Source organism: Bacillus rossius, chromosome 14 (genome assembly GCF_032445375.1).
Source record: "Bacillus rossius redtenbacheri isolate Brsri chromosome 14, Brsri_v3, whole genome shotgun sequence".
In the NCBI taxonomy this organism is placed as follows: Eukaryota; Metazoa; Arthropoda; class Insecta; order Phasmatodea; family Bacillidae; genus Bacillus; species Bacillus rossius.
In genome coordinates, this window is record NC_086341.1 from 1,031,000 (window position 1) to 1,172,904 (window position 141,905).

At 40.6% G+C, this 141,905-nt stretch overlaps 2 protein-coding genes across 2 annotated transcripts; both read left to right on the forward strand.

The window, feature by feature from the left end:
* The first annotated feature begins 16,206 nt into the window (after window positions 1-16,206).
* On the forward strand, window positions 16,207-97,269 carry LOC134538909 (T-cell leukemia homeobox protein 3). The gene is made up of 3 exons (XM_063380521.1): window positions 16,207-16,756; window positions 66,539-66,767; window positions 92,402-97,269. Exons 1-3 carry the CDS (start codon window positions 16,312-16,314, stop codon window positions 92,667-92,669), a joined length of 942 nt encoding a protein of 313 aa, XP_063236591.1. The 5' UTR covers window positions 16,207-16,311; the 3' UTR covers window positions 92,670-97,269.
* Window positions 97,270-124,839: 27,570 nt separating this feature from the next.
* LOC134538948 (protein lifeguard 4-like) lies at window positions 124,840-138,608 on the forward strand. The gene is made up of 7 exons (XM_063380565.1): window positions 124,840-125,120; window positions 127,000-127,133; window positions 130,465-130,573; window positions 131,314-131,419; window positions 132,794-132,945; window positions 136,244-136,376; window positions 138,024-138,608. Exons 2-7 carry the CDS (start codon window positions 127,019-127,021, stop codon window positions 138,141-138,143), a joined length of 735 nt encoding a protein of 244 aa, XP_063236635.1. The 5' UTR covers window positions 124,840-125,120; window positions 127,000-127,018; the 3' UTR covers window positions 138,144-138,608.
* Window positions 138,609-141,905: the final 3,297 nt, after the last annotated feature.

Below are 141,905 nucleotides of genomic sequence, written 5' to 3' on the forward strand. Positions count from 1 at the left end.
GTAAATTTGAACTTTTTCTTACAGCCAGAACATAGAAGTAGGCCTACGCAGTGAACTGCAGGTCGGATATTCGAGACATATGTTGTAATATAATAATATATTTATTTATTTCCTCTTTTTTTTTTACAATATGACTACAATTCAATAAATTAAACAGGAGAATTAAGCACTCACAACAGCAAACATGTGTGTTAGTGCATCTAGTGACTTTAACCTACGTGCAGTATTTTGAATAAAAATAACTTTTTAAAAATTGGAATAGTTGAAAAATTTATAATTAATATTACTTAGGAATACATTTGTATTTATACATTTTAAATTTAAAAAGAACAATTGATATAACTACAAGATAAGGCTGTTCCAGGATAATATCTAAGCCTATGTAAGAAAGTCAGAAAATAATATTTAAATGAAAAGAACAAGTACGTAAGTTACAACATTATGTTCTACTTTACTTAGATATTCAAGAAATCTCTGCATCAGTTACATTATTCAGCCAAATATTGATTTTTTTTTTAATTTTTCAGGAAGAATAACTAAAATTTTTGGAAGCAATAAATTAGATATTTGTAAAATTGTTTCAAGAAAAAGGAATCGGTAAATTTATGTTCTGTCTATGCCGTGTAGGATAATTATGAGCTTCATAATTTAAATGTTTTTCCCTTCGATACATACTCTTTATTGCAGCTCTAATATATAATATTTTAACGTCAAATACTCTTAAAAGTTTTAAAATGACATTAGAGAGGTACTTATGATTTTTTTCCCCGTGAAAATGACTCGTAGAATATACTTTTGAATTGTAACAAGGCCAGAATGCCACACTACAGAACAGAAGGAAAAATAGCAAAGTAAACCATTCTAATTCCTTCGACAGATCTTAGTTCAAAGAATTTATACACAATTTGTCGAATTTTGTTTTTAAGATAAGAAACACGTTGGTCCCATTTTAGATAAGAGTCGAGCACTATAGGTATACTGTATATCCTGAACTCTTTCTATGACCCTACATTTTTCGCAGTTAAAACTTAGGTATTTCACAACATACATGAAATTTAAGTTCATGTTCGATAGGCTGACCAGAAATTTTGACAGAGAAAGTAATATGTTTAGTTTTATTTATGTTTAGAGAAAGAAAACTATCGTCTAAACCATCTTTAATTTTTTAAAGTCCTTTTTTAACCGTTTCAAGTACACAAGGCCAATTTGAGAGTAAAATTTAATTGCAGTGTCATCTGCAAAAGAAACTATCTGCCCCTCTATGTAGATATTACATAAACTATATATATACTGCAAAAGAAAGTATCAGTTTTGTTGAGTTGTAAAGTAAGTTTGTCGTGTGATTTAGTGTTTTGGGGAGCTCATACTACTGCTATGATTTTGGTGATCTTTTGGGAACTCAAGAGCAATTAAACTTACCTGAATTTAACATAGTATTTTTACATCTCTACTACCGTTTTGCTTTTATTGCCCCCCTAACGATTATAAAAATTCGTTCATAAGAAAAATTTGAAACTCACAGATTTGGCTAGAAACTTGAAGGCACAAAAATTTTCAATTTCTGGCGGACGTCTAATTCTCGTGGCTGATTTCTCCTCCTCTTTTCTTACGGATATTTTCGCGTCGCTTGAATTTGTTCTCTTTTGCCACTTTTTTTTTGTTTCGCAGAGAAGAGATATTTTTTTTTGTAATGGTGTCATGTTTGTTATTTAGCCTTTGTTTTGTTTGTTTCAGTAACCACTGATCTCTCGTTCGCCGGAAGACCAATTGTGCGAGTGTCGGCCTAGGCTGGGTGGTCTGAGAGCAACTTAGACTTGCTTATCCTTACTTGGACATCTGTGCTGAAGACAAAACTTCCTTGAATCGGTTACTCAGAGCTGACTTCGAGGTACGTGCTTCTGTAAACGTCATTCCTCTCAATGGTCTGGGATGTAAGACAACCTTTGCTACGGCTAATATCCTATACTTTCCTTTATACTTCAAAAGAAATTTGCTGACCTCAGCCTGTAGCTACTGTTACCTTGGATTGTATCTGCATTCCAATCAATTTTGTTCAGTGCATTTTAATTTAATCAAAGGATGTTTGTTTGTTTAAAAAAAAGGGAGATAATGACATAAAAAACCGGAGCATGGTCGCTCAACTCATCAGAAGGGAAACTTCGCAGAGAGGCGGGAAATCGTGGGGAAAGTACATAAATATTTAAATGGCGTGAACGAGTATGCAAGCGTACAGTCAGTGTACAGGCATGCGGGTGTACAAGAACGGGTCGTTACCACAACGCCGAAATACCATAACGCCGAATGTCAAAATTGACTACAACACTGACAGCTAGAAAACTGCTGTGTACCATAACGCCGAAATAACAACTAAATGAATTTGTGTTTTTTTTTTCCCTTAAATGTACCTTAACGCCGAAATACCACAATCAAACCTAACCTTACCTAACCTAGCGTAATATAACCTAACCTAACTTAACCTGGCCTATCCTAGCCTAGCCTAGCCTAACCTAACCTAGCCTAACCTAACCTAGTCTAACCTAGCCTAGTCTAACATAACCTAGTCTAACCTAACCTAATTTTTGTGGCAGTCCTGCAATGACATTTTTCTGCGTTAGTGTATTTCGGCGTTGTGGTACACAGCAGTTTTCTAGCTGTCGGCGTTGTGGTCAATTTGGCATTTCGGCGTTGTGGTATTTCGGCGTTGTGGTACACAGCAGTTTTCTAGCTGTCGGCGTTGTGGTCAAAATTTGCATTTCGGCGTTGTGGTATTTCGGCGTTGTGGTACACAGCAGTTTTCTAGCTGTCGGCGTTGTGGTCAAAATTTGCATTTCGGCGTTGTGGTAATTCGGCGTTGTGGTACACAGCAGTTTTCTAGCTGTCGGCGTTGTGGTCAATTTGTCATATCGGCGTTGTGGTGCGTGCCCTACAAGAACGTGTGGAAGATGCCGAGTGCGGAGGTTATGCGCGTGAAGGCCTTCGAGCGCCGCTGCTGTCGTCTGAGAGCAGTGAACATGGCGACGAGACACGGCACTCCAGCGACACCAGGGCTTCAGCGCCGAGCTCAGGGTGAATAGTTCATGTTCCTGGCTCCGGGCGCGCGGCGAGCTGCGACGTCATCAGCGCTGATTAGCCGCCCCTCCGATCGTTTGTTTCGTTAATTGCATCGCGCGCGCCGTGGGAGGGGAGCGCCGCTAAGTGATGTCCTCGGCCCCTCCCTCCCACGTGTAGGGGGGGGGGGGGGAGATCCTGGAAGACAAGTAGGAGCCGGCCATTTCCCTGCCATGTCGGCTATTGCATTTCCCATCAACTTTATCAATTACTTTACTTCTAAGTTCCACGGTTTTGCGCAATATTTATAATAAATTCATTGTATACCTAATCATACTTATTATTTACAAAATGATTTTTTTCTATGAAATTTAATTTTTTTAATGAACTTAAAGTAAAATTTTTCATTTTAGTCCTAGCATGCACTGAAAGCCTGAAGTCACGAGGAATGCAGTTTTGTGTTAAACGGTCGTATGTAGATTTCGTCTTGAAACTCTTAATTTTTTTAGTAAGACACCATTTATAAATCGATAAAAATGAGGTTTTTTCCTAAACCCTGAAAAAAAAATTTATATGGTTCTGGGAAAACCTATTTTTATTGTTTTAATGAAGGCAATGAGGATAAAGTATTTGAGCCGCAGTCTACACGCGACCAGCCAACCCAAACTGCACACCACGTGGCTTCATGCTGTCAGTCCATGCTAGCACTGACATAACATTTACTTTAAGTTCATAACAAAATTAAATTAAGACTCTTTAGTAGAAAAACCTTGATGAATAAATAAGTTTGGTTGTATTAATAATTTATTTAAAATTCTGTGCAAATTAATGTACGATACCACTCTCTTAACAGGATATCACTCTCGCAAGTTTTTTCAACAGTAGTTATTAACTGCCTACCCAGTCTATTATCTATGAGCACTATCGTCGCTCAAATATTCATAATTATTTTCACTTGCGTCACATTTACATTTCGAAAATAACGTAAATAAAATATATAATGAGGACGTTCATGACCCAAAAACAAGTGAAGGCGGGCTAGAGCTATGCATTAAGAGGAATATCAATTAATTAATGCTATTGACAAGAAATGAAATAACACATCGTGCGGGACCGTGCCTTGAAACTCTTGTCATATCGACACCACTAATGTTGTACATTAAGTACAGTCACTATTTAATAAAAGTTATCATGGTCCTAAGAATAACTTTTATGCGTTGTTTTGAAACATTTGTCAAAGCCAATCCAACAGCTAAAAATATGTTTTACTGATTGTTTTATGGATGAAAAAATTATTTGATATTCTGTTTTTGTTTCCCCTGGTCCCCCCCCCCCCTCTTTTTTTTCATAGCCCATTTAAAAATTGATTAGCCTTAATTTGTGACCGATGCCAAGCATGGGAGTAATATGAAAATGACACGTGAGGCCTACATTTTTAATGTTAACATGTGGATTAAAAAAACTTTCAAATACAGGAAAGATTTGTTTCCAGTGCATTACTTTAGTAATGCAATAATGAACATATGTTTTATCCCGTGGTTAAGCGACAGCAAGAAGAGTCGCTGTTCCACTCACGTACAGGAAGTGAAGTGGTGTGGGAGTATATCTCGCACGGAAGGAACCGTGAGAGCAGCGAACAGGGAGAGAGAGAGAGAGAGAGAGAGAGAGAGAGAGAGAGAGAGAGAAGGCGCAATCAGAGCGCTGCTCGCCTCAAATTACTTAGTCGTTGAGCGTCGTGGAAGCTCATCAGGCGAACTGCTCGTCGGATCAGGGTAACGATTAGCCATTAGCGCCCGCTCGCCGCTCGAGCAGGGGGGGAGGTGGGGGGAGGCACTTGCGTCACTGCAGCCAACTTGCCGCGCGCTGTTATCCCGGCCCGGCGGCGGGATTACGGCAGGCCCGCCAACCACTCGCCGACATTGCCTCGCGACCGCGTCACGTCGCCATCTTGGATCCTCCAGCCGCAGCTGCAGCTGCAACTCGGTGTTGTGAGGACACGGAATACATCTAGTTTCACTTTCGTTTCCATATCTATATATACATAAAAATTCAAATGTTCGTTCACAATATTAAATCTCAGAAAGTACTTCACCGATTGCTTTGAAATTTTAACACAACGTTGCATTCAAATATATAGTGACATTAATTGTATATAGGTATATAGAGATATATAGATAGAGAGGTATGTAGGCCTACATATGTAGCTAGAGATTCAAAGAGATAGAGATATCGAGAGATAGAGAGACGCTTTGTAAATGTGTGCCTAGTTCAAACAACTTACAAAAATACTTGGTTGAGGCATTTCAGGGCATGCCGGGCAATAGCTAGTAGCAAGTAATGTTAAATAGACTCATCAGGCAGAAACTGCAACTGAACTCATTTCTGTCAGCGAGGTCAGCCGCACTTACCTGTCGGAGCCTGTGCATGCCTGTGTCGTAGCCAGCTTTTGATAAGTGCGATTAATACAAGTAAATAAAATAGAATTGTCTGCCTGTGATTTTTGAATTATTACTCATCAAATATTTTTCCTTTTGGAAAATAAGATCGCCAAACCAAATCTAACATTAAAAATTTGTTGTCTATCAGTCCAAAACCTCTAACGCTAAAATTTAAACAAGTTGTAGACAGAATTAATTTTATGTATCCCATATTCTAATGTGATATCCCAAACGGTTCTGAAGATCTGATGATAATTATGCACCAAAATCTAATGCTAACTGTCCACAGCTAGTCACAGCTGGTTACAAATAGAAACTAAAGCAATGACAAAGTGATTAGTTATGATTGGCAGCAATGTGTCCTCTGTACTAGCGGCAATACAGCGTGTTCCAGGTTATAAGTGCAGAGTGCTGAGGGCGCTGTAAACATGCAATTACAAAAAAATATTTTGTACTTTCCACAGTGATTTTTTTTCGTTGTCAAAATATGTTTTGGAAACTACTTAAAAAATTTGTTTTTAAAAGTAAAATAATTAAATTTTATAAGGACCAAAAACAGTAGGCTAAAATTAAAAATAATAAATTCGCTATACTAAATGCAACTAACATTCACACATTCAAAAATATTTTGAACGGTTCACAGAAGTAATGTTTTGTGTTCATAAAATAAAAAAAGATTTATTTTTAAAATGCAACGACACAAACAATATACCGCATTAAAATACTCTAAAAAATACTATAATTGTAGTAAGAAAAAATATTGTATATAAATGTAGCTTATATGTTGTTAACAATTCAAACGGGGGAAAAAATTATATACATTTTTATTCCGAAACGTTAACCGCGATGTATCACTTACCTACTTAGGAAAACATTTTATGGCATAGCCGTACTTATTTTTATACGAACAAAAGTATGCATCAGTGATGTTTCAGTAATAAAATTTACGAGGGTTCTCAAAAGTTAGCAAAATTATCCGTGAAATAAATAAAATTTTTAGTCAGTGACGTTTGTTCTTGTAAGTACACGATTGTTCCCGGGCAATTTTCACCTAGTCTACACATGAAAAAAAGAAACTATATATATATATATATATATATATATATATATCCCCAGTGCCGTAGCAGGAAGGCGGGCGAGGTAGCTTAAGGGCGACCACGGGATTATTACGCCAGCGCGAGCACACGAACCTCACCCCTATAAACCCCGAACCGGACACACGCATCACTCATAATCCCTCTCGACCGACACCGCGCACGCAAATGTAGTTTTTTTTTTTGTCGCCCGAACGGAGCGGAAACGTTAAACTCTTTTCCCTCTCTGGGAAATGAAGGTTGAAACGTGGGTGTTTGTTTTTGTGAAGGGGGTGAGAGGGGAGTTACATACACTCGGACAGGGGATGATGGTGGATCAGAGGGGTGGATTTTAAATTGCAGCTGGCACTCTGGTAAAAATAAACACCCCCGCTGGAACAGGAAGCACCCATCCCCCCTCCCCTCCCCTGGCCAATGGCGAGACTCGCCCGATGCTTTTGCGCCGAATTACCTCGGCGGGTCGCGCGAGCCGGGATTACCACGGCCCGCAGCTCGCGGCCTCTTCTATTATTGACGCGGCGGGCGGTGTCGCTACCCCTGCTACCCGCTGCTACCCTGCTACCCGCTGCTACCCTGCTACCCCCTGCTACCCTGCTACCCGCTGCTGCTTTGTCGCGAGTGCAACTGGAACACTGACGCCTCCACATTCATACATGTGCGCGAACGCAACTGTTATCGCCGCGAAAGTTAGCAGTAAAATTTGGGTTTGGATTCTTGCCCGGGCATGTATGCTTTTTTTTGGTGTCCCAGTACCTTGAATAGTGTGAACGTTTTTAGTATCCCAGTACCTTGAAAAGTGTGAACGTTTTTGGTGTCCCAGTACCTTCAATAGTGTGAACGTTTTTGGTATTCCAGTAGGCCCCCTACCTTCAATAGTGTGAACGTTTTTGGTACCCCAGTACCTTGAATAGTGTTGACTGTTCCCTGAATAGCTTACCAGTGTTAACTGCGCACATTATTAGGTACTAAGCACGATAAAACAAAATAAAGTCAAATTTGTTCATTATTCGATTATCATTTCATAGTAAAAAAATAATGCTTCAATGAAATATAAATTTAATTATGAAATTATGCGTCAATTTTCGTAAGTAATACTTAAATATTATCTTTGATTAACATAGTTCATATACCTACAAACAAATGACCAAATACAAGATTTTCTTGTAGTATTACGAACTATTTCTTGGAAACCGGTTTCCAAAGGAATCTTTTGTAAAAGTACTGAAAAACATTTTCTGTGTAGGAAAGCCAGGGGTAATGCCGATCAGCCAGTTTTTTTGGACATAACTGTATCTGGCGGTTTCTTACCAGCATTGCTATCTGCTGTATAAACCCGTAATCTAAAAATTTGGTTTGCTGAAGTGTTTGCGTCTTACGTTTCTTGCGTTATGGCGTAGTTTAATAAACCCGGTCTTAGAAAAGTCACGTGGAAATGCGTCACGCTATTCAATGACAAGCGTGATAAATATTCGGAAAATACGTTTTAAAATACATTTCTTGACGCGAATAACACACGTACTTTCCGCACCCGCCGCTAGAATTCGCTGCATGAACCGTAAACGTGGTTTGTCAATATTGCGCACAGATAGCAGCACTTGCGCTACGGACTATCGAAACATTCGCTTAGCGGATGGAAATTTTAAAGTATTAGAAACGGCGTCGATAAAAAGGGGGGGGGGGGGGGGGATGATTTGAAAAAAAAAATAATAAACCCCAGTTTTGGACTTGATTTTCGACAAGGAATTTTTTTTAAATACTGCCCATCTTGTTAAAATTCATTAAACAGTTAATATCATAAATTTCCCTTTGTCCTTGCGAATGTTGGTTCGCGCCATCCACCACGGATGACAGCAACGTGGTTGTTACACATTTCCGTTCCTTCACTTCCGTCGCTCCTGCAAATAGCCGTACACCGGGAGCTAAGATGTCACACATTTAAAAAAAATTGGTTGTCTGTAAAGTCGGTTTACGGACGATAGTTTAACGTGACAACGTCATAACAAAACATTGATGAAATGATTGCATACTTTTATGAATAAAATTGAATCATTTTTATTGAATTATCACTATTTTGTATGGATACAAAAAAGGAGTGAAATTAAATCTACAATTTAATTGATAAATTTACTTTTATTTGCACTCATTAATTCAAATATGTTTATTACTTTAACGAACAGATTATTTTAACTATAACTTTTATACATGTTTGCTATTTTACTTCTTCCAAACTGTGTTATTCTGTTAAGGATAGGACGATGATAGGAAAAGTAGGAAACGAATGGGAGTGTTTCAAGTTTAATGTGCCTCGAAAAAGTAAAATCGATGGTTGTTCCAATCGAGTGGAAGAGAGATAGATGCGGCGCAAGCGTACAATGAGCGTAACGGGACACAGCGTAACGGGACAATATGCGTTACGGAACGCTTTTTCGTGCGTGCAGCCGGCGTTCATCGATTTATTAGACGTTGTCACGTCAAAAACATTAAATTTAAGATTCTTAGTGAACATTATGCAAAACCTTTAATAATTAATTGATATATTTGCATAAGTTTGATTAAAATGGTTTTGAACACTTGTACTCAATTAATTATTTTATATCTGGTGGTTGTAGATTATCTGAGGTGTATGTCAATTAATTGGTGTTTTAATTAATATTGAATTTTTACTAGGTTGTAAAATCAAAGAATTAAGCAAACATATATGTATAACTTACATGAAATAAATATTTTTTAAACACGAATTGCATGGTCATACATATTTATTAACTACTTAAAATACTATTTTTAAATTTTCAAATTGCGATATTTAAACTTATACAACAAAAAATATTTTTATAAATTTATTAAGATTTAAAATTTTACAATTAAATTTTTTCATATATTATTAATCCCCCTTTTTTAAGTCTAAATAAGTATGTACATTGAAACTCAAGCACTGTAAAATTTTAATACTATTCCATTGGTGTTAAACTTTATGAATGTAATAACTTTTTTTCTAGCTTTTTGGTAGCGAAGCCTAACAGAATCTTTCGCGACAACAGTTCAGTTTACTTACAATAGCACATTTCGGTACTCAAAGTAAAGAAGAAACGAGATCATATTACATATTTGAAAAGAAAACAGGCTCCACAAAAAAAAAGTTTTAGGATCAGGCATAGGCCTACCTGTATTAGTTCATTTGAGAGCTAGCAAAGACTAAACTTTAATTATTAATGCCTCGCATTTTGTGAACTAAATCTGGTTAATTAACCATTTTGGTAACAAGAATGCTGAATTGAACACTGCTTGAATTTATCGGCAAACTTAGGTACTTTACAGTATTATCCGGCAAAATTGCCATTCTCCTAAACGAACCTCTTCTTCGAAAACGTTTCCAGATAGTGTTCGGTAGCGCAGGACTACATTAACAAGCCTATGGCTAGTCAGTAAATTTTTTTTTTTTTTAACAATTCTAACATACTTTAAAATTTTTAAAAATCCCTAGCAGAAATATGCGGTCGTATATAATTTTTTTGGGATTAAAAATAAATTCTGACGAATTTGATATTAAGAAAGTTGTAATTTTTTTTATTTCAACCCTTGTTCTTACGATAATAGTTCTTTCATAAAAAATTGTTTCAGTCAAAGGTTTTAGATAAAGTGTAGATGTTTTACAGTAAATGATAACGGACTTGGTAGAATATTTATTTAAAAGAGTAATGACTTTTTGTATTTCTACCCTTGTTATTTCCATTCATAAAATACATAAAATTTACTTCAGAAAAGTTTTCAACAATATTTAAAAAGTTAAACAAAAACTAACATTAATTCAATAGAGTACATGAAAGGGAAGTTTTATTTATTGTCTTATTTCCACCCCAGGTTTTTGAACCCCTGCAGCAATAGTTAGTTGCATCAAAAATTATTTCTGAGAATAGTTTTGATAATATTTATAAGGTTTAAAAACAATTTAAGCGGATTTGTTAGTGTGCCTACTAAGGGAGTTATGAATGTTTTTGTTATTCAACCCCTGTTTATTCCACTCCTTGCAGTAATGGCTAGTCAAAAACAAAATAAGCTTATTAATTCAGACGAATGCTGTAGATAATAATTTAAGGTTTTACAATAAACCAGAACGTATCTAATAGTGTACACGGTACGGAAATTCTTATTATTTTAAATTCTACCACTTAAAATATTTCTACCCCCTGCAAAAATGGCTCGTCTTATCAAAAATTATTGCATACAAAAGTTTTAGACAAAATTTATAAGATTAACAAACAATCCGTACGAATTCGAAGTTTTGCATACGAAAGGAGATATGATTTTTTTTGTCTTCTAAACCTTATTTTTTCAACCCCTTAAAGTTATGGTTGGTCGTAACAAAAATTTATTCAGACAAAATATTTTCTTATTTCTGCTACGACTTATAATACGTTCAAACGGATGTGATATTTTCCATATTATGGCAGTTACTGCGGTTATTCTTTTTTTTTTTTTTAAACAACCTTCCCCATTTCTACCCCTTTGGTCGAATATTGTCTATTAAAGAACTCGACCGAGATTTTCCACGTCTAGATATTATGTATTAGTTTGGAAGTGATTTGTGAAAAATTGCTGCAGTTGTCGTGTATAAAAGGTTTTATTTATATATAGGGTATATATATATATATATATATATAAATTCTGATTTAACGATGATTTTGGGGTCTATGGGCCATGAAACAAAAACTATATAAAAATTTTCCCTGAAGTCGCACCATGGTAACGGCTACAATAAATAGGTAGGCTAGTATTTCTTAGAATTCTACCTAATATCGTTTCCACATTCCAGCATATTTTTATTCTTGTCGTAAGGTGCTGTTTCCGCGTTATAATGATTGCGTCGTCCTGTTTTGGACTGGATAATGCGCTTCAGAATAAAGTACCTAATAAAACGTATATAAAATATGTTAAAAAAACATGTACAATATAACAACTCTTATAATTTAAATTTTCAGGTTATAAAATTTGGCACACTGTAAAGTAATTGTTTGGAAATTTACCAGCTAGTGCAAGGGCGTGTTTAGATATAATTAGGTAATGTTAAATATATTTCCACGAATCTATTTAATGTATCATAATGTAAGGTAGGCGAGAGATCAGGTTCGGAGCTGGCTGGCGGCCCTACACGGCCACGTGCGGTCGTCGAAACCTCCCTACCCCCTCCGCACCCCGTGCGTCTTCCTACCTCGGCGCTATTATCCATCGCTGAGCGGCCTTGCGAATTCCGCAGGCCGCCGCGCGGAGTGGCGATAATGGACGCCGTCCTTCTGGACTGTTCGGGCGTCGGGTCGTCCCGGGATGACGCGACTCGACACAGCTGCTCTCGTCGGCTCGAGGAGGGCGCCACAGGCTACTTGAGCAGCGACGCCGGCCTCCGCGACGAGGTTTTGGCGACAGAGTTCCGTGACGGTGAGTGCCGTGAGTGCGACGAGAGTTCAGCGGAGTGCCGTTAGTGAGTGCCGTGAGTTTCGCGACGGTTCCGAGCGGATTCCGAGCGAAGGGAAGTGCGACATCGGCGAAGAGGGTGAGAGACCCCCTCGAGAGTGGCGCGACGCGGAGTGACGGGACTGCGAGAGTGCGACTGAGTGGCGCGAGACTGTGTGTGAGGACAGGCGCGAGGTGAGGGGCGATCCACTGTCGAGCCCAGCTCCAGTGAGGAGTGCGAACTGCGGGACTTGACAGACATTATTAAGTGACTTGAGAATAAAAATTTTTAAGAAATTTTTAAGTACATTTATTTATTATTAATGTAAATATTAGTATTCAATAAAACTGTAATAAAACTTGATTGGGCTATCCCGTACGAACCCAGTTCTCCCCACATTATCAATCCTAACAAATATATTTGTTTAGGATAAAGTAAAATTCATATAATCATTGCCTTTTTTACTATCAATTTAATTTACACTGTTCCTTGGATTAAAAACATTCATTTCATAATCTTAAATATTAAAAAAAATTAAATATTAGAGACTTATTTATTTTTTAATGATAAATAAAACTTCTTCAGCGTGATATTTCTACGAATAGTCTCACCAATGTGTATAGTAAGTCTCATTTTTAATTTTATAACCTCCTGTACCACTTGGGATGTTGTTTAGATATTCGTATATCAAAATGGTTTAGCTTTTCCTGTTGTCCGAAAATTCTCGTTAAATCTGACTTAAAAAAACATTAGGTAAGAGTAAGGAAGACGTTTAAAGAGTCTTCAGTAGATTAATCTGAATAAAATACTTTCAACTCAAGCTAAGCGCCTCATTTAGAAGCTCAGGAAGACAACGCCTTTGATTTGGTTTTCTGAGATGGTGTCATCTGTCTAACTTTCAGTAGGCATTAGGCACTGAAAAATGTTATCCATACCTACTGATACAGCGTATGTAAGTGGACACGAGTTTCTATTACACACACCTCAAAAGATTTTTAAAAAAAGTGCAAAAAAAACTGCATTAAAAAATTATAATTTATTACAGAGCTGAGTGTCCAACATTCGAAACGTCTTACTAAGCCAACCACCAACTTAATTTTAATTTTCTGATAGGGCTTTAATAATTTGGTAGCAATATTAAAACTGTATTATTGCATATTTTACAGTTTTAAACTTTTTTTTCAGTATGTTGCATTTGTGCTGAAAATATGTACCTATTTAGAAGTAGAAAGTTGACAGTAGAGTTACTATTTATTACTCAGCTGAAAAAAAATTTTTTTTGCTGAAAATAGGTTTGGCTTAAAACAAAACTGATTAACAAAAGTGTTTATCATTAAAAATATTTTATGTGACGCAATTTTCTGCTAATTAGTGTTAGGATATATTTAACTATGATAAATGTCCTAAGCGATATAAAACCCGCCCCAACGCTAACAGTTTTTAATAATTTAACTACGAAGAACTTCACTGCAATAATTAATATCAGTATTGTGCTAAGTCATGTTATTTACGTATTATTATTCTGATGACAAATTTAAATAGGCGATTTTAATAAATAGGTTATTTCCTGTTGATTTTAGTTACTTAGGCCTATAGCGTCCAACGACTGTAGATAATACCAATTAGCTCTTGATAACTTTTTGTAGTATAATTAATCATGCTCAACAGATATCAGAAGCTCAATATTAAAATTTTGGAACAAAACATTAATCTTTCATTAAAGCCTTAGAATTGTTGAATAACAGTATAGTGTTAAAAATTGCGGTAGGCTATAAGTTACTTAAACTTGATAAAAAATTAAAAATAGTTTCCAAACCATTTAAGGGTTCAATGAATAAAGGCATTCAGATTGTCACTACTAATGTAAGACTATGTAGGTAGGCCTCTGAGAAAAAAATAAATATTTATTTTATCATTACTTTCCAAAGAAAAAATTTGAAAGGGATGATGAACATGTTACCTATCTCTCTCTCTCCTTTCCGACAGTGTGAGTTGTTAGCTTCGCCCTTGTGAAAATGAGAAGGCATTATAAAATTAACGAACTTCAGCCATATAGGTAACTAAGCATTCAGAACGTTTTAATTTTTGATAATTACTTCGTAAATAATACCTACATATTAGATTACAGTTAATGCGGTCTAAAATGAATAAATCATTCTGACATTCGTAAACACAAACATGTGTATTTTATTTTGCCAAAGTAACGTATTTAAAAAGTAGTCTGTATAGAGTTGAAGCAAGTATTTTGAAAACAATCAGTACTGAAAATTATACACCATGAAAATTGAAATTTGTTATCTCGAACACATATGTGTTGACACACATTCTGAACGTAATTGAAATTAATTTTAAATAACTAGAATATTTCTTTGAATTAGCAATAATAATTTCTGGAACCTCTTTTTAAACGGCTGATTTTTTCACCGGCAGTAAGTTATTGTAGCGACACAGTATTACTTACTATATGCTTACTATTAATAAAACGTATTTAGTAAGTAGCTGCAGTAATTTACCAGTAGATATGTGTGTGCCATTGCCTACAATAAATTAGTAGACGTTAAGTTTTATCATTTGCATAAGCTATTTTTCTGTGATTATAATACAATTCGGATATAGGTAGGTATATCATAGACTTGGCATTTCCCACACCATTTTGCTGGAAATTTACGCTACAAAATTTTGATAAAAATGTAAAAAAACATTTTTGCCAATAGTTTTGAACGAATACTTTTTAAAACATACACGAATTGGTGAATGACGAGCTTTCATCGCTACAGGGAAAAAAGGTGAATCAATACTGAGAAAAAGCAAAATGAAGTCCAGGAAAGTTCGTGCTGATGGCAGATGATTCATCGCTTCTGGGAAATAGGTACCACTCACCCGATGAGTCATACGTAATTTGCGTGACGGGTGGCAAATTCCATCTTTATGCGGAATAACTAAAAGGCTATGTGAATATGTAGTTCTCCAAAAAAATAGTTGGTTAATATTTAGTAAATGCATAGGCAAAGTTCTGCCATTTTCTTCTAATTTAATCAAAACGAAAGTAAAATGTCAAGTTTTTACACTACCAACCTGCCTACAGGTATAGTGAATTTATTCTTAATGAAATTTTTAATCTACCTTAAAACAAGCTTGGCTCAATATGAAACATTTTTTAAAGATAATGGATTTACATATTTCACTGTGAATTATTCACGTTGAATTATATTCCGTTTGAAGTTTACATTACCCATAAAGCACGAGAAAATGGTTGAACGAGCATGGTAGCGAACAGTTAAAGTGAGGTTTTAATACAACTTTATCAGTGATCGCATGTTTATACATACCTAATACCGCAGGAACTTATAACTTGCTGTCGATTTATTCTTTGTTTCATTTTCTGGACACATACTTTAAGCTGATCAACACTCAGTTCTTCCTAACTCAGCAAATAGTGTGATGAGGTGACTGATTCATGTATCCTCGTGAAACTGAATTCAGCAGGTAACTTAATATACAAAAAAAAATCTTATATTTAATATTGTTACAGCTCATAGTAAAATAATTTTTTTTATTCCTGTTGTCATTTTAGTGACATGAATCCCCCAACTAGTGCCGCCAGAGGGCATGGACGTGATAAAGTGCCGTCACCCTCAGGACTCAGGAGCTGACGAGGTTTAACCGCCTGTCTCGGGGAAGATGCTAGCTGCGGCGGAGAGCGCAATGGCTTCCCTCGGCAGAACACGACCAGACAAGAGCGCGGAACTCACAAGAAAGGAGCGGAAGAAGGGAAAGGGAAAGGGAGGGAGTAAAATAAAGCGCGGAAGAAACACGAGAGAGAGGCATAATTAATTCTCGCTGTAATCCGACAGGCCGTTCCTGCGATGCCTCGCAGAGAGCGAGAGAGAGAGAGAGAGAGAGGAGAGGTATACTAGAAGAGCCCGCGCTAACCTCACCCGGGGCTCCCCAAGTTAAGTGGGTTTCAATTTGTGTTTTGTTGAGGTTTGACCAATGAGGTTAACACGGGGGCGTGGCGAGGCGGGCCGGCGGCGGGCCGCGATTGGCCGGCCTCCCCCTCCGGGCGGGGAGGGGCGCGCGGAGGCCCCGCCCACGCGCGAGAGCCCGCGCGTTGGGCGCCAGTTCGCGCCCGGCCCGACTGCAGGCCAGAGTGTGGCCGCAGAGCGCGCGGGACAGTGGCGGCGAGTGTAGCGCGTGCTCGTGGGGGTCAGAGGAGCCGGACCCGACCATGAGCGCGAGGAGTCACTTGCCCGGCTGACTGGGCTGCCGGAGTGAAGCACCCGCCATGACGGACCTGGAGGACGAGGACCAGGAGATCAACGTGGACACGGACAGCCGCTGCAGCGACGACGACAGCTGCTGCCCGAGCGACGCCACGACGGGCCTGCCCGCGACCCCCTCGCCGCCGCCGACCGCCGCCCTCAACTTCAGCATCTCGCGGCTGCTGGGCAGCGACAGCAAGCCCCGCCCCCAGCAGCCGCCGCCGGAGCGGCCCCCCGCCGCCGCGCACCACGACGCCGCCGTCGCGGCCCACCTGTACTCGCTGCAGCGGCCGGGGGCGGCGCTGCTGTACGGCGCGGGCGTGATCCGCGTGCCGGCGCACCGGCCGCCGCCGCTCGGCGTCGCGCCGCCCCCCTTCCCCTGGCTGGCGGCCGTCGACCCGGCGTCCCTGCACCGCAGCGCCGCCGCCGCCGCCTTCGCCTCGCACGTGGTCAAGGAGCGGCTGACAGGTGAGCCGCCCCCGCTCTTCGACTGCTCTCAGCTCCTCTCTGAGGAGGGCCTGCCGGCACTTGCAACAGCGTGACTGTGAAGCGGGTTTCGTGTCAAAACTACGTCTCGTTGAAATCTGTCTGTATATTTTTAAGTATTCTGCTTGTTGCATGCACCTAGGCTAATATATAGGCAGTATACAACATACAAGCACCCTAGCCAGAGATGTCTTGTGTCGGTCAACCTAACCACACGTGCATCTCTCGGGCAGTCTCCGCTCTCCTCTCTTGAGTATCCTACATATTTGCGCCCCTGATTTTCATGGCATCTAGGCCTACAACCATCATTAAGGTTTTCAGAAATGGAAATTGTGTTTCTTGGAGATGGTTCTCTGTTGTGAGGTTTGAAATCAACATATAGCACATAATTATATGAATCTTAATTCGTAGGCCTAAAAGGTAAATTACGTGCTACGAGATTTGCGACAGCAGCTCTCTGTAGGTTACTTGTTTTAATTGACATGACAGTGGCAATCATCAAACCGTTGCATAATTTAGAGTTACGTCAAGTATCGGCATTATAGTTAGTTGTAGCTGTTGCCGAGACAATATTATGGAACTTATATTAAATCACACAGAAAAAAAAATCTGTAGGCCTACAATTAAACAAAACAGTTGCCAAGACTGTAATACAACAAGGAATATATTGTAACTTTGTACCATACATGGCTATGGTTATTTTTTGCATCCACAAAAACTGTTTTTCGTGATAAACTGAGTACTTATATATTACGAATATTGGCGCATACGTTTATATTTTAATTGGGGTTAAATTCAAGCATAATTTTTTAACCATTAAAATAGGCCTATAATCTAATAATGAACAGTTGGATTTTATTTTCTTTTATTGTGCGTATTAATGTGCGCAGTTAATACTGTACTATTCAGGGAACGGTTTACAGATAACTTTAGCTCGAGCAAGAATTCGAACACAGTATTACTGCGTTCAATTTTTTGTAGCCATATATGTAGTTTTCATGTAAATGAACAAATGTTTAAATATCAGTAATTTTACATGATTATTTCTGTACCGGAAGTAGCCTATAGTGTCCAAGTATTTGTAAGGTAACGAATGTGTTTACTTTACGCAAACTTGTAAAGACGTAATTTTTTTTTTTACTGCATGACCTTCTTACGTCACTATATGCACAAGATATTGACGATGCGTTTTAGTCAAGTGAATGTATGCCGAGAATACTTAGGCCCTAATTTACGCATAAGTTTAAGTGAATAAATTTTAAAAAAATAGAAATAATTATTGTTATTTGGTGTCTTTGATCTGATCGTGCAGAAAACAGGCTATTTGGTGGCAATAGCAAGAGCATTTCTTGTAAGGTTGTAAGTATAATATTTTGGTTAGGTTTCTTAATTTACATTTAGGCCTACGTATATTACATATGCTCATGTTAACGGTAGGCTGCATCGAGCTCGTTAATATTACGGTTTGCTGTTCACCAGCGAGTTCTGGTTCGTCGTGGGAACGTCTCTCGTGATGCGCGCGCAAGTCTGCACAACATAGTTCGCCGAGAAAGCCGACACGCCTTATCTGTGTAAATGAAGTGCCTTCCCCGGACAGCTGTGCTGGCGTTCCCCCTCGCGCACTCGCGTCGTTCCGCTTGCGCAAGCGCTTGCGTGCGGGGTTAAGTAGTTAAGTAGAGAGTCGTGTTCTTCCCTTCCCCCACCTCACCTCTGGCCTCCTCGCTGCCAGGGGTGCAGGATACAGGTGCTCCTCCTGGGGACCCTGCTCAGGTGCCGAACTACACAACAATGTCCCAGTTTCATTTACACTGTTTGCAACAAACTGAAGGTCAAATAACCTAGTTGTTCTTACAAATGTTACAAATGTTCAATATGCACACCTTCAGTCATACGGCACACATCCAACATTCTTCCCACACTTTGGTTAACAAGTCCGGATTAATGGAAGCAATAGCCTCTTCAATTCTGTGTCTGAACTCTGGCAAATCATTAGGCAGCGGCAGAACGTAGACACGATCTTTTATAAAGCCCCAAAGGAAAAAATCGCAATGCGTTATAGGCCTATCAGGTGAATGTGGAGACCAGCGAAAAAGAGCTCTGTCGTCTCAACCATTACGACCAATCAACAACGGTCAGAGGCTTGGACGGTCAACCACTCTCGTGCAAAGAGATTCCAATGAGGAGGGACCCCATCCTGTTGCCAAATAAAGTTTACAGGTTTAACCTCTACTAATTGGGGAAAGAGCAATTCTTTCGCACCGCAAGCGAAAGAACAACAAAGCAGTATTCGCGCATGCGCTTATCTACAACTGTTTGTGTTACTCTTTAATTGTGACTTTGAACCAACACTTTCAGTTGGTACCTACTATTAAATTTTATAACTGGGGGCCTTATTTTATTATCATTCTGTACTTCTCGCCTACATAATTTTCCTTATCACTTTTGTAATATGTCATATTACGTGGGAAAAAAATTGTCAGCATCATGAACTATGTTTGAATAACTAGACCATTTTCTTTTAAATTCTAGGAATATTTACACATAATAAAATTAGAATTTAAAAATTCATGACATCTATCATGACAGCAAACAATTTTTTGTATCTATGATTTAGAGTAGTTATAGTTTCTTCCTACAAAAATTGAGTTGCCCTATTTCGAACAGTAGCCTACTGCATCCGGAAAATAGTTTTGAAGAATTCTTGCAATAAATAAGACACCATGTAGCATGGAACATACTTAACGAAATTACTGGGAAACCCCCCCCCCTCCCCCCGGTTCCCATTTCGAAACCCTTGACCCAGCTCACGTGATTGTTGGTACGTCGCAGGGACATTAGGGACATTGGCACGTTTTACTGGTCTGCGTAAAAGATAAAACAAATCATTTGTGTAGTTATTTTCGAATGAATATAAGACGGTTTCATTGAAAATCTTTATGATCTTACAACAAATACAATTGTTACACATAATTCGCGACTAAAGATAACAGAAAAAGTATGTCTGTACAATTTTTTGATGAAAAAAGATTAATTCTTAAGCGACTATATTTCGCTGTTTTTCTCGATGATTTGTGTTGATTGTAAAAAAAGTTTTTTTAACGTAACCGTTGGTCTCTTTTCACGCTGGGAAAGAAAAATTGAAAGTGTATTCAGTGTGAAACTGCTTGCTCAAAGAGGCATGTAGATGTATGTGTCGTCATTTATTTATTTATTTTTAATCCAACTCCGAGGACCAACGACAGAATGGGGCCCGGGTGGAAGTATGCTCGTGTGAGTGATCTTTCGTCAGTGAGAAGGTTGATGAAGTTGATGAGTTGACGACGTTTTCTTGCTTGTCATCTACCTTCACTAGTTCCATGCTTAGTAGAGGTGCATAGCTTTGAAGCGCCATGCTTAGTAGAGGTCCATAGCTTTGACGTAGGCCTACATTGCATATTCCCAACGTAATATGTGGACAACCACACTATGATATACATAATTACAGGAAAAAATTAAGAAAAGAAAAGAGTTTTATTATAGAGCGTCAAATAAATTTTGGCAATAACTAAACAAAGCCTTACACTGAGATGTGACGGAGTCTAATTCGGTAAAAAATTACTTCCTTTTTTTCTGTCCAGTCGATAGTTATAGATAAATATGGTTGAAAAAATTTAATTTCTCAAACGAGGATAAAACATGGTAGTTCATGTTGCAGTGTATAAAATTTGTTGACAGTGTTCTTGTAACTGAAAATACTAATCTCTAAATATTTGACAGAATGATGATAGTAACATATTTTTGTAGTGTTGATTTTGTTTTATCAAATGGAGACTTAGAAATTGATGTAAATTATGGCAACAAAATTTATATATAATATATGTTTATCTTTTATAATGTGGTTATAGCTTAAAAATATGATTTTTGGGTGTCCAAAGTTTGACACTTTTTTTTTTTTTTGCAAGTAGAAGACAAGTGTTTCTATGTTTCTCGATATTGCTTGCGCGCGCACAACTTGTCCTTCGCGCTTGGGCTGCCTATTGTTTGATTTTTTCCTCGTTAAATACGTACACTCTAACTGTACAAATAAATATTTCTAACGAAAACTTTTTTCAAAGATGGTTTTGATAACTTCTAGCCATTTCTACAGCATTTCTTCTAATACGACGGTTAGAATGTTATTATGTATATTTCAACATTTATGTAGCTTATTAATCATGTTTCTAAAGTTTAAACTACAAAGGTGTTATTGTATCTGTACTTTAATAATATTTTTTCCCCCCGTTTTCTTGTAATTTTAAAGAAATAAGTGAAGAAAAATACTTCAGTGTAATATTAATATTTCAGCTCTCACCGAAACATTTATTTTCATAGGCATTGTTGTCATATAAAAGTGCTAAGCTGCAATTAATTTTTGTAAAAGTATCCTGTTCTAAAACCGGTTTCGTGCAGGTACTTTGTAATATTACGCCATTTTTTAAACTGTTACATCTTTAATGTCAGCGCATTGTGTGTAGGCTTTGTTCAAGTAACAAAATAATTAGTATCATTGATTCATATTGTTCAATTGTTTGAAAAACTTTAAGTACGCCAACATTTTAGAAAACTAATTTATTCATAGCCAAGTGACCTAAATAAATTCTTAAAATAAAACATCTTGCATCTGTTCCAAGCGTGTAATTTAGAAATTTTTAGAATTTATAACAATTAATTTTTTTATTAACATTCTTAATGTATAATCTTAGAAAAATAGGGTTACATAATAAAATTCACTTTTTTTAAAGAGGAAAAAAATTTCTTAAGAAGATTTTGACTACCTAGTAGCACAACGGTTTGCAATAGAAACAAATATTTCTTATAAATTTATAGTAAATTAAGTAGGCCACAGTGTGTATTTATTTATTTATATTAGGCTTCAAACCTTAGATGCCTCCTGGGAAACCAGGGAAAAAAATTGTTTTGTCACATTTTCGAAGATTTTGTTCACATTAGGCTCTAATTTACATATTTTTGTGGCCTCTTTAACGAAGAACATTCAACAATTCTTACTGTCAAATTAAAACTGAACTGATTGTTGACATTATCTCCGGAACAAACTGTACGAGCATATTTTAGGATTTTAAGTAATCCAAGTACATAAATTTTTACTTTATTTAATGTTTTGAGAACTTTGTCAGGATGGGCACAGGCAAACACAGGCAAAAAGAAAAACAAGTCTGATCCATTAATATTGCTTACATATTTATTCTAAAATCTTTTACTATGTTCAAAGAGCTATTTCAGCAAAATATAAATACCTATAGGCCTACTTGAAAATCTTTGCTTACTGAATGAAACAAAAATATTTTATTGATTCAATTACAAATACTATGATTTTCTTACTTTAAATAGAGACAAAATTTATCGCAAGGTTTTCGTAACCATTTGCATGATATGTTTGCCCAAAAACTTGAGACTGTGGCCAGATGTTTTGAAATTATTTCCCAGCATCTTTTGACACCACAATTTCTGTTCTTTTAAATAATAAAATAAAAAAGTTAATAAATATACTGTTCATACTAGCAATGACGTATGTCCGAAAAAATATTTGAATAATAAATAGTGTGATTCTCATTATATTTCAACGAAAACGTTATAGGATATATATAAAATTTTTATCATAAACTTTTGGTTGATCCTGATAATTAAAAGTAGCGCATTGGTTTCTGGTAAAAGTTAAAAGTTTTTAAAATATATATTTTTTTTCAATGGGGCACTCTTTCAGGGCTTTTTGTTTCAGAATAGTTTCTATCGTTTTTACTTGATTTACAGAGCATTATGAAGAACAAAATTTAGCTGACCCATTACATTTTTCCAAACAAAAATAAATAAATTTGGTGATAATATTTTATATATGTGCTGCATAGATGTATTAAAAATATATATTATAAAACTCATATTTAAAAGTAAATAGTAGGCCACAAAAGCCTACACTGATATTCAATCTAAAAAATACACAGCTAAGTTTTAACCACACATCGAGTGGTAATTTATATAACTAAAATTCTAAATGACATCGTTTTTAAGTTATAAATATAATTTGCTAGTGTTTAACCTGTTTTGTTGATAGTGGAGATGGCGACATTATTTTGTAGTGCACAAAAACCTTTTCTTAGTGAATGGAAACAGCGTGTTTTCTTTCTTCAATAATAGCAAACAGTTTACGGCTTTTTGTTTTAAATAATAGCCCTGTCATGTCACAATTATTGATAAGGTTAATTTTGACATACACATATGCATAGACCACAAATGGTATTTCATGGGTGAAATAATCCACATGTAGGCATAACCTGTCTCTTTACGCGAGTGTGGGTTTAGGGACCTTAACTGGCTATCACAAGCCAGCACTTCGACATATTTTATTTTGAGAGATCCCCAACCAATTATTGTAAACTATATGGAATTATATCAACTATAGCCTATAACTTTTTGTATTTTTGTGTAAAAATCATTACTTTTGTATTTTTCAGCAGTAAAAATTTGAGTTCAGTTTTTCTAGCTTTTAAAATTGAAATGATAATAAATTGAATGATTGTTGCTTTTATGATACATAATTAAAATTTTTCAAAAATATGTTGCATTCTCTCCTTTTCTGGAACAAGGATGAAGCGACACATATTGTGACAGTCGATGTCTGATGTCTGTGCTAACATTTAAATATGATATATAACCCCGGTTATTCTGGCCACCTGCCTCGCTATGCCAGTGTACCAGACACTGTAACAAACACTTTACCAGATACGACTTGAGGTGGCGGTTTATTTCATGTAAAACCACTTGGTACAATACACGTTTTTGTAATTTTACAAAGCCTTTCATGTATACTAGTGGCTGACAATTTTCTTAGTAAATCAACTAATATAAAAGTGTAAATTTTACAACACATTCCTGTGTAATGTACAAATAGGCATACTCGCGTCTTCAACGACCTCCAGAATAGATGCCACTGTCCTGGTATAGGTATCTACTTGAGCAAATGTCGCCGGTTCTTTGTCTGCTGGAATCCTGTGATTAGATACTTCTTCGGACGAGGCAGTCTTATTGTTCCCGACTCCTCCAGGTGAGCTGTGAGCTAACAGGAAATCATCTCAAAAATATACAAAAGTGTTTTTTATTAATTTGATCTTATTATTTAAAAAAATCCACTAAATTTTACGATCTCTATATGTAGCCTAAATCTAATGGTTTATCTGAAGAAACAAGTATTATAGTCTTAAAAATAAAATAAAAAGAGTTAAAGCATACATTTTGCAAGTCCTTCAGAAATTTGCTGGAAAAAACAAAACAAAAGTTTTCACTTGTAAAAGTAAAATAAAATACCTTGAAAACTAGGTTTAAAAAAAAGCGAGCTAGTCGTTCAGTATTCACAAAAGATGTGTAACATCTAACGTCGGTAACAAGTAAAGTCTTCGATTTGCAGGCTGAAATGTTAAACTGTGTAAGAAACAGCTCCGATAAAAAAAAACGAAAAAAAAACTTGACAAAAAAACTAAATCCCAGCTTTAGACCTGATTTTCAAGCACAGAATTTCTTTAAAATACTGCCTAATCGTTGAAATTCACTGAAAAGTTAAGGCTCTAAATTCTCCCTTTGGCTTTGTGAACTTTGGTTTGCCGCCATTTGGCAGCACCGAGGTTACACATTTCCGTTCCATGCAACTTCCGTTCCATTCACGAAATTACTCCCGCCAAATGCCGTATACTGAGAGCTGAGATGTTACACATCGAGAAACCCTTGTAGAACGAATAAATATTTTGTACAGTGCAGTGCATTGCACTGACTTCTCGGGAACAAGCCCAGACCAATCACAGGTTCCTCGGACTCTGGGAACAACTCCCCCCCCCCCCCCCCCCCGGGCCCATAATTCCCACCCAACTGTAGGTCCTATTCTCGATATTTGTGGACCACGTTTGCGAAGATACGCGTCCGGTAAATGTGTTTTGGGTTTCTCTCATATCCTCAGTTCATATGCAAGAACAGTCGCTTCCCGCATAAGGGCTCAGACCCTACTCGAGGATGCGTTTAGCTTTGTCGTTATCTCCCTCAGACACTTTATTAATACCACAAATAAATATTATTTAATGGCACTTTAAACTTTTAACTTATAGAGTCCTAACTAAATGAGTATTAAGTTTGTAAGGGTACAGAGTATTATCAGGTGTCAAAGTTGTTTATTTTGATTTCTTTGAATCTAGTTGCCATGGTTACTGTAAGTTAGTGAATAGTTTTTGTTTACTTGGCGGCAACAAAAGAAGAGATTTTTGGCTGTGACCGAAGTTGGTTTTGGTTAGTGCGTGAGTCTAGTAATCTCGGCGGAATGTTATTACAGTTGAAACAATATGAAGTATATCTTTATTATTGAGTTGTATATATCAAGGATACATACACCTGAGTTACATATGTTTACGATTTATTCAGCATAAAAAGGTACGCCATTTTAGGCTTTAATAATTGTAATCCAAGTGACGCCATCACTGTATAATATATTAACGGTGTAATATCGAGTTGTAATCTGGACATTTTGACTCATTTAAGTGCAATAACTAAAGTAACATTAATTGCAATGGCACTAGTGATTTTATTCCACGGAATAATCGACAATGTTCAGCACACTGCACACTCAGGTCTAGTGGTCTTGAGTGTAGTATCTCATTAGTATATTGACTATAGCAACATTAAAATTTAACCCTGAGATTATTATTATAAATTTTACAAAATTTTGGTACATGTGCACACCGATTAACGGCCACGCTAATTCAGGTATCATATCCCGATTTTTATTAAGGAAGTTGGAGTATTTTCATATTATTTTATTAATTTTATTACATGCTTATAGATTTTTCACGTTGTTTGGATTACATTCAAATAAAATGAGTTCTAACTTCTTACTGATTATTGCATGTTTTACCAACTTGCCTCATTAGTTGTGTATATATTTATGTTACCCTTTCACTAGTTACTCTGTTGTTATACATGGTTGTAGAGTAGTGCAGCCTGGGTATGTTGTCTCCCTATAGAAGTGTGTTAAAGCTATCACTTACCCTGCAAATCGTAATTTTCAGAGTAAGCTTACAGAGTGATAGAACGATAATTTATTACAAGCATATTTGAACGAAAATATATCTGCAAAATATATTGTAAATAATCTTTCGTACAGGTAGGTATCTATATACGAGTTATTGCATCTTACAAACACTAAATTTCGTATTAAGGCATAGCTTGACGAGTGCGACTAAAGCACTTGCAGAAACATCCTTGAAAATTCATAGCGCAGTTAACAATAGCATATTTTGAAAATAAACTTTACTCGTCCGTCAACAGCCATTTCTTATCGTCGAAGTAAAACGTTGGCCTGCCGTCAGTGGCTTAACTGAGTTTGTGCACTATCGCTAAACCACTGGGTCGTTTCGAGGCGTGCGGCCACATTGTGGTGAAGGGATTGTAAAAAACCGAAATATTTTAATGTGGGCAAAAAGAATCAAACACATCAGGGGAACAAATTATAAAAAAAAATTGTGAGAGTGAATTTTTAAGATGCGCGCGCACCATGCTACGAAATTGTTACAGGATGGAATAAAGGCACATATAAATAAAAAAGCTACATAAAAATAAAAATTATATATGTGCTTTTAAATCCCTACTTTAGTGATTTATATTGAATACTGGACTATATAAATAAAAAAAAATATTTTATTGTGAGTATTAGTGATATAAATTGTGTTTATAAAATTTTTTCAAGTATATTTTAAACTGTAGCTATTGATATAAGTGAGGTGATGTTCCCGTATGTATAATTTATTTTCATTATGAATAATTACTTTATTTTTCACAAATAATTAAAATGAATAAATTAGATAGAATATTTATGATATTTATTTTATTTATTAATTAAAAATGAATCAGATTATTTTACTAAATTAATTAATTTATACGGGTGTTTATATTAATATTGAATTCTGAGTATCTATTTTTTTTTTTTTAAATTTGATTGAATTCATACTCTATTGCCCGTATTTATAATATCACTCCATTTCTTTTATTATTTTATTTTTATTATTTGCATGTAAAATTAAAGTTAGTTTTTTTTTATTACAGCAAGTAAGTATAACTTCTAACGCTCCCATTTTTCTCATTGTTTCACAAGAGCAGAGAACTGTATGTGAACAAACTTGCGACGCCATCTTCGCTATTCGTGGTGAGGACGTGGTCGTACACTGAGTGTAGCGCAAGGAGGGGTCTCTCGACGCAGTCCACATGTAGCCTGCTTCGGATGGCACAGGCCTGTCAGAGCCATGGCTCTCGAGAAAGCATAGCAAGATTAGTAGAAGAGAAAAAAATCTGTTAAATTAAGTCTCGTGAACTAAATATAAACTATATAAATATAACTATATAACTAAATGACTATATACAGTATATAACTATAAAAATTAAAATTTACAAAAATTGAACAAAAAATGTAACAACTCAATTGGGCGGCTTGGGGTTGGCTAGAAGCAGAACGTAAATCACTTTGATAAACCTATATTTACCTCAACTGTGCACGGATAAAACGAGAGACTCGCCACAGCGGCAATGCAAACGCTTGGTTGGCAGGAATGGCCAAATTTCACAGACGAAAACGAAATAACTAGCACTGCAAAACAAAGAAAGCACGGTGCAGTATATTTTCAGGAAGTTAAAATATATATTATTCAAATCATTACTTTGAACATGTCATTAACTATTTAAATCAATCCTCCCCATCAATGAAAGAATCATTTAAATAAGTTAAAAATTATTTACACCGTCACACAAATAAATGTCATTTGAAGCTTCGCAATTTATTTAAAATGAATTTTCTAAAATATATTTCCTGTACCTAAAGGTTTTTTTTTACATACTCCATTGCAGATTAACACCGCATGTCATAGAGAAACCTCAAGAACCTGCAAAAAAAAAAATGAATGCTCAAGCACACAGAAAATAAGACAAAATCGGCCAATATCAAAAGCTAATGCACAGATGGTTCAGAGAATTTCATGGCAGGAAACAGAAATTGGCTGATTTTGGCTTGTTTCCTGTGTTTTAGTGTATTGAAATAGTCCTTTCTTGAGGTTTCTCTACGACATACAGTATAAACCAACGATGCCGTACGTCCTTCAATCTTCCTCATTGGAAGAATCATTCAAAGGACGTGTGTTAGTGTAGTTAACCTAGGTCTTTTATCGTTCAATGATTTTAAACTTATAGCCATCGCCATTTTCCTGTAAGAGCTGCAACAAAAACAGTCTATAATCACCAATCAGTAACTTAGAACGCTCACATTATTTTTTTAAATTTTTATTAACATTGAAGGATCGAGTTCCAGTCTACTGAACGAGCAGAATTGCTACGCAATGATTCCAAAAACGCCAACATAGAAATTTTTTACTTGTATGAAGTCCCATTACAAATAACTCTGCATGTTTAAAAAATAAACAAGAGATTCTCAGTTTTTCGCCACAAAATCACGACGTAATTTGTGAAAATTAAAATTTTTATTACATCCCTTTTAAGAGGAAAAAAAATACCCTTTCTCACACTGGCAGGTAACCGAATAGAGTAACGTTCCGTTTTAATCTTTTGGTAGTGAACATAAAAATAAAATGTGCTTCCCGCGAACTGTAAGTTCACGATTACTATTTTTTTAATGAGTTAATGAAATAAATTACTACACACACATCGTGCCTTTCGTAATTATCACAATGATTAATTGAAACCCTTGGCGATGTATATACATATAGTTTTACGTGTCTTATATTTCACATGACTGCCTTGTTTTATAAATAACCACAGAAAAATTGAATAAATTGGTTTTACAAAAATACATTAAATCAAAAAATAATAATAATAAGACAAGATTTAAAAAGACGTTGATTGAGAGAATAGTTCACATTTAATTAACTAAACTAAAAAAGAATTATATTTAATAATAAAAAATATCGCTTTTACAGTGTAGGCACACCTTTGATTGTCTCATTTCTTATTAAAAAAAAAAAAACAGAAAAAATTTATAAAAATTAAAAAAAAACAAATAAGCACAAAAACGATGGCTTATCCAAACACTTTATTGCAATGTATTGCAGCAGACATCGCCGCTGCAACCACATGTCAACAGCGCCACTCAGAGTGAGTGCGGTCACCTCAAATGAAAAGCAGCCTGCAGCACGGCTGAGTGAAGTAAGTGCCCGAGCGACTAAAGCGTGTCAAGAACAGGCTGCGGTGTCAAGTAATCACGCGAATGGAAAGTAGTTTAACCTTCACTTCTAAACTCAATGACACTTGCACCTGTAGCAATTATTCGCTGTTATTCACAATGTAGCTACACAAGGTTAATTGCAACCCGTAATGAGAAAACAACGTTGGCAATAATTTATCTAATTTAAGTTTGAAAAGTATTAACAGATCTAAAATATCTTACAGATAATCATTCAAATATTATCTAACCCGTAATTTACAGCTATGGATATTATCGTAATACAAATCGAGAAATAAATATTCTAATAACAAATAATTAAGTTGAACTCCGTACGTTTCGTAAGTTATTTTAGCAGAGTAGGAGCATTATTTTTGTTTCGAGACAAGCTTTCTGTTAAAACACTGTAGCATCGCCGTGTTTCGTGACTGTCCAAGTTTGTTTCAGGTAAATGTCTCCTGTTGCCACACCAATGACAGAAATTTTGTGCGGAATTAAATGAGTCCCTGCCAAATAAGGAAATGGCTTCGCTTTGCAGACGGCCGGCAATTCCAAGGAAGAAACCGCTGGCGTTGACATATCTTATAGCTAGAGACCTGAAATATTCGCGGATTCATTTCATGATAGTCTAGAATCCAAAAACGTTTGCATTTTTACTGCATCAGTGATTGGGCCACAGTTTATCTGAATGACACTCGGCAAATGAAAAACCTTTAACAAAATAAGTATCGAATCACGAGCATCCCAGATAACAGCTGTCACGAGTCAGTAGCCAATGAGCAAATGTAATGCAAATGTAATTTAGAGGATCATGGAGTATATCCTACAGGTCATTGAAATCGCGAATTTTTCCAGTCTCTCTTATAAAAAATCTAGTGAGAGTTTTTCCAACTCAATTTTCTCAATCAAAATTATTTCATTTGTTCGTTAGTAGAGTTTCATCTTTTATGCAGTGATAATTTGAACTGCATACTATATTTAAAACATCAGTGTATTGTCTCCGATGCTTGATGATATCGTCCACAGTTCTTCGCGCCCCACAAGGCTGTTAGCCAATGGGAGTCACCGGTACTTGAGCTCCCACGTGGTCCGTGGTCGCTACTTTCAGGCAACAGAAGTCACTTCTCGCACAGCGCACGCACATGACCTTGGAGGCTAGCCTGCTACTTGAATATCCGCCGTCATTGGAGTGTCTCTGTTCACCAGGGCAACGCGACATTTTTACATTCGTTTTTGGTTGGATAATTGTTGTTTTCTATGAAGTTAAAAGTTAAAGTACTGTTTGAGATACACTCAAAAAATTCAGTAGTGAAATTATTTATTGGAATTCGGTTACAACTGCTTTGTTTGAATTTTGTTAATTTCACATGCCGTTTCAGGAACATAATTCCCCTTAGGCCTATTTATGAGTGTTTTTCACATATTTTCAGTCCATTTATCTACCCTGAGGTCATGTTGATATCTTTCATTTTCTTATCATTAGATTATAATTTAAGGCCTATTTCTGAAATTCTAACACGATATTTACTAAGTGTAATTTAATGGGCGTAAAAGAGTCGCACAAGTAATGATAATTACGAAAACGTACACGACTTTTTACACCCATAATGGCCATAATAAAACAGTGAATATCTGCTGAAAACATTTGTGTCGGAACAAAAAATGGAAGGGAGGTAGGTACCGGTCATTATGTGATCTCATAAACAGCCCTTAAATAATAGTAATGATAATAATATGGTAAAACATATCAACATGGCGGGTGATACCGTGCCTTGAACGCGTACACCAACTGAAGTTCACCGATACTTCACCAACATCTAGAGGACGGAAAATGTCGCTATTTCAGTGATCTACAGGATTATCGCCTTCGTGATCCTTTATGCACTCGATAAAATCACACCTGCTCATTGGCTACTGACTCGTGACACCTGTTCACTGGGATGCTCGTGATTTCGATACTTCTTTTGGTGATGGTTTTTCATTGGCCCAGAGTCCTCTAGGTAAACTGTGGGCCAATCACTGAAGTAGCAAAAAGGCAAATATTTTTGGATTCTAGCCTGCCGTAAAATGAACCCGCGAAATGTTCAGGTCTCTAGCTGTATATATAATATTGTTGAGACACAAGTGCCAAGTGTAGACCAAGAGATCGCGGCTAGGCTGTGGCCGCCACAGCAGCGCTCCTAGCGGCGAGGGCAGCAGGAGTATACTGGCACAGCGAGACGAACACGTGGCTGACGCTCCGAGCAGCGGTTGGCTGTTCGAGTCGCCACGGCCTACTCTCCGGAGGGTGGGGAGGATTCGAAAAGCGTCCGTCAGTTCCCCGGACTGGTTCAAACCGACCGACACAACGGCAATTAAACGTAGAAATGTTAATTTTTTTTTAAGCATCGAAATGTCCGGTCGTAAATCTCCCGGAGAACATAATTCTCCAATCCGCATAACACGCCGATGGACATACGTGATTGGGGCGATGTTTACAAACGAGTGAGAATGCCCCGGAGGCGGGGCGGGAGTGGAATTTTTTATTTTTTAATCGGTACAAGAAAAGACTCTCAGGTGTTAATGGCCGGCTGCGAGCGGCATTCCTGGACGGATACATCTCTCCGTGGAGTCCGGTGGCGCTGTCCGTGCGCTGTCCGTGCGCTGTCCGTGCGCTGTCCGTGCGCTGTCCGTGAGCCGAGCTGTCCACGCAGTCGTGCACTTGCACACGTCACTTATCCTGCGGTCCGCTGGAGCAGTTCACGTGTGGCCTCTATGAATACAGGTTGAGTCTGAATTCGAGCGACAGGTTTATCAACACAAAATAAGTTGGAAACATCTAAACGACTTATGGTTTAAAGTGCTTCCCGAGGCTGATATACATAGAGACTGGAAAAATTCGCGGGTTCAATGACCTCTATAATGAACTTTATAGTTCTACATACACTCTGTCAAATGTCACCCTCTCATTGGCTGCTGTCTTGTGAAGGTGTCCCAATGTAGCGGCCTGTGGTTCCATACAGCTTCGGTTGAGTGTTTCTCACTGGTCCAGAGACATCCAGGTGAGTTGTGAGCCAATAGCAGAGGCAGCACCGAGGTACAACTATATGAATTTTAGGCTGTCGTGAAATTAATCCGCGAATTTTTCCGGTCTCTAGATATACATCTTTGAAGTTGGGGTTGAACAATATTTTTATTGTACATAATAGAAGCAACCAGACTCTTAATAATGATTATATGATTAATTAAACAAATTTCTGCAATCACCACTAAACATATCTCTGTCGTAAAATTATTTTGTGGCAGTGACAAAATTCGTTGTGGCTGTAGAAAGTAGAACATAATCCAGACTCCCAGTGTTCCATCTTAAATACATTGCGTTTTATTTACAATACAAAAAGAATGTTGTTAAGCCTCGACTTCAAAGACGTGTGACGTGTACATATAAGTACTAGACTTGGCAAGCACTTAAGACCACAAGTTATATAAATGTTTTAAATTAATTTTGTCGTCTTGAACGTGTAGTCGGAGTTTGACGGTAGAATTTAAACTTATTCTTTAAGTATTAGCCAGCTAGACAGGTTGTAAACATCCAATTTTTCAATAAATAAATACAATCCCAGAAAAAAAATAAGCTGATAATAGTAAATTCTACACTTAATTACAAACATATAAATTTTTAGAAAGAGGTATAGGCCTACTTAAAAAAAATTTCCCTTTGTTTCGTAAGTTAAGATCGGCATATGTGCATGCATTTGTTCAAACTTTGTTATAAGCCTGTTAAAAAAAAATATTTATTCATTACAAATGTTAATCGAGAAAAATTATAAAGTGAAAATTATTTTACGAGTGTTTTAATTATAAAGTGTTCAATAAAATATAACCTACGGTGACGTTTCTTTGTCTGGAAGTGCGCGAGAATAATTAAGCAGACTCGTCGCTCCTCGCAACCCGCACTCTTCACTTGCAGTTTGGACAGCCCTCGTGCTGTAGCTTCCGGGGACAAGTACGGGTTGTATAATGTATAAATACAACCTTCAGAAGAATTCAGACATCGGCTAAATGTTTTCCCTGAAATAATTACAGATGTTAATGTATCATTTGCTGGACTCCGTTACTCCTTGTCCATTTCACAGCAATTATTTTCCCATTGGCTCTGGTAGTATAAGAAGCATGTTCCTCACCCAAGCCAGCCAATCAGGTGAAACGTGCTGCAATCCAGAGGTTTTTCTTCAAATACTTGCACAATGCAAAGGAATATTTCTTCCAAATACAGCCTAAGACTAAGTCAGAAGTTACCGTGGATGTCTCTCTATCTTGGTGCCAAAAACCAACTCACACAGGGATAATATTTCGTACGCCATTGGGTAGAAAACTCAAGGAATGCTAAATTTAGGACGGGTCTCCAACCAGCTGCTCTGGACGCCAGCAACTTAGACACGATTGTGAGCAAATAGACAATTAATAAAATTATGGTTATAATGAATGTAATGTAAACCAAGTAATTTTTCACCCAATGTAGGCTATGTAGCAGTAATGATTCCACATAAAGGTTATTTATAATTATCCCTAAAAGGGTTTGTGTTTATACAACTTCTGTTTCAGTAAAAATTCTAACAAATGTGTAAACGAATAATTGCCACGATTTGACAAATTTTCCACAGCTGTTGGTGTGAATTTCTACTCCGTGATATGTAAATTTATAGATGCATACATGAATAAATTCACCACTGATTCTAATTGATTTTTAAACAATATTTCGTTAATTTACAAGAAACTGTGCATCTGTTGAAATTATATTCCTTCCAAAAAAAAGTACGTTTAACGTATGCAGTCTAAGTATGTTTATTATTTACGATGTGAAGTTTAAAACACTTCTTAAATTTTATCTTCATTTATTGACTAAACCAACACTTCTATTAGATGAACTGGCAAAGTATCGAACACAATATTTTAGTTGTCAATCCAACGACTTGATCTTTCGACAGATGACAATTTTTAACCAACAATAGTGAACTACACAAGCACATACCGATGTGTTGAACTATAGTCTAGATAAAGAGAAAACACATGTAAATTTGTTGAGATCATTAATATGCGCAGGCCTATGATTTTTGCAGATACTTGGTCATTACAGTGACGTGTATTGCGTATTTTTACAATTATACGCGCGATAAAAAAAAATAGAGAGCATTGCTAAAAATGGAACATAAACTAATTTAATTGGCTAATGTTTATGCATTTTCTCTTATATATCCAAATGTAATATTCAATACGTTATTCATCGAAATTTTAGCATTACATTCGCGTAGGTTATACTTTTACATAGACATATATCTAATATATAACTATAAACATTGTAAATGCAATTTAACGATAGTTTTATAGTGCGATTATTGTTCACTGCATTCGGGGCCAGCATTGATTTACAATTAGCCAACACAACGGTAAAATTCTGTTGCCGTTATCAGTTTCATGTCCCTACTAATCGACCATTTAGAGAAAATAATAAAATGACGACACACAACAAGTTTTCTCGTTCACATGTCTGCAACTACAAATAGCTCTCAGCGGCAGGTATAAGTGATCGAATGTCATAAAACATAAAACAATTCCACAGAGATCTTCAGAATTTTTGCTTCCAAAAAATGTAGTTTATTCTTCCTGAAAAATTAAAAAAAAAATTTCTTCAAATTAAAAAATATGCCAATCGTTGGCTGAATAATTTAACTGATGAAGAGATTTCTGTAGTATTTAAGTGATGTTTTATACCTATATATGCCGTAGAAATTTATGTAGGCTACTTCAATTTATCCTATAAATACCTATTCATGTTTGTATTTTCACATAGAGATTTTATTTCTATATTTAAATTAATTGTTCTTTTTAACGTTAAACTTTATAAAAATTGTGTAAGATTTTAAAGTTATTTTTATTTATTTGATTGGCGAATGTTACAATTTTTAAAACGTTTCCATTAGTCAGACCATCGCACGAAGATTAAAGTGACCAGATGCAGTCACACACAAGCTTGCATTTGAGAGTGATAAATTTTCCTGTTTAATTACGTGTAAAAAAAGAGGAAATAAACCTTATCATCATCATCATCATCATCACCTCGCGCCAGCCACGCGCGGACACGCAGGCCGTATTACCCACGCCTCCGCTCGGTGGGCTGGTTGCCATGGCGACCGGCGCGCTAAAGGCTTACCTATATTTAAGGTGACACGACGATCGTTAAGAGACCTCCTTCGTGTCCTGAAGGAAGGTTCGCTCTGGACACACAACTCCTAGCGCGACGGACAGAGACAAAGTAGGTCTCTTGCGCGTGAAGATTTCTCCCCTCATTATCAGTGACTAGAAAAATTCGCGATTTCGATTACCTGTAGGATAGACTCCATGATCCTCTATGCACGCGGGGAAATTACATTTGCTCATTGGCTACTGACTCGTGTCGCCTGTTAACTGGGGACGTTAATCATTCGATACTTCTTTTGTTGAAAGTTTTTCATTGGCCAAGTATCATTCAGATAATCTGTGGCCCAATCACTGATGCAGTAAAAAGGCAAACGTTTTTGGATTCTAGACTATCACGAAATGAATCCGCGAATTTTTCCGGTCTCTACTTATTATCAGTGACTAGAAAAATTCGCGGTTTCAATGACCTCCGTGATAGACTACACACAGTTCTCTGTATATCTGGCAAATAACGCCAGTTCATTGGCTGCTGACTTGTGAGTCTTTTCAACTCGTTTGCATGCGATTCGATACTTATTTGGTCGAGGGTTCCTCATTCGCCCAGAGTCGTCCAGATGAACAGTGAGCCATCAGCAAAGCAGCTCAAAGAAATATGTATTTGAATTTTAGCAACGACGTTATATGAACGTGTGAATTTACCGGAATCTTTCTTGATTTGTTTGTGAGAATTTGTTCGCGCGTTAGAGAGGCAACTGTTTGCTCCATGCAGAGACATGTAACATTGGCGCGATTGGGTCCTTGTGTTCGACATAAGCTGGTTCAGGCTTGTTCTCTGTGGGTGAATGTTTACATTTTATTTCTTATTTTTAGAGACCAGATAAATTCGCGGGTTCAATGACCTTCAGGATAGACTCCAATATCCTCTAGACACTCGGGCAAATGCCAACTGTTTATTGGCTGCTGACCTGTGAGTCGTCTCGACTGGGTGGTCTGTGATTCGACACTTCTATGAGTGAGGGTCTCTAATTGGCCCTCAGTCCTCCAGATTAACAGTAAACCAATTGCAGAAGCAGCACTAAGGTATAATTATTTTAATTTTAGCAAAACACGAAATGAACCCGCGAATTTTTCATGTCTCTACTTATCTTGCGTTCTTGACCCGTGGTTTGCGACCAGCCGAGGAACCGCCGTGTCGCCCAGGGACGGCCACGCTCTGCCACGCTCTGCCACGCTCCCCCACGCTCCCCCACGCTCTCGTCTCGCAGCGACACGCTCAGCCCCGTCCCGCGACTCGCTATCATTTCAACGGAATTTTTTAATTTGATAAAGGCTGGGGCGTGACCACCTTCGGGAGCAGGCCCAGGTATATCTCTCTGTCCTTCCACACCGCTCGTGCTTGCAGTCATCTCCAGACAGTCAGCTGTATTCGCCAGTGGCGTAGCCAGGATTGGTGTATGGGGGGGGGGGTGGTTAAGAAACATGGGTGGGTCCCCCCGTATTAAAGCGGGTGGACCTGGGGTCCCCCCCCCCGGGAAAATTTGAATTTTAAGGTGTAAAATAGTGCTATTTTAGCAGTTTTCGGTACTTCAATTGAAATATTGTAATGGAAATTTGTTTTATTAATTTTTAATATGAAATTTGTTTGAGTGATGAATAAGAAATTTAATTAAAGATTTGGTGCTAAGGGGGGAGGGGCGTTTGAACTCCTAACCCCCCCCCCCTGGCTACGCCCCTGGTCTTCGCGCAGCCGGGTGGTGGCAGGAGGGGGTAGAGACCACTGGACCAATCTCTGCCTCGCCTCTCGACTGACCCACGCACGACACGCTCAAAACAACACGGCCTTCGTAAAGTACACAAGCGCAGCCTTTGGAATCCTTAAACGATTAAATAGGGGCACGAAGTTTTCTCGAAAAAAAGGCCATGTGTGTTTAAAACACTACAGCATCGTCTGTGTATCGTGATTGGTTTGGTATATGACTACTGTCTGCAAGACCAATCACACCAGTTTTGTGCGGTCCCGAAACTGTGTCATTTACAAAGAAGAAACTGCTACCGCGTGAATAGCTAAAAAAATATTGTTGTACTTTTACAAGGAATATTCTTGGGAACTCGGTTGCCAGCTACATCACTTGTAAAACTGAAAGGCAGAGCTTTGTAAAATTGCAAACGGTACAAAACTCTGCCTTGCAATTTCCTAATGATATCGTTGGCAACTGTGTTTTCAAGGTTTTTCCTTGTAAAAGTAGGTACAAAAATTTATTTACAGTGTAATTCTCAGAATTATTTTCGCGGAAAATAGCTTCATCTACGGAATTGTGTTTCCGGAGGCACCAGCTAGCCAGCTAACCCTGAGTCTCTGCGGGAGGGACCAGCTAGCCCTGAGTCTCTAGAAGGGACTACCTAGCCCTGAGTCGTCTCTAGGAGGGACTACCTAGCCCTGAGCCTCAGGGAAGGACTAGCCCTGAGACTGTGAGGCACCAGCTAGCCCTGAGTCTCTGGGAGGGACCAGCTAGCCCTGAGTCTCTAGAAGGGACTACCTAGCCCTGAGTCTCTAGGAGGGACTACCTAGCCCTGAGCCTCAGGGAAGGACTAGCCATGAGACTGTGAGGTACCAGCTAGCCCTGAGTCTCTGCGGGAGGGACCAGCTAGCCAGCTAACCCTGAGTCTCTGAGAGGGACTAACCCTGAGTCTCTGGGAGGGACAAGCTAGTCCTGAGTCTCTGGAAGGGACCAGCTAACCCTGAGTCTCTGAGAGGGACTAACCCCGGGTCTCTGGGAGGGACTAACCCCGGGTCTCTGGGAGGGACCAGCTAGCCCTGAGCCTCAGGGAAGGACTAGCCCTGAGACTGTGAGGCACCAGCTAGCCCTGAGTCTCTGGAAGGGACTAACCCCGGGTCTCTGGGAGAGACTAACCCCGGGTCTCTGGGAGGGACTAACCCTGAGCCTCTGGGAGGGACCAGCTAGTCCTGGGCCTGTGGGAGGTGACAACGGAGACAGGCCCCAGAGGCTCCAGCAGACAAATATTTGCGGGCGGGAAGAAGCGGCGGTCCGCGGGTTTATGGCTGCGGTAATGGGATGGCGCCGGATAGTTCCTCGCTCGCCGCTCGCTTAATTACCGCTTCGTGGAGTGGCCACGCTGCAAAGGGGCCGCCGACAAAAAAAAAACTAAAACGAAATCATGTGTCTCACGCAAGTTGGCAGCACTGGCCTTGCTTCTCAAGCCACACGCATGCCACCAGGGACTGGTGATTGGTAGAGACCTGAACATTTCGCGATTCATTTCACGACAGTCTGGAACACAAATACTTTTGCCTTTTTGCTGCTTCAGTAATTGGGCGACAGTTTATCTGATGTACTCTCGGCCAATGAAAAACCATCAACAAAAGAAGTACCGAATCACGAGCATCCCAGCTAGCAGGTTTCACGAGTCAGTAGCCAATGAGTAGAGACCTGCAAAATTCGCGGTTTCGATGGCCTTCAGGATAGACTGCACATACCCCTGTACACTCGGTCAAATAACGCAAGTTCATTGGCTGTCGACTTGTAAGTCGTCTCAATTGGTTTGTCTGTGATTCGATCCTTCTTTGGTTGAGGGTTTATAACTGGTTGAGATTCGTCCAGATGAACAGTAAGCCAATAGCAAAATTATCTAAGAGGTATATGTGTTTGAATTCTAGCCTATTACCGAATGAATCCGCGAATTTTGCACGTCTGTACCAATGAGCAAATGTAATTTTCCCGAGTGCATAGAGGATCATGGAGCCTATCCTACAGGTCCTTGATATCGCGAATTTTTCCTGTCTCTTAAGTATAGCGTATAGGTATAACCGTATAGGTTAACAACTTCATTTACATGTTTAGTAACGTAGCCACACTCTTCCAACAGTGTAACTGTTGCTGTGACGTCCGCTGAGGTCGGTCATACCCAGAGCGTAGCGCGGCTGCCGTGGCTAATTGGCTAATTAATTGGTTCACGCTCTCAAGCTCCCGGGGCGATGTATCCCGACCACTCAACATAAACAAAACCAACAGAGTCCTTGCTCGTAACTCTGAATAGTTAATTTAATTTACACGCTGGTTTTACAACTCGTCACCCTGCGGGCCAATCAGCATGCGGGAGCCGAGTCGTGGGACCTGTTTAACAAAGTAGGCTTGTCCTTATGTCTGGCGCATTAACACGTGCAGTGACACCGTGATGGATATTTTATCGAGAATTTATGATAATATTCTAACAGGATTTATAATAAAAAATAAAGCACCAAAAATTATGTTTGGTGAAATATTTTACTATATTTTTTTAATTTTCTAATCAAGACGTGTTGAAAATATTTTGACGAATATTTTCTTTTAAATTTTACTTTAAGTCCTCATCAACGATTGGTTTTCAGTAAATTAGCCATTATTGACGAAAGTCATTTCAATGACAAATTGTAGCTTGAACTCTGGCAACTAGTAGTACACAGCTACCAACTTATTGCAGATATAACTATATAGGTTTTGAGTAATCCAACAAGTGCGTACTATTGCCAGTTTATTTTTATTTGTTCAGGTTATAGGCTACATTGGTTAATGAATTTGATTTTATGCTGAGAGACCGTTCGGGTACCAGATTACAAAAGCTACGCCAAAATTATTCTGTAAGTTAATTCAAACTTTTTACACACTAATATTAACTGTTTTTTTATATTTGTGTATAAATAAGTAGTATTTTACTATGTCATAAAAATACGAGCCAAGGAAATAATTAAAAAAAATTGATAAAACTTGTGCGTTTAAAAGCTTTGTATGATCATTACCGCGAATGTATTAGGCCTATAGGTACACTGAGGAAGAGATATCGATAACGAAACACAGATATCTCAAAATTATTATAAATATTTAAAGGCGTAGATAGTAAATTATTAAATATTGAGCCATATTATCTAAATATTAGAATTAAGATTGAAAATAACATAAGTGTTAGATACATTAATAGTACATAGACTACATAAGAATTAGACATCGATGGGTACATGTATATACTAAATTTAATAAAAAAGCACAATTCACTTTGTATCAAGTATGTAAGTAAAACACACGTTACTCACACACAGTCCTTGAACTCTGGGGTGGTGCTCCGAACTGACTAAAGCCTAATGCAAAAATTAAGTAAAAACTTTTTCATACGAAGAAACGTTTTTTTTTCGTGATATCATTTACCAAAGAATTTTCTTATTGGACTGCTTTCCTATGAGTAGAGAGTTGTTTCATTTAAACCTAATGTGATTTAATAAGGATTAGTGAAATTAACTACAATATTTTAAGAATATGTCTCTTCTCTTTAAGCGTAGAAATTAGATTTGAAAATAATTACTATGTGAATTCAAACATTTTAACACAGAATTAGTAGCACCGAGAATCCTGAAATTAAGGGACAAGCGTTTAATACTTTTAGGAGAAAAAAAATCTTTGCATGACTTAAATGTCCAGTTGCGCCTTTGTGACTCTCGAACGGGGTTTCGCAGATCGTAGTTAAAAAATGATCTTAGGTTTATCCGACCGAACCTTGCGCCATAAGAACCCGGGGTTCGTTGACCAGTTCGCGTGAAGTCCATTCGACTGTGCGAAGCGGCAGTTAGGCTGATTTCTATTGACTGGAATAATATAACGTCATTTTTCCTGTTTTGGGCTGGTAGTTGAAATTTTTTAACTTGGTTGCATGTCTCAAGACACAAGTAAACAGGTTACCTGACAACGCGAATAAATGGACAGCGGAGGTTTTAATTTCTCTGATAGAGTGAAGTATCTGCTTGTAGATTTAGTGGAAGAAAATCCGTTCCGAAGGGTTTGTTAAATGCTCTTCAATCAGGTGCAAAACCTCAATTAAGGTTCTTTTGATAGAGGTTAAACTTTAAAACAAAATTCTCGCCGTCTAGTTCCGGAAATAGTTCACTTCTCGTGGTCTCGGCATATCAACCAACATATTTGTTTTATTGTCTACAGGTTCCGAGTCTTTGTCGGAAAATCCATGGTGACATTCGTCCAAGTAAAAAAAAAAAAAAAAAAAAGAATCTGTGAGATCCACAATTTACATACAACTTTTACATTCTCAATATAACCTAACAATCGATTCGCAAAACTTTTACCACATTAACATACATATGTAAAAAAATCACTTTTCTCAACATAACCTAACAATCCATTTCAGAAACTTTCATCTTATTAACACTTGTATAAAATTACTATCACCAAAAAAACGCATCCCTAGAGACCTGGAAAATTCACGAATTAATTTCGCGACAGGCTAGAATCCAAATAAGTTAACCTTTTTGCTGCTTCAGTGCTTGGGCCACAGTTTATCTGGAGGACTCTGGGCCAGTTAACAGGTGTCACTAGTCAGTAGCTAATGAGAAGGTGTAATTTGCCCAGTTCACAGAGGGTATTGAAGTCTATCCTGTAGGTCATTTAAATCGCTAATTTTTTTTCCGGTCTCCACGTATCCCAAATGCTACAGCCGAGACTGAGATGATTGTAACTGCTGGAACAGCAGGCGCGCTGGTAACTGCCGGAACAGGGGGAGTGTTGTTGCCGTGCAACACCGGAGCAGGCGACTAACGACGGTGCAGTTACGACCCACTTCGCCGTCACCCCCTCCCCCCACCACCACCCTGCAGCTAATTACACGCCAACCTTCAGCGTTTTCTCCGTCAAAAAAAAAAATTTTAAATAGTAAGATTTCGTTTGTTTCTTCACGTTTAACCATGGGCTTTCTCGAGAGAAAAAAAAAGGTATTATTCCGCCTCGCTGCAGTTAACGTAATTTAATTATCGCTCACACGCTTACGAGGCCTTAAGTACTTCCAAACGGTGAAAGGGAAAACGAGAAGTTTTCCCTCGCTAGAGAGAACACAGAAACAATTGTTCTGTACTTTTACAAAAATATTCCTTTCGAAACCAGTTGCCAAATAAGTAGGGCCATGTAGTTTTCGTGAAAAGATTTATAGACCAGCTTTGTGTTAAAACACTGTAGCATCGTCTGTTTTCCGTGATTGGTTGTGTTTCTTTCCGTTGCATGTTTACTGTCAGTCCACAAATCACAGTCGTTCATTGCGGAAGCCAACTCGTCCTGAATGGCCCGGCTAACAGGGCGATGGCTTCTCTCGCAGACGGCAGCCAATCGCAAGGAAACAATCGCTAACGCCGACATAACTTTTTGCAGTCTAACGAGCGATCAGATATATTCGCGAAAAACACCTACCCCTACAAATATGTAGCTTGTAATACTAACGAGAAATATATTGTAACTTTGTACAACACATGGCTATGGTTATTTTTGCATACATGAAACCCACGAAATATCACAGTTAAGATACAAGAAATATTCGCGTATTCATTTCTCGATCAACTAAATTTGATATATAAACATATATATTTAAAATGTGTTTTTTCTAGTAGCTTAGAGACCTGCAAAATTCGCGGATTCATTCGGTGATAGGCTAGAATTCAAACACATATATCTCTTAGATAATTTTGGTATTGGCTTACTGTTCATCTGGACTAATCTCAACCAGTTATAAACCCTCAACCAAAGAAGGATCGAATCACAGACAAACCAACTGAGATGACTTACAAGTCGGCAGCCAATGAACTTGCGTTATTTGCCCGAGTGTACAGGGGTATGTGCAGTCTATCCTGAAGGCCATCGAAACCGCGAATTTTGCAGGTCTCTACTTATTGTTCATCTGGAAGATTCTGGGCCAACGAGAAACCCTCATCCAAGAATTATCTAATCACAGGCAAATCAGCTGATATGACTCACAAGTCAGCAGCCAATGAACTGGCTTCATCTACCGGAATAAACAGAGAACTGAGTTGTCTCTCGCGAAAGTAATTGAAACTGCGAATTTTTCCAGTCTCTAATTATAGTCAATGTTTAGAAAACCCAGAAATTTCTCAGATTCGTCTGGCCCCAGAGTAGAATTCAAAGTCATTGGTGTGCTCAACACATGTTTGCCTTATCATTGGTTGATTTCTTAGCGAGAACATTTTCACTCATGTTAATTGGCATTATCTTTATTCGCTCACTTCTCTCCTAGCTGGGCATCGTTGGCTTGCGGTTGTAGAGGGGCGTGTCCTAATAGCTGCGGTACAATCATGAACACGGTGCGAGAGTGTGAAGGTTTATATTTAGAGACCGGAAAAATTCGCGATTTCGATGACCTGTAGGATAGACTCCATGATCCTCTACGCACTCGGGAAAATTACATCTGCTCATTGGCTACTGACTCGTGTCGCCTGTTAACTGGGACGCTAGTGATTCGATACTTCTTTTGTTGAAGGTTTTCCATTGGCCGAGTGTCATTCAGATGAACTGCGGTCCAATCACTGATGCGGTAAAAAGGCAAACTTTTTTTTTTTGGATTCTAGACTATCGCGAAATGAATCCGCGAATATTTCCGGTCTTTATTTGTATTGTATGTTGCGACTAGATGAGTGGGTGGAATTGCCGTATCTCCGTGCGTGTTGGAGAGACACGGGGGTTGGGGCAGCTGAGGGCGCAGGGAAGGGAAGGACGCCAGGTAGGACTGCACCCGCCCGTGGTCGCCTCGTCGCGTGAGGTTGAAGGATACCCCCACCGGGGACGAATCCTCAACACGCACCTGCAGGATTCCCGTCAGTCCGGCTTGGGACCAACACCAGGGGCATGCATATTTCGCGGAAAGATTCCGAGACTTAGCTGAAAGTTAAAACACTATAGCATCGTCTGTGTCTCGTGATTGGGCGAGTTTATTTCAGGTCAATATCGAATATAACAACACCAATCGCATCAGTGAGTCAGCGCGGAAGCAAACACGTCCTGAGTGGCTCAGGTCAAAAAAGGCAACGACTTCCCTAGAAGACGTCCGCCAACGCTGGTGTGAGTATAACGTGTTGCAGTCTAATGGGCGTTCAGATTTATTCCCGAAAAATGTCTGCCCCTAATAAAGACCTGAATAATTAGCGGGTTCATTTCGCGATAGGTTTCAGCAATTGGGGAAGGACTGTGGGCCAATGGAAACCCTTAAACAGAAGTGTCGCCCCTCTGTCCGCTCGAAGCGACACCGACTGTGAATCACCGCCACTAGCGGCGCTGATAAGAGGTTTGCGCGCGACCACGAGGTGATAACAGCGCCAAGTGATGGCGCCTGTCTGCGTGCCGGGGACACTGGCAGTAGCAGCAGCTCGAGTCCACCACGTCTGACATTGTCGGCGTGGCAGATCGTTGCTGGCAGTGCTGGCAGTGAGTGCTCGTGTACTTTACTTTACAAGAGACTGCGAAGTGTGAAGACGCGTCTCTTCAGAACATTTTATGTAATATTATAATTAGAGACCGGAAAAATTCGCGGGTTCAATGACCTCAAGGCTAGACTCCACGATCCTGTGCACACTCGGGCAAACGTCGCCTGTTCATTGGCTGCTGACTTGTGAGGCGTCTCAATTGGGAGACTCGTGATTTGATACCTACTGCTTTGACTGAGGGTCTATAATTGGCCCTCAGTCCCCCAGGTTAACAGCGAACCAATGACAGAAGTTGCATAAAAATACAATTATTTGCATTCTAGCATATCGCGAAATGAATCCGCGAATTTTTCCGGTCTCTAATTGTAATACATGTACCTTTAATCTGTTTTCGCTGTTGACTCTGGACGACTCTAGGCTAATAAATGAGAAACCCTCAACCACAGAAGTATCGAATGACAGGCAAACCAGTTGAGAAGACCCACAAGTCAGCAGCCAATGAGCAGTGCTTGTAGCTTGTATTGCGAGGCCCTGCACAAGCGAGTGTGAGCAGGACTGTGCAGTCTAGCCTGGCGGCTGTTGTCGGGTTGTCGGCCCGAGCGCAAGAGGGCGCCCGCAGTTCGCGCGCCACGTGTCTGACAGCTAATAGCCGCGCGACGTGTCTGACAGCTAATAGCCGCGCGACGTGTCTGACAGCTAATAGCCGCGCGACGTGTCTGACAGCTAATAGCCGCGCGACGTGTCTGACAGCTAATAGCCGCGCGACGTGTCTGACAGCTAATAGCCGCGCGACGTGTCTGACAGCTAATAGCCGCGCGACGTGTCTGACAGCTAATAGCCGCGCGACGTGTCTGACAGCTAATAGCCGCGCGACGTGTCTGACAGCTAATAGCCGCGCGACGTGTCTGACAGCTAATAGCCGCGCGACGTGTCTGACAGCTAATAGCCGCGCGACGTGTCTGACAGCTAATAGCCGCGCCACGTGTCTGACAGCTAATAGCCGCGCGACGTGTCTGACAGCTAATAGCCGCGCGACGTGTCTGACAGCTAATAGCCGCGCGACGTGTCTGACAGCTAATAGCCGCGCGACGTGTCTGACAGCTAATAGCCGCGCGACGTGTCTGACAGCTAATAGCCGCGCGACGTGTCTGACAGCTAATAGCCGCGCGACGTGTCTGACAGCTAATAGCCGCGCGACGTGTCGCGACAGCTAATAGCCGCGCGACGTGTCTGACAGCTAATAGCCGCGCGACGTGTCTGACAGCTAATAGCCGCGCGACGTGTCTGACAGCTAATAGCCGCGCGACGTGTCTGACAGCTAATAGCCGCGCCACGTGTCTGACAGCTAATAGCCGCGCGACGTGTCTGACAGCTAATAGCCGCGCGACGTGTCTGACAGCTAATAGCCGCGCGACGTGTCTGACAGCTAATAGCCGCGCGACGTGTCTGACAGCTAATAGCCGCGCGACGTGTCGCGACAGCTAATAGCCGCGCGACAAGCGACGCCTTATCGGCTTCCGGTAGCTGGTAGCGAGCAGCCCCCCCCCCCCCTCTCCTTATCACCGTCACCGCGACACCTGGGACCCGCCGTGTTGTCGCTACACTGCTACACTGTACGGACTCTTCAGCGAAGAATTAACCTCAAATAAACGAAGGGTTCTTCGTAATTTCTAATAACTGGATCTTCGTGGAAACTACGCCCTATTTTTAGAGACCTGGAAAATTCGCGGATTCAATGACCTCTAGGATAGCCTCCATTATCCTCTGCATTTCTCAAGCAAACACGCGTGTTCAATGGGTGCTAACTTGTGAGGCGTCTCCACTGGGTAGCTTGTGATTCGATGATTCTTTGGTCGATTGTCTCTAACTGGCCCACAGAGATCCAGTTAAACTGCGAACCAATAGCAGAACCAGCAGAACTGTACACATGTTTGAATTTCAGCCTATCACGGAATGAATCCGCGAATTTTTCCGGTCTCTACCTATTTTTATTTGCGAGTCGAACGTTTCGTTCTAAACAAAGATAAACTACCACGTGGACAAAATAGGAGTGTTTTTAACAAGTTTTTTTTTTTTAATATTCATTTGGATTCATGTTTTAAGTAAGTGATCTCAGTGTCTGTAACTTTACGAAGATATCTGTAAATTTTCGAAGGTCCCTGGGTAATTTGTAACCAGTATTCTTCGTGAATTGAAGGTAAGACCGGTGCATTCAGACATGTATACATGTTTGCTGCCTCTGCTATTGTCTCACAGTCTCACAGTCCACCCGGCGACTTTGGAACAGTGAGAAACCCTCACCCAAGAAGTATACATTCACAAGCCCTCATTTCATTACAGTTCAAACAATGTAATGCAATTTTTACCATATAATCACTTTACAGCAAAATTATATGCACAGGATATTTATAAATTTTAAACAATGGTTTCTAAAACAAAATATAATTAAAAAATTGCACACGTCGCTACACCAAGATTTCTAGGCCGCAGATCCAAACAGTGTTACTTAAATTGCGAGCCGTTTATTAAAAAAAAATGGAACGGTTTCACAGCAGGCGTAGTGGCCTGTGACAGAACAACGGACGGAAACAGTCCCAGCCTCGAATAAGAAGTTGAAACAAACATCAAGCTCGAAGCCTCAGGACATTGGACGCAATGTACCGTGACATACGCTGTGCTGGTATTCGCTGACTTTTCATCGTTCTCACGACAGAAACGAATAGAAAACTTCTCGGTCGAATAATGATTTTTTTTTAACTCGCAAATGCGGCTACATTATTTCCGCCAGTTCTGAGATATTCGCCATCATCAAAACGGTACTTCTAATTTTTTTACAGTCAGACAATGGAAGAACCACGAGTAATTTTTTTTTTTTTTTTTTTTTAGCTTTCCAGTTAGAAAACGGCATAACTTTAACAAATGCTGCACTCTTTAACAGTTAGCGTTAAAACACGACTTTGGACTAGATTTTAGATAGTTGTGTTGACTTGAATCACTGTTATTTGTTTCCCGATGGCTATATTTCTGCGAAGCTATTCTAGTTACTGATGCGTAGGGACTAGAAAAGTTCGCGGTTTCAATGACCTACAGGACAGACTACACAGTTTTCTGTAGCCAGCAAATAACGCCAGTTCATTGGCTACTGACGTGTTAGTCGTTTCAACTGGTTTGCCTGTCATTCGATATTTTTTCGATTGAGGGCTTATCATTGCCCCAGAATCGTCAAGATGTCAGAGAGCCAATAGCAAAAGCAGCTAAAATATATATGCATTTGTATTTTAGCATATCGACTAATAAATCCGCAAATTTTTCCGGTCTGTGAATTTGAAAAAAATATTTGGTCACCAATTTACCTTGTCTTAGAATGCTGCAGGAACCGATAATAATTAGCAAAACATGTATTTTTAGGTAGTATTTTTCCAACAGACATGTGATTGTAGTTGTTTAATTTATTATTTGAAAAATTAGGTTTTTATTTCAAGTTAGTTATTATGATTCTATTTTGTAGCTCTACGCTTGCGTTAAATTAATTTTATTTGATAATTGAGCATCATATTTAATTTTTGAAGCTTTATATTTTAATATTTTTCTTAGTAACCAATGGAAAGTCCCAATGGCAAGTGAGATAAATTAATATTTTTTTGGTTTTTCATATTAAGGACTAAAAACTACTTATAGAAGACATAAGTGTTATTTTGTATATGATATGAGAAGTCTTATTTAATTGTTATTTCAGGTTTAGGTGTCATAAAATGTTATAGAAATTTGAAGTTTAGTTTGAAATAACCTTTCTGATTGGCTGACAATATTATCTGTTAGTAACATATAACCATCATCGGCTGTGAGGAACGACTAGTCGGTTCTAAATCATAGACAGAGTCGGACATGTGTAATATCGTCGTATATCCTAATACAACATCCATATAACACGTTAAATAGTGATATTGGTTTCATTGAGGTTGATATATGAAGATATCAGTAAAACTATATCAATATTAATTAAAATTGTAATTTAGAAGAGTTCAGTGAAAATATAAACATATAAATTTAAAAAAAAGATTATTATATGATCGTTCAGCGTAACTAGTCAACATTTTAAAAATAATATTATATTCATCGAAGAGCTCAAGTTAGTTTTACGAATTCCGCCCAGACTATTTAAATTTTACTGGTATAACAATATTATAGTGTTTGTAGATAAAATTGTACTACTGCGGAAAACAGTCTGATCTTCAAATATCGCTTCTACTAGAAATTGGTTTATAGTTTTTCAGAATGTGACAAATTGCCCATAATACATAATGACTAAACGTCTCCGAAATTTGCGTTTCTATTTGAATATAAGCTAGAATAAAATTATTCTCTCATATTTTAAAATAAATTTATTTTTTGGTAATGGGTAGAGTCGTGGAAATTTCGCACATCCATTTGGTATCATGCTAATATTCACAGTCCTATGTATACGGTACCCTCATCTGCTTCCGTATTGGCTGATTTCTTATGTAGAACATCCCCTTCTTCTGAATAGGTCGATGTGATTTGGTCTCTCTACTGCCCAGAGTCGTAGAAGGGGTGTCCAAGTAATTGTAATCCAACCATCAAAGTAATGAGGTATAGATGTTTGCAATCCATCTGGTTACCTAAAGACTCCGCGAAATTTCCGTGTCTCTAAATATGAGTAGCTGGGCATGCCCTGAAGTGTAAGAAATCTAAAAACAAAACCAATAAATCCCTAAAATTCAGATATGTGAAATCCGTAGCGAGACAGTTTCTGGAAAGAGCTAATGAAAACAATCTATGGCTAGGGGCAGGCATTTTTCGCGAATAAATCTGAACGCCTATAAGACTGCAACGAGTTATACTCACACCAGCGGTTTCTTCCTTGTGATTGGCGGAACTCTGCGAGAGAAGTAGTTGCCTATTTGACCTGAGCCACTCAGGACGTGTTTGACTCGCTGTGATTGGTGTTGTAACAATCGATATTGACCTGAAAGAAACTCACCCAATCACGAGACACAGACAATGCTACAGTGTTTTAACTTCCAGCTAGTCTCGGAATCTTTCCGCGAAACAAGCACGCCCACATCTGTGGCGCTTGTTTATGCATAATTAGAGACCCGTGAATTTCGCGGATTCATTTCGTGTTATGCTAAAATTCAAATAATTATACCTTAGTGCTGCTTCTGTCATTGGTTCTCTGTTAATCTGGAGGACTGAGGGCCAATTAGAGACCCTCACTCATAGAAGGGTCGAATCACAGGCCACCCAGTCGAGACGTCTCACAAGTCAGCAGCCAATGAACAGTTGGCATTTGCCCGAGTGTGTAGATTATATTAGAGTCTATCCTGGAGGTCATTGAATCCGCGAAATTCACGGGTCTCTATGCATAATGTTTTAGATTCTAGCCTGGTACCACATAATAGGTGTCTGGAAATGATGTTTTTTTTTAAATGTATAATGTGAAGCATTCCAGCCGGTCTCAAGATTAAATACGCGTATTTTACATATAAATATTCATAATTACTAAAGATAAGATTGTGTGGTTTTATTTTTAGGATTGTTTTTTTTTAAAAAGGAGATTTCGGTGCTAATGTAACATTTTAAAATTCTTTTTATTCCTAAATATTGCACATTATTAAACAAATGGGACAAATAATTGGGCTATTATAAATTGCACTTTCATAATATAATATTTTTAATAAGTAAGCTTAATAAATCTAAACAATAAAAAAATAGAAAATATTTGTGTGTATAAAAATGTACTAATGGCGTAGTGTAAAAATGTGTAACTATTAACAGTTGCAAGATAAAATAAAATTCTAATCAATTTACAAACTTTCGGCAAATTAAATTACGTGAAATGAATTTATTACATTAATAGATTAGGTTTTTTTGATTCCAGTTAAATTTCGATTAAAAATGCTGATTAATTTTAGGTATGATTTTAGTGGCCTTTTGGTGCTAAATGGAGTATTAAATTGCATTTCGGTGTTTTATGATGTTTGCCACTCTTGTCGGTGTTCACCACATGATCTTGTCCTTAATAATTGAACATTGTTACACGAATGCTCCGCTCTCGGCGGAGATAAAAACGTGACTGAAGCGACTGCGAGAGCGGGAGACAGGCTCGCAGTGAGATGCTGTGTGTTCTCGGCTCGAGAACTGTTTAGCGGGGCTTGCATAATTCACAGCAGCCCGCGCGTCAACCAGGGGGGGGGGGGTAGGGGGAACCTCGCGACGCCAATTCGCGATGCGAATTAATTGCCAAATTGACCTCTCCCCCCCCCCCTAACCCTCCCCTCTCCACCCCGCTCACCCCAAACTCTGTTTCGAACACAGCGCCACGGTGTCTCTCTTCCCTTTTCGGCCCAGCGTTCATCGCCCCCTCTCCCAGCTCCCGTGTCCGCCCGTGTGGACACTGTCCAGTCGGGGAGGATTGGTCCAGTGGCGGAGTGGAGAGCCAGGATTTACCCCCACCACCCACCCCCCTCGAGTTGTTAATCTCGTCGGGAATCAATGTCGCCTCGCTGTTCGGAGCTGCACCGCCCCGCGACTAATTCCGGACTCGTTTACCGCGGGCACAGCCCCCTCCCGCCGGCTCGGAGGGCAACAACAGCCCCGGCGCGCCTCCCCCCACTCCCCCCCACACATGCACACACCAACCTCTACCCCGAAATGACCCCAGAAATAATGCCGCGCGCCGCTGAATGATTCACGCGATATACACCCCCTTGGAGCGGACACGGGAACACAGCGGACACCCAGACAGAAAGTATTTATATTTTTCGCTCGCACGGCGCAGGTTTCACGCGATCTGTTTCACGCGCGGAATAAATTTTTATTTCGGTAGCAACGCGAGCGCGCGTGGCAATAGCTCGCCGAGTGAGACGTTAGAGCAGCATGCGCACACGAGCTGCGCGGTGGCGTGTCTCATTGCGCACGCGATGTCTGAAACGTGTTTCGAGGACGAGAAGCCGGCAACGAGAGTATTCAACGCCAAACAATGAAAAGACGAAACGTAGCGAGAAATACTGATTCTTATTATGATGCACTGAGGCCTCACTATCTGTCGGCCAATTTGGATTACCTACACAGCTGCGTAGCCACGAGACATGATCCACAAGCAACTCCATGCTGGCAATCCCCGTGCATCCATCCAGAAGCTTGTCAGGATCTCCTGCAGCCACGAGCAGCGGCTCTGGATCTAACTGGACCAGGCGACAAGGCAGTCAGTCTTAACAACCTGGCAACCTTCAAGCTCATAGAGAACACTCATCAGCACGATCACTCCACGACTAGGGAGGATGTTATTATTGCTACGCTCCTATCATATCGGCAGCAGACGACTCTTAACCTTTAATTACATTTCAGCAGGCGTGTATGCCAATCTCGAGTTAAATACAAATAAGTTTTTTTTGTTTATATTTTAACTTCGTAGGCCTATATTTAGTTTACATTCAAGTTTGTTTTATATCAAATATTATTTTGCTATGCTTTATTATTTGATTTTTTAGTGTGCAATGTTAATCTATAGTAATGTAAATGTTTAATGTGGTTAAGTGCAAGAAAAGGCGTAGCGCCACCAATAAAGAAACTGCTAATGCCCTCGCCTACCCGGGCACACGCGGTGCGCAGAGCTCCAGGAGAAACAGCGCGACTGGAAAACTTCTCGAGGCATCCGAGTGGGGCCTGCTTACGAAAAACATCCGAGAATACGCTAAAGGTGGATGAGCAGTTATATTTCCGTATTTTGTTTTTAAACTGAACATGGCTAAAAATTATTTTTTCAGAATTAATTTTTAGGCATGAAACGCCCAGGAAAGATTCTTGTAAGCACTCAAGGGACTTGCAGTATTTCTTTGTCCCCATTTCCCCGCCATTGTTGTGTTATGGTTACAACTCAGAATGCACGACGAGAAGACTGCTCGCCAGTCCACAGTCTTGTGCTCAGAGGCGATACCGCGCTAGAGGCACCAGCAAGCGTCGCACTTACACCGCATCACTAACACATAGGCAGGCTTTCACGATGCGCGCGCACCATGCAACGAAACTTTTTTTTTCACGTGATGAAAAAAAAAAGGCTAGTTACAAATAAAAATAATATACGAGCTTTTTAAACCTTATACGTTTATGAGTGATATTTAATACTGGCCCATATAATTAGAAAACATTTCTTTATTGTGAATATTGGTGATATAAATTGCGGTTATAAAATATTTTCAAGGGTATTTATGTAAGTGAGGTTATGTTCTTGTATTTATAACGATGTCAAGTTGCTTGTAAGCTTCCATTGTCGCTGGCAGCGAGTGTCTGTGGAAGGTTTAGTAGTCTCCTGGCCGTTTTCATGTGTATGTTTGTGAGGTTATGTTCCCGTATGTATATATTATTTCGTTATTAATTATTACATTAATATTTAATAAATTATTATTAATAAATTGGATTAAACATTCATCATATTAATTGATTTTGATTATTAATTCATTTTACTAAATTAAATAATTAGTTTTATATGAGGTTCTATATTAATATTTAGAGACCGGAAAATTCGCGACTTCAGTGACCTATAGGATAGACTCCATGATCCTCTATGCACTCGGGCAAATTGCACCTGCTCATTGGCTACTGACTCGTGACACCTGTTAACTGGGATGCTCGTGGTTCGATACTTCTTTTGTTAAAGGTTTTTCGTCGGCCGAGTGTCATTTAGATAAACTGTGACCTAATCACTGATGCGGTAAAAAGGCAAAAGTTTTTAGCCTATATTCTAGACTATCACGAAACGAATCCCCGAATTTTTCCGATCTTCATTAATATTGAAAACTTAGTTTTATTTTTCCCGTATTTATAATATCATTCCAGTCCATTTATTATTTTATTTCTATTAATTATTATTTTCGTGAAAAATTAAGGTTACTTTTATATTACGCCAAGTAGGCTACGTGTAACTTCTAACGCGCGTACATAAGTACACGCAACCATAGGCCTATAGCTTGTGTCACGCAAACCTATCTCACATTCCATTGTTCTCAAGAGAAGTAACAATGAAGATCACAGGCTTTTGCGGCCATTTTCTGAAGTGGCTTGGCTTCTGAATTGTCCAACTCTACCCTGATGATGGCAACTGCAATGTCGACCGAAACGTTGGTGATATATTCGCCTTGAACGCGTCTACAACCCAGAAGCCAATCTACTTCAGTGGAAACAATGGTCCAAGTATACTTCTCCCATTGCGGTTTTGTCGACGGTAGGTACTTGTAAACAACTTCTTGTGTTTAAACTGTTCATAAACAATCATTTCGTTTTGCTTTACAAATTATTTTGAAAATGATTAGTCTACGTCTGGTACTATTTTCAAAACTGTTAAATTTCAGTCACGTTGCATGGAACAGACTTTATGGCGTGATAAATGGAATTAAAAAAAAAAAAGTAGTTAAGGTGCTTATTCAAGACACGAAGAAGGAAAAATAACGAACTTGTTAGACTCAGAACAAGATAAAGTACGTAAAATAAGCCTAACGCATTTAAGTCCGGACAGCTGCAAGACATTCGCTTCGGTGTGCGCCAGTAATTTCCAAATCCGTGACCAGGACCGGCGCAGCACGACACATAACAGCTCATATAATATGTTTCACGATTATTGAAACTAGATGAAAATTGATTTTTGTAACAGTTTGGAGTGTTTATATTAATATAAGTAATTATTTTGAGTCCACGGTGACCTGTTTATGATTTGTAATAAGTAAAAAAGTAAAAAAAAAACACAAACCTGCTTACATTTGATTGTTGACAAAATCTTAGGCTTACGTGATGTATTTTGAGACAAGGAAAATTTTTTTTGGGGTGTCCGGCCCGGAAGGAGGGGGGGGGGGGGGCATTAAGGTTTTTCGCCTAGGGCGCCAATTTACCTTGCACCGGCCCTGTCCCGTGACTGTACATCTGCCGCTGCATCTGAAGCTATGGCGGGCGTGGAGGCAGCAGTTTCCGGAGACGACCATGTCTCTTGCCTCGCTGTGGCCTGGCAGAGGAGATGCCAGTTCCCTGGCAAGTATTCCTCGATACTGCTTTCACGGCGATGATCGTTTATATTCCGAGCAGCGGATAACCCAGGCCGTGTTCGACTGGCGAGCAGGAGTAGCTCAGTGTAGGGCTGGTTCCAGCTCGTGCCCGCAACGAACACAACAAGTTCCGTGGAACGACTTCGAGTTGTTCCCAGTCTCGTATGCGAAATAATAGTTTCCATGGCTTAAAATCATAACATCAAACCAAATTTTAAATCATATGCCAAATATTGCAGGCGCGAAAAGAAATATTCAGTATTTTTTTTTTCCAAAAGCGTATTGCATGCATGAAAAAATAGTCATAGCCGTGTATTGTATAAATTTACAATATTTTTTCTTATAGTAGACTACCTATTACACACTATTTCTTGGTAATTGGTTTCCAAAGGAATATTTCGCAGAAAAAAAAGTGTAGCATTTCAGTGAGACGTAACGATTAAAAACATTATTTTATTTATCTCAGAAGATCCTACCACTTCGTGCTCAACAGATAATGCATTATTACATTATTACAAATTAAAAGGTGTCAATAAAGAATTTTTTTTTTCAAAACAAGAGAACACCTGGTCCCATTAGTTTTATAATGTTTAGAAATTCATGAAGTTGTGCAAATTTTAAATGTTATAATGTAGGCCCACTTATTTAAATAACAATATAGTTATGTATTAATGTATAATGTAAACTTATATCTAAATTATTTATATTAGTTTTTTTAAGATCGTCTGAAGTGCGTTTAATGTTTTCAGCTGCGTTATGTTTATGTTAAACGTACATAATTAGGTACTAATTATAAGTCCCCAATATCATAGATTTAAAAAAATATTTTGTCACAAATTGCATAACGACAACGAATTTAGTTTTATTCCCTTCAATTACATATTAACTATTATTATATTTCGTTTTATTATGCTCATTAATGTGCGTAGTTAATACTGGAAAGCCATTTGGGGAACGGCTTTACAAATAACTTTAACTAATGTAGGTACTGCGACAACGCAAAATATGAATGCTTGGGCAAGAATCCGAACTAATAATTACTGTGAACATTTTTTTGTACTGACACAGTTTCTTTCATGTTAATGTACAAATGTACAACAAGTATATGTAGTTTAGCATGGTTGTTTTCAGTTCCATTTACAACAAAAAAATTACAGTGTATGAGTAAAATTTAGTAAGATATATAAGTTTTATGTGTACGTGTAGGCTACATTCAATTGGTTGTTGGTGGGCGCCATGACATACGCCGGATATCCCCCCCCCCGGAACCTGGATCCAGCGGCGCGGATATTTGAAGCGAATAATTTGGGGGATGAAAATTTTCATTATCCCGCATTATCCGCCACATTTTTCGCCCTCGTGCCGCTCGGCTTCTGACGTAATAGCCGTAGGCCACTTCCCTCTCTCTCTCTCTCTCTCTCTCTCTCTCTCTCTCTCTCTCTCTTCCGTCCTGATAAAAGCAGGAATGCCCCCGCCTTACGAAAACCAATCTTGTAAATTAAAACAACCCCCCTCCCTTACCTTGACTTTCCGTCGCTCCTGAAGCCTGCTTCAGCAACTCCTACCACCCCCTCCCCCCTCCCCGCGGCACTATGTCCTGAAGCCGCCGGCAAGAAACTTCTGAGCGCCTCTGCTTCAGGCGACCCCACCTCCCCCCTCGCCTCCGTGTCCTGGCGAGGGTTCGTTTTGCATATTACTTTGCCGCAGGAGCATCCTCGTTTAAGATATTGACTGAAGATGCGATATCTTACGACGCGCACTTTATCAGGAGATATCCGAGCGATCAGGCGCTATGGCCGGCGTATATTTTACACTCGCGCGCGGAACTCGGGTCGACTCCAAGTAACTTCCGAGCAGCCGCAAGGGAGGGGAGGGGGTTAGTAGAGGAGGGAAGTGGGTAAAGAGAGAAGTTGGGGAGGGGGGGAAATCATTCTGAATTTACTGCCGGAATATAAATATATTTTTTTATTTTGCACTTAAGGGTGTATCGAAGCGGTCCAGAAAAAAGCACCCCTTACGCTAATACGTTGAGATAATGTGTTTGAGGTTGCACACACACACTCAATTTGGGAAAAGTGATGAATGCTTCGGATAATCATCTTGCCCTTGTAGGAGCAAAACATAATTTAATCAGGGGAATCGCGGTTATTTTTAAATAATTGTTATCGTTTTTCAACCACTCTATGCAATGAATCTCACCATCAAAAAAACGCGATTTCGATGACCTGTAGGATAGACTCCATGATCCTCTATGCACGCGGGAAAATGACATCTGCTCATTGGCTACTGACTCGTGTCGCCTGTTAACTGGGACGTTAATCATTCGATACTTCTTTTGTTGAAAGTTTTTCATTGGCCGAGTGTCATTTAGAAAAAATGTGGCCCAATCACTGATGCAGTAAAAAGGCAGACGTTTTTGATTCTAGACTATCACGAAATTAAACCGCGAATTTTTCAGGTCTCTGCGTGAAGCAGCAAAAAAGATAAAGGTGTTTGTATTCTAGCCTGTCGCTGAATGACTCGGCGAGTGTTTCAGGTCTCAGTGTAACGGGACTCATGCCGGAGCGGGAACTAATAAGCCCGGCCGGCGCCGAGTGGCCTGCCCCCAGAGGCTTATACAGGGTGTGCGGAGCAGGGGAGGCAGGCTGCGCGCGCATCTGCATTATTGCTCATGAATAGTTGACGAGGGAGGGGCGGGCCCGGCCACCGCGCCGCCAATAAAACGACGTCTTTGTCTCGCGGCTATTACCCGGCGGCCGCAGAGCAGGCGCGCCTACAGAGGAGGAACACCAGCGTCCTGACCGGTCATATCTTAGAACTCGCGAAAACAATCCACATGACTTAGAACTCCCATAAGTAGGGGCATGCATATTTCGCGAAAAGATTCCGAGACCAGCTGAAAGCCAAAACACTGTAACATCGTCTGTGTTTCGTGATTGGGTGAGTTTCTTTCAGATGTGTGACGATCGTCAAAACACCAATCACAGTAATTCATTGCGGAAGCAAACGCGTCCTGAGTGGCTCAGCCAAACAAGGCAACTACTTCTCTCGCAGACGGCCGCCAATCAAAAGGAAGAAACCACCGGTGCGCGTATACATTGTTGCAGGCGTTCCGCTTTATTCGCGAAAAATGCCTGCCCCTAGCCATAAGTTATAAACAATCGTACTTAGAAACACGTTACACAGCGCCGAAAAACATTAATTTATAGAACCTTCACAAATTATAACAGAAATAACATAGGAATACTGGTTAGCTATGTAGTAATCATTAAATCTTTGCAATTTTTTTTTTCAAAATTACATAAATGTTTTGTTGAAGCCACTAGTATTTTCAACACACAACTACATTAAATGTCAAACAAATTCAAATTGGTGTCACTTTCTCACAACTTACGAACAAATTACTAACAAAACTAACACTTACAATGAGACAAATACCTTAATTTTGCCGAAGTAAATGAAAACATAGAAACGGGGCTAAACGTACATTAATCACATTAAACATGTCTTCATATACCATTAATAATTATTTCTTAACCTAATCTATAAAATTTCTAAAACATTAAGTGTAAATAAACGAGAAGATATGTTACTATCGTAGATTTTATTTCACATTTGTCAGACGTTTACCGAGATACAAAGTTTTTCTCCAACTGGAAAACTAAATTTTGTGTCACGTCAAATAGCAAAATAAAAGGGAAAAAAATACTTAAAACTAGGTATGAATTAAAATTGCGTAGTAGCTTATCCTGTAAACAAAGCCATACTGCAATTCACTAAATAAACAAAGATATGAAGATACAAGAAGCAGTTTGTGTCATATTCAAAGCACAAAGTGTAACATACCGCAGTTGTGGCATTCATAAATAAAATCGATGGCCTCTGTAGTAGAAAAAATATTGTGTTTGAGATCCATCAAAATTCTTTATTATTGGAACCTTTTTCATGTGTTAAAGATACTTGATCTTTTGCGTGACTTCTTCAGAAATGGCGTCGATAAACTTGCAGGAACATCTTTGTTTCGTGGAAAAATTTGTATTTTCTATAACATGGTGAGAAAATTCGTTAAAAACTTTTAAAAACAGCTGAAATTCGTCGTTTTTAGCATACTTCACGCTTCATCATATTTTTGGTTTCCGAAATATTGAAATTATACATCTATATTCTTTTCATAAACTAATTTTTCCAGATCTGTACCTAATATGTATTGTAATTTTATTTCCTTATTACATATATATATTAAAAGTACAATATTTTGAGGAACGTTGCGAGAACAAGTGCAAACATAAACAACCCTAGTAAACTTAGAGTTGCCATTGTTAAAATTTAGAATTTATTACTTTAAATCCCATTTTTTTCTTGAAATGGTTTTCCTCAAATCTAGAATATTTTGAATACTAGAGACTAGAGATTCGGTTTAATCCGATTATTCGAGGATTCAACCGGCCCAGCCCTATCAGGGTCACATAGATTTCGTCAAAGAAACACTTGAACCATATTAACATACAATCAACCAATTTGATTTGTGATTTATTTAGTACAACAAAATATATTCACTAAATTCCAAAACTCTTTCTTATTTAATGACTTAGTGAATGAATAAACATATCAAAACTTATTTAAGAACAGTGTCGGGTTCTCAAACACAGCGATATTTCATGATGAAACAATACTGTAATGTGATGGTTTGAATTCAACACACTATAGTATTGCTTTGCATGATTAGTTTCTATTATCTGTAGAGACCCGTGAATTTCGCGGATTCATTTCGTGTTATGCTAAAGTTCAAATAATTATACCTTAGTGCTGCTTCTGCAATTGGTTTACTGTTAATATGGAGGACTCACTCATAGAAGTGTCGAATCACAGACCACCCAGTCGAGACGACTCACAAGTCAACAGCCAATGAACAGTTGGCATTTGCCCGAGTGTGTAGAAGATATTGGAGTCTATCCTGGAGGTAATTGAATCCGCGAAATTTACGGGTCTCTAATTTATCTGTTTCCTGTGAGAGGCACTTTCTCGTACTCGACTGAACAATGAGAGTTAGGTTACTACTGTTCCACTGAACGGTCATGTTTCGCCATAAGTAGAGACCGGAAAAATTCGTGGGTTCAATGACCTTCAGGATAGACTCCAATATACTCTAGACACTCGGGCAAATGCCAACTGTTCATTGGCTGCTGACCTGTGAGTCGTCTCGACTGGGTGGCCTGTGATTCGACACTTCTACGAGTGAGGGTCTCTAATTGGCCCTCAGTCCTCCAGATTAACAGTAAACCAATTGCAGAAGCAGCACTAAGGTATAATTATTAATTTGAATTTTAGCAAAACACGAAATGAACCCGCGAATCTTTCAGGTCTCTAGCAACGCCGCCTCACGCGATCAGGCGAGGACAAGCGGCAATCCAATCCTCGGCCAGCGCAGGCTGACCCTGGTTTCAGCGGCGAGCTGTAGCCAGTGTTGCCAGCTCTAGCGCCCTTCTGCCCGGGTAATTGCGTTCGCCATTACGCCGCCCATCCTTTTCAATTACTCCTCCCCCCTCTCTCCGAGTCATTATCGCCTTCTTTATGCTCCCCTTCCTTCTTCTTCCGCTGGTCTTCTTGTCTTGTTCGCGCCTCTCGGTTCGAGGCCGACTCCGATATTGTATTGTATTGTATTGTATTGTATTGTATTGTTCCTTATATCACAGTAAAAACTATAAATATGAAAATAAAAAGTAAAAACAAAAAATTATTTTAAAGGAAATTTTTAGAGCCAAGATTCCATAGTTTTACATTTTCCCAAAGTTTTGTTGTTATTGCTTTTATCTTTTAAAGCATCGTGCATAAATCCACAAATATACTTTAATATCAAAACCAAGAAAGGGTGTTACTGGAAATATTAAATCCACATAAGATTTTAAGCAGTGGATATATATTTATACACATATATTTGAATTATCGTATGGTTTAAGTATATTTTTGGCGTTAAATTATTTTCAAATTTAAATTATACTTTTTATCCCTATCTTATTATTTCAGTAATATGTCGGTATACGTGTCACAGAAGTTCGTTGCTGAAGTAAACGCGTCCTGAATGATCCGGCCTAATAAGGCAATGGTTTCTTTCGCAAACGACAGCCATTCACAAGGAAGAAACCACTGGTGGGGGACAAGCGTTGGAATTAATTTTTTTATATATCGTGGATTAATACCTACCCCTAGTTTCCGGAGTAGGACTCTATTGTTATTCATTGGCTTGGTTACGGCTGAACCGTCCGTATTTTAGTATAAGGTTTTTTTTCCCCGCCTGTCACAGAGACGCCAATGGGAGGACTGAGATTCGGTCGCCTGTCAGTATTGACGAGGGAATCGCCCGGCCGAGGCTGTCAGCCGAGCTTTATTAACTGCATGACGTCCCACCCTCCCCCCTTCACACCTTTCCACACTCGCCAACAAGTAGAGACCGGAAAAATTCGCGATTTCAATGACCTATAGGATAGACTCCATGATCCTCTATGCACGCGAGAAAATTACACCTGCTCATTGGCTACTGACTCGTGTCACCTGTTAACTGGGATGCTCGTGGTTCGATACTTCTTTTGTTGAAAGTTTTTCATTGGCCGAGTGTCATTCAGATAAACTGTGGCCCAATCACTGATGCAGTAAAAAGGCAAACATTTTTGGATTCTAGACTATCACGAAATGAATCCGCGAATTTTTCCGGTCTCTACCCATGACTTTACCAAGATCCCTGGAAAATGTTTTAACTTTGCACTGGATCATTGTGACTGGTATTGTAACAATCGACGTGTACACGAAAGAAACTCGTCCAATCACGAAACACAGACGATGCTATAGTGTTTTAACTGTCAGCGAGTCTCGAAATCTTTTTCACTAAATTTGCATCGACCTAGTGATTATTAGAAGGGCCATGTATTTTTCGCAAAAATATTTAGATTCCACCTGTGTTTTAAAACACTGACTTGATGTAAGTTTTTGGACGTACGCCATTGCTAAGAACTTTTTCTCTTGAAGAAAAACTAATAAATAATATAAATAAATAAAAATACCCAAAAAATACAAAAAAAAAACACACAAAATTAAGCAAACTATTGCTGTTGTCAAGAAGGATATGAACACCACAAAATATTCCGAAACAGGAATATGGTCAACAAACAAAGAAAAATGTACTAAGAGAACTAAAAAAAAAGAAAAAAAAACCTACAAATGATGACAACACAAAAATATTGAACCCAAAATAATTCAGCACAACAGTTGAAACGAGACAAAAACACGACAAAACGAAAAGACAAACAAATACAATAGTTTTACCAAAACAGAAACAAGCGACGTTTCGGGAACTGCTATCTGCTCCCGTCCTCAGGCAGAGACGCACATGGTACGGAAACACAGGTGCGACGCCAAACACTTAAACACTTAAAACACTTAAACAAACACTTAAAACACTGTAGCATCGTCTGTGTTTTCGTGGTTGGGTAATTTTATTTCAGTTGCATGTCTACCACCTTCGGCAGACCAATCAGGGCCATCCAGTCCAGAACTGGCCCGGCCGAACAGGGCAATGGCCTCTCTCACAGACGGCCGCCAATCACAAGGAAACAATCACTAGCCCGGGCAGTCTAATCTAATTATTAGAGACGTGGAAAAACATTCGCGGTTTCGTTTCGCGATAGGCTAAAATACAAACGCGTGGAACTTATTGATAGAGACCGGAAAAATTCGCGGATTCATTTCACGATAGGCTAGAATCCAAAAACGTTTCCCTTTTTACTGCATCAGTGATTGGGCCACAGTTTATCTGAATGACACTCGGCCAATGGAAAAACCTTTAACAAAAGAAGTATCGAATCACTAGCGTCACAGTTAACAGGTTACACGAGTCAGTAGCCAATGAGCAGATATTATTTTCTCACGTGCATAGAGGATCATGGAGTCTATCCTACAGGTCATTGAACCCGAGAAGTTTTCCAGTCCCTACTTATTGGACCGCAGTTTGCCTGGAGGACTCTTGTAGAGGCGACTATGCTGTAAAACACGGGCGACCCGGGGGCGGGGTCAGTCCCGGCCGGACCCCGACTGCCAGTCGCTCTGACCCGGGCGCTGGTAATTAGCTACACGACTTTGCTTCCAGCGGAGACGACGGAGCGCGTCCTTCTCATCGCGTATTCCGCGCCTCGCCTTCAGCCTCATATTTCAGCAATGAAATTCAAAAGCGAATTGAAAGCGGAAAGGTAGGCGAGGGAACCGCTGGAGCGAATTAGCCCACGGCCGGCTTCAAGGCAGTATGGTTAATAATTGAACAGGCAATTTAGACTTCTCCCTTTTAAAAGAATTAAACTGCTCGGATTGATGCGATTATCCGCGCTCCGGCAAGAGAAAAGTCTGGGGGGAAAAAAAAGAAGGGTTGTTCGAATACGCCTCGCCTTTTAAGCGTCACGTAGAATAGATACACACACACACACACACCTAGAATTATTTTTAAAACTCAGGATTGCGAAGTGAACGAAGCCTGCTCATCGAATTAGCCAACACGCGGCAGTTCGAGGCGCCGTTGTTTGATTTTTCCAACCTTCCCTTTCCCCTCCCCACATGAAAAAAATCCATCAGCCCGTATTTCCCAAGCAACCTTCTCCAGATGGATCATTGGAAGCAGAGTCTCCCGTATTTCATCGGTCGGAAGATTTGTACCAGTTAGAGACCTGAAAAATTCGTGGGTTCATTTCGTGTTATGCTAAAATTCAAATAAGTATACCTTAGTGCTGCTTCTGTCATTGGTTCACTGTTAATCTGGAGGACTGAGGGCCATTTAGAGACCCTCTTTCATAGAAGTGTCGAATCACAGACCACCCAGTCGAGACGACTCACAAGTCAACAGGAAATGAATAGGTGGCATTTTCCTGAGTGTGTAGAGGATTTTGGAGTCTATCCTGGAGGTCATTGAACCCGCGAATTTTTCCTGTCTCTAGTGCCAGGGGTATGTATTTAAAAAAAAAGGTTTTAGAGACTTGTTGAGAGTTGAAACACTGTATTATCGTCTCTGTTTCATGACTGGTTGAGTTCCTTCCACGCACATGTTGGTGCACGAATCGCAGCCATTCATTGCGCAAGCAAACGCGTCTTGAATGGCCCGGACAAACAAAACAATGGCTACTCTTGCAGACGGCCTTCAATTACCAGAGAAAAAATGGTGTTCGTATACCTCATTACTAGGGCCATGCATATTTCGCGAAAAGATTCCGAGATTTGTTATAAGTTAAAATAATGTAGCATCGTCTCTGTTTCGTAATTGGGTGAATTTCTTCCAGGCGCATGACGATTGTTGTAACACCAATCAAGGCGAGTCAGTGCGGAAGCAAACACGTCCTGAGTGGCTCGGTCAAACAAGGCAACGACTTCCCTCGCAGACCACCGCCAATCACAAGGAAGAAACAGATGGTGTGAGTGTACCTTGTTGCAGTCTAATAGGCGTTCAGATTTATTCGCGAAAAATGCCGGCCCCTACTCATTACAGTCTAGTGAACGTTCAGATTCTCTTCGCGAAAAAACACATTTACATCTAAACAAAATATGTCTTTAAACGAGATGTGATCAAACTATATGGTGAATTATTTCATTACGAACAAAGTAATAGATTTGACTCCACGACTGGAAGCCTCCAGCTGTTCCGTCGAGGCCCTCTGAGTGTCGGGAATGGCGTCAAAACGTTTTCCCTTTAGCAACATCCACTTTTCTGATCTGTGTTCCGCAAAAAAAGACTTAATGCTAATGCGTTGTTTGAAATCCACTACTAGAGGTACGGAAATTTCGTGCACTGTGCTCATGATTGGACCGCAGTTATTTGGACACGCCCCTCTTCGACCGCGAGCCAACGATGCCCAGCTAGGAGAGAAGTGAGCGAATCAGGTAGTGACAATTAACAAGGATAAAAAATGTTCTCGCCAAGAAATCAACCAATGGGAAAGCACACATGGGTTGAGCACACCTCTGACTTTGAATTCTATTCCCAAGGCCAGACGAATCCTTGATATTTCCGAGCCTCTATCCATGATAGTGCCACGGTAAACACGACCTCACCCTCCCGGCTCTGGAAGTCGATGGCCGAGTCACAACTTGTTCACACTTGGCACCGGCTATCTAAATGGATCAGACTATCAGGCCTTATTACTTCGAACAGAAGTACCTGGCCTCAGCTGTTGCTGCTGTGAAAATTCCTCGACCGTAATTTTTTTTTGATCGCACCTCGTATCCATGGTCATTTAGATGGTTTGCAAGTTACACGTGTGGTGCGTGGCACGAGTGCGACGGGTCTGGTGTGAGCGGGCTGTGAACACGCCAGGCCGCCATTTGCATGCGGCGGGGAGTTGCTGGTTGCTTGGCAACCACGCCACCCCCCGCCCCCTCCACCCGGAGGTATGTCGGCAACTCGTCCCCTCTCAACCACGCGCGGCCTGGATCACGTGCGCTTTTTTCCCTGACAGTGTCTTTTTAAAATAGGCTATAACACTGTTCTTGTTTTTTTTTTTTAAATATTATTTATATAGATATTGCAGTATGTCCATAAAATAATGTCCCAATTATAAATTCTAACAGTATCAACAGAAGCGTAGTAGAGTGTCGGTTCAAGATCACAATTATTATTAGAGAGTAACTCAAGCAGTTGTAGATAAGCGCATGCGCGAATACTGCTTTGTTGTTTTCTCGCTCGCAGCGCCACCTACGCAAAATGATTACTCCTGAGTGTTATTAGCAAAGGGTAGGGCCAGGCATTTTTCGCGAAAAGATCTGAACACTTGTTAGACTGCAACAAGGTATACCCGCACCTGTGGTTTCTTCCTTGTGATTGGCGGCCGTCTGCGAGAGACTTGTTTCACCGAGCCAATCAGGACGCGTTTACTTCCACACTGAATCACTGTGATTGGTGTCGTTACACTCAATATGTACCTGGGAGAAACTCACCCAATCATGAAACACAGACGATGCTACAGTGTTTTAGCTTTCATCTAGTCTCAAAATATTTTCGCGAAATCTGCATTCTCTAGTAAAGGGTGAACCTGCAAACTTTATTTGGCAACAGGATGCAGCCCCTCGAAGGCCCTGACAACTGGATTGGTCGTAATGGTCGAGACGACAGAGCTCTTTTTCTCTTACCTCCACGTTCACCTGACATAACGCATTGCGATTTTTTTTCTTTTGGGTCTTTACAAAATATTGTGTCTACGTTCTGCCAATACCTAATTATTTGCCAGAGTTGAGACACAGAATTGAAGAGGCTATTGCTTCCATTACTTCGAATTGTTAACCATAATGAAAGGAAAAATTTGACTCTAGGTTGGATGTGTGCCGTATAATTGAAGGTGCACATATTGAACATTTGTAAAAAAAAACTAAGTTAGGTTACCTTCAATTTCATGTATGATTTGATGTAAATAGTCTAAACTAAACTGTTATTATATACAATTGATTAGTTTTACATCCTTTTATGTACACTCTGTACATTATAGTCGACAAATATGACATTAAACAGTATAATAATCCTTATCATAAAAAAAAGTGTAATTTCAAGTTCATAATGAAATCAGCTAATTTACCAGCAATTAATTCCCAGTTAGCAGAATAATAATTTACTGACATCTCGTTGATTAAACTCACAGCTTCAATTTTAGAGTGTGTTGCGAAATGGAGCCGCGAATGATACAGGTTTCCATCGATACCTGAGTAAGGCATGTTCAATGAAAAATAAATAAATAGATCTGTATCTTTAGACCACAGTACGTTATGCTGCACCAGCGGCTTCTTCCTTGTGACTGGCGGCCGTCGGAAAGAGAAGCCATTGCCTTATTGGCGGGTTGTTCAGGACTGTGTGCCGATATTAGGCAGATACCCGGCCACTGACTACACACAGACGATGTTGCAGTGTCTGAACCCAGGCGGCAGGGGTTGACGCTGGTGGTTGACGCAGGGGTTGACGCTGGTGGTTGATGCTGGTGGTTGATGCTGGTGGTTGACGCAGGAGTTGACGCTGGTGGTGGTTGTGGTTGCAGCGACGTTCCCCATCACGCGGCGGATCGGCCACCCCTACCAGAACCGCACGCCGCCCAAGCGCAAGAAGCCGAGGACGTCCTTCACGCGGCTGCAGATCGCGGAGCTGGAGAAGCGCTTCCACAAGCAGAAGTACCTGGCGTCGGCGGAGCGCGCGTCGCTCGCCAAGACGCTCAAGATGACCGACGCGCAGGTCAAGACCTGGTTCCAGAACCGCCGCACCAAGTGGAGGTGAGTCGCCGGGAGTTGCCCTGTAGCACTAGCCTTATAGTCCTGTAGTCCTGCAGCCCTGTATCCACGTGGAACTGTAGCTTTGTGTCTCTGTAGCACTGTAGCCCTGCATCCATGTTTAACTGTATCCCTGTAGCACTGTATCCACGTGGAACTGTAGCTTTGTGTCTCTGTAGCACTGTAGCCCTGTATCCATGTAGCACTGTATCCCTGTAGCACTGTATCCACGTAGCACTGTAGCTTAGTGTCTCTGTAGCACTGTAGTCCACTAGTCCTGAAGCCAATATACCTGTAGCACTGTAGCCTTGAAGTCATGTAGACCTGTAGCACTGTTGCCTTGCAGCCATGTAGACCCGTATTCCTGTAGCCTTGTAGTCCTGTAGTCCTGTATCCCTGTATCCATGTAGCCTTGTAGCCATGTAGACCCGTAGTCCTGTAGCCTTGTAGTTTTGAAGTCATGTAGACCTGTAGCACTGTAGCCTTGTAGCCATGTAGACCCGTAGTCCTGTAGCCTTGTAGTTTTGAAGTCATGTAGACCTGTAGTCCTGTAGCCAATATACCTGTAGCACTGCAGCCTTGTAGCCATGTAGCTCAGTATTCTGGTAGCCTTGTAGTTTTGAATTCATGTAGACCGGTAGTCCTGTAGCCCACTAATTCTGTAGCCAGTATACCTGTAGCAACGAATTGGACAAAAGAATGTATACTTCACACACAGTTAGGCAGGATGAATGTTTCCTGGCTTCTGTGGCTCTGTCCACGGTGTTCTGAAGAGCATGAAGGGTTTCTGAAACTGAGACTTCGATGAACAGTGAAAGAATATTATCATTGTCAACGGATTTCTTCGAAATGGGCTTAGCTTTTGATGTCTCCATGCATTTGAGTAAGTAGATGTTACGTTGTTTGGCAAACTATTTAGGTCCAAATATAAATTTAAAAAATAAATGAAAACCAACCAAGAATCACTTGAAATTTTTCAGACATGCATTTCTTCGCAACTTCATGACGAGTAAACGTATTCACCTGAAGACCGCGGCGCCACAAGCGCAGTTGCGACCGGGCGAGACTCGAGGAAAGTTGAAGCCCGCGGGGAGACAGCAATGAAGTGGTCCTATTTCCTCCGCGGCCGGCTGGAATGCAGGCCAGAAACAAACAGGAAACTTTTAATTACCCGCGCGCCGCGATAGCCGGTAATGGGAAACCCGTGTCTGTCCTGAGAGCCGAGTCGCCGACAGCGGCGATACCGTGTCACGGTCGCCGGGCGCAATCGTCTGCCTGCCCGCCGTGGTGACGTCACGGCCTCGCGTCGCCCGTCTACAGCCCGGCGCTCCTTAGCTGGTGCGTGACGTCACTGCTCTGCTCCCTGGTCGCCCTTCTATAGGCCGGCGGTCCTTAGCTGGTTCGTGACGTCACTGCTCTGCTCCCTGGTCACCCGTCTATAGCCCGGCGCTCCTTAGCTGGTGCGTGACGTCACTGCTCTGCTCCCTGGTCGCCCGTCTATAGCCCGGCGCTCCTTAGCTGGTGCGTGACGTCACTGCTCTGCTCCCTGGTCGCCCGTCTATAGCCCGGTGCTCCTTAGCTGGTGCGTGACGTCACTGCTCTGCTCCCTGGTCGCCCTTCTATAGGCCGGCGGTCCTTAGCTGGTGCGTGACGTCACTGCTCTGCTCCCTGGTCGCCCGACTATAGCCCGGCGCTCCTTAGCTGGTGCGTGACGTACCTGCTCTGCTCCCTGGTCGTCCGTCTATAGCCCGGCGCTCCTTAGCTGGTGCGTGACGTCACTGCTCTGCTCCCTGGTCGCCCGTCTATAGCCCGGCGCTCCTTAGCTGGTGCGTGACGTCACTGCTCTGCTCCCTGGTCGCCCGTCTATAGCCCGGCGCTCCTTAGCTGGTGCGTGACGTACCTGCTCTGCTCCCTGGTCGTCCGTCTATAGCCCGGTGCTCCTTAGCTGGTGCGTGACGTCACTGCTCTGCTCCCTGGTCGCCCGTCTACAGCCCGGGATCCTTAGCTGGTGCGTGACGTCACTGCTATGCTCCCTGGTCGCCCGTCTATAGTCCGGTGGTCCTTAGCTGGTGCGTGACGTCACTGCTCTGATCCCTGGTCGCCCGTCTATAGCCCGGTGGTCCTTAGCTGGTGTGTGACGTCACTGCTCTGCTCTCTGGTCGCCCGTCTACAGCCCGGGATCCTTAGCTGGTGCGTGACGTCACTGCTCTGATCCCTGGTCGCCCGTCTATAGCCCGGCGGTCCTTAGCTGGTTTGAGAAGTCGCTGCTATGCGACAACGCTCTATGCTCGCCTGTGACGTCATCAGTTTCGTTCATGCCGCTCACATATGGCTATAACGTCCACATAACAAGGAACTTCCTTGCATTCAAATAATTTCGTCCATCGCGTGGTTCTCCTCTTTAGATACACGACGTAAACACTATTTTCAAAACCATTTGAGACAGTGATGGCCAACCTCACTTTTTCTGGGGGCCAAGTATCATTTTTTAAACTACAAGCATTAATATTGCATACCATAGAATTATTTTTATATCTTGCATCTCCTGTACTACGACTAGTAAGTTTCTACGAGAAAATACTTACATTATTCTAGCGGCAATAAATGCTCTATTTACCTAAACATAATGGGTATATTAAAAGAACTATTTCTGACTTTAGTAACTTTTTATTTATTGCTTATTTTCATCGAATGTTAATGACTTGATTTAAAAGTTATTGTAAATAAAATATATTATGTTGATTTTAAATGTGTTATGATTTTTTTTTTTTTAGGTTTTGAAATGTGTATTAAAAAGAAATTATTTTGTGTTTCGTTTCCATAAACTTTCCTGAAAATATCACCAATTGCTTGCTTAGTTTCTTTCAATTAGGTATATATAGTTAACACGCTTACAGTTAAACATTTATTTATCCTCCAATGGATACTACACGTGCAGGTTTAAATATAATACAACGTGGGGTTGTATAAACTATCAAATATCGAAGATTATTTTTTTTTTCAAGAATATCGCTTACAATGAAAACTCGATAAAATCGCGTGATGTTTGGTCTGCCGTTCTAGCGAAGTTAAGATGGGGCGCACTATAGGTAGCAGACTCGATAGGTGGCATTCATCTCTGGCTGCTAAAGAGCGCCACGACTAATGTACACTCGCCTTAAAGGTTTTTAAAGAGCTGATAAGAGGAGAAACTCTCCGAAGAGCTCTTAAAACAAACGACGTTGTAACACTGCTTGAGAGAAGGCCATTACATTTAATCAGTGGCTTGAAGAATGCGCATAGTGTGTATGTAAACTTACAACGTTTTTAAAGATGCTTTTAGTAACGCAATTAGGCTGTACATTTTCTCTGCGGTTCCTCTCGAGTGGCAACTGCGTGAATAGAGTTGAAACTTACAACATTGGCATGTGGTCAAACACAATTGTAAAATGCATGTGTAAAATGGTATGAAAAATACACACATTGCAAATATTTAATAGACACAGCACATTGAATTACGCATGCGGGAATCCAGTGGTTTTAGATAGCTGTATTCCTTTTAAATCGCTGAAAGTAAAATCTCGTTTCTTTTGCTAGAGTTAGTAAAGCAAAACATCGGCTCAGTAACGTGAGAAGCTGATTGTATCAATGCGAATAAAGTACGACATTTTCTTTTATTGCGGGTTGCCATTTATATGAAGCTGTCACACTAATTAAACCGTATCAAAACTTTTTGCAATAATTTTTTTGCATCACCTACGCCAATAAAAAAGTTTTTCACCACCTAGTTATCTTGCAGGCATGATAGGTATGTAAGAGTTCCAGTCTTCTGATTGGTTTTGGCTGGGTTATACAGTGATGTGTTTGTTTTGGTGTCTTAAAGAGTGGACTGTCATACACTATTAGCAGTAAACTGTTGGTCACTTGCGGGCGTGTATATACTGTTGGAGGTTTGTAGCTAATAATTATTTTTGAAACATTCTTGAACTGTTAATGAAATAAGGTGAGTGTGGTGCATAGAATATATTGTAGACTAAACAGTTTTCCAGGATAATTGTGCTTTATTGTTTCTGCGATTTTATCATACAATCTTGACAAATTTTAAATGGATAGAAGACTTTTTTTTTGTCGCTCCGCATTCATATATCATAATAATTATTGACAATAGCCAATGGAAAATTTTGGTGTAGGAAAATTGATAGCAAGAACATAGAATTTCATACGAAGGATTCTATATATTTAGCAAGACTTTATGCTAGAGCCTTGCCTCTAGTTGATTTCAGTGTCTATATCTTCTATATGGGTTGGATACTTGTATGATAATACATTGTGTTTTCTAAGAGGGCCGACAACTTAATAACCATTTTTTGCACAGAAATTCCTTGAAATTGGAATGTTTATTATTTTATTGACTCATATCATTTGTGCCTATATGTAATGCAAAATTCCCTTCTTTTGAAGCTTCTTGTTTCATTTACCTGCTTTGCAGTATCGTTCATAATAATTCACGAAAGCTACAAGAAGTTGAACACCGCGGGATAATTCTATAAATTAACTATTATGTAATATTCCAGGATAGCATTCAACGTAGGCCTCGTATTTTATGCTCTCCCTTAACAATTTTTCCATGTGTGTATGAACAACGAACTTATTTCAAATGACACAATATAAGTTAAGTTGACTTAATTAACTAGTTGTGGAAACACGGAATTGATTTTTAGTGAGTGATAATGGCATAATTAAGACAATTAAACCTATCTATGCCTGAATTAAAAGAGCAAAACCCACAAAAAAGCTTGTAGCTAGAGCCAGGATAATTTCAGGGATACATTTCACTACCCACACTTCACACAACTTGGTTATGCAATACATGAGCAAGCCTTTTGTAGAGTTTTCATTGGTCGATTACAAAGTCACAAGATTGGCGGGTTATACGTGTCTGGATATCCACTTCTCCTTTTTGTCACTGGCTAAGTGTGCGTCAAGAGCGGTGCAGTCCAAATCATCAGATGTATACATACTTGAAGTCTACTTTGCTACCCAATGAATCCACGAAATGATCATTGGTAGAGTCCCGGAAATTTCGCGGATTCCTCTGGCCTCAGGATAGAATTCAAATTCATAGGTGTGCTCGACCCATGTTTACTTTCCCATTTGTTGATTTCTTAACGAGAACATTTTTATCCTTGTTATTTGGCACTACCTGATTCGCTTACTTCTCTCCTAGCTGGGCATCATTGGCTCACGTTCGTAGAGGGGCGTGTCCAGATAACTGCGGTCCAATCATGAACACAGTGCGACAGTGTGGAGGTTTGCATTCTAGCTTGCGACTAAATGAATGCGCGAAAATTCCGTGGCTCTAATCATTGGTTCTATCTGGTGGCATACAACGATGTACAGGATGAGTCTGAATTCGACCGGCAAAACTCAGATGCAAGTACATTCCGACCAAATAAGCTGAAAACATCTTCACGTCTTATCGTCTAAAGTAATTCCCAACGCTTGTAACTACCTACATGTCTTTGAATTCGGGTCTAAACAACAATTTATTGTAAATAATACATAAATTATTTAAGATGTAATACTGGGCGTCTTGATTATGTATTTATTGAATGAAGTTCTATAACCACCGCTAATTTTGTGGCTGTAGCAAAAATATTGCATTGAAATGATTGGTAGTAGTAACAAGTCAAAAAAAAACATTTGGAAAATAAAGGTGTTACTTCCAATGATTTTAATTCAATAATTTTTTTACAGCTACAAAATACGCGGTAGTTGTAGAAGTACATTAAATTAAACGTAACTCAGACGCGCTGTGTACCATATTTAATACTTTATCTATTATTTGCAGTAAAAATTGCCGCCAAACAAAACGAAGACATGGTAATACAATGATTCAAAGGCTGGAGTCAAGAGGGAGTCAAACAGCTCGTGTCGCTGCAGCGAACCGCTTTGACTACTCGTAAATCATCGCCTGTAAGAGTGGTAGGGGCGGTGTTAAACTGGTTTGAGCTTAAAAAACGAGTTCTTATCTGGTACAGAGTATTGCCACAGTGAGCAGTGAAATGTAGGAGGCAATCTGGAATAACGAGTACATATGATGTGTTATTGCTTTTAAAGAGTAGGTTAAACGTTTGGTCCTGTACTTTCCACGAATATGTAGAGAAGACCCTCTAAGATAGGCCCAAAGTGTCAGCTCCAAACCTCATGGATACCCACTCGATAAAAAACCTGAAAAATTCGTGGGTTCATTTCGTGTTTTGCTAAAATTCAAATAATTATATCTTAGTGCTGCTTCTGCAATTGGTTTACTGTTAATCTGGAGGACTGAGGGCCAATTAGAGACCCTCACTGATAGAAGTGTCGAATCACAGACCACCCAGTCGAGACGTCTCACAAGTCAGCAGCCAATGAACAGTTGGCATTTGCCCAAGTGTCTAGAGGATATTGGAGTCTATCCTGAAGGTCATTGAACCCGCGAATTTTTCCGGTCTCTACCAATCACTGAAGCATCAAAATAAACAAGGGCAAACGTTTTTTTATTATTATTCTAGCCTGTCGCGAAATGACGTGAGTTCGAAATGATTTTAGAACGAGCCCTCCTCCGCTCGAGACAGGCTGGAGGAGGGCTGCGGCTGTTAGCCTAACTGGTTGTGAAGACGCCACAGAGAGTGGAGGGGAAAACCAAGGGAACATGTGTTGCGGCGCTACGCGGGCGAGGGCTCTCACAACACATCGCATTAGGAGAATGGTCGCCAGGGAGCCGGGGATAGACAATTCAGTTAAGTAAGTGGCTGAGCGCAGCCAGAAGCGGCTCTGAGGGCAGAGCACCCCCCCCCCCCCTCTCCCCCTGCACCCTTCTCGCCGACTCCTCTTATCCCTCCTCGCGGTCTGGGGCCCGCCGCATCTGACTCATGCCGCGACCTCGAACGAGGGCTTTTCGGGAAGCGAGCTCCGTTTGGTCACTTCGAGAAAATAAGATGAACTCTTGAGAAAATTGTTTTTATTGGCAGTTTAAATGTACTACACGTCTACTTCGCATTTTCACGTAATCGCCTTTCAGTTCTGCTGCACCAGTTTCTTCAACCCCTCTGCATGGCAGTTCGCCGCCTGAGAATGGAACTGATGTCTTGGCCACAGGCTTCATGGACTTGGAATATGCAATGCGTGTGGCGTAAGTACTTATATGCTTGGGTAGCTTTGACCTTTACCTTGAAATTTAACCTTTAACTTGACCTTTAACCTTGACCATCAAAATTATCCAAAAAATTACTCAAAATTTGTCCAAAATTCGCCAACAACTGCTAAAATTTTCAGTTTTTTTAATATTCCGACTAAAAATTTCAAAATATTTGAAAAAAAATAATGCATATTTCAAGGGAAAAAATTCCCGTTTTGAGGGAAAACTTCCCGTTTCAGTCTACCAAAATTCCAGTGGCTTAAAAAGTCGGCAAAGCGGCTTAAAGTCCGCATCTACAAGCCGCTCATAAGCCGCCGAGGTCATTACCTTAACAATTTGGATGTCACGGCAGCCATCTTAAATTATGACGTAACCGTTGCAATTATCGTTTAAGCCATCTCCGTGCTCGAGTTAAAAAATCATTGCTACAGTTTTTTTTATTTGGGGACGAAAAGGGCGTCATTTTGGTTTATTTCATGAAACGTGGGTCAACAATAATTACAGCAAAACTTACCGAATTACGATTTTCAACTGGTTTAGTTTCCATCCGGCAAAATTTTATGCAGAGGAGTTAAAGAAACTGGTGCAACGTTGCGAAAAGTGCTTGGAACTGAGTGGGGATTAAGTGAAAATGTTAAGTGTCTGTAGCCTAAAGTAAAACTGTCAATACGGAACTTTTTTTTCTCGGGTTCGTCTTTTTTAATGCTCAAACGCAGCTTGCTTTACGAACAGCCTTCGTACTTGAACAAGTAAGCGCATTTACATCCTTCTGTTCGGATGAAAACATTATGAGAGTGATTTAAAATTACCTGGAACATGACATTTCGCGGATTTATTAAGTCACAAGGTAGAATGCAAACCTTCATACTCTCGCTGTGTTCATGATTGGATCGCAGTTATTGGACACGCCCCTCTGCGACCGGGAGCCATCAAGCCCAGCACGTAGGTATAATTTATTTTTATTTTTCGTTGCATTGTAAAATTTTGTTGCATGCTGCGCGCAGACGGCCGCCAATCACAAGGAAGAAACAACTGGCGTGAGCATACATACCTTATTGCAGTCTAATAAACTTCAGTATTTTTTTTCCGCGAAAAATGCCTGCCTCTATGAATCAACGATATATGTGTGTATGTATGCATGTGTGTATGTGTACATAGGACTATATATTTTTTTGTGTCTGAGCGAATTCGGCTACAAAATAGGTTGGAAACGGCTTATGGCCTGAAGTGCTTCCATAAGCTGGTATACCTATTTTAAGACGGAACTGAACAATATATTTACTAGAATTAAAAATAAATAAAGTTTTTAAGATAGAACACTTGAGCTTCTGTAAAAATTTTAACTGAACGAAGTTATGCGACCACCGAGAATTTGGTCGCTGTAGCATTATTATATCATTGAGAATAGTAAAATATGTGTCAAATAAAGGTATTATACTTAGGGACTGGAAAATGTTGTGCTTTCATTGACTTTAGGATATACTCCACAGTAATGTTTGTAAGCTGTGAAATGCCACAATTTCAATGTCTATTGCCTTATTCGATACGTCTCCACGGGATGCTCTGTGATTCGGAACTTCCCTGGTCGAAGGTTTCTCATTGGCAGAGAGTCCCCCCCCCCCCCCCCCACACACACACATCAACGGCGAGCCAATAGCAGAAGTAGAAGTACGGTATAAGTATTTCAATTTGAGCATATCGCAAAATTATCCGCGAATTTTTCCTTGCTCTCTAATTATACTGAATTATTTCAATAAAATAATTTTGAGACACCAAAAAAAATCGCGATGGTTGTAGTTTATTCATTTAACTAAACATAATTCCGAATTGCAGTGCCCCATCTTAAATACTTTCTCTATTATTAACAATAACAATGTTGTTCAGCCCCAACTTCAAAGACGAATACCAGCCCTAGGATGCAAATTAGATCATAACTTGTAAAATGTTTTCAATCATAGATATCTTTACTTGAGGACGTTTGACGGTCGAATTCAGACTCACCCTGAATTGTTCTAGTTAGAGACAGGAAAAATTCGCGATTTCGATGAAATGTAGGATAGACTCCATGATCCTCTATGCACGCGGAAAAACTACATCTGCTCATTGGCTACTGACTCGTGACACCTGTTAACTGGGACGTTAATCATTCGATACTCTTTTGTTGAAGGTTTTCCACTGGCCGAGTGTCATTTAGAAAAACTGTGTCCCAATCACTGATGCAGTAAAAAAGCAAACGTTTTTGATTCTAGACTATCACGAAATAAATCCGCGTATTTTTCAGGTCTCTAGTTATCATTTCTCGTGTAGGTAGTTGTAGGACTTTAGAATCTAGCCTGGCAGTCAAATATACCACAAAATGGTATAGGTAGAGACCGGAAAAATTCGCGATTACAATGACCTGTAGGATATACTCCATGATCCACTATGCACGCGGGAAAATTACGTCTGCTCATTGGCTACTGACTCGTGTCACCTATTAATTGTGACGCTAGTGATTCGATACTTCTTTTGTTGAAAGTTTTTCATTGGCCGAATGTCATTCAGATAAACTGTGGCCCAATCACTGATGCGGTTAAAAGGCAAACGTATTTTGATTCTAGCATATCGCGAAATGAATCCGCGAATTTTTCCGGTCTCTATGTATAGGGTCTGTAGACACAGTTCCAGCTCCAACCACAGTTCAGACAGTATTAAGGCCGTTAATCCAAGACGTCCGCTTAAGGTAGCGAATAACAACTGCCTTGTTGGGACAAGCCATAACCTGACTCGCGGACCGTATTCCAGGACGTGTCCGAACTGAATCCCAGTATAAACGGCGCCCTGCGCGAGGCTAGAAACTGTTTCCAATGCATCTTAGCGGACTTTGCGCAACCTTCGATGCAATTGTTACGGCAAAAATCCTAGAGTAGCAGCACCACTGCACAAAAATGGAACCGCCTTTCTAATTTTCTCAAGTACCTTTTTTTAAAAAAAAAAATTGCGATTCTTTCTATTGCTATGACCATTAAAGTGTACACGATATATTCCAGGATAGTTTCGCTATCATATAGTTTCATTTGGCATACCATCACGCTTGGTACGTCCCCATATGATCACGGAAGTGACTATATACGAGTTAATGGCGCCAGACGCGGGTCCGACATCTGCACGAAATCAACAAAAAATTAAGCTCTGCGCATGCGCGTTATTTGCGCAACAGAACTGCAACGGATTGGCTTGAAATAAGGGACTGGCCGTGTCCTACCGTGCAAAAGGAATATGGTTATGGCTAGAGACCGGAAAAATTCGCTATTTCGATGACCTGTAGCATAGACTCCATGATTATTTTCTATGCACGCGGGAAAATTACATTTGCTCATTGGCTACTGACTCGTGTCGCTTTTTTAACTGGGACGTTAGTGATTCGATGCTTCTTTTGTTGAAAGTTTTTCATTGGCCGAGTGCCATTTAGATAAACTGTGGCCCAATCACTGATGCAGTAAAAAGACAAACGTTTTTGATTCTAGACTATCACGAAATGAATCTGCGAATTTTTCAGGTCTCTAGTTATGGTACAGGTATAGCATATTCAACACCTAAACCCTTATTTTTGTGTTTTGGAATATCGACCTAAGTTGTTAGGTCGCTTAGTGCGTTTCGTGCGCGGAATGAACCCGCAGCGAAATGTAAAAGCGCTATCTTGGAAGCCGCTACAAGTCGTGTGCTATCGCACGGCTCATTTTACAGCTCGGGGCAACGAAGCGAACACTCTAGCAGCGCGCAGATAAGCCCTAAGTGCAGGCTCCCCGCGGCTCGCGTCGCCTGCCGGAAATTAAAAGAACCAGGAAAGCGTGGGTTGGAATGAAGGCAACGTCTTCACGCAGCTGAACATGGCGTGTCTTTGAAGAGGTTGTTACATGATGGAGTCAGCAAATTACAGATAAATCAATTCCATGACATTTTAGGGCCGTTCAACGCAGAAAAGTTTACATGATTTGTGTGGGCACACTGCAACTATTCATACTGAATGTACGAACATAAATTATGCACAAAAAAAAGAATGTAACTTATCAAACAGCTGCTAAAAAATAAATCCTATTGACTTACAGCACTGACAATATTTATTTCCATGAGAATCCCTTCCCTTTCGATACTTTTAGGTGACTTCGTATCTCGTGACGTGTGGGAATTCACCCAGTGTAATCACCATAAATATTTAAATGCAAACTAGTTCTCTTCGCAGCCTAAGCCAACCAAATAAACGGAAGAGGGAGGGAGGAGAAAAGTTACGAATATAATCGTAAAATAAAAGCCAACAGCTAAAAAGCAGGCATAAAAACATTTCATAAATATAATTTACCTGTGCCACTAGTAGATCTAAAAATATAAAAGCTAAAAGAACCTGTAGGATATAGCCATAGATCCTAGTCAAACAAAATTTAATCAGAATAAAATTTGGTGCAAATAAAAAAAGTACAATATTACCCATAAATCAGTTATAATGCTACTATAATTTAACAAGGTACGCTTGAACCACATGTTTCTGGCCTGTGATTGGCGGACGCCTGCAAGAGAAGCCATTGCCCTATTTGGCCGGGCCATTCAGGACGCTGTTTGCTTCCGCACTGGAGGGCTACGATTGGTGTGCTGACAGTTAGACATGCACCTGAGAGAAATTCGACCAATCGCGAAACACAGACGATGTTACAGAGCATTAATACACAGATGATCTGGAAACTTTATAAGGGGGAAATGCCCAAATGAGAAAAACTGTGCAAATCAGTACAGCGTAAGGCTGAGAATGAATAACACTCAATAAATAGACTAGTAAAATGATGTAGCTTCTGTTAAAACTGATAGTGATGTGTAGTATCTACACTAGTTCAGCTGCCCGTCCTCCTTGATTAAGAACTTTCCTTGTCGATGCTAGAGGTACCGCTAGGCGAATCTCAGCAGTGTTTAGTAATGGTGTTGTTTTGTTTTTTTCATACGTGTTCGGGAACACTCGGTGCTGGTCAGAGACTTCGACCATGGCTGGCCAATCCCCTCCTAGCACATGATGCATGCGACCCTCTCCCTGCATGGCTAATCCCAGCATGACTATGCGTATAGGTAGATACCTGAAAAAATCGCGGGTTCATTTCGTGTTAAGCTAAAGTTCAAATAATTATAACTTAGTGCTGCTTCTGTCATTGGTTCACTGTTAATCTGGAGGACTGAGGGCCAATTAGAGACCCTCACTCATAGAAGTGTCGAATCACAGGCCACCCAGTCGAGACGACTCACAAGTCAGCAGCCAATGAACTGTTGGCATTTGCCCGAGTGTGTAGAGGATATTGGAGTCTATCCTGGAGGTCATTGAACCCGCGAATTTTTCCGGTCTCTACGTATAGGCTTCGGCCTGAGACGCACCTAGGTCTCTTCCTAACCCGGACCCCTCCAAAATAAACTTAGTTTTAGTTAGGTTAGGGAAAAAAGCGGCTTCGAGTTTGCCAGGAGAGGTTTCCGGGAAAACCCGAGTCTGCCCGAGTCTGCCCGAGGTCAGGTCGACCACAGCGCCGCTCGCCAGAAGGGCTGCAGGACAGATTGCCTGCTCTCAGCGGGGTTGGGGCGGGGGAGGGGAAAGCAAAGTTGGGCCGACGACGCCGCATCAATCAGCGCCGCGACGCCTCTGGTCGACGCCTGCCTCGCCCCATGCCACCAGCCAGGGGTGGGAGGAGGGAGGGGCACACCGCTCCGAACCCAGCTCGCGGCTATTACGGTAATTGAGACGAGCTGAACTCTTCGGCTCCCGACAGAGCTCCGGGTGTGACGAGCACAGGCTGTCCATTAAATAATGTCCCGGTTTCAATGGTTTACTATAACTAGAGACCGGAAAAATTCGCGATTTCGATGACCTGTAGGATGGACTCCATGATCCACTATGCACGCGGGAAAATTACATCTGCTCATTGGCTACTGACTCGTGTCGCCTGTTAACTGGGACGTTAATCATTCGAAACTATTTTTGTTGAAAGTTTTTCAATGGCCGAGTGTCATTTAGAAAAACTGTGGCCCAATCACTGATTTGCAGTAAAAAGGCAAACGTTTTTGATTCTAGACTATCACGAAATGAATCCGCGAATTTTTCAGGTCTATACAAAACATACATTGAATTAAAGGTAAACCAATCTATTTTTTTTTTCATTCTTCCAACGTCCGAAGTAATGGAAGCAAAATTTTCTTCAATCCTGTGTCTCGACTCTGGCAAATCATTAGGTAGCGGCGCGGAACGTAGACACTATCTTTTATAAAGCCACAAAGGAAAATTAAAAAGATCGCAATGCGTTATGTCAGTTGAACGGAGAGGAGGCCAACGAAAAAAAAAAAAAAAAAAGAGATTTGTCGTGTCGACCGTTAGGTACTACTAATCCGACGGTAAGGGACTTTCGACGTTCAACCACTCTCGTAAAAACAGATTCCAGTGGGGAGGGCCGAAATTATACAGATTCACCTTCAGCAAATTACAGGACACAAAATGCTTTATGCTCATTTCACGTAGGTGGCGCTGCAAGCGGGAAAGCGACAAAGCAGTATGTAGGCTACTAGCGCATGCGCTTATAATTAAAACTGTTCGAGTTTCTCTTTGATTGTGACCTTGAACCAAAACTCTACAACGCTCACAGTTGATACTATTGAAATGTACAACTGGTGCATTCTCTCACGGACATACTGTGCTTTGAGCGGCAGGACGGGACCAGAACGAGGGGGAAGGGGGCCTCGGGCCAGTACCAACTGTCCATTGGCTGGACCCTGGTGAGTAGTCTCGGTCGAGTTGCCCGCCCAGCGCAGATAAGCCCCAGATCAACCCCCGCCTAAACAAACAAACAAACAAAAATGGTTGCGTGTGCTTATGTACGCGTGTTAGAAGATACACTTACTTGGCATGATAAAAAAAAAAAAAACTAACTTTCCTTTTGTATGAAAAAAATTAATAAAAATAAAATAATGAAAGGAATAGAGTGAGTGATATTTTAAATACTGTTAGTATCATGTAAATCCAATCAAATTAAAAAAAAATTAAGAAAATACTCAGTAGTCAATATTTACAAGCCGTATCTAAATAAACTATTTAATTTAATAAAATAATAGAGATAAATTTTATTAATAATGAAAAACAATTAATATGCAGAATATTTATACCAATTTATTATTTTTTATGATTTAATTATTAATAATTTATAATTCGTAATACAAATAAAATTATACATACAGGAACATAAACTCACTTATATTAATGCACTTTAAAAATGCTTCTAAACAACTTATATCACTAATATTCACAATAAATAAATGTTTTTAGTTATATGGACCAGTATTCAATATCAATCACTATGTTTATGATTTAAAAGCACATATACCTATAGTTTGTTATAGCCTTTTGAATTCCTGTCAATTTTCGTAGCATGCTGCGCACGCATTGTAAAATTTCACTCTCATATTTTTTTTCTTAACGTGCTTAAAGAAGTAAAACTTGAAAACAATCTAACATTTATTTTTAAACTCCCAAATTCTCAATTAAAAATCTAAATTAAATTCACTAAACCTTCAACCGTAGGCTTGAGCCACGGTTCAGACATCAAAAATTAATTCAGCCTATGCTGCAAACCACGCCATTATCCTTTATAGCAAAAAGATCCAATCTGACCAGCTCTAATACTTAAACCCTAAAGGTTCCACCACCGGGTTCTCTCGGTTACATTCCATAGTCCGGCACCCGGTCCTCTGGTCCGCTATAGCTATGGCGATAGTCCGGGGGCAGCTACATTAAGCAGATATTTTGAGCGGATTAATGTTCCCGTGATTAATTATTTAATCCTCCACGTTCCTAAACTGAGAGGCATCAGCAGGATGGTGGTGATAGTGGTGGGCAGAAGAACTATCTTAACCAACATATCGATGCTAAATCGTCTCTATGAATCTACGAGTATTTTTCAAATTACTTGTTTGAGTGACTACGAGACAAGTGTGATTTATTTTCATTAGTGGGCATCCATTTAGTAACCACAATCACGAAACACAGACAATGAATTATACAGTGATTTAACACACAGCTAGTTTGTAAATCGTTTCATGAAACATACACTCTCCTAACAATCATCGTAAATGTTTTCAACTTACTTTTTTATGATAAACCTGCAGCCAAAGTTTCTTACTCGAATACAAAATCGACCATGGATTTTTACAAATATTTTCTTTTGATGTAACCTACACTTACCACCATATGTTTCCCTCCAGACAGGGGCGTAGGGAAGGGGGGGGGGATCATAGGGATCCTTCCCCCCCCCCCCCCCCCGAAATGTGTGGAAGGTTTTTTTTTTTTTACCTGAGTTGAGTTTGTGTAATTTGTGTTATTTTAATATTCAAAATCAATAATGTTTACAGCAGAACAATATTCAATGTTATATTATGAAAACTGCTAAAATAGCACCATTTTGCACGTAAAAATCCAAATTTTTCGGGGGGAGGACCCCCGGACCCCTCACTTCGTAAAAGGGGGTGGGTGAATAGCCAAATGTTTTATCCCCCCCCCCCAAAAAAAAAATAAAATCCTGGCTACGCAACTGCCTCCAGATAACGGGAGTCTGACAGACGAGCTAGGAGTCGTGTGGCAGTTGAATATGTAGGTACACACAATAACTGTCCTGGCCTTGTGACGTTATCAATAGGGCCATTCATTACTAGCTGTCTGTTAAAACACTTCATCACCGACTGTGTTTCGCGATTGGCTGGGTTTCTTCCTGGTACGTGTCTGCTGTCGGCACATTCAACAGCAGTGACCTATGTGCGGCAGCAAACACGTCCTGAATGGCTCGGCAAAATTGAGGCAATGTCTTCTCTTGCAGACGGCTGCCGATTACAAAGAAGATTCCATTGATGTGTGAATGGCTTAATGCTATAGGTAGGGGCAGGAAATTTTCGCGAAAAAATCTGAACGCCTACTGGACTGCAACAAGGTATACCCACACCAACGGTTTTTTTCCTTGTGATTGGCGGCCGTCTGCGAGAGAAGTCGTTGCCTTGTTTGCACGAGCCACTAAGGACGAGTTTACTTCCACACTGAATTAGTGTGATTGGTTGTTGTAACAATCGACATGCACCTCAAAGTAACTCACCCAATCACGAAACACAAACGATGCTACAGTGTTTTAACTTCCAGCTGCTCACGGGATCTTTACGCGAAATTTTCGTGGCCCTAGCTATAGGTAGAGGCCTGAAAAATTCGCGGGTTCATTTCGTGTTTTGCTAAAATTCAAATAATTATACCTTAGTGCTGCTTCTGCAATTGGTTTACTGTTAATCTGGAGGACTGAGGGCCAATTAGAGACCCTCACTCATAGAAGTGTCGAATCACAGACCACCCAGTCGAGACGTCTCACAAGTCAGCAGCTAATGAACAGTTGGCATTTGCCCGAGTGTCTAGAGGATATTGGAGTCTATCCTGAAGGTAATTGAACCCGCGAATTTTTCCGGTCTCTAGCTATAGGCACGGAAAGTTCGTGGATTCACTTGGTAGCAAGCTAGAATGCAAACCTTCATGCACTTGCACTGTGCTCATGATTGGACCGCAGTTATTGGACACGCTCCTCTATGACCGAGAGCCAGCGATGCCCAGCTAGGAGAGATATGTTGCTGATTAATGAGTAGAGACCTGCAAAATTCGCGGATTCATTCGGTTATAGGCTAAAATTCAAACACATATACCTCTTATATAAATTTTCTATTGGCTTACTGTTCACCTGGACGAATCTCAACCAATTATAAACCCTCAACCAAAGAAGGATCGAATCACAGACAAACCAGCTGCGACGACTTACAAGTCGGCAGCCAATGAACTTGCGTTATTTTCCCGAGTGTACAGGGGTATGTGCAGTGTAGCTATACTGAAGGCCATCGAAACCGCGAATTTTTCAGGTTTCTATTAATGATCACAAATTGTATCTTTCTTAGAAACCAACCAGTGTAAAAGCAAACATTGGCAGATAAAACACGAGGCTTTTCATTTTAGCCTGACGCCAAACGAATTTGCGAAATTTCCGGTTGTCTACTTATTGCGTTACCGTTCATATTTTTCACGGAAAATACATGGTGTTAGTTATCAAATTGGTAGAGACCGGAAAAATTCGTGGTTTAATGACCTGTAGGATAGACTACATGATCCTCTATGCATGCGGGAAAATTACATCTGCTCATTGGCTACTGACTCGTGTCGCCTGTTACCTGGGACGTTAATCATTCGATACTTCTTTTGTTGAAAGTTTTTCATTGGCCTAGTGCCATTTAGAAAAACTGTGGCCCAATCACTGATGCAGTAAAAAGGCAAACGTTTTTGGAATTCTAGACTATCACGAAATGAATCGCGAATTTTTCCGGGCGCTAATTATTTGGTGCTCACGTAACAGCAAGAAACCTTTTACATGCAATCAGTGGCGGATTTAGAGAGGGGGGGCACGGGGAAAAGCTCGCAATGAGCTCACAATGAGGCGATAGTCCGCAGTCGCACCGCCATCTGTGGCACAGCGTAGCGCCACGGCATCTACCTGCAGAGCGAGAACACACGCTCTCTGCCAGGCCATCGACACAGCACTGCGCCTCTGCCCGCGTTCCTCTTCTGTGCGACACCTGTACACTCGGCGCGTTGGTGCTTATCAACCCCGCGCGTTAAACTAAACTAAAATAAAAATAACTGTTGCTAGTAGGGGAAGAGAGCGTGTTCGGGTACAAAGAGGGGGATGTAGGAGGAGGGGTTGTCAGGGCTGTCCAGCGCCGGGGACCTGCGTGGCAGTTTAAAAGCGGCGGGCTTGCATTATTCAGTGTAGGGTGCGTCCCCCCCTCCCCTCCCCATTGCATTATACAGCGGTGCGACATGGTTCCGCTGTTTGAGAGGCTGAATATTTCACGTCGGCCGGAGAGTGGGGCCGGCTTGTAGCGACAAGGACCTCCCCCCCTCCCCGCCCTGCTCCGGCGGGCCGACAAGGCGCCGCGCCTCCCTGGAGGCCGCCAGGAGCGCTGGCATCGCCCCGGGGTCCCCGGCTCGATCCCCGCTCAGGCCCGTCCGCCCCGGCCAATCAGCGTCCAGGAACAGGCAATCTGTAGGGACCGGAAATATTCGCGGATTCATTTCGTGATAGTCTAGAATCCAAAAAAAAAAAAGTTTGCCTTTTTACCGTATCAGTGATTTGGGCCACAGTTCATCTGAATGACACCCGGCCAATGAAAAACCTTTAACAAGAGAAGTATCGAATCACTAGCGTCCCAGTTAACAGGCGACACTGGTCAGTATCAAATGAGCAGATGTAATTTTCCCGCGTGCATAGAGGATCATGGAGTGTATCCTACAGGTCATCGAAATCGCGAATTTTTCCGGTCTCTAGCAATCTGAGTCTATCCTGGAGCGGAATGAATCCGAGAAATAACCGTGGCTCTAGCTCTAGAGTGTCTCACCCTTCGTCTGCAGTACAGAGTTATAGGCCTACTACTCGGCTTGTTAACACTAGAAATCTTGCTTTAAATCATAGGCGTTATTTTACCTATGTCACACCTGTGACAGGTAAAAAAAAATATATATAATAGAGACAGGTAAAAATAATATATAAATTAATGTTTGAGTGTTCGTCTTCTTTTTGTGAAGATAAAGATATGGATAGTAAGATGCAGGCATTGAGAGATAGAGAAAGATAGAGAGGTTTATAGAGAGATGGAGATATCCAGATGTATAAAAAGATATAGAGAGATCGAGGGAGATGTAGAGAGATATAGATAGGGAGATACATTGATATATGATAGAAACATAGATACATAGAGATATATAGAGAGATAGAGTGATATGGAGAGATGTGAATAGAGATGTATAGATTTATATAGAGGGATGGAGATATACGTAGAGAAATATAGTGAGATTTATAGAAGGGCATATATAGAGAGATAGAGAGGGATAGAGAGAGAAATAGATGCTTCTTATATGTGTACATACTTCAAACAAATTACAAAAAAAAATTGAAAGAGGCATAGCCACGCATGGTGGGCATTAGCTATTTACTACTAAAAATATGTTCTTTGAATGATTCCTGCATTTGGGAAGATTATCTTAAGACAATTTTTATGGAGACATCTCGTTGTTAGTTTATAGTGGGTTCATATGTCCGTCGTTTTGTTGTCCAAGATTGTTTTTTGTCTGTATTTATTGTTCTTGTTGAAACTGTCTCGTCGTTTTCAACCCACTGTGTTCGTTTGTGCTATAATTTATTTGTTAATTTTGATTTGTTAACTGGGATTCCGGTGATTTGATACTTCTTTGAGAGTCCTTCAGACAACCTGTGGCTCAAGGACTGAAGCAGCAAATATGCAAACGTATTTGGATTCTAGCCTGTCGCGGAATGAATCCACGAGTTTTTCAGGTTCTCTATGTATAGATAAAAACCACAAAAATTCTTAAATTCACTTCGCGATGGGCTTAAATAAATTTAAAAAAAACTTAGATGCCTTTCAGTTGCTCTTGCCGTTGGCTCGCAGTTTATCTGGAGGACTCTGGTGCAACGATAAACCCTCAAGCACACTGGAGCATGGAATCACAGGCTAGCCAGGCGAGACGTCTCACAGGTAAACACGTGTCAGCGGAGTAGAGCCTGTGGTAGAGACCCGGTCTGGCCTCGGTGCAGCATTCAAAGTCGCAGGTGTGCTTTCCCATTTGCTGATTTATTAACGAGAACATTTTTGACGTGATAACGTCTTATAAATCAATGAACGCCGGATGCACGCACGAGCCTGAGCCGAGCGTGCAAGAACCGGCCAACCACCGTGCGAGAAAATCTTCTATATCATCAAACAGGTTAAGGCGGGCTTTTTAACTTATTGTTCGTTATTATATTTAAACATATTATTTAAATTAAATTTGCAAAAACTGGAAATAATATTTGAAAATTAAAAAGTATGCAATTTTTTATCTGTGTCTTCTTATACGATATCACGTAAATTTATCGTCCGTAAACCGACGTTACAGACAACCCCTTATCCTTGTTTTATTGCCACTACCTGTTTCGCTTGCTTGTCTCTTAGCTGGGCATCGTAGAGGGGCGTGTCCTAATGAATGCGGTCCAATCACGAGCACAGTACCTACTACAGTGTGAAGGTGCGACTGGCCGAATGCGCCTCCAGCCTGCGGTGCCTGCCGTCGTGTTGTCGTCACACCACCTGGGGGAGGGGGGGGGGAGGCCCAGAGGCCAACTTGCCGTCGCGCGCCGCAGGACTCGCTCAATAATTCACCGAGGCTCTTAAGGCCGCAGTGTCTGCTTCACTCAAACTACGCGGCGCAGCATTTTAATTCCCGCCTCAGACGGCCTCCCCCCCGCCTCCCCCCTCACCCGCCACCGACGACCGAGGCGCCACACCGCAGCCTCACTCCGCGCCCGAATATACATTTTCATCGCGGCGTGAATAATTTAGCGCCGCCAGCCGAGAAGTGGAGGAGAAAAAGAGGTGCTCCGTGGTAGGTCGGGGGGGGGGGGGGCTCACCTGCAAAAACCCGTCGGCCCGTTAACTTATTCATCGCCTCTGGGGGTGAGAGGGGTGGGGGGGTACGCGGTTGCTCTTCGCTATCAATGTCGAAGATTGAGAGAAGTCGCGGAGGGAGAAAGTGCCCCATTCTATTCCTCCACCCTCACCACTCTCTATCTCGCGCCTATTTTTTTTTTTTTTTAGCTGTTGGCGACCCTTCGTCCTAGCTTTGCAAGGACTCGTTTCTGGCGCGCCCCATTCGACCGGCGGCCCGGCGCGTCTGTTCCCGCTCAGCCACCCGCGAGTTCGTGATCCTTCAGACTTGTAGCTTAGTGTTTGAAGGATCAATGACAATGAACATGAATAGAAGCATGCATATTTCGCGAAAAGATTCCGAGAGTAACTAAAGTTAAAACACTGTAACATAGCCTGTGTTTCGTGATTGGTAGAGGCAGGAAAAATTCGCGGATTCATTTCACGACAGCCTAAAATTCATATAGTTGTACCTCAGTGCTGCCTCTGCTATTGGCTCACAACTCACCTGGATGTCTCTGGGCCAGTGAGAAACACTCAACCGAAGCTTTATCTAATCACAGGCCGCTACATTGAGACACCTTCACAATACAGCAGCCAATGAGAGGGTGACATTTGACCGAGTGTATGTAGAACTATAAAGTTCATCCTAGAGGTCATTGAACCCGCGAATTTTACCAGTCCCTATACTTATTGGACCGCAAGTGTTTGAAGGATTAGTGACAATGAACATGTATGGGTAGAGACCTGAAAAATTCGCGGGTTCATTTCGTGTTTTGCTAAAATTCAAATAATTATACCTTATTGCTGCTTCTGCAATTGGTTTACTGTTAATCTGGAGGACTGAGGGCCACTTAGAGACCCTCACTCATAGAAGTGTCGAATCACAGACCACCCAGTCGAGACGACTTACAAGCCAGCAGCCAATGAACAGTTGGCATTTGCCCGAGTGTCTAGAGGATATTCGAGTATGTCCTGAAGGTCATTGAACCCGCGAATTTTTCCTGTCTCTATGTATAGGGGCATGCATATTTTGCGAAAAGATTCCGAGAGTAACTAAAGTTAAAACACTGTAACATCACCTGTGTTTCGTGATTGGGTGTCGATTGTTACAACACCAATCACGATGAGTCAGTGCGGAAGCAGGCGACCTGAAAGGCTCGGTCCAATTAGGCAATGACTTCTCTCACAGACGGCCGCCAATCACAAGGAAGGAACCGCTGACGCGGGTATACCTTATTGCAGTCTAGTGAGCGCTCACAGTTCTTCCTCGCGAAAAAGAAGAAAAAAATCCTTTCCTACTAATATCTGTAGAAATGCCTGTATTCCGTAAAACCGTGTCGTGTTACGCTGTCACTCGGAATACTGCAGGATTCCCTTTCTGACCTGGAGGATCAGAGGAACTGCGTTTTCATTGGCCCGATATAGTGCGGGGAGCCTCCCTCACTGGTCGTAGCTAAGATGGACTCCGCAGTCTTGTGGATACTCGAGCAAACACCTCCTGCTCATTGGCTGCTGACTTGTGAGGCGACTCGACTGGGTTGCATGTGAACCGGTACATCTTTGTCTGAGGATCTGTTACTGGCCCAGAGTGTCTCCAGATAAACCGTGAGTAGAAGCAGCCATTTTCCGTGAAGAAATCTTAACGCCTATTAGACTGCAACAAGGTATATACCCGCACCAGCCGTTCCTTCCTTGTGATTGGCGGCCGTCTGCGAGAGAAGTCGTTGCCTTGTTTGACCGAGCCACTCAGGACACGTTTGCTTCCGCATAGAATAACTGTGATTGATGTTGTAACAATCGACATGCACCTGAAAGAAACTCATCCATTCAGAGACGATGCTGTATTGTTTTAACTTTCAGCTAATAGTCTCGGAATCTTTACGCGAAATATGCATGGCCCTAACTGTGAGTCAATAGTAGAAGGAGAGCAAATGTATAAGCATTTGAATTTTTAGCTTGTCGCGTAAAGGATCCGCGAATGTTTCCAGCCCCTGGTCATAGCCAATAATAAAAGAGGTTGTCCAGTGTAGTAACATAGTGCTTGGGAGTCCGACTAGCAGGTGGATTCCCCCGTGGAGTACACGTGTTACTGAACATGGCCAGTGGTCACCTACCGTCGATCGCTGAGCCGTGTCGCTGAGTAGCTCCGACCTCCCAGACCTCCCTGACTGTGGGCTTGTGATGGAAACTGACGAGTTCAAGGAACGTGCATTGCTTCCACCCGGACTCTGAAAACAATTGTTTGAAAAGCGAAGGCACCACTCACCCTTTGCATGAATGAAAATTAAAGATATCCTGGGTTCTTGAAATGCTTAGTTTGTAAAGTGACCTAAAATAACCTAACCTAAACTAACCACTGTCAGAAAAATCCTGAAGGGCTGCCCATCCAAGGGGCAACAATTCAGACAACCTTTCAAAAACACCACTGTCAGAAAAATCCTGATGGGCTGCCCATCCAAGGGGCAACAATTCAGACAACCTTTCAAAAACACTACTGTCAGAAAAATCATGATGGGCTGCCGTTCCAAGGGGCAACAATTCAGACAAGCTTTCAAAAACACTACTGTTAGAAAAATCCTGATGGGCTGCCCATCCAAGGGGCAAGTTTTCATGATTATTTAAACTCTTAAAGGAGCGTGTTTTCAGAAATTGGATGGGCTGCCCTTCCAGTCTCTGTACAAATAAACCACTGTCAGAAAAATCCTGAAGGGCTGCCCTTCCAATGGGCAACAATTCAGTCGCCCCTGTTAAAGGGCTCAGTAACATACAAGTGAGAGTAATTAAAATGTATATACTATTGTTTTATAAAGTCCATGAGGTCATAATATTTGCCCAATTCAGACGTTTTTGTTTTTGACATTTTAATTGTGAACAGAAAAAAAGAGCTATAAATATCAAATATATTGTTCATAAAATCTAAATTTAGGCTACATGAACATAAACCGAACATTTTTGGCGCTTCACTTTTTACGGTTGACTATTGGAATACATTTTTTCGTTGCAATTATCTGTTGCACCACATGTCAAAACATACTTAGTTTTGTTCCCCTACACGCGTGTGGGAGTGAACTGCTAGCCCGAGGAGTTCCCGCGCTTTCTCCCGCACCAGAGCAGCGGGAAGGGGGAGGGGGTCTCGGCAGCGCCTGGGAGCCTAGGCTTGCCTGCAAGACGGGCGCGGACGCGGGAGTTGTTGTTATTTACCGCCCAATTAGCGCGCCGCATCAGAGATAGCTGAGGAACAGCAGAACACTTGGCTCTCTGCGGGAGTGACGAGCCACCCCCCTCCTGCCGTGCAGACTGCTTTATTACTCCGCGAAATATGAACACTTCCCCCCCCCCCTCTCCCGGGCTATTAAACCTCCATCTGTTAGCGGTAACAGCGAGGCTTGTCAGAGCTAATACTCAATTTAATTAATTACCGCAGCACAATTTCCCGCGCGCGAAGGGGAGAGGCGCGAGGAAGAAGAACAGCAGACCAGAAGAAGAAGAGGGCGGGGGGGAGGGGGGGAGGCGGCGCGGTATTGGCGCGAGGCAACCAATATGGCCGCCGTGGCTGTTAATAATTGACTGTCGCCGGCGATTAGCATGCGGGGGCTCGACCAATGGCGGGGCGGGAGGGAAGCGAGGATCAGAAGGGGGGGGGGGACGGCTGCAACCCGGGAGTTTAATTAGCGTTTTAATTAATTATGGAAGCTCCGAAGTTGGCGAGAGAGAGAGAGAGAGAGGGCGGGAGTGTTGCGTAGTTCGCGACGCCAGTCACTCGCAAGGGTTCGCAGGCAATTTACACTCGCTCCGTTAAAAATAAAAAAAAAAATAAAAATAAAAAATACACTCTCTCCATGCACGGCAAGAACAATGAGGCTTGTTTTAGAATGTTCCCAACGAGGTGAGAACTACCTTCCGCAACCAGTAACGACAGCGTGGGCTACTTTTGGAGCCGTCATCATTAAACATGACGCGATTACAGACCGGAATATTTTATGGAACCAATTTACAAAGAAACTTGCTTCAAACTATACTTCTTGCTTGAAATATGTTTGCAATTCAATAAAATATTATTGGTACGGACTGGAAAAATTCGCGGTTTCATCGACCTACAGGATAGACTCCACAATCCTCTACACTCTCGGGAAATGCCACCTGCTCATTGGCTACTGACTCGTGAGACCTGAAAACTGGGAGGCTCGTGGTTCGATATTCTTTTGACTAGAGGTTTCTGGTTTGGCTCAAACTCCTTCAGTAAAACTGTGAGCCAATCACAGAAGCAATATGATGGTACGTGTTATTGGTAGAGACCTGCAAAATTCGCGGATTCATTGACCTCTAGGATAGACTCCACAGTCCTTTAAATACTCGCGGAAATGACACCTGTTCATTGGCTACTGACGCGTGAGACGTCTCAACTAGGCTGTCCGTAATTCGGCACTTTCTTGGTTTAGTGTTTCCCATTGGCTCACAGTTCCCCGGATAAAATGTGGGCCAATCGCAGAAGCGGTACGAAGGTATAGTTGTTTTGATGCTAGCATATCGCGAAATGAATCCGCGAATTTTGCATGTCTCTAGTTATTGGGTTATACCTTGAGACCGGAAAAATTCGCGGATTCATTTCGCGATAGGCTAGAATCCAAAAAGGTTTGCCTTTATACTGCATCAGCATCAGTTATTGGGCCACAGTTTATCTGAATGGTACTCGACCAATGAAAAACCTTTAACAAAAGATATATCGATTCACTGGCGTCCCAGTTAACAGGTGTCACGAGTCAGTAGCCAACGGGCAGATGTAGTTTTCCCGCGTGCATAGAGGATCCTGGAGTCTGTCCTACAGGTCATCGAAATCGAGAATTTTTCCGGTCTCTAGTTGTACCATATCCTTGAGCGTGTGGTCGCGTGGAGACAGCAGGTGAGCGAGGGTTTGCTCCGGGTGTTCCAGGCGCCAGACGGCCGAGGAGCGGGAGGCGGAGCGACAGGCAGCCAACCGCCTGATGATGTCGCTGCAGGCGGAGGCGCTCAGCAAGGGCATGTTCCCGGCGGAGCGCGGCGGCGGCGAGCCGCCCCACGGGCCGGGGGCGGCGCTGCACCTGCCCCCCGCCGCCGCCGGCACCTCGCTCAGCGCGCTGCAGAACCTGCAACCGTGGGCGGGCCCGCCACCGCCCGACCACTACGGCCTCAACCCGCCGCTCGCGTCGCCCATCTGCTGAGCCGCTCCGCATCTAGGGCCCCGCTCCGCATCTAGGGCCCCGCTCCGCATCTAGGGCCCCGCGTCTTATCTAGGGTCGCGTTCGCGTTACCCATCTGCAAATCGCTGTGCCCGCTCCACATCTAGGGCCCCGTTCCGCATCTAGAGCCCCACTCACGTCGCCCATCTGCTGAGCCGCCCCGCCCCGCATCTAGGGCCCCGCTCCGCATCTAGGGCCCCGCTCCGCATCTAGGGCCCCGCTCCGCATCTAGGGCCCCGCTCGCGTCACCCATCTGCGAGTCGCTGTGCCCGCTCTACATCTAGGGCCCCGCTCCGCTCCGCATCTAGGGCCTCGCTCAACATCTCATGGCCCCACTTACGTCACCCATCTTCAAGTCGCTGTGCCCGCTCCGCATCTAGGGCCCCGTTCCGCATCTAGAGCCCCACTCACGTCACCCATCTGCTGAGCCTCTGAGCCTCTCCCCGCTCCGAATCTTTGGCCCCACTCACGCCGCGGTGTGCTCGTCCACCACGCTGCCATCTCTGTCTCTCTTTGATCCTCTTGGTCCTCTAAGCGAGTGTTGGGTTGGTTAACTATGGTTTCAGATGGTCATTTATCGCGAAACTGTTATGCGCCACGCAGGTCACTTATTGTCATGGTTGGAATTTTGTTTTGTAAGGCGTAAGGCGTAGTTATTTCAGGAACCACAGACGCTTTTTTATTGCAGCACGTGTCTCCTGATTGGCTGAGTTAAGTGCGTGGAGCGAGCCTCGTTCAACTATCAGAGCCAATAAGAAGAGATCCGGAAATTTCGCGGAGTCATTTTGGTTTCAGGTCTAAATTCACAGTACTGCTACTGCTAGCTGGTTGTTGATTGGCAAATAGTCGTGGAGGGGAGTGTCTAGAGAATTGTGAACCAAACATCCAAGATATCCAAAGGCATAAATGTTTGCAGTCAATTTTGTGACCAATCGAATTCGCGAGATTTCCGTATCTCTGCCGGTGAGGAAATAAATGCTACGAAAATAGACGAAAGTGTGTTGAAGACTATCAAGCAGTCAAAATTTCTCGTGATAAATTACCGTCTGTAACCGTGTCAAAAGTGAAGTGGAAGCGTCCAGATGTTTGCAAGGCAGCCTGGCTGTGAGATGACATGGTCTAGTGCCCGCGGTCAGAGACAGCGCTCTGCTGGACGCGCGGAGAGTCATTGCACTTCCCTCTCGCAGCCGAGGAGGAGAGAGCGAGTGACATGGCGGGGAAGATCGTCCCTGACCCCATCCCCCCCCCTCCCCCCGCCATCCTGTATCTTAGGCTTCCGCGGCCAGAGTCTGCCTTCTGCCTTCTGTCTTCTGGCTCCTGGCTTCTGGATCAAGCCCACGACCGTAAGAACGAGTATGTGCGCACTTAAAGGTGGGTTTACAATTGAAAAATAAAACATAATAATTATAAAATTAACCTGTCCGCCCTTGAACGCACGGTTAAGTAAAAAGCAAGGATTCCCAGTTTTCGTAGGCATTGTCTGCAATTTTTTTAATGAATTATGGTTAATAATCGTTTCTGATTAATAATTTTTTAATGTAATATTTTTATTAATGGTGACATTTGTTGTTTAGGAGCCTACTTAAAACACTAAAAATATAGCAACGATTGAACCTAAAAATTCAGCACGTACTAAAATATAATTCATACAGAAAGCAGAATCACCTATTATTAATTTTAATATACAAATACTAATACATTTAATGCTAGTAATCATCAATTTCGAGCCCATTCAGGCATAAAACGGCTTTACAATAAAAATATGTATATACATGAATTATGGATACGTTTATTATAGACAATAAAAACTAACCACAAACATATCATAATAATTAATTCTCAAAATCACAAAACAAAAATAAAATTTTCATCAATGTTTTATAATATTTGGTTAATTCTCTTCCTAATTATTATAACGTTTCTTGATATGCTGCTAATAATTCCTTAATTCCAATTACTTTAGTTAAATCATAACCTGCTTTTTCCCAAGGGAACATTATTTCGCATCAACAACACAACCTATTGTACTCTAATTGGGCACACCCCATGATTTCAAACTTTCCGTGCATGCCACGACTGGCATAACAATTTTCCTTTAAGATCCTTAAAACCATTAACAATGGCCTTGTTTAGTAGAAAAGCCTTATTCAGACTCAAACTCCAGTACTGGAGTAGAAAACATCCTTAGTCAAAATGTCAGTCGCTGCCGCGAACGTCGTCACTTTGACGTCACAGATGGGCGAACGTCATTGGTAGAGACCTGCAAAATTCGCGGATTCATTCGGTTAGAGGCTAAAATTCAAACACATATACCTCTTATATAATTTTTCTATTGGCTTACTGTTCACCTGGACGAATCTCAACCAATTATAAACCCTCAACCAAAGAAGGATCGAATCACAGACAAACCAGCTGCGACGACTCACAAGTCGGCAGCCAATGAACTTGCGTTATTTTCCCGAGTGTACAGGGGTATGTGCAGTGTATACTGAAGGCCATCGAAACCGCGAATTTTGCAGGTCTCTAGTCATTGGGTAGGAAATTGTTTTGCTCGCCTTGCGCTACTGTGAGTCCACAATCAAAGAAACTTTTTTCGTATACTATTCATTTCGCCGACATCAGATGTCATAGGCTCGAGTAAGTTGACGCCCGGCTACAGTTGCAATGTCCCGAATTGTGTCTGACTGGTCCACGTTGCACTCTAACGCCACACGTGGTGTGGGCTATGGTCCTAATATACTGGCTATTCCCGGTCTGTGGCCTTTGGTAGCGTAACATTTGCTGTTTCCTGTTCCCGTTTCAAGAAGGTAAGCAGAAAATAACGGAGGGTGTTGTAGGAGACCAGGAAGACCGAGACAAAATTACGATTAGTGCTATCCGTTTGAAACCGGCGCTTTTGAAAAGCTGAACACGCGAATTTAATTATTTTACCAGTGTGCTTGGATCTCATTTATTAACATTATCACAGATTAACTGAATATATAAAATTTAGCTGCGTAACAATTTGCAAAGCCTGAAAACAATTTTTAAAAAAATCGAAAAAACACTTATTTTGACGCTATATTTTTCCACCCTCTGGTGACTACTTTAGAAATCAGTAGTTTCGGGCATCGGACATCGCAATGGTAGACAGGACAGATGTCCGTGCTACACTAGGATAGGGACACGGACCGCCCACAGGTTCGGACGGACACGGACAGGGCTTCACTCACGCAGCGAACACGTACCGTAGTTACCTTGCCTTGTGTAGCAGTAACAACAAGGCCGTGCGCGCAAGACTTGACCGCCATGTTCTCCAGCCTGCTGATTCACAACAGTGCGCAGCACGGTCGTGCGCGTAGAAGGGAAACGAATATATTACATTTCTGTTACGGACGCACGGCGCAACAGCCAATGAGAGTAGAGTAGCAAGCCATCTTGACGGGACTAGAGAATTGTTCATATTTATCAATCATATTTATAGACCTGAACAAATTTGCGGATTCATTTCTTGATAGTCTAGAATAAAAAACGTTTGCCTTTTTACGGCATCAGTGATTGGGCCACAGTTTATCTGAATGACACTCGGCCAATGAAAAACTTTCAAAAAAAGAAGTATCGAATGATTAACGTCCCAGTTAACAGGCGACACGAGTCAGTAGCCAATGAGCAGAAGTAATTTTCCCGTGTGCATAGAGGATCATGGATTCTATCCTACAGGTCATCGAAATCGCGAATTTTTTCCGGTCTCTAATCATATTGTGGCAAAAATTTTTCGAGATATTACAATGCTGAGGTGTGAACCCTGCTTTAAAATATAATTAATGCTACTACTTAAGTCACTAGCAAAAACTGTAAATAAAAAAAACATGTTCATGGTTGGAATGGTTAACTAAAAATTTTATATAATTCTTGTTTATTTATATGAGCTCAGAAATTGCTGGTCAGATGTTACGCAATAGTTGTTTGGTAGTTAATATACGATTTTTGATTGGCTGAGTTAACAGCCATATTTCAGTTGTGAACCCACCTCTCACAGGTCATGCGAATGGCCCGCCGTGCGCTCGCTCGTGAACCTAGCCTTAGCGGTGTTCCAGTGAAAGTGACGTCATCCTTCTTGGAGGAAGATCTTGCCCGACGTAGTCTGTCTCTGTCGCTCTTGTGCTGGTGCGGGTGTCTTAACCTCTGTCCCTCTTCCACACGATGAAAAAAAAATGAACTGCAAAAAAGTCTTCGTACGTGACATTCGAAGGCGATGCAGAGTACCTAGGTATTGTCTAGTTGCTAGACGTAGACGAACTGAATGTGTCTGACTGTACGTGAACATTTTATGCGAAGGAAAAAAACTATGTAAATAAGAGATTGATGAGTATTTTGTTCGCTTTACGTTTGATGTTTGACAACGACATGCACGAAGTTGTTAATTATTTAGTTGTTTATATGTTGCAATTTTTATTTTTTATTTTGTCGAGCGGTCTGCTGTGTCAGATGTTACCTCACCACAAATATTTGTTAGACAAATGTATGTACTTACTTTAGAGGAAAAAAAAACGATGTATTTCTGTGAATAAGACTACGAATAAATTAAGCCATTTTATTACGTTTATTTTATATTTGATTTTATGCATTACAAAGTGACAGGATTTAAATGTGATCTCAGAAAATTTAAAGTGTAGTGATTTTACTTGTCTTGCTATCACCAGTTGAAAGTTCAAAATTAAACTGTAGTGTTATTTCAATGTTGAATTAGATATATAATTTGTGAGTAAATAAATAAATTAGTAATTAAAAACTTATCTATGTTTGGCCAGAAAACTCATTGTGAAAATAATTACAAAGAATTTATTTATGAAAGTTTGTCAATTATGGCGAACAACCAACTTGTTTTTTGTGTAAACTGAAAATCAAAATAACGTACGTTGCTTACAGGACACCAAAGATTGAATTCGCTACATATATTTGAGATCATTAATGCAGAGTGTCCATAAAATAATGCCCCAGTTATACATTTTTATAGTATCAACTGTAAAAGTTTTGTTTCAAGGTCACAATTAAATAGTAACTCAAACAGTTTCAAACAAGCGCATTCGCAGCGCCACCTACGCAAGTTGGCGAATAGAAGCGGGTGAACCTGTAATCTTTATTTGGCCACAGGATGGAGCCCCTCCCTATTGGAGTCTCTTTGTACGAGAGTGGTTGAACGTCGAAGTCCCTGACCGTTTGATTGGTTCTAATGGTCGAGACGACAGAGCTCTTTTCCACTGACCTCCATGTTCACCTGATATAAAGCCATGCTATTTTTTTCTTTGGGGCTTTATAAAAAATCGTGAATCCGTTCCACCGCTACATAATGATTTGCCAGAGTTGAGACACAGAATTGAAGAGGCCATTTTTTCCATTACTGCGGACATGTTAACCAAAGTGTGGGAAGAACTGGACTTAGGTTGGATGTGTATAATTGAAGGTGCGCATATTAAACAATTGCAAAAAAAAAGTTAACCTTAAAATTGATGTGTGATTTGTTGTAAATAGTCTAAATTAAACTGTTATAATATACTATTGAAGCTGGGACATTCCCTTATGGACAACTGTATATCTGAGAACATGCTTTTATTCTACTATATGTATCTTATTTACCTTCAAATGAATGTTTACGCACCTAAGGGATTTAGATTAGCTAGTTATACACTTTACACAGTTAAGTAGTGCGGCAGTGTCTTTAAGTTCCGGAACTGCTTTCAGCTCTTCGATAAGACTGCACTACTATTCAGAGAATTTGTTCCTTTCAGACGATATAACTGGAGGTAAACGCGCCCTCAAGAAATAAATGGTATGTGTAGGGACACCTGTATTTCGCGAATACATTTCGTGTCAAGGTATTTCACAATATACTGTAGCTTTTCTCCTGTGGTTATTGGCTGAGGTCGGTGAGAGGTGTCGTCCCGCTCTTGACGGGGCCAATGAGAATGTGGTCACCGTACTGCTGCACCCTCACAATTTGGCAATTTGCCATGACTCTTAGAAAAAGCTACAGTGTTTTGTGAAATACCTTGACATGAAATGAAATCGCGAAATACAGGAGTCTCAGGTATGTGTAGTTACTAGAGACCGGAAGAATTCGCGGGTTCAATGACCTTCAGGATAAACTCCAATATCCTCTAGACACTCGCGCAAATGCCAACTGTTCATTGGCTGATGACTTGTGAGACGTCTCGACTGGGTGGTCTGTGATTCGACACTTCTATGAGTGAGGGTCTCTAATTGGCCCTCAGTCCTCCCGATTAACAGTAAACCAATTGCAGAAGCAGCACTAAGGTATAATTATTTGAATTTTAGCAAAACACGAAATGAACCCGCGAATTTTTCAGGTCTCTAATAGTTACAAATGTGTCAATTAAACACAGTCTCCATCTCAATGCTCAACACTGGGACAAACACTGCACTCAATAAAATACAAGATGACACAGAAAAAAGGGACCTTCTGGCAAACAAATAAAAATAGAATACATGTTGTGCAACAACACACAATTTAATGACAGTAATTGAACCACTACAACTTGCCTTTTAAGGAGCAACAATCTAGGCTATCAATTACGACGATGAATATTACGTCCTGCATATGGCGTCCTTGTCTACGTATACATTCTTCTATCTGTTGATCGATGTTCCCCGTTGATGATCGCTGCAACATCTCAGCTGGGATCCCACGAATTCCGTCTTCATTTCTTTGTTTCAATGCATCCAGTGGCCTTGGTCAAGTGGTGTGGACCGACTCTTGAGACAGCCCCAAGAGAGAAAAAAATCACAAACTGATAAATCAAATTGATAATTTGGGTTGTTGTACCTTAAAAGACGAATTTAGTGGTTCAATTACTGTCAATAAATTTTTTTGTTGTTGCGTGTATTATTTTTTTATTTGTTTGCCAAAAGTTCCGTTTTTTTCTGTTTTCCTTGGGAACTCATTTGCCAACGATATCATTTGTACAACTACAAGGCAGAGCTTTGTACAAACTTACAAATGATACTCTTGTAATTTGTTGTTATCCTGGGGGTTTTCGGAGGCCTTCTTGGATTTAGGTCTTCTGCTATCGGCCGCCATTATGTTGTAGATGTATTTAATATACATGTTTTAAAAAAAAATTCATAAAAATCATTAGCGCAGTGGATGGTTTCGAACCAAGGAGAGCTGTTTCACATGCACTCTAAAAAAATTTGTTCTTTTACAAGGTTATTCCTGGTTCACCCTGTTGCAAGGCAGGGCTTTGTATTGTTTGCAGTTCTACAAAGCTCTGTCTTGTTGTTCTGCAAGTGATATCGTTGGCCACTGGGTTTCAAAGGATTTTCCTTGTATAAAGTACAAACCTTTTTTTACAGTGTAATGAGGTTGAATATCACAGACATTAGCCACTTGGCTAAACGACCAGTTAAGAAGTAAAGATAACAATAATATCATAAAACCCTCAGAAGGGTGTCTCTGTGGTTGTTCGTACCGCTGACATCCATATCTCCGATGAAGATGAAACTCCTTCCATCAAAGTATAAACTTGTAATGCTGATTCACTCAAACCAAAAATTCCACTCTCGTATATGCAGCATTAAGAGTTGGCCTTCACTTTGCCAACGCGCCAGGTGAACTGAGAACCCACAGTCTAGTAGGTACCAGCTCAAACACTCCCAGTGACTAGAATAATATGTGAGTCAAAACTAGGACCACTTTCATTAATTTCTATTTAATTATTATACTATTATAGATTATTTTGTACGAATTTTTGCAGAATATTTACACATCATATTCGAACGTTGCTCCAACTATAGCTCCAAAATGGCCTTAAATAGTTAGCATTTTTGTAAGAATTGAGATAAATGAGAAAATCGTAGTCTAAATTCGACCGTAACTGGCCAATCCCCAAAAGAAGCACTCGATGCATTTCTAATTCCCAGCACCAGACGTGTAGGCTTCCACCTGAGATGCGCTGAGTCACTGCCTAACTTGGATCCTTATAACCAGTACACCTTATTTTTAGATGGGATAGGAAAAATTAAACCCAAACAATGCTTGAGTAAGCTGCTTGAGACACTACTCATATTCGTTCTTCTTTCTTTCACCTTTAATCTGTGAATTTATTCCGGTCTCTATCAATGGTTGGACCAACTATTATCTTGCGGATTCATTGGGTGGCAAAGTAGACCTGAAGCACACATACATCTGCTTCACCTCGGACCACAGAGTTCTTGACAAGCCCTTGACGACCTCAGCCAGTTGCAAACAAATATAGAAGTGGTTATCCAATGACATTGAACCCGATGAAAGGATGGAACCTTGCTATCAACCAATTGGACCGTAGTTATTCAGACACGCCCCTCTGCGACCGCAAGCTAACGACTCCCAGCTAGGAGAGAAGCAAGCTAATCGGGTAGCGTCTATTAAAAAGAACAAATAAGTTCTCGCAAATAAATGCATTAATGGAAAAGCAAACTTTGGTAGAGAAAATGTAGGGCTTTGAAATTTAGCCTGACGCCAAACGAACCCGTGAAATTTCTCTATACGTAGAGACCTGAAAAATTCGTGCATTCATTTTGTGATAGGTTAGAATCCAAATGATTTAGCTTTTTTGCTGTTTCAGTTAATTGAGCCGCAGTTTATCTGAAAGAGTATCGAAACACGAGAATCCCAGTTAACAGGTGTCACGAGTCAGTAGCCAATGAGCAGATGTAATTTACCCCAGAGCTGTGAGAATCATGGAATCTATCCTATAGGTAGAGACCGGAAAAATTCGCGATTTCAATGACCTGTAGGATATGCTCCATGATCCTCTACTCACGCGGGGAAATTACATCTGCTCATTGGCTACTGACTCGTGACACCTGTTAACTGGGACGTTAATGATTCGATACTTCTTTTGTTGAAGGTTTTTCCATTGGCCGAGTGTCATTCAGATAAACTGTGGCCCAATCACTGATGCGGTAAAATTGCAAACGTTTTTGGATTCTAGACTATCGCGAAATGAATCCACGAATTTGTCCGGTCTCTACCTATAGGTAATTGAAATCGCTAATTTTTTCCGGTCCACATCTCTATAGGTGTAAAAGCAAGTTGAGTCGGGTCTGGAGTGAAATGAACCCGCGAAATACGCTCTGGTCTACGAGCCTGCCCGAGTTGAGACCACGTAGCGGCGCCGAACCAGAGTTGGCAGACCTGACCCACATTAAACCCGCGGAGTTGTAAAAACAGAACAAAAAAGGGGGGAGAGCGTCTAATTTGGCCGGTCGCCGGCGGTCTAGAGCTCGTTCTGCGCGGGAGACTTTAATGAACCGCTCTGTCGTAAGAGAGTAACCCCGCCGGCAGAACAATAGGCCCGTGTGTTTTTCTTTTGTTTCTCCTGAAGGCGGGCGGCGGTCTGTCGGAAGGCAGCCGTGTCGCTACCGGGTTAACCTATTAGCGGCCGGCCTTCAGTGGCCGGGCTAATTGCCTGCTGATGGGATACAGAGGCCCATGCGGCTGCGACGCGCTCAGTGAAACTGCACTCAGGCCCTGCATGCAACAGCTGCTATTGCAAAAAAAAAAATACATTACTACAAGGAAATAATTACTTCTTCTTGAGCTGCATCGGCAAAAAACTGAAAGTTTTTTAAAGTTTCCTTTTTTTAAAGGCCCTGCTTGGTTCATTCCTCCTCCTCCCCCCGCCCCCTTTTTTCCTTATAGTTTCATCGTTTACGACTTAAAAAAAAAAGTTTGTGCGCTGAAAATCCTTCGTGTACTGCAGGCCTGTGAATTATAAATAAATATACAAAGGCCGCATGAATATGGGCATTTATTTTTCACGAAAAAAAATTTCTGAACGTCCATTAGAATGCAAAGAGGTACGGCGGCCGTCTGCAAAATAAGCCATTGTCTTGTTTGGCTGGGCCATACAAAACGTAAACATTTTACAATTTTTACAAGGAAAATACTTGGAAACTCAGTTGCCGACGATATCACTTGTTAAACTGCAAGGCAGAGCTTTGCAAATTTGCAAATGGTACGAAGCTCCGCCTTTGCAATTTTGCAACTGCTCAGGATATCCTAGTGGGGTCTGTTTGCGAAGAGCATTTAAGCATTCACTGAGGGCCGATAAGTAGAGACCTGCAAAATTCGTGGGTTCATTTCGTGTTTTGCTAAAATTCAAATTAATAATTATACCTTAGTGCTGCTTCTGCGATTGGTTTACTGTTAATCTGGAGGACTGAGGGCCAATTAGAGACCCTCACTCATAGAAGTGTCGAATCACAGACCACCCAGTCGAGACGACTCACAGGTCAGCAGCCAATAAACAGTTGGCATTTGCCCGAGTGTCTAGAGGATATTGGAGTCTATCCTGAAGGTCATTGAACCCGCTAATTTTTCCGGTCTCTACCGATAAGTGGTTTTGTTTCCGTATTAAGATTGTAAACTAAGACCCAGAGGCGACACTGCAGGGTTCTCGAGGCAGGTCCGGCCGAGGTCTCGGCTGACAGGGAACCGACTGTACCCGGCTACCGCTCAGCCGCGCAGGCGAGGTTATGTGTTTTCGAGGAAGGAGGGAAGGACGACAATAAAGGGCGGTCAGACCCAGGGAGAGGGAGGGGGTTAGGGTTTCCACTCGGCCGCAGCTTTTACGACTGATAATGACGCGATAGGCGTCGAACCCCAGCCCGGGAGAGCTCGCGGGGTCGGGAGTTGTTTGTTTACTCCGGCGGCCCTATCCGGGCGAGGGAGGACCCGGGAGAAAAATTGTTATTATTATCCCCCCTCACACACACCGCCCCGCCACCCAGCCGGCCTATTTAGTCCTGGTGTCCGCCACCAGAGGCGCCAGTTCCGAGCCTCTCGCCTCGCACGGCACCGAACACAACTTGCGAAATATGTTTTTTTTTCTAGTTTGTAAAAAATTATAATGGTTGAACATTTAAAAATAAACAGGGCTGAGCGCGGGGCATGGACCTAGGAGTCCACCCGGTCTCGCACTTGTGGGGGCCCATGCTACAACCTTTCCCGTCATGCCTAAATCCTGCAATGTATGTTTAAATGTATAATATTGTAAATAGAGGGCGGTGGCCAGCAGATGCTTCCTGTTCGAGTCCCGGCGACGCTACCGTGGTCTAGGTACATCTAGCTCGGACGTCGCGGACGAGTCGTCGCCTTGACAACAAGGTCGTGGCTACTAAGAGTATTATGTCTTACAGTGACTGGTGCTGTTATATTACTCGCGTGTCGAGTGCAATTAAATACACCATTCGTACGTTTCGTACGTCACTATTAGGGATTGGAAAACGACTAGAGACCGGAAAAATTCGCGGATTCATTTCGCGATATGCTAGAATGCAAATAATTGTATTTTTATGCAACTTCTGCCATTGGTTCGCTGTTAACCTGGAGGACTGTGGGCCAATTATAGACCCTCAGTCAAAGCAGTATCGAATCACGAGTCTCCCAATTGAGACGGCTCACAAGTCAGCAGCCAATGAACAGGTGACGTAGGCCCGAGTGTGCACGGGATCGTGGAGTCTAGCCTGGAGGTCATTGAACCCGCGAATTTTTCCAGTCCCTAAAAATGACCTCTATGATAGATAGACTCCACGATCCTGAATGTACTCGGGAAAATTACAACCTGCTGGCTCGTGAGATACTTCGATAACTTCTTTTGTTTGAGGGTTATTCATAAATTTTCTCAGAGTCCTTCAGGTAGAACTGTGGTCCAATCACTGGAGCATCAGCAAGCTAAACGCATTTGAATTCTAGACTATCGCGAAATGAAACCGCGAATATATTTTTTTTCCGGACTCTTTAAGCTTTATGCATTTGAACGACCTTCGTATTTTGCATCGCGAGGAGTTTGATATACGCACCAATAGCCAGGGGGCCGTGTGTTGTTAGCGAGATAATCTATCCGCTCACTAGACCGCTAGCGATTGTTCCCTTGTGATTGGCGGCCGTCTTCTGCAAGAGAAGTGTTTGCCAAAAATAACTTGTGGTTGGTGTGATGACAGAAACCTTGCAACTGAAAGAAACTCAGACACAGTCGACGCTATTAATGGATGTCACTTCAGGGTCCCGCCTATCCGGAAGTGCAAATCTTCAGAAAAAATCATGCAATTGGGAAATTGCTTAGGATACCCGAGAAAGGAATACAGGAATACACTGAGGGCGTACAAGTTGTTATGTTTCAGTTTTTCGTTTTAGAACTATAATTTTAGAAGAGTGAAACATTTTCAGAAGGCATGAAACTTCCGGTACAGATACTTGAAAACACTATAGGATCTCTTCTCCACCATGTCATAAAATGGTTACCATTAAGAGCAGAGAATACTGCGCGCCGGTTTCACAGCCGTGCGCTTAGAGGCGATACCGCGCTGGAGGCACTAGCGAGCGTCGCCCTTGTCATCACAGATACCAGAACCGGAAAGCATTTGAAAGAGGGATTTCGAATGTTATCATTAGAGACCTGAAAAATTCGTGGATTCATTTCGTGATAGGCTATAATCCAATACGTTTGCCTTTTTACTTCATCAGTGATTGGGCCACAGTTTATCTGAAGAACTCTGGACCAATGAAAAACCTTTAACAAAAGAAGTATCTAATCACGAGCATCTCAGATAACAGCTGTCACGAGTTAGTAGCCAATGAGTAAATGTAATTTTCCCGCATGCACAGAGGATCATGGAGTAAGTACCTATATCATACAGGTCATTGATATCGCGAATTTTTCCGGTCTCTAGTTATCATTAGGGGCATGCATATTTCGCGAAAAGATTCCGAGACTAGCTGAAAGTCAAAACACTGTAGCATCGTCTGTGTCTCGTGATTGGGGGAGTTTGTTTTCAGGTCAGTATCGATTGTTTCAACACCAATCACAGTGAGTCATTGCGGAAGCAAACACGTCCTGAGTGGCTCAGGTTAAACAAGGCAACGACTTCCCTCGCAGACGTCCGCCAATCACAAGGAAGAAACCGCTGGTGTGAATATAACTTGTTGCAGTCTAATAGGCGTTCAGATTTATTCGCGAAAAATGCATGCCCCTAGTTATCATGAGTTTATATTTGCGGCGGCTGGTCTGCGAGGAGTTGCAGTGAAGGCGTGACAGATATCGACTGGAGCGACAGCTCTGGTGCCTCTGGAGTCTGTTGAACGTCGTCGTCAGGCGGCGCGCCGACCAATCCAATTGCCTGCTCCCCGCTGTTCAATCACGTGACAGGCTAACTCGATTGCCGGGTTCCCCCCTCCCCTCCTACCCCGAGGGGCCGGTAAGTGCATTAGCGGCGCCGTGTGACGTCACGGCAGCGTGGGACCGTCCGGGGTATTCATTACCTGAGCAGTCGACTTGGAGGCCGAGTTGCTACTGTCTGACCTCTCAGAAGGACGGGGCACATGTAGATGGTAATGCGCGCGCAACTCGCCTTGTCATTTGCAAACAGGGTGTGTGGAGACCGGAAACATTTCGCGGATTCGTTTTGCGTTCGGCTAATAATCAAATACACATTACTTTAATTTTTTTCTTTTGTACTACTCTGGGTCAATGAGAAGCCCTCAGTCAAAGAAGCATCAAATGACAGGCAAACCAGTTGAGACGAACCACAACTGGCGTTATTTGCCCGAGAATACTCAGAACTGTGTAGTCCATCCTGAAGGTCGTCGTAAAGGCAAATTTTTTCCGCTCCCTAGGAAGAAGAATTTTTCTCTTTGGATTTGAACCCATAAAACCTAACTACTAAACTCATGACATCCTAGAGCAGTCACTTTCGGAGTATAATCCTGTAGTATTTATGTTATATGTGCCAACATACAGACTCGGCAAAACAGCCAAGTCAACCAGAAGAAAGGAAGGCTCTGATTGGCTCACAGCAGCAGCCAATCAGGAAACACCTTCCCCTCAGGCTAGACGAAACGTTGGTGAATTATTTGCCAAGGACACGGCTACAACCCAGAAGCCAAGCTACTTCGGTATTTTTTGTTAAATTAATGAGAATTTGAAGGATTAAAAAAAAGTGGTGAATCCCGGTTATATTAGTGCTGGTGATTTCTTTTTGATTGTATGTTGCCCCCGGGTAAGGGAAACAAAGGAGTTAGTAAGAGAGACACAAGAATAATGTTTTCTGAGAGTAGCAAGTTTTATTAACATGAAGAAATAATACAACATAACAATAAACATGTTAATACGTTACACTCAGCTCGTCCTCTAATATGATTATAGGTACTTTCTTGGACTTGTCCCGTTGAATATGCATTCTGGCTGTTAACATAAAACTAAGACATATAGGTCAACAATTAGTATTACTAGAGACCAGAAAAATTCGTGGATTCATTTCGCGATATGCTAGAATCCTAAAACGTTTGCCTTTTTACCACATCAGTGATTGGGCCACAGTTCATCAGAATGGTACTCGGCCAATGAAAATCCTTTAACAAAAGAAGTATCGAATCACTAGCGTCCCAGTTAATAGATGTCACGAGTCAGTAGCCAATGAGGAGATGTAATTTTCCCGCGTGCATAGAGGATCATGGAGTCTGTCCTACAGGTCATCGAAATCGCGAATTTTTCCGGTCTCTAGTTATAAATTTAAAAAAAAAACAGGCTAAGCATTACGGAATGACTAATTAAAGCAAATACAATATTTTACCTTTTATTGTTCCGTTAATCGATCTACCGATGTTCTCGACGCTCATCAGAAGGCGATCCCGCTCGTTGTCAATAATTTTTTTTGAGCGAGCCTTATCATATAGTATTATGCTATTAGGACTAGAGAGGAAGTATCAGGATTAGTGAATTATTGTCAGCCTAATACTGCTACAAGTAAGTGTCGAGTCAACCTGGTGCTTAAAGTTCGTCGATGTTTTTGTTAATTAATCCTTAGAAATGTTTATATTAAAATGTGAACAACATTCTCTTAATGTTACATAATAAATAAGGGTTCTAATGTTAATGACAAACATATTTCGCTACAAGATCGTCTGTGATAAAAGAGCCGACAGTGATCAAGGAAAAAAACCTACCTGTGGATACATTTCAGAAATTTGTTGTTTTTATATATGTTTTTGTTAATTACATGCTTGACCTCGGAAGCGGCAGCCATCGAGGTTACGCACTTGTGTCCGGGGCTGACACCTCAGACCGGCTGAAGGCTGGACGTGAGCCCTTGTAGCGCGGAGGCCGGTTCCTCCTCCGACCGCAAGGAGCGCTGTGGGCGGCAGAGGGCCTCAAAGGACCCGCTGGTTGTCTCCGTGTCATCGGCGCCGGCCTCGGTCCCCGCCCTGGCCGCACCGCTGTAGCAGCAGGTCGTGTTGGTTCGCAACAACCAATGAGAGTAGAGTATGAAGCCATTTCGGCGGGACCAGAGAACTGTTCATGTTTATCAATCACATTGGTGCAAGACATCGTCGAGATATTACAATGCTGAGAGACCGGAAAAATTCGCGGATTCATTTCGTGATAGTCTAGAATCCAAAAACGTTTGCCTTTTTACTGCATCAGTGATTGGGCCACAGTTTATCTGAAGTACTCTGGACCAATGAAAAACCTTTAACAAGAGAAGTATCGAATCACGAGCATCCCAGATAACAGCTGTCACGAGTCTCTAACCAATGAGCAGATGTAATTTTCCCGCGTGCATAGAGGATCATGGAGTATATCATACAGGTCATTGATATCGCGAATTTTCCGGTCTCTAGCTATTACTTATAACAATAAGTATAGGCAAGTGGATTGTAGCCTGCAGTGACGTAATCGCGACTTTATGTGTAGCTGTGTGTCCGTGGGCATGATTAATTAACGTTACTCCTTTAATAAAATTGTGTCTCTCACGTGCGCTCATCACCATCTTTTTATTAGTCATAAGAACACGAGCTGACTGCCAGCCTGGAGGAAGCCAGGTACCAACACAGACGCGCACAAACACCAGTAGCTCTGACCAACTCTTCTTCCTGGACCTGTCTGCTCGAGGCTTGCAATAATTCAACCCCGCACGAATGAGCCCATGCAGGTGTTACCTGGGCCCAACGTTACTAGTCCTAGTCTAGAGTGAATACAGTCGTGTTAGGCATGGCATCAACGTGGCTGGCCAATCACCGAACAAAGCACATGCTGCACGCAGCAGCTGAAACCCTGCACGACCAGGCGTCAAGGCTTCGGCCTGGGACGCACCTAGAGTCTTCCCTCCCAAACAAATACACTTGTTCTAGTCAGGTTAGGTAGAAAGAATACAATAAGTGGTGCCGCCGAGTGCCCTAGTGGTGGGAGGAGGGTGAGGGGTGTGTCACGCCATGCAGCGTGGTAGAGCCAGAGCTGGCGCCGACCTGGTGCGTGACTGCTGCGGGTGTCTGCGGTCTGCAGGGACATCCTGCCCGCCTCGCCGACAACCCCTCCCCCCCTCTGCCGCTCTCTGGACACTCCGCAGCCTACACCACAACGTGTTGTTCGCATGCTGGTTGGTTCCTTCAAGCAACACTCATCTGATTAGCACCAAACGTTCATTTGATCGTACCAAGTGTACGACCACAAATGAACAAACCACATATGTTAGCAAAACCAAATTATTTGGTTGGTTGAACTCTTTTTACACGTGGGATTAACTGACACAAGACATCCCTGTATTCTGTGCTTTTATGTTGTATACTGCCTATATTTTGGACTACATGCATGTAATAAGCAGAAAACTTTAAAATCTATAGAAACTTTTTCCGTAAAACATGGTTTCGACATCAAAAACCGTTTCATAGACACGCTTTTGCCAGTGCAGGCAGCCCCCCCCCCCCCCTCCGGGAAACACGCCCATGCTCTATGACTAGAGACCTGCAAAATTCGCGGATTCATTCGGTGATAAGCTAGAATTCAAACACATATACCTCTTAGATAATTTTGTCATTGGCTTACTGTTCATCTGGGATCGAATCACATACAAACCAGCTGAGACGACTTACAAGTTTGCAGCCGATGAACTTGCGCTATTTGCCCGAGTGTACAGGGGTATGTGCAGTCTATCCTGAAGGCCATCGAAACCGCGAATTTTGCAGGTCTCTATCTATGACAAATAGTGTAACCAGCAATGGCATATGTAAAAAATAAAAAAATAAAACATTTAAAATAAATCTTCACCATTTCAAGAATCATTAAAAAAAACGCAAGGAGAACTTGTCTCTTTCTGATGCACTCGGAAAACATTTTTCTGTTCTTTTACAAAAGATTCCCTTGGAAAACTGTCACCAAAAAATAGTTTGTAATACTACAAGAAAGATATTGTAATTTTTGGAAACAATAATGAATATTTCTAGACGTGCTTTATGAGGATTGGCACATAATTTAAAAAAAAAAAACTTATGTTTTATATAGGTAAGCATAAATTTTTGAAACCATGGAAAAAATAATCGAATGTTCAATAATTTTACTTTATTTTGTTTTATTGCGCTTATTAATGCGCGAAGTTAATACTGGAAAGCTATTCAAGGAACGGTTCACAAATAATTTTAACTATTGAAGGTACTGGGTCAACACACAGCATAAATGCCCGGGTAAGAATCTGAACCCGATATTACAGCAAACATTTTTTGTAGGAATACTTATACAAATATCCAATTATGTGTATTTTTACATGACAATTTATGTTCAATTTACAAAAAGAAATTGCGTACGTGTACTTATATAAACGCATTAGAAGTTATACTTACTTGGCGTAATAAAAATCTAACATTATTTGTATACAAATAATTAATAGATATAAAATAATAATAGGACTGGAGTTATATCATAAATACGGGTGGTAAAGTATAAATTCAATCAAATTAAAAACAATTTAAATAAATACTCAATATTTAATAATAATATGAACATGTATATAATATAAACTTTTTAATTTTGTAAAATAATCGTGGTAGATTTTAACTTATAATTGAAAACCAATAAATATGCTGAATGTTATTCTAATACATAAATTTTAATTATTTATTATATAATAATGTAAAAATTTATACTTATACATACGGGAACAAAATCTCACTTAAAATAAATACACTTGAAGAGGTTTATAAACACAATTTATAGCACTAATATTCACAATATATATATATATATATATATATTTTTTTTTTTTAATTATATGGACCAATATTGAATATCAATCACTAAAGTAGGTATATAATTTTTATTTGCATGTAGCTTTTTTTCCTCATCCTGCGAAAATTTCGTTACATGTTGCGCGCGCACCGTGAAATTTCACTATCACCATTTTTTTCTACAGCGCGCCTGAATGAGTGTAGTTTTTGTAATTTTTTTTTAGTTATTAATGTAAAATTCTGCACAGGATATCCAGAAACAAATAAAGGTCACATTTACCCCAATGTACCTTGAAACAGCAAATAAAGAAAGAATGCACGCACCAGCAACGTAGTGCTTCAACAAGCGTAATGCATAGGGGCATGCATATTTCGCGAAAAAGAATTCCGAGACTAGCTGAAAGTTAAAACACTGTAGCATCGTATGTGTCTCGTGAATGTGTGAGTTTCTTTCAGGTCAATATCGATTGTTACAACACCAATCACAGCAAGACAGTGCGGAAGCAAACACGTCCTGAGTGGCTCAGGTCGAAAAAAGGCAACGACTTCCCTCGCAGACGTCCGCCAATCACAAGGAAGAAACCGCTGGTGTGAGTATAACTTGTTGCAGTCTAATGGGCGTTCAGATTTATTCGCGAAAAATGCCTGCCCCTTAGTAATGCATAGAGACCTGAAAAATTCACGGATTCATTTCGTGATAGTCTAGAATCAAAAACGTTTGCCTTTTTACCGCATCAGTGAATGGGCCACAGTTTTTCTAAATGACACTCGGCCAATGAAAAAACTTTCAACAAAAGAAGTATCGAATTATTAACGTCCCAGTTAACAGGCGACACGAGTCAGTAGCCGATGACTGATGCAGCAATGGAAAAGTATAAAACAAATCCAGATGGATAACCGAAGCCGCACACACAATCACGAGGGAGACAAGAGAGAGAGGGGGGGAGGAGCTGCCCCAGAGACGCGATGTGATCTCGCAGGGGACAGTCGCGGCTGTCACCGGAGAAGCGTGGAACCCGCGGGCGAGATCGCCCGACAACCAGGGGAGGGTCGAGGGGGGTTGAAATGGGGCTAACTGCCGGGCGGTCTCCAGGGGCCGTGCTCTGGCCGGGACAATGGCGCGCCCCCCCCCCCCCCCAGGCCCCCGCGCGCGAGGTGCGTGACCCTCGCAGTTTGATTGAGAAATAATGAACTAATGCCTCCTCGCGCGCGGGATACACTGCGCGCTAATAACAAGGGTACAGTCCGCGCCGACACACAAGAGGTACCCGCCCCGCCGCCCCGGAGTGTACGAGGGAGGGAGGGGCAGTTAAGGGCATGACGTAGAGACTGGAAAAATTCGCGGGTTCAATGACCTCTAGGATAGACTTCACGATCCTCTATGAACTAGAACAAATTGCACCTGCTCATTGGATAACGACTCGGTAACACGTGTTACCTGGGATGCTTGTGATTTGATACTTCTTTTGTTGAAGGTTTTTCACCGGCTTAGAGTCCTTCAGGTAAACGGTGGTCCAATCACTGACTCATAATGAAGGTGAACGAGTTTGGAGTCCAGCCTACCGCGAAATGAATCCGCGAATTTTTCCGGTCTCTACGCATGAGGTGCAACTGTGTGTTTGCCGAACAACAAAGGTCCATAATGTTCGCAGGCTTCCCACGGCCATTGTCTGAAGTAGCTTGGCTTCTGGGTTGTAGCCGCGTCCTCGGCGAATAATTCACCGACGTTTCGGTCGACATTGCAGTCGCCATCGTCAGGGAGCAGTTACCTACTGAAGGGTTCATTTCGCGATAGGCTATAGATCCAAACACGTTTGCCTTTTTGCCGCTTCGGTGATCGGGCCACAGTTTGTCTGAAGGACTCTGGGCCAGTGACAAACCTTCAAAAGAACAACTAGGTCTATCGAATCTCGAACATCACGAGTCAGTAAGCCAATGAGCAGATGTAATTTTCCCGAATGCATAGATGATCATGGAGTCTAGCCTATAGGTAGATAGATACCAGAAAAATTCGCGTATTCATTTCGCGATAGGCTGATATTCAAACAGTTATATCTCAATGCTGAGTGTACTATTGGCTCACAAGACATCTGGGAGGACTCTGAGCCAATGAGAAACACTCGACCAAAGCAGTATCGAACCACATGCTTACTGCGTTGGGACGTTTCACAAGGCAGCAGCCAATGAGTAGGTGAAATCGGTCCAAGTGTATACTTATAACTGGAGTCTACCCTATAGGTAATTTAAATCTATAATTTTTCTGGTCTCTAATCACAGCTCACATTCTAGAGGATATGGGTAAGGACAGAATAATTTTACAAAATAAATTATCCTTAGGATGAACTCCACAGTCCTATGGATGCTCGAGGAAATATATTTTCATTGGTTGATGACTTGTGAGGCGTTACAACTGCGTAGCCTGTGATTCGATACTCCTTTGGCTGAGGATCTCTCATTGGCTCAGAGTCTTCCACAGTAGAAGGAGCGCAAATGTATAAGTACTTGAATTTTATCCTGTGGCAAAAATAATCCGCGAATTCTCCCGGTCTCTGACGATGGGTGCCAAAGAAATCGTGTGCTTTTATCAAGTAGCTGTTCATGCACTTATATAATTGTTTTAAGTTGTTATGTCATAATTTATGTCGCATATCTACGCACGGAAATTCGTTCATTACTAAAGACCGGAAGAATTCGTAGATTCATTTCGCGACGAGCTAACGTTGAAACTCTTGTTCTGTTGTGCTGGTATCACGAGGGGCCAGCAACCAACCAACAGCGAGTGCGAAGATCAGTCTCTGGAAGTGCACAGCGGCGAGCGCCTGAAGCAGACTCGAGCAGGTACAGGCTTGTGGGTCACTGGGACCAGGAATTACCTCAGTCTTCAGTTATTACCAGTCACGAAAGAACCCCGCAAGTGAATATCCTTTTTTAATGGACTGTATCCTTGCAGGAAGATTTTACACATATTTCGTCCAGTTGTTTTACACGAATATTAAGATGTGGCCATTTCGGAAATAGTCGATGTATTTCACTTTCATTGTTAGCGTATTGGTTTGTCGGTGCAAGGAAAGATACAATTTTTTTTTGTCATAGTTGGTAGTAGGTTTTTTTTCTTTCTTTTTTAAGGGATTAGGGGAAGGATAAAACTGCTGAAAATGTTTCCATGTCGGCAGCTACGTGCAGAAAGAAGGGCCGCAGAAAAAAAATGTTTTTGTATCACATAGTATAAGCACGGAGGGAAATGTTTTCGCAATGGGTAGTATAAGCGCCGGTACCGCGACTGTACGTGTAATGAGATGAGTGCGTCCCTCTTGAAATATCGTCCGAGCATGTGTTATTCATTATCCGAGGGGGAGGATTTATGGCCCATTGGCCCCGGCAGTGTGGGTGGATGGGGGGGTGGGGAAGTTGGTATTCGCGACAATGGCCGAAGGGGGCGGAAAGTTAGCGGAAAAAGAGGGGGGGGGGGGGGTGAGTTTGCCAAGGGAGTTGTCAAATTCAATTACCGTGCAATGGCCTTATAAGCGAATCACAAACGCATTTATTATGGAGGCCTGGTTGTCTGTGGCGCGCCTGGCGGCGGGGGTGAGCATCACTTGATGGAGTGAGCCCTTCGAGACCATTGTAGTGGATTGGGGCGGCTGCCCGGGAGAGGGGGGGGGGGTGTACCAGGCCCGCCAAGTGGCACTATTAATCTCTCCCCAGGAGCGCTTGGGACTGCCTTCGTATTCAGCCGACACCCAGGCTTGATGACTTGTTCGTGTGCTGGATGAAAACTATTATCAGCAGCCCCGCGGGTTCATTTGCCGACGGACTAAAACTCAAATGCGCATACCTTTGTCTTTGGCTCACAGTTCGTCTAGAGTTCTCTATGCCGGAGAAAATATCTCAACAAAAAAAAATTACCAAACACATCCAACCCAGTCAGCAGCCAATTAACAGCAACATTTGCGTTGAGTGAGCAAAGGAGGAATCCACACGTAACCAGGGCCTGGATGACCTCCAGGATAGACTCCACAGTCATGTACGTACTCGAGTAAAACTCATCTGTTCATTGACCACCACTTGTACGACGTCTCAACTCGCTATGCCTGTTATTCCTGCTGCCCCAAAGTCCTCCAGAGAATCTACGAGACATTAGCAGTAAACGGCACAAAAGTAACTTATATATCTATTTAAATTTTAGCCTACCGCGAAATAAATCCACGAATTTTTCCAGCCCCTACACATAACTTAAAAATGTAACAACGCAGAAATACCTACACTTGGAATCATCACAACTGAGAAACACAGGAATAAAAACTTTCAGAACTTGTAACCTGCAACTTAGAAAATTTCAGTACTAATTATTAGAAAGATTATAGTAATTAAAATATTTTTTGTGGATATTGAATTCACGAATATTATTTTGCATCAACACCGCGTTCATAAGAATATATTTTTCTCTGTCTATGATGGATATTTTAAATAAATAATTGTATTAATAAAGACTTTAAGATTCGTAACTAATAATGCTGTCGTTACCACAAATGCAACATCATCCTGTGGTTCTCCAGAGAGCCTTTGGAATACAGCGTAGCAGAGGCTGTTTTCAAACAGGCAGGGATGTTTAATTCCAGTGCGTTACGGCAAGGGGAAAGACTGTTTTCCACCCTAATTGCTTTACCGTTCCAGGTCAACATTGTTCAATATTGTTTTACTATTAACTTTTCTTTTTTTCCTAAATTCGGGTACATTTGCGAACCCGAGCATATATTTTCGGGTACTTGGTACAAACAATAATTTGTACATACCTACCAGAAAAATTCAGTGACCTAAAGGATAGACTCGGGGCAAATTACATCTGCTCATTTGGCTACTGACTCGTGACACATGTAAACTGGGATGCTCGTGATTCGGTACTTCTTTTGTTGGTTTTTCATTGGTCCAGAGTACTTCAGATAAACTGTGGACCAATCACTGAAGCACCAAAAAAAAAAAAAATTGGTTGTCTGTTAAGTCGGTTTACGGACGATAGTTTAACGTGACAACGTCATAACAAAACATTGATGAAATGATTGCATACTTTTATGAATAAAATTGAATCATTTTTATTGAATTATCACTATTTTGTATGGATACAAAGAAGGAGTGAAATGAAATATACAATTTAATTGATAAATTTACTTTTATTTGCACTCATTAATTCAAATATGTTTATTACTTTAACGAAGAGATTTATTTTAACTATAACTTTTATACATGTTTGCTATTTAACTTCATCCAATCTGTGTTATTCTGTTAAGGATAGGACGATGCTAGGAAAAGTAGGAAACGAATGGGAGTGTTTCAAGTTTAATGTGCCTCGAAAAAAGTCAAATCGATGGTTGTTCCAATCGAGTGGGAGAGAGATAGATGCGGCGCAAGCGTACAATGAGCGTAACGGGACAACGTGTGTAACGGGACAACGAGCGTAACGGGACACTTTTTCGTGCGTGCAGCCGGCGTTCATCGATATATTAGACGTTGTCACGTCAAAAAAAGACAGACGTATATTGTGATGGTAGCCAGGGGTGTAGCCAGGGTGGGAGGGGTTTTAGGGGTTCAACCCCCCCTCCCCTTAGCTACAAATCTTTAATTAATTTCTTATTCATCACTCAAACAAATTTCATATTAAAATTAATAAATTTTTTTAACAATTACAATATTTAAATTTAACTACCGAAAACTGCTAAAATAGCACTATTTTACACCTTAAAAACCAATTTTTTCCCGGGGGAGGACCCCCGGACCCCCCGCTTTAATACGGGGGGGGGGAGGGGGCGGCATGCTTCTTAACAACCCTCCATACACAAATCCTGGCCACGCCACTGATGGTAGCCTACCACGGAATGCGCGAGGTGTTCGGTATAGTTCCGGGTGTTAGGCGCGGCAGGAACTGGTCGGGGTTCCAGCGAGCCGTTGCCATGGCGACAGCTGATGAGGGATGGAGCGGAGGATACCTCCTCCCCTGCCACCTCGGGTGTTGACGAGGCCCGTGATGAAGTGGCCGCGGGATGGCAGTCGACAGCCGCTTAGACGGCGGTGAGACCGGCCCCTCGCCTGGACCAGGGAGTCTGCAGGCGTCCAGGCGTCCGGGGGTCCGGTGTGCGCGCAGACTCGCTTCCTCGGGCTGCAGGCGAGTGCGTGTACACATAGTCACCAAGTCCGCGAGAACAGCCCAGTTATTTCACACAGTTTTAATTGCAGCCAATATTTACACCGCCAATTAGATCACCACACTTACTGTACAGAGACCGGAAACATTCGCGATTTCAATGACCTGTAGGACAGACTCCATGATCCTCTACGCACGCGGGAAAATAACTTTTGCTCGTTGGCTACTGAATCGCGACACATGTTTAACTGGGACGCTCGTGATTCGATACTTCTTTCGTCGGAAGTTTTTCCATTGGCCGAGCGTCATTCAGATAAACTGTGTGGCCCAATCACCGATACGGTAAAAAAAAAAGGCAAACGTATTTCGATTCTAGCCTATCGCGAAATGTATCCGCGAATTTATTCAGGTCTCTATTAGTGTATGTTCACAAGTCACTGTCCAAGTATCTGTCCAGTCCACAGTTCGCACTCCTCGCTGGAGCCAGGCACCTGTCCACACAGTCTCGCGCCACTCGGTCGTGTACACGCACGGTTCGCTTGTCGGACTCGCGCTTCACTCCGCCCGCCTGTTGGAAACCTCGCGGAGGTCGGCTTCGTCGCTTTTATACCCGCCGTCGGCCGTCTTTCTGGAACCGACTGGAGTTTTTTTTTTTTAACGGACCGACCCGACGCTCGAAGCATCCAGAATAGCGGTGCTTATCCGCGCCACTCCGCGCGGCGGCCTCTGCAAGCCCGGCGGGATTCCCAGGTCACTCAGGGACAGGTGACAGCGAGGAGGGGGGCGTGGCCAGGCCGGTCTAACCCCCAATGGTATACCCGTGCCCCCTGACTGAGGGTTCTTGCGCATGCAAAATTCATGACCGTGAGACGGGGTGTATGAATGCAAACGTCAAAAACTATGTTCAATGGAAAACTTTCTGTATAACAAGTATAGCAGTTGTACGCTGGCAACATAGGTAACCCCGCTTGCGACTGACATGATTAGGCAACATAACCTCGATGTTCTTATTTTTTTGTTTCATCGCAGCGTAGATAAGTACATGATTCAATTTTTAAAACTTTATTTCACAACTGTGGAGGAAGAATCATTGACGAATTCGTGTGTTTGCATGAGTAACGTGAGTCGTGACTAAAAAAAAAGCCCCGGGGAAAGAAGTTGGCGTGCTAGTGTTTTACAATGCAAGTTGCGGGTTCCGGCGACGCCCGCGACTGACTCGTGACGTGGCGACGGCCGGCGGAGGGCGTCGCGACGCCCAACTGCCGCGCGTCACGCCAGGGGCGCCACCATCGCGCCGGCCTGCGGGAGCGGATATCCCGCCACTCAGTATGCATGGGCGCGGACTCGCTCTCCGTGGAAATATGCTTCGTGACTGCTCGTATTTCGAAACACCGCTCTCTTTCCCCCAACCACCCCTTGTAATTGGAGGTCGAGAAAATGGTTCTCGTCGTACACGTGTACACGCGAAACACCGACGGACACGATACAGATATTTGCATTTATTAATATTACGTATTCATTTTTGCAGCCGGATTCCACCGGCCAAGGAAAAAGAGTTTTTTTTCTCCATAATTACCACAAAATAAAAGCTGTAGACCTTTAGATACTTGTAAGAATCTATGTTAGTAACAATGTAAATGTATGTGTAGATATATAGGGAAATAGATCGAGATATAAATAGAAACATAGATAGGTACACATAGAGATAAGAGTGATATAGAGAGATATGGATATAGATATATAGAGATGAGAGATTTCATGTATAGAGAGAAATGTAGTGAGATTCATAGAAGGACATGTATAGAGAGATAGAGAAATAAAAAGAGATGCTTTGTATTTGTACCAACTTCAAACAAATTACAAAAAAATGGTGTGCTTTCTCTTTTCTTTCTTTTCCATTTAATCAGACTTAGCCACAGCAACAAGTGGCCAGTATAGCTAGTATGGAATATAAATATCATTTTTATTTCTTAAATAATTAAATTATTTTGATAAAAAAAATCGCATGGTTATTATATTTTTGATAATTTCTATATAGGCCTCTATTTTATTATCTTAGTTACTTTGAGTTTTTTTATTTCATCTAAAATATTAATGAAAGTAGTTATAACAATCAATGTTTCACAGTTTTTTCTTTTAATTGCATTTTATTTATTTGCTTAGACCTCTCTGTGCTGTGCGCGGACTCAGAACAAGGCCTTACGTAAGTGAAGCTGGTCTTATAGACATACTTTTGACCTCTGCGTTCAAGACCATCATTGGCTGACGATAGGCCAATCGAACTGTCTGAACGAGCGGATGAAAACAACGCAACGAGTGTTTGTTTGCAAATGGCAGGTACTCAGAAATTTTAGTCCCAGAGATCCGGAAATGTCGCGAATCCGTGTGGCATAAGGCCAAAAATTCAAAGCCTTTTGTTTGCTCTACCATGTTTTACTTTTCAAACGGCTGATTTATTTGTGAGAACCTTTTTGTTCTCGTTATTTGGCACTGCCTGATTGGCTCGCTTCTCTCCTGGCTGAATGTCGTTGGCTCACGGTGTAGAGGGGAGTGTCCAAATAACTGCGGTCCAATCACGAGCACAGTAGCTGGTTGCGAACAAACGAACCTCAAATTAGTTTGTATTTTGGTGCAGTAACTTGCATGTTTAAATGCACTACTAGCCGATACCTACATGTCCAACACTCACTGCGTTAAGAATCTGACTTGCAAAGTGCTCAGGGTTTTTATAGAATCAACAATGAGTAGAGACCGGAAATATTCCCGTTTTCAGTCCAGGGGCGTAACTGCACAAGTTTCCACCCGGGGCAAGAACTCATCTGAGCACCCCAACCAAACCAAAACTTTTCCCGACAACACCTAATACCGCCATCACATTTAACTCCACTATTTAAACATTACTGATACAATTTAGATAGTAAATAAATATATTTATTTGCAGTCATTTAATTTTTAACACGCTGCAAGTTGAATAGAACACGAAAAAATAACTTATTTTTTAATATTTGACGTTTTGCGTGTACTTATGTATCTTTCAATACAAATAATTCATAATTCAGTTCATATGCCCTCCAATATATATTTTTTTATTTTGTGTGTTCAAGTGAATATCTATAGTGAATGTTACTCTGGCCACGTCTGCCCAGGGCGCCGCCATGACACCAGCTACTAGCGCTCCTGTCGGCAGACGAGCAACTCTGTCGATCCCCGCTCAGGCCGCGCCGCTATCCCGTTAGCGCGGCGCAGATGAAAACGAACAATTGAATATCTAGTTGCGAGCCGTGATTAAAAACAAACACCATTAACGCTTTGCCGGACTGGTAATTACAACTCCCCGGCCTTGTTCTCTCTCTCTCTTTTTTTTATGCAGCTGGTGATAGAATAAACCCTCTTTGAAATCAGCAAGAGGGTCGTAAAATTGGATCGGTTCGTAATTCAATGACGTTACAGTAAAACGGGAGTTACAAAAGTTGTTATTAAATAAATTAAGATTTTTTTAAAATATAAATGTACCTCCAAACATTAAAACTAACGGGGAGGGACTTAATGCGTGTTCAAAATTTTTTAATGAAAACTACTTGCCCCTACCTGTTGGAAAATCGATCGAACACACATGCTGCTTCGCTATCAGCCAACCTGAGCGATGCACACACATTGCACCACTTCGTCACTGGTTGAATTTCCGTTTGGCCCGACTTACCTAAGTTCACAATCGAATTACAGCTCACAGGTGCTGAAGGAATATTGTAATTAAGGCACTGGTCGCATGGGGTCAATGGCAAAAAAAAAAATTGGAAATGTGTGCAGACGATATTGAAGTCTGTCACGTGTTCTGATTATTTCACTGCATATAGAACTCCCCAATCCCTTTTTCCTTGTCACTACCGTGGATCAAAATGCTCACGCAAGATTCGCATTACTAACTGGAAACGATCTAGAATATGAACCATTTCATGTTTGAATGACCCTGATAGAAAACAAAATGTTGGAGTAGCCCATGAACTAAATGCATCGACGTATAATTATATACAGGCAATCCTGGTACACTAAAGACTAAGCGAACTTTGCATGCCTCTGTCACTAAATCTTCACTCAACAGGGACAGTGTGATATCACAGAACAATAGTGCTTAATCAACTACAGACTAAATTAAGCGTTTATTATAGTCGAACCATCCTCCGGGCTGTTCAAAATGTATGTAGTTATGAAACTCGAAGTATGCCAAATAGTATTTTGGGTCCAAAATAAATAACCGCATCGGTAAGGTCTTTTAGCATGAAATATTTATTTGGAAACGCACCTGACCTGTCAGAAATGTTCTATAATAGAATTAACATAAACCTGTTAATTTCATACAAATTAATTCAATTTAATACAAATTAATTCAGTAAGTGATGCTGTCTAAACGAAACAGTGATTACCCTCCAGAATTTGCTCTCATAAAAATCTTAATTTGTCTCTTAAGGTTAGTTATCTGCCACCTGCAAAAAATATTAGCGCGTAATTTTGTAAAACTACACAGGTGCGCAATTGGTTTTAAATACTGGAGTTTTTGCTGCGGGCGGTCACACTAAACTGGCCCTAATGTGTTCTGTAGAACGAACGAGTGTTACGTCCTCATTATCCACGAACAATTACCGGAGTTTTAAAAAAAAATAGTTAACTGGGAAATTAGAATGTAATTTGATTCCACCCAATGACTCACTTGTGTTTCGGGATAAAAAGTGTTAGGAATAAAAATTCTGTTCCCGTTTACATTCGCAATGCAGTTACCTTATCACCGGGAAATTAAAAACTCATTATTATATTAGCGTCTATAATTTTTTTCGTGTCGTGAAAAAACTTAAATTTTAAATTGAACTTGTCGCTCATATATGTCTCTGAAATTAGTTAAATTATGGAATGAATTGCATGCGAGCGGTGACATTAATTTTGTTGCTTTATTTTATCACACGAAAAAATTTACTGTTATCAAAAAGTTTTAAATTAGCTGCCACAGATGATAAGTGACATAAAAAGAAAATTATCGTAATAAGCTTGACATTTTTGCGAAGGTTTTCAAACTCACATTTGTGTACCACTGCACTGCTGAAAAATTTATTTGAAACATAATTGCTTTTAAGTAAAAAAAAAAACTAATTTTTAGACTTTTAAAACTTATGTTATCACATCTCTTAAACCACGCGTACATAAACCAGCGCAAACTCGCCAGCATTATTTCCTCCACGCTTGCTTGCTTAAGCTGGAGTCACGTGTCACGACAAACCGCCGTACAGCTCCAGCACGACAGATTAGCGCAGGGTCACAATTCCACAATTCCGACGATTTCTGTTTTGGCTGTCGGCAGGTAATTCCAAGCCAAATACTTCCATAAAATACACTAGAGAATGCACTTAAAGCAGCATAGAAGAGAAAACGTATCTCAGCCACTGCTTTCTCTTTTCTTCTTCTTTTTTTTTTTTTTGCTAATTTCTGCAGTCCTTAAAACATATCATTAATTATAAGTTCTTCGCTGAACTCGTACATTCTTAAATTAAATCTTCGCCAATCTACAATAACAACATTGACCATAAACACGACGATATCCTGTTTATATAAACATATTAAGGCAAGCTTCAAATATTAAGAGTACCCACATGTAAAATGCAATTTAATTTTTCAGCATAACGATTTACCAAGTAGGTAAATATTTTTTGAATTTTAGTTCTGTAAGAATTCTGTTTCCGTTTTCGTTGTGCTTTCTGTTGGGCGGCACGACACGACGAAATTAGAAATTGTTCCTTGCAGGCCGTTGGGGCGCGTATTTTGTCGGAGTGACGTCACGGAGACCTTTTATTTCATTGGCTACTGAGCGTGTCGGGCCTGTCTAGAAAGGATAATGTTTTTTTTTTTTTTAATCTGTAATTGAGGAATCTAATGACAAGACAGACGTGGTTTCTAACAACTGCTTGTAACGTTAGTAATCACTGCCGAATATACGGTTACATGTATCGCCTCTTAGTTACCGCGGTCAATGGCGGCCCCAGGAACACTTCACGGGAGGGGCTGTCGTAGTGGCTGTTCCCCAGAACCTGCCGCACTATTACAAGCTCTCTGGTTGAACCTGCACCGAGCGAAGGGGTAGTCTCCAGTAGCGAGACAACCACCCTCTTCTGTTTCTCTGGTTCCTGGAATCACTCCAGGCAAGTCCTGCTATAATTCCTTATCAGTGGCCAAGGTAAATACTTCATCAATTTATCTTATTTGTATTGGGCCTTACTATGCACATCGATCGGTAGTAATCTTGTTGTCGACAGAGTAGAAAGATTTGGTATGTCTGGGAGCAGGGGCAGGGAGCTCGCGATTCAGGGATTCGTGGCGGCCATCTTTGATCAAATAATTTGTGGCCGCCATCTCGGAACTAAGCACCCAACTTCAGAATATTGCTCTTTTCGTTACATCAGCATTACCATCGTGCGCCCCACTCCTGAACGTTGCACTTACCGTTATTATGGCATCGTCATATTGTTTTTGTCTTCTGGAAACAAATTTTCCATTCGTGGGTTCACATATTTAGGTGACGCGGTCGGCCACGCAGATTACCCTGGGGGCCTGAAGCAGAAAATTTCAGAAACTTGCGTTATTGTAGTGATGATGCCAGTGAACAACGATTAATTGGCCCCGCGGGGTGGTACGCGCCTGTTTTTCTTGAATGGTGGTGATGAACTGGCCGAGACTGTGGTTTCAGCGCATTTTCCCCAGCACGGTTCCCTCGAAAACGTGCCGTGTGCAAAAAGAATACTCAAGCCCTGATTTCAGCCTGGTTGTACTAGTTCAGGCAATAATTATTAATTAAACCAAAATTAATAGAATGCAAATATTGTCTACTTTTAATTGTAATAGCATTAATGCGAAGTAAAATAACAGCATGAAGACAAAAACACTGGTCGATTGCTGCTCGGGCGACAATTGGCATGCTGGCGGTGGCTGACGTTCGTTACATTGCACTCGCTTGTCCTTCACTGTGATAGGGCGCGATCGGGTTGCACACCCAAGTATACTCACTCTGGTGACACGACGAATTGCTATAGCGATCTATGTGTATTGGTGGAGCACTGACGTTCGGCGTCAAATAAAAAAATAATGAAATTTAGATGTCACCCAAATGTTTCCTAAAGTCATGAGTTAATTTTATGAGAATAATCGTGACTTTATTAATTCATCTTTGTTTAATTTTCTACAGTAATTGCGTGAATATAAGAGACTCCTATTATTCACAAGGATGAGAGGCACGAACAGTTCCGAAGTTCTCCAAATAGTTTACCAATGGCGCGTGAAAACAATGCAATATTGCAAGGATTTATTTATTTTATGGTCATAGAGTAGAACGCTAACCTAACTTAACAATATTTTATTTTAGTGACAAAAATGTAGAGGTGTAAAAGTAACGAAAAAAAGTGTACCCGTATGTATTCGTTACTATAACAATTAGTACTCGTTACTTTCGTATCGTTACTCGTTACTTCTGATACCGCATAACATGCTATGTTATGTAACAGCAACGAATCGAGTCGTATTTCGTACGCGTACGGTATGACGTCGCGTAAATAATAATAAATCGAATATAAACAATTTAAAATATTTGATGATTAACAGATTTTGTTAACCAAAAAACAATTAAATCTCATTAGAGCGGCTTTATTATAATATATCTTTTAAGATAAGAACATGAAACGTGAAAATACGCGATAATAAAAAACAAAAACATACATATTTATAATTTGTAAAAAATACTTTTTACGTTTTTTATTTTCCAATCTAAAACTTTGTCTAAACACACAATACCTTTAATAAACAGTAAAAAACTTGGACGACGAATTTCCAAATTATACTTTTATTAATAATAAACAAACATCGTTCTTTGTAACGAATAAGCGCGCGCATGCGTTACTAGATGTCGCACCCGTTACTCAGTAACGAATACATACGGTTTGCAACAGTTTTACAAAAATGTAACATATTATTACCTATCATCACGGGGAAATATAAAGTAATGTTATTTATTACACTTTACACTGAACTTTAACTATCTTTTTACTTCGGTAAATTTCGAAATGGTTCGGGTTGTGACTTTAAATTTTGTGAACTGAAGGCTATCCCTATATGTAGTACTGAACGCACACAAATATAAATAAAAACATCAGACGTCATACATTCTACTTTTCCTTCTGGTGATTTGTATTCTGCGAAGTGTGAATTTAATTTCTTTATCTAATAAAAGGTTGGTAATAAATGTAAATTAGATATCATAACGTTTCAGTGTTCTACTGTAAGTATAGCTGTACTTTCATTTTTAAAAAATTTTATTAACAAGAATTATTCAGAGAATGTATAATTTTATAATGGTACAAAAAAATCGTGTTTGTGTCATATATTAGCGTTTCAATTTATTGTGATCAATATAAGTAACTGCATATGGGTACATAGTTTAATACAAACTCAACCTTTTCTACCATCTTTTGAGGCCAGACTTGAGAAGATGTACTGCACTTTGCAATTTGCTTAAGTTACAAAATTTGATCTGTTTAGAGTTACTGGCTACTTTATGTTTTAAAGAGGAAAAAAAAAAGAGTGTTTTTTGTTGCTTGAATGAAAGTGTGATCTTCAGTAGCGACTAAAGTCGAAGAAACTCATTGGTTAGTAGGTGTACAAAAAAATGGATAACATTTTACAGTACTTAAAATTGCTGTAGTGGTAGCCCGGGATACAATAAAAGGTTATTCTGAAGAAGAACCCATTCATAAAAAATAAAAAAAAAATTGAAAATGCTTTCATTACCCAACATGTTTTTAGTCATTTAAAGAGTATATTCTCCAAGAGGGTGTTGTGATACTTAAAATAGTTTACTATCTTACTGAGTGTTTGTAAACATTTTAAACATGTTAAAATTTAAGAACAGGATTGGTTCGCTTTATTAAAAAACTATAAAATAGTAAGTACTTATGGTTGGTTAGGTTAAGATAGCTAAATTTAATTTGGTAATTCTTAGCCAACTGCTTAAATAATTGTAAAGTATTTTAATTGCAGCTAACCTAACCTGTCAGCCACACTAGTTGAAGTATTTTAAGATAAATTTTTCGAGTAGTGGCTTTTCAATTAAAAAACAAAAATAAAATTCAGAAAATGCTGTTTTGTAGTTTTCTAACACTATCGACATTCCTATATCTAACCCTAGGTAATTGTTCCTTATTACTTATCCAGTTTATATCAAAGTTTTGTAATTATAATTGTCCAAATCCTATTTATTTATGTTATAATACAGCTTTGCATCACAAACACATTCAGCTATTTACTGTAAAATACAAATGGATAATTTACTCAGAACAATTAGTCCTGGGGACAATGTTCCTTATCACATATCCAGTTTAAGTAAGGCAAATTCCAGTTAATCTGGACTTTCAGTAATCCAGACACAAGGTCCGGTACTATCTAGCCTGAATTAGAGGTATTCTGCTTTTGTTAATATCTGTAGAGAAATTCTGAGACAAAACATAGAATCAAAGAGTGCTATAGTGGTAAGTATTTGCAAACGACAGGAAAACGAAATGGTCAGCATGGCGTCTGCGACAGAGCCAAAGGGCTTGGCCACACTGGATGCGGTGAGACGCAACACCGCACCTGGCGACAAACATTAGTGCGGCCGTCTCTCACTTTCTCAGGAGACTGTCTTGTCGCTCGTCCATCAGACACGGTCTCAATGGAATGCAGTTTATGCGGAGAAAGTTAAAGTGTTAAATTGGTCGAAACAAGAATGATAAGGAAAGAGAGTAAACAAAATACTACCCACTTTTTTCGCTCCTTTAAAACATGAATTTCGATAAATGGATTTAATTCGAAACACAACTCTACATGCATGATTGTTCTTTAGGTTATATAACCTTTAATTTCAATAGATCAGTAAGTATTAATTCTTTTAAAAATCAATCTTTCCGCTTTGACACCCTCTGTTGGATTTCGCAAAACGGCAGCATTAACGTTTGAAACTCTGTTAGTACGAACGCCCGGCAGGTGTCTCGCAGGACACTGCGGCCGGGGTGTCGCGAGCAGGCCCCTGGTCTCCCCGCGGAGTGTCTGATGCTCGGTTCTGCCCGCGGTCGCAGGAGCGAGCGGTCTGCAGACATGGCCAGCGTCCCACTGATGACGCCCGACGCGGAGCTGGGTGGCAAGCCGGGCATCCTGGACGACTTCGCGTACCGCAACAACGTGCACCAGGCCAGCCTGCACGTGCGCATGGGTGAGTGCCAGCGCTGCCAACCTCGAGGCATGAGCTCTACGGAGGTCGTGCTCCTTCAGGTGCGTTGTGGAAAAAGTTAAGAGTGAATTTTCACGTGTGCGCGCGCATCGTTCAACAAAAGTTTCGCAGGATGAAAACAAAATTTTTTTACATACAAATTAATATTATACATGTGCTTTTAAATCATATGCACTTCAGTGACTGATATTGAATTATGGTCCGCATAATTAAAAAAACATTTATTTATTGTGAATATTAGTGATGGAATTTGTGTTTATGAAATTTTTCAAGTGTATTTACATACGTCAGATTGTGTTTCCATATTAATAATTTATTTTCATTATAAATTATTACATTACTTTTTAATAAGTAAATAAAATTATAAGTGAGAATAAACATTCAGCATATTTATTGATTTGCATTATTAATTAAAAATTTTCTGGATTATATTACTAAAAAAAATTATACTCATATCTATATTAATATTGGATTCTATGTATTTATTTAATTTTTTTTAATTTGATTGAGTTTGTACTTCACCAACTCTATTTATTTTTATCAGGGCCGCCGAGAGGGGGGGGGGGGGGGGCAAAAGGGGCAAATGCCCAGGGGCCCGGTAGCCTTAGGGGCCCGGGCGCCCGGCTGGGAAGTGGAAAATAAATGTTTGGAAAAACATTTTCAACCTGCTATTAAAACATCTTGTACTATATATATATATATATATATATATATATATATATATATATATATATATATATATATATATATATATATATATATATATATATATATATATATAAAAAATTGTTTTGTGTGTTCCTTAAACTACAGTCGATAACCAATAACCTAACCGAGCAGTAGGTACTTGTAACATTCAGTTCACACCAAAACATACTTGCGTAGTAGCAGAAATGGGAACGTTACAGGGACGTCGGAACAGGGGGGGGGGGGGGGGGCAGCAGGGGCGAGTCGCCCTCGTGCTGTTATGCATGAGGGGGGGGGGGGGGGCGACAGTAGCATTTCTCCCCCTCCTTTTCCCAGAATAAATGTTTGGTCCTAGTAGTATTTTTCTCAACCAGTAGTTACAAACGTTGCATTGGTGATCACATTGATTAGAAAATCAAATTTATGATTGTCAGTATACTGTAAAATGATTGCAAATTCCTAGATGGTATTATATTTAAATTGTACTACATCTACTGTCAGAGTAGTATTTAATACATACTACGTCATCAAATTCTTGGAATGGTATATTTAATATTTTGGTTCGGAAACTCATTAAATAGCATAATTTTGCATCTAAAATTCCAAAATTTTTCCGAGGAGGGCCCCCGGACCACCCGCTCTATGACTGAGGTAAGTGTGATACATCTCTTCGCCCCCCCCCCCCCCCAACTAATGAAAACGTTCCGATGTCCCTGGAACGTTATAAATAATTAATATGTATTACAAATGTTTCAATGTAATGAACGTGGTTCAGTGTGTTTGATGTTTTCGAAGTAATAAAATTTATTATTACTTTACATTATTTTAATAATATTTACATTCTGAATAAATTATTATACTTATGTATTTTAAACACTCATTAAATAATGCAATTTCTGATTACCATTTTGAATTTTTTTGTTTTTTTAGCAATATATACATCAAAATTAATTATTATTTGTATTTTGATGGGATTAACAATAATGTAAAAGGTCACTGAGATAATACATGCTAATGCTCTTTTTTTTTGCGTAACTAGGAAATCATTATGTATGTTCAAATGAAGGAATACATTTTACGATACCATATATATTTATGGTATAGGCCTACGTAGAAGTGGTATGCAAAAAAAAAAAAAGGAAGGGGGCCTACTACCCCAGCTGCCCAGGGGCCCATAAATTCTCTCAGCGGCCCTGATTTTTATAATGTTGTTTCTATTATATGAATGCAAAATAAAATTTATTTTCATTATGCCAAGTAAGTATAACTTCTAATGCATGTTCATGATTACACACACCCATATATATATATTTTTTTTTTCATTTATTTATTTAAATATTTATTCCATTGAGCCTTACATTATGGTGGGTGCATTAAGGCTGTTGAACATGTAATTTGCACTTGAATAATTGTAATACATACATTTTACTTATCTAAAAGCACACTAACATCAAAGTGAGACATTGATACATGTACAAATTTATAACAGATTTCTGTATTCTAAAGTTAATTTTTTTTAAAATTCTGTACGAACTAAAAATTCTGAAACTTGTTATCGCTTGAAGGCATGTACATGTTATTCTTTTGAAAATTTATATTTCAGTTTATCAATAACCCAACTGGCAGGCAGGCAGAACCCACCCCAATAAATCTCCATGCGAGCGGTTCGGTTGGTGTCAGACCACAGAACGTTCTGATTCACAGATTATTAGTTTATTTTTTATTTTTACCTTACTTAATTAGTCTCAGAAATACAATTTTTTTTTAAATAAATTAAAACTACCCCCTTTTCACCCCCATTAAAATACAAATTTTAATAAACGCATCAAGAGTTCTGTCCGCCCTAAGCTAATATATGAGGACGCGCCCCCGCCAGGTGTGAGTATTACGATCGGCCTAAAAAGTAGTACATATATTAGTTTAGACTTTGTTTACTAGTGTGAAAATTTTATCATGGTTCATACTACCTATAAAAGTTAAAATCATCTTTTTCAGTTCGCAGCGCATTTAGTTTTAGTGTGTTGTCTCGGTCTGGTTGAAATATGTAGGGTAGATGCAGTGATGCTAGATTAATAGTGCATGCGAAGACCTAAATTTCAGCGCAACCCCCCCCCCCCCCCCCCCTTCTCTCGATCCTCGCGTCATAGGCTGCAGCCTAATTAACCTAAGGGTTAATCAGGCCCTGCGCATAAAAATAAGCAATACGCAACTCTAGAAGCAAGTGCTTCTAGTTGTAATGTAATTGTAAGCAGGGGCTCAACAACTAAATTTCCAAAGGGGGGTAAAATATACCTTTTTATACAGAATCATCGATCCCCCCCCCCCCCCCCCCCCCCCCTATTGAAGTGGGGAGGTCCGGGGGGTCCTCCCCCGGGAAAATTTGTATTTCAAGATGGAAAATAGTGCTATTTAAGCAGTTTTATTATCTAAAAATTGATTACACAACACTTTCTTTGCCCCCGTTCGCCCCCACTTCAATGGTTTCAGAAGGGGGGGGGGGGGGCAAAATACCCTAGCCCCCCCCCCCCTTTCCTTGTTGTCGCGCCCCTGATTGTAAGTGTTGGTTGTAGTGGCACGCCCCGTGCCGGAAGCGGTGGACGTGACGTGCCGTGCTGTGTGTGCGCAGGGTTCCTGCGCAAGGTGTACGGCCTGCTGGGGGTGCAGCTGCTCATCACCACGGCCGTGGCGGGCGTCTGCATGCTGCAGGAGGACGTGAAGGCCTTCATACACTCCAAGTAACACGTTCCTTCATTCAGTGTCCGGACCACATCCTCTGAGTCATAAATGCGTCAACTTTGTGCGAAAATATCGACACACAAAAAATTTTATTTGGGGGAGAAGGGGCGGAACAGAACCACCTTGCCTGCTGTCTGCTGTCAAATTCCTTTCTTTTTGTTGCTGGGAATTACAAATTGTAATAAATTTTTAACTTTTTGTGGGCCCCCCATTTTCTTCCCGTGCGCTCCTGGGTTTATGTACAGCCAATATACCACATAGCATCAAAATGCAATTAAAATTATGAAACAAATCAGCATTTTCAATAAAAATGTACTTTTTTTTCTAATTGTGCAACTGTTAACCTAATTTTTCAAACACGGAACTACCTAACAGATTTATTTTATTTGTTCCGAATAGTTGTATGTGCGTATTACAAATCATTATATTGTAAGAGTGTATCATGTATTGGTCAAAATGAACTTCTTTTTTGGAGAAATTAGTATCATGGAACATTTAAGTGTAATATTTTTCAGTGATATGCTATCATTTTGAGTAAACAAATTTTGTAAAGTAATGAAATGAATCACATCGAAATCAACTGTTTTAAAAACAAAATTGGCCTGAAATTGAAACCATAAAACCTTGTATCCATGAGTGTAATGATGAGGAGTGCCTCAGCCTTGTGGAGTGTTCGAACGAGACTTGCGAGACGGCGCGGGACGGCGCGCTCACCGCGGGGTGTGTGTGTGCTTGGCAGTGACTGGCTGCTGGTGTGTGCCTTCGTGCTCAGCTTCGTGTTCCTGGTCGCGCTGCACGTCAAGAGGCGGGAGTTCCCGGCCAACCTCGCCCTGCTCGCCGGCTTCGTGAGTCTCTCCCCCCTCCACCCTCCACCCTCCCGGTCCCGCTTTCAAGCAAGCCTGGAACTGGCCAGGGACTGTTTTAGTGTCTGGAAAACAGTGAGAGGTTAGGTAACTCTTAAAAGAAATCTGGAATTACTTGTTTGTCCAGCAAGTTGAAAAGAGCTTAGTCGTCATGCGTAAGAACTGCGTCACTTATGCCACTTTTATGTGCCTTATGCCTAGAGACCGGAAAAATTTCGCGAATTCATTTCACGATAGTCTAGAATCCAAAAACGTTTGCTTTTTTTTACCGCATCAGTGATTGGGCCACAGTTTATCTGAATGACACTCGGCCAATGGAAAAACCTTCAACAAAAGAAGTATCGAATCATGAACGTCCCAGTTAACAGGTGTCACGAGTCAGTAGCCAATGAGCAAAAGTAATTTTCCCGCGTGCGTAGAGGATCATGGAGTATATCCTACAGGTCATTGATATCGCGGATTTTTCCGGTCTCTACTTATGCCTTTTCTTTTGGAGTGCCTATGAACTGTGGTAATTGAGAAATATTTTGATGCTTTAAAACTAACTTTTAAAATCATTGTGCAGAAAAATTGAACTCCTCAAAGGTAAAAGTAACTATGTCCCAATATATACTTCACTATTTTAACTCTTCAATTTATTAATTTTTTACAAAAGAAATTACGTTGCTAGTTTTACTTCTAATGTCTTCTTGGAATATCTTATATGAGTATGCATACCTAAGAGATTCGGAACAAGAGAGTAATTTTTATGGTTGTTTTGAATATAATACATGCATGAAATTAAAATAATAAACTGGCTTGTTAAAGTTATTTAATTCCCCAACTTTTTTTTTCAGCAGGAAGGCAAAGCCTGGAATTTTAAATTAATGTGGTAATACTGCTGAAAATCTATTTAAATAAGCAACTTTATCTTTTAGAATTAAAAATAATTCACTAGCATGAAATAAAATAATGATTTTCATTGCTACATTATACAAATAATCAATAAAATTATGTAAGAAAAATTTCCATTTAAATCTTAAATTCTAATTAAATGAAATCTTTTTTGTTCTTTAGCCAGATAATGTGACTGATATAAAGCACAATATAAAAAGAAATTGAATTTTTAATAAATATTTTGTGTGTATTAAAATAAATAGTGTATTCTATTCATCATTTTTCAACAGGCCCCTTAGGTGTCTTACAACTCCCTAGTACAGTGTTTCCTGCTGTTTCCTAGCGAGTTAAAGTTCACGCTTCACGTTTGGTGTTGCTGTTCGATGATCTGGCAGAACGTGACCTTGGCCTTGAAAGTGCCGGCGAGAGTCGGGAGAGGACAGAGAGAGAGTGTGCGTGTGTGTGCGTGCGTGTGCGCAGACGCTGGTGCAGGCGTACTCGGTGGGCGTGTTGGTGACCTACTACGAGCAGGCCGTCGTATTGCACGCCCTGCTGCTCACGGTGGCCGTGGTGGCCGGCCTGACAGCCTTCACCCTGCAGACCAAGCGCGACTTCTCCGGCCTCGGCGTCGGGTGAGCAGCCCTCTCCGCCTCCAGACACACTAGGCATGTTTGGTACAGCTGGATGGGATCCCAACAATTTCACGTTTAGAAAAAAAAATAACTGGGGATTTATTTTTTTCAATACGTTGGCCAGAAATAAATGTTGCTGCAGATTGATTAAGGTCGATGTGCCAGTATCGTTGATAAAACGTCTTCCTCCCTTCCCCCCCCCCCCCATATCCCAATAGAACACTGCACGGTAACCTAAGTGAGTTCGTGCACAAATCAAAAAAAAACTCACAACTTGCCGAAGTTCAAACTTAAAGCTATTAACTGTGACCAAATCAAATGGTATTCACAAGCTCGGTAAAAATAAGCACTTTCCCAGCATTTGAAAAATCAAAGTTATTTCACTACTGTCTCGAAATGTTAGCGGAACGACGAGTCGCGTCCGGGATTGAAAATGCAAACTTCTTGACCTCTTAAACGTGTATCAAACAATTATTTAAGTAATTGGTTCGTATCTCGTATACTAGTATTGAAAAAAATTTAAACGTTTTTCTGTAACTTTGGGAACTGTTGAGCTGTGGACAATATGTGAACACGATGGTTGGAGTTGTGAATAATTCAACAGTCTAATTATCATTTTAAAGCAGTAGTAGGCCTATTTGTTTTTGGAGGGTAACCCAGTACATATGCAAGATCTCTCTATGCTCTACAATTAATTCATTTGTTTACACACGTGTGTTTATAAACAGTGAGTGTTTCTCTTCTAATTGCTAGAGACAAGATTGTATGGTGAATAGCGATGAAACCGAAATGACAGCTAATGTGAAGTCAGTAGACATCAAACACAGAGATGGAAGTCGAATCATAGCATAACACCAAAATGCAAAGCAGAAAAAAAATGCATCAAAATTCACCGTTAAAACATAGAATCAATTTCATAAGTCATTAGTTTTGGCCCTTTTTTTTTTAATGCAGTGTATAGCTTATATCTACAGATATAGCTAAAGGCCTACGAGAAACCTGTGGTTTTGGGTTTTTAACATTGCAATTTTTTATTCATGTTGATAGTATTGAATTAATAACTTAATAAGACATTATAGAGGTACTCAAATTTCGTTAATGACGAAATCGTGAAATTTTACTAACGATTTTGGAACTTCATTCTAAGCACTTACAAATGTGTTTCCAAACGCCTATTTTGATTTTACAGCATTTCGTTTTCACGAAATAACCTTCGATGCCGTGAAATTCATTACTATTCGCGATATTCTTGTTGTTTCACGAAATACCAGCGAAATGTCAGAATTTTAACGCAATATGAATATTAAGTTTCACAATAATACTTTTGCCGCAAAAAATATTTGTTTAGTAAACAAAAACATCGTAAGCCATCTTTATTATGAGATGCGCCATAGATAAGTTGAAGCAAAATAAATACCAAACACTCGGCCTGAAAGCGGCAACCATTTATAAGCGATCCTAGCAGGATGTAGATGAAGTTACCAGTTTGACCATATTCGTTTCCATGGCAGAGATACTTATCTCTGTTCCGTTGTTGTATTGCTTGTAAATAATAACAGAGAGGTTATGGGATTTTAATGTCGCAATACGCCGGTCATGTGAAATGACCAAATGAGGTTTGAAAAGATCCTACATTCCATGTAAATAGGTAAATGTGAACGAAAATAGGTAGTTGCGGTTTGTTTAGTTTGAAGTTTACTTGATACTTCACAATGCCTAAGGTCGTATCAGTGTTTGAACGAGCTAAAGAATACGAGCATGAAGGATTCATTGTTTTTAATAAAGAAAATTGGATAATGATGTGTAAATTTTGCAATACGGTAGTAGATTGGAAAAGGAAAGATACTTGTGAAAAACACTGCAAACAGCGAGCATCTCATTTAGAGAAGAAAAAAAGGCAAACATCACCATCAGGTTGTGGAGTTAAAAGGCAAGTGACACTCGAGGATAATATTGTTCTCCGTAAACGAGCAAAGGAAATTAAAGTCAAATTTTCAAGCTATACAGTGCATGCAATTGTTTCTGCAAATATTTCCCTAGAGAAGCTAGATCACCCAGCTATGAGGGGATGGTTAAATGAATACATGAAAGGTTAGTCAAGGAAATGTGTTAAGGTTCTAACGTCCTAATAAACACAATTTTATGGGAAATAGGCCGGAAAATGTTTAGTACAACAAAATTATAGTAAATTAAAAAAAAACTTTGAGCCTGAAATTTTACATGTACTATAATCATTGTAACTAACTAATTTTTTAGGGAACCCTTTCTTACATGTTTACCAAACTATTTGGCCAAAGTGGCCAATTCTCCTGACAGGAAAAAATTAATACTATAAAGTTTTGTGCAGGAACATAGCATAGGCCTATTTAATACTCAAAATGTTTAAATACATAAACACAGACTGTAAAATTCTAGACACTATTTGTGATGTAATATTTAAGTAATGTGTATACATATAATCTACTAGATAACATTTCCACTTCTGTAAGGCTTATGCAGGAATCTAGTGATTGCTCTATCAAGTATCATGTACAGCTTTGTGTGTGTATCATGAAATTAAATAATTAGGTAGTAGAACAAATGCACTCATTTAACAAAAAAAAATTTTTTTTACCGAAATATAGCATCGAAATCCTAGAATTTATTTACCGAAATCAGGCAGTTTTATTTACCATTTTTCATGGGCTCTAGACATTGACCAAAATCAATATTTAAATCTAGAAATATTTCTCGTTAACTAAGAAACATTACAGAAGAATTGCAGTTTTTTTTGTGTAACTATCTTTTATCAATATACATATGCTGTACTCATACTCATTTTAAGCAGCATCTCACCACAAATTTTTGAAGCAAATGGTCAAGTTTAATTCTTGACTACATTTTTTATATTTGGTTCAGTTACAATTATGAATATTTAATTCTATACCAAACATTTAAAATCATAAATTTTGTTATAAATTTAAATGTTTGTCTATTGAATTTTTACTGAATAATTCCTTTGGACAAAAAAAAAATTCCTTTAAAAAAAATATATATGTTTTATAGGTACTGTTTTATTCAGTCAAATTTACACTTAACGAAACCTGTATGTAAAGATAACTTGTTTATCAAATTTTGCTCATGTAAATGTTCTCTTTATAAATAAGTACTGTATTGATAAAAATAAAAACTTGACACTAAAATCAAGAATAATAAAATGAAGATTGCATTATTGATGGAAACAATAAAGTCCTGTCTGCACAGTGTAATGTTGGAGTACTGGGGTGTGGCGAATGAGCTCCGCCTGTCGTGTTGGCAGCCTGTTCATGGCCCTGATGATGCTGCTGATGGCGGGCCTGGTGCAGATGGTGGTTGGCAGCACTGCGCTGGAGCTGGCCATCGCAGTGGGCGGAGCCGTGGTCTTCTCTCTCTTCATCGTCTTCGACACCCAGGTCCGTGCCAGGACACCAGACTACAATCAGAACTGATTGGAATACCTAAACCTTTATCAAGTCATTCAATAAGTGCTGACATAGCAGTGGCCTTTGGAAAAGCTGCAAGTTTGAATATAGACTGGTTGCAAAATTTTAATGCTTTCAAAAATAGAAAATATTGTAGCGTAAGAAACAACATTGCCTATGTGACAAAAAGCAAACTACCAATTGCAAACATAACAACACGATTTTTTTTTGTGTTAGATTTACATATTTATGAAGTAGACATTTAGCAAAACACGTCGTGTGAAGATGCTAAATGCGTTCTTTCCATGGAGGAATAGAAACAAAAATTGAAAAGAAAGGAAAAAGTCACTTAGATGGGGTTGTTTCTTCTTAAGTGAAGAATGCATCATTTTTGTGTTCCCCTAAATTGATTTTTTTTATTTTTTACATTTTAAAAAGTTATATTTATAAAATCATCTAGGAAATTTATTTTTTACTATTCCTGCACATAATATGTAAGTATGTTGCATTGTTATGAATCTTAAAAATGAGTTCTGTTTAGTCGTTAGGTGTAGCCAGGATTTGTAGGACAGAAAGCTAGAAGGGATCTACAGAAATAAATATTTGATGCTACCCCCCCCCCCCCCCCCCCCTCCTGACCACCACCTCTCTTCCTCATACTCTCAGACAAGTGGCTATATGGGGACCTTTCCAAGTGTTATTTTTCTTAACCTGAAATTCTTAAATGAAATGTGCTACATATTTATGAAAGCTACATCCCTACAATGGCACTGCCTATGATTGTGTCCTGATACATATGTAGGGGCAAGATTATATGGTTTTAGTTTGTAGGCCAATTTTGTTTGTAAAACAAGGATTTTGGTGTTCTTCATAAATTCATAAAGATAACACAATTTTCAACACATAAAACTGTTACTTGTTCAGTGATACTTACTTCACCAAAACAGTGTCATTTTGACTGATACAGGATTTTGCAATATAATGATATGGAAACAATGATACTGGGAACAAGTATATGTGCGTTTGAAAAATGTTATCAATGGCTTAAAAGTAAAAAAAAAACATCTGTTACTACATACATTTTGGTACTAACTCCATGCTAAATAATTAGCATTCATTGAATTTAAATCTATTAAAAAATTAGGTTTTTGTAGATTTTGAGTTACGTTTTGATTAAATATGCTGATTAATTTCATGATTTTTTTTGGTTCCATTTAAGTGTTATATGGTGTAGCGACATGCTTTTCAGTGTTATTTCGGCTTTATCGCAGTTCACCGTATAATCTCGTCCCTGCCAATGAATGATGACACGAGCGTCTGCAGAATTTAATTTTAAGTGAGGATAGAACCTCTTTGCCTGCTTTCAAATTCTTCCCTTTTGTTGGTGAGAATGGTAGTGTTGTTTTTGTAGTGTGTGTGTTTTCTTTTTCTCTCCCTCTCTCTCCCCCCTCTCTCCCTCCCTTTCCCTCTCTCTTTCCTTCTCTCTCTCTCTCTCTCTCTCTCTCTCTCTTTCTCTCTTTCTCTCTTTCTCTCTTTTCGGGGGGGAGAAGATGAGTAGATCTGTCCCCCTGTGTACGCCCCTAGTTTGGCTCGTGAGATGTGGCGGGCAGTGTCAGGGTGTGTGGTGTGACGGTGCAGATGCTGATGAAGTCTCTCTCGCCGGAGGAGTACATCACGGCGACCATCACCCTGTACCTGGACATCATCAACCTGTTCCTGCACATCCTGCGGGCCCTGGAGGCCGCGCGGCGGCAGTAGCGGCCGCTCCCGTGCGTGCGTGACCCTCTTCATTATACTCTGTTGTAGCGTCCTTGTGGTGTGCACGAGGCTTCAGGGGCATGCTTTCATATCACATCAAGTGTAATGTAAAGAAAAAAAAGGTAGTTTATTTTCATTGCAACTACAGGTGTAGGGAAATTTAAAACCACTAAACAAAATGGATTTAAAATAAATATATCTATCGTGAATATATGCACAATCACATCTGTTTTTTTTTTCTTCAAACAATAGAATCAAAATTGCATTGTGGAGAAATATTTGTAAATAAACCAAAGATGAAGAGGAATGATTGATATGTATAAAATATTTTATGTAATTGTTACTAATATTTTTTTTTTGACGTTTGTTATATCATTCTTACACACGTCGTGAGTATCGATAATGTATCAAATATCATTTTCTTAGCTGCATTCCGATTTGTTTAATAAAGATTGTTACTCTGTATGCTGCTTGTATATTCATTTCTCTTCTTCCAAAATTTTTTTTAACGTAGGTATCTGCACCATTGGTAGCAGTTGCGTATTCTTGCAGGAATTAGTTTATTTAAAAAATGTTTTTGGGCATACACCATTGCTGGATACGCCGTATGTTATAAGAAACCTCAATAACAGACAAAAAAAAGATGAAGCTGCAAACACACAGAAAACCAGCCAGAATCATCCAATGACAGAAGTGAAAAGCAAAGAGAATCCCGTGGAAAGAATGTCTGAAAACAACCCAGCACAGGTGAACACAGTGGGCTCAAACAATACAGTGGCAAACAGGCAAACCCAATGATGCATTTAACTTTTGATTTCTGCTGAGTTGGCTTGTTTTCTGTGTGTTTGCATGGTTATTGAGGTTTATTTTGACACAGTGTAACCAGCGATGACATATGTCCACAAAAAAAATTTTAATCAATCTTCTCCATGCACGAACCTTTCAAGGAATTTGTCTATTGTTTCCTAATTTCCAATTCAAACACGTTTTTAACTCTATGTTGTAGACATGTGACTCAGTCTAGTCGTCAGCCGTCTGCTGTAGTGTGTATCTCGAGCTCTTAGTCTGAGAACCACATGCAGAGGTGAGCATTGAGTTTTCTCAGGGGGAGAAGTAGGAATTTAAATTACTGAGTGGTTGGATCCACAGTTTCCACTATAATCTGAATCTCGAATATGACTCTTAAAAGGTTAACTTGAACTTTGAATATATATACTGTATAGAAGTCGCGAGTGGATAGGATTTACTCTACGTTTTTCAGAAGCGTATGATGAGCAGATTGGGAACTTCACCGCTGCAGTGCGCTGCCGTAACGCCCTGTATCGTCTTAGTTGTTATTTACACGTTAGAGCGCAGCCCTGTCGCCCGCTGTCATTCCTCGCACCCCCCATCCATCATTCACTGTAGCTCAAGGTCGTTCGACTGGAGGGGGAAGGGGTGTTTGAATTTGAAGAGTTCGACACTTGTCCGCTAGGGACCACCACAAGTCGATGTCCTAGAGATGGTGGCGATTGCGGCGGTGAATTAACCAACTACCTCAAAACCGTATTAGAAATTTTAACCTGGGCTGGCGACTTCTATACAGTATATATATTCAAAGACTTGAATCTGAATCTTTGATCCCAAAGTCAGTAAAATATATATATATATATATATATATATATATATATATATATATATATATATATATATATATATATATATATATATATATATATATATATATATATATATATATATATATATATATAAAAACAAATTCTGTATACTGTTTCAAAGCATTAAATTTATTTTTTTTTTTTTTTTATCAAAATGAAGCATATTTAGATGTTTGACATACAATTTATTTTTGTTTTGGAAGGTACCCTGAAGGGCTATTCAAACACCCTCAGAGCTTTTTAGTTGATGGATAATGTGAACATTTCATTGATAAATTCTGTAGAGATGTATAATGTAATCCTTGTGAACAACACAGGTGCTAGTGTTTGCATTTATGAATTACCTTACCTCAAATACTTTTCTTCCAATTTTTTCCTTAAATATTAAGTTTCTCCAACACCAAAGATTTTAGAATTTAAATTGGACCATCCTTAACTGAAACATAATCAAACTGAATACCTTAATTTGATACTGGTTTCCTGTGAAGTCATTGTTCAGTATTAGATTATTTGATTATTAAGAATGGCTGCGACTTTATACTGTAGTTTTCGGACACAAAATGACGCATTGTGCACAGAGGTGTCAGCTTTCATTAATGTATAATTTTAAAATAAAGTTCGATCTTCATACAAGACGTGAGGATCCTGGATCGTGACAATGAGCTAACTGAAACTGGTTAGTTGTAACTGCCTTTCTCTTAAGTCCTACTGCCAAGAAAAAAGAGTTTATATTATAATGTAAAGCTTGACTATACAGAACACAAACATATGGAAGTTGTGTGGACATGGGGTCAAAAAAAATGTGACCAGGTCTAAAAACTCACCAGTGATGTTCAACATCTAACCTATCTTATCACCAACTATGTATTAACACAATACTTAATACTTGTTTTAATATAACGCCAAAATTATTGAATTTATGTATATAGGTATATTATTCGTTATTTCACAACGTATTTAAAACGTATAGAAAAACCACATGGCAATGCATTGTGCTGCTCAAGACTGCTGACAGAGGAACGAACGGTAAACAGCTGTCTCTTCTTTCTCCTTCTCACTTTCTCTATCTCTCACCCGCTGCAACACAAGCGCTAACTGTAGGCCACACGGCATCTCCCTATTTTCCACATTTCCGTCGCATTCACACAATATCTCCCACTGAATGCCGTATCTGAGAGTTAAGATATCACAAATAAGAAAAAGTTCTTGGTACAAAGATAATAAATTCATTTAAAAAAAATAATTTGTGATCTCCTTCCTGGAACAACAGCATAAGTAACATCGAGTGTGAGTACTCCATTCAACATTGGCCTGTTAATTAGATCCAAATATTTCATTACCTACAAACGAACAGATTTTATTTTTTGGGCACATTTTATTACAAATGATGGAGTGCCAACTCCTTTTTGAAGTGAAGCTTCTTTGTTGGGGGGCTACACTTTTTTGAGTGTTACGAAAATTCTGATCGCATGAGGGGAACAGTGAGGTACGTGGTGGGGAACCGGTAGAGGAGGGGATTGCATCAGCGGCGAAGCCCCTCCAACGCATGCACTAGCGGTAGAATGGGAAGACGGCAGGGAAGAGGTGTAAATGACGCAGCAGTGATGCTATGAAATTCTCATAATGCAGCTTGTGTTCGTCTACTCGTCAATTTTCGTACTGACGCTACCATTTTTATTTTATTTTATTTAAAGTATCTATAATATATTTATTTGTGTGGAAAACACTTATTGATCTTTGCAATTAACTTCATAAGTAATATTCATTTTTATGTGAATAGTGTGATTGAAAATGTAAATAATTCATCTCTATGTGTACCTAATGATCAAGAATTTTCAGTTTTGTCGAGCGTGGACTCCATTTACTCACTTTAGAAATGAAACTTCTTTTGGTGCGATGAGAGTAAAATTTAAATCCTGAATTTTAGTGCAACTTTTTGTGAAACTTTTTTGATGCAAAAAGATCAGAGAATAGGTTCTTGCTATATAAGTTGCTGGGCTCATTTTCATTATCCTCTTTGTTTAATGTATCGTCCCCCGCCCAAAAAAAAATATAACTGAGAGAGGTTGATAAACAAAAGAAGACAGAAATTATGAGCATGTTT

Bases quoted from the DNA above. Each gene is read 5' to 3' on its own strand.
- LOC134538909 (XM_063380521.1), top strand. From the start codon at position 16,312: ATGACGGACCTGGAGGACGAGGACCAGGAGATCAACGTGGACACGGAC. The intron at 16,757-66,538 runs GTGAGCCGCCCC...TTGTGGTTGCAG, and splicing joins GGTCAAGGAGCGGCTGACAG to CGACGTTCCCCATCACGCGG. The intron at 66,768-92,401 runs GTGAGTCGCCGG...CGGGTGTTCCAG, and splicing joins AACCGCCGCACCAAGTGGAG to GCGCCAGACGGCCGAGGAGC.
- LOC134538948 (XM_063380565.1), top strand. From the start codon at position 127,019: ATGGCCAGCGTCCCACTGATGACGCCCGACGCGGAGCTGGGTGGCAAG. The intron at 127,134-130,464 runs GTGAGTGCCAGC...GTGTGTGCGCAG, and splicing joins CAGCCTGCACGTGCGCATGG to GGTTCCTGCGCAAGGTGTAC. The intron at 131,420-132,793 runs GTGAGTCTCTCC...GCGTGTGCGCAG, and splicing joins TCGCCCTGCTCGCCGGCTTC to ACGCTGGTGCAGGCGTACTC.